The sequence below is a fragment of the Cornus florida genome, unplaced genomic scaffold, assembly GCF_030987335.1.
Source record: "Cornus florida cultivar Cherokee Brave unplaced genomic scaffold, ASM3098733v1 CherokeeBrave_3.0.0_Hap2_Chr02, whole genome shotgun sequence".
In the NCBI taxonomy this organism is placed as follows: domain Eukaryota; kingdom Viridiplantae; phylum Streptophyta; class Magnoliopsida; order Cornales; family Cornaceae; genus Cornus; species Cornus florida.
The window spans coordinates 2,225,060-2,369,238 of NW_026775572.1; the positions used below are offsets into that span (position 1 = coordinate 2,225,060).

Genomic DNA, 144,179 nt, shown 5'->3' on the forward strand with positions numbered 1-144,179 from the left:
TAAAAAAAAATATTGGGACTTGCCATGGTGATTAAGAAGTTAACTTTGGGTATTAATAGAACTTTTAATTGATTAAAGTTTACCTCTAAATTAACGGAACAAACTGTATAAAATTTATGCACATTGTACACGATTAAGGGATGGAAGAAGACTTAATTGCTCAAGCTTATTTTTTAGCATTCCAGTGGGATCTAATATGTTTATAAATTGTTCTAAATACATTATAGGGTCATTAATGTATTGAAATTGACCTATGCATGCTTCGGAGGCTAATTGTTGAAATAGTAAATACTTTCTGCAATGATATAAATTATCGTTTGGATTTTTAATTGCTAGAACATCAAATATCTTCCTACAATTATTTGGATAATGTTTTGGAATGTAAATTACTAAATTATGATTTCTATATTGTAATTGGCATTGATATGGAGGATTATATGCACCGGTATGGGACGGTGGCATACTAGGGATGGTTTAGCTTCAAAACGCTAAGACCTAACCTAATGGATTAATGGAATGGATTGTAAGATATCGAATCCTAATTGTGACTAAGTCAGGTCAGCTGTAACCAAGTTGGACGACTTCCTGGACTAACGGATGGTAGTTAAGCCATATCAAATGAGTAAGTTGAGTGACTAACTAGTTGGTTTATTGTAAATCAGTTTAATAAATAGTTGAACTGCTTACCCTGGATTTGGACGGACTTTATATATGTGTTTATGGTACCACGAGTTGAGCTTGAGTCTCAGACTCGTTGGTTAGGGTGCGTATATGCAGTGGATGTGTAGCTGGTTATAATAGATTGAGGTGTACCCTGTTAGGTCTAGGTACTCATGCCCACCTTTGGGTGCGTATTCGCATGTTGCCTTCTATTCAGGTTGCGTCCCCTATTATAGACTGGTGAATGTCCCTTAGTGTGGATATATTTATACGTATGGACTAGATAGATATTGTGAGGTGTTTACGGTGTATCTGCGTATCGGGTCACTGTATGGATTGCAGTTAGATTAGAACTTGCTCGTGGGTCTGACCCACTCCTTTATTATTCTTTTCAGGTAAAGGACGGTTCCAGCCTTAGAACTTGATCGTGCTTGTCGAGGACAGTCTCACTTTCATCGGATTACGTAGGACTTCCCCCGATGTTTCTAGTATGATCTATTTTCAGTTTCAGTTGAATTTTTAGTTAGGGGTCCATCAGTGGATTCCCAAGTTGTAACTTTGAAGTTTTGGAGGATTGGAGTTTTAAATTTTCAGTTACACATGGAGAATTTTGCTATTATTATTTCTTTCAGTTTTATTCTATCTTTATTGGTTTTGTCATCTGTGTTCGTTTTAAAATACTTTAATTGTTTGATATTCCCTCGGGTTTGGGCCTGATCAACCCGTGTCTCGGATCCGAGGGGTATCACACAGCTTATCCAATGAATCTATATCATTTGACTCAAAACGGCTGGTTTTTCTCATCCCATCCTGAACACATACTACAACCACGCATGTCTAGGTTCATTTGATTGACTAAAGTTAGATATACTAACCAAATCCTATGATTACATGCCTACAATCCTAACGTAATTAACGCTATTCCTCTAAAACGGTAATTAACTGATACTTGACGAAAAAGGAACACATAAAGCACACACAATAAAACACATTAAACTCCTACGTAAAACATCGTTCCTCCTAGCAAAGAAAATCTTTTTTAGAAATCAACTTTACCCGATTGGTTCACAATCTCCTTTCTACAGTTTCGGAGGTAATCACCCAACCTTGAAACATAGCTCAAAACCAACTCCATTTGCCTCAGCAAATGCCAAAGGCTTAACCTTCATTCTTCTTATACACAGGATACAAACCGTTTAATGTAGCTGTATAAAGCAACTTAGATCGTCGAAACCTAATCCCCATACTCCCCGGAACGTGCTATATAATCTTTGCTTCGTTCTGAGAAGAACTTCATCCGATTCCCAAACCCCTGAAGAGTTCCCTTTATCTACCTCATTTAAAGGTAACACATAAGGTTAACTATCTACCTCAACTCTATGAGTATCATTCACTATACTATTAGTGAACAAGATCACTTTCACGTGATCCTTGATTTTCAACATTTAATACCCTCCTTCTTGGGTTTGTTGAAATCTCCTCCACTAGAATCCTCTTTGGACTCCTATTCCTCGGTTGTCTCCTTTATGAGAATAACTAAAATCGTGTTAGTCCCTTTATACGGGGACCTAAAACACACTCCTACATCCCTCATTGGCTTATACTCTAAAAGTAGTGCCAACCGGAAATAAACCTTAAATCCCAAGTTCTGCTTCTGATAGAGAACTCGATAATGTACTCCTCTACTCCTTCGGTCTGATTTGCTGTCGCCGTAGACCCCATCCTCCTTCTAGTGTCAACCATTCCAAAATTATGGAATATAATTGACATCAGGAGCTCCTCCTAATAAACCGTAAAAAAGTACGACGAATCTTAATATGGATCTAAGTTTTTAAGAGACGCAACGCGGAAGACTTCTAACAAAAGACACTCCTAAGGACACTAGAACCTGGAGTGCTCTGATACCAACTGTGATACCCCTCGATTCTAGAGCCACGAGTGATCAAGTCCGAGCACAGATCCAAGGGATATCAGACAATTAATATGTAAACAAGCAGGAATAAAATTTGAATTAAAATTAAAATAACAAAACGCTGAAAGAATTCTAAAATAAAAATCCTCAACTTAAGATAATAAAATTAATAACATTTAAATCCTTCAAATATGTACAACTCGGGAATCCACCTAGTGGAACCCTAATCCCAAATCCTTGAATAAATTTACAGTATTAAAATCCAAAACCAAAATAGAAAGGAAATCCTATGTAACCGGAAGAGTGAGTGTCCGTATCTGCATCAACACGATCAATCTCTAAGCCTGGTACTGGAAAATACCTGAAAAATAAAGGAGTGGGTCAGGCCCACATGCAAGTCCTGATCTACTACGATCCAAACAGGAATTCGATACGTAGATACATCTTAGATAGACTCAACAATATCTAGAATAGTCCATATATGTATATATTACACACTATAGGATGCTCACTAGTCCAATAGGTATGTCTCAGCCTGAGTAGAGATACCATGCAAATCGCACGTAATGTGGTCATGTGAATCTAGACCTACCAGGGAACAAAACCACTGTCCAGTTATCCATCTTAGGCGATATACGCACCCTAACCATGGTCTTGAGACTCAAGCTCATACCATGGCACCATAACATAAATATATACAGTCCGTTCAAAGTGTGTCATTCAAAAAGCTTATTGACCTGACACAAAGTTATAAGTAGGACTTAACCTTTGTAGTTAATCCATCTTATTTCAGAATAGGTAGGTCTTACTATTTTTTTTTAAACTAAGCCATCCCTAATATGCCACCGTCCCATACCGGTGCATATACATCCATATAAGTAGAACTTAACTTTTATAGTTAATTCAACTTATTCCAAAATAGGTAAGAGTCAGTATTTTAACTAATCCGTCCCTAATATGCCACCGTCCCATACCGGTGCATACAACCCTCCAAATAGCATAGTTTACAAATAACACAATGCATTCAACAACCATTCTCCAAAATATGTATCACTATAATCTAAATACATATATATCAACATTAGGCATTCATTATAAGGCCTAACTATAACATTCCAATAATGTAAACTGCCAAAATAATCTAAGCGTTCACATTCCTCAACTTGTACATAAATCGATGCAGTTCCGTAACAAGGTGTATATAAATTTGGTCCAACATAAATATAGTTAAGCATGGGTGTAACTAAGTCATGCCTCCACTGAAAGACTTAGAACCCAAGTTTCAGTCCATTAAATTGATATAACAGGTTTATGCAACTTCCTTCTCCAAACAATATTATAATTGTGCATTTATGTACTGAATTAAGCATCAGACTATTCCAAACACACATACACATAATTGAATAACAACCTGCTTATAACAGAGCTGCCAACCATGCTTCAAAACCTAAGAACACGTAAAGAAATCAAATCTCTTCCAGACAGTGTTGTAGCAAATGAGATATATAATAGATTTAAGCTATCAGTCAATCCCAACCAAGCATACATGTATTTAAATAACATAATGTTCATAACTCAACTACAGATCATAATTCAAAACTTAAGACCATGCAAAGAAAACAAATTGCACATCAGTCTGCAACACAAGCCAGTTGCTCCCTTAACCACATTTAGACCTTTGATCAAACTGATGTTAATTCTGTCCCAGATTCGGAATGTAAGCTTGGTTCTTAATTATTTCATACATCATAAGCAGTGTATTACCTCACTCAACAGCCTTTAAACCATTCCAGAAACCCAGACTCAGCCAAACAGAACATAAAATTTCAGTTTTACGCACCTTTAAGAGAAAGAGAAGGCTCCAAGTTTCTCAGAGCCTTCTCCACTTTAGGAGAGCCGGCTCCCCTTCCTTGGGAGCCGGCTCTAGATGGGTAGGAGCCGGCTCTCACCCCTAGAGAGCCGGCTCTAGTGTTTTGGGAGCAGGCTCTCTCCATTTTTGGAGCCTGCTCTCACCCCTAAGAGCCCTGGCTTGATCTGCATCTATCATCTTCGACTCCGTCGGTTTCAGTCTTTAAAAATAGTTTTATTACAGATTTTTAAGTCCTATCCTCATCCCAGATTAATCACAAGACAGAGTTATATAAACAATAATGGAAGAAAAAAAAAAAAAACATCAGTTTATGGAACCACGACAATCAGAGTTTCAAACTGAACTTGCAAACTACTGCTAAACAGATTAAATTCAATGATGTTAGAAACTGTTTCAACATGTATTAATGATATAATTAAGTCTTACTTTAATTCCTGGAGTGTAACTAAGCATGCACATAATACAAATTCCTGGGAAAGAGAAGATCAGAAACTTACCTTGGAGTTTCAGATTTGAAACTCTAATTCCACAGTTTCTGTAAGATACGTTTGTGTCCTAACAGCAAGTCTGCTCCTCCAGTGCTTTAGTTCAACCTAGAAACACCCCATGCCTTCCTCTTTGAATTGCTTTAATAATCAACCAAGGATACTATGCGTTTCTCTCTAACTCCTCCCTCTGTTTCTCCGAGAAATTTATTTGTTTGCAACCCTAGGTAGAATGTACATATGTATATTTATAGACTTATAAACCCTAAACCCTAATTCTAGTTGTATTCCGAGAATAAAACATCTTAATAGGCAAAATAACAAGGCGGCTACATCTCGACACCTAAAACCCTAAGTCACAATACATCACCTCCCATAAACCGTGAATTAACTATATTAAACAATTATGTAATTAGAGTAATTAATAACATCCAATTAATACACGTAAATAAATAAATCAAATACACCAATTAACTAAAAAAAAAAATTAACAAATAATACAACACTTAATTCAAATAAGAAAAAAAAAAAAAAAACAATTAAAATCATTTAAGCAACCACAATTAATCACTTTTAAAAAATACAAAACAACTAAGTCACATAACTAAATTAATTAATCAATGAAAAACAAAATTAAATTTTCAATTCTATCCTTTTGAAAACTAGGGGTATTACAACCTCCATCACCGCCACTACCACCATTTATTTTTAAAATTTTATAAAATAATGTCATTTTGTTAATTTAATTTATTTTTTACTAACAGAGATATTTTGAAGAACTTAATTTGAAATTTATTCCATTCTAACACTAGAATGGTTATTATCATTCCATTCATACACATTTCATATTTACAACTTAACAATAGAATAAGAATGACCATTCCATTCCATTCCCATTCTCCTTCCATTCCATTCCATTCTTGCACACCAAACGTACCATTATCATTTTTTGGAAAAATAAACACTATTTAGACTTTGTAATGGTTCAACATGCCCTTTTCTTTTCCAAGAAAGTCCAACGTCCACCAAATTCCTGAACTCCATTGTTTCCGGCCATGAGCTATAGACAAAACGAAGTAATTTTGATCAAACAAAAACTGTTATCGGGAATAGTACCCGACTCACTCGCATATATATATATATATATAACGCTAAATTTGATCAGGTCACGTATTAGTACTACTGGAACTTATTAATCATTGAAATTTAAATTGATGATCAATACATAACGTACTTATGGATCATGAATAATTATATAATAACAAGAAATAAGTTAACCAGAAGTAAGAAAAGTACCAAAAATTAGTATGATTCACATGCTTTTCTTTCTTGCATAGTTAAATATTATTTTTAGAAATTAATTCTAGGGTTTCAGTGAACAGAAATGTCATGACCCTCAACCGTAATCCAAGTTATGAATATAAAACAGAACAAAGAAATGTTCATATTCAGAAATGTCTGACCGAGCCCTGGAACAATGTCAAAAAAAAAAAATTTCTAATAAAACTTTAATATCCATAGCTGATAATAGAAAAATCCCTTGATTCAAAATCGTTTTAAATAAAGTTCCCTGTTCACATATTATCTAAAAATATGAAAGTGGGTTTCATACGTAAAATCACATAATCCTTTAATTACAATATTTAAACACGATCTGTTTGGAAAAATATTTACAAATATACATACTGGTCTCAAAATATACATTTTCCATTTAGACAAAGATAAATAACCAAATAGAACCCAACATCCATCCATGACTGTGGAGGAAATTCCTCTACGACCTCTTGTCCATAACCTGAAAAAAATGTATATATAATAGGATTGAGCAACCACAACTCAGTAGGAAATGCCAAACCACCACTCCTTAATACCATAATGAATCCAAACAAAGAAGAGGAATCAGAAAGGGAGTCATGCTAGTCAGGGGGAAAATAATCATCACATAGTCATGCTATCACATAAAAACAGTTAACACAGAATAATATAAAGTGCCATATAAGCAGAGTCAAAATCATTCCCCTTAATATAACCTTCTATACAAAGTATCACCTTTCTAATTAGCACAACCATCAGTCCAAAGGTAAACCCCTGTACCGTGAAAAAACTATTATTCTATTAATACCTAAGGAACCCTTTAGCATTAATGATTTACTGTACCTAGACAAAAGGATAACTACCCATGTCTAATCATAAACACAAATTGAAAATATCCATCTCTATTACTCCATAATTACCACATTCATACCGGGAGAGAAATAACCGCAATATCACATTTATAAACCAAGTCATGAATGGATATGCCATGCAATGGGTGCAATGTCATGCGATGTCGCACCCCATTTTTCCAAAACCAACAGTCACTTTTCAAACTGTTAATGTAACGCCCTTCAGTAACCCCTTAGCACCGAGAGAATGATTGGCTACTATCCCTGACCCTTGGTACCCCCGCAGCGTCATTTGGGCTCAGATAGCTCAACCGCCTTAAGGCGATCTCTCTAATTCCCTCTAGGTTACATTAACTCCACAGACCGTTGGTACCCCCGCGGCGTCTGGATTTTCATAAAAACCATTTTATCAAAATTTATTCTCCCAAAAATCCCTTTCACTTTCATTTCAAAACACTTTCCCCTTTTCTTTCATGCCCAATGCTATGGATGAATACACATACTTCACAATATTATAATACCACATCATTACTCACATCAAAATCCAATTCTATAAACATACTTTGGCAGCAAATATATCATGGCAGCAAGCTTCACAATGACATACTATCACAGCCTTCAAAAAATCAACTCAAGCGTGTCGTCATCTAATCTATACAACATAGAAGTTATTAGACATAGAAAACATATAGAAATTCTATGGACACACTTTGGCAGCAAATTTGTCATGGCAGCATGTTTCAAGGAATCATTCAGTTCTTTGAACACTCTTACAACACCAAACTTATAACAAAATAGCCCATAATTGAAGTGAACTAAATATATAATTTTCAGTTTGTCAAACAATAACAATACAACCATTGTGATTACTAGAATTTCAGTTTTTAGGCGCATAAACATCAATAACATTTTAAAAGCTCAAATTCCATATTTAAAACACATAACGCACCATTTCTGTCTAAGCTACAAAATTTCAGATTTTAATTACACAACATGCTTGTAAAGAAAGCCTAATTCAAGTCATATAATGGTTCAATTTAAAAGATTTAATTCACAAGGAAACAAATGGTGTGAGGGTTAAAACAACCCCGACTAGTTGTTAACAATTCATACGCAGCTTGTTACCTCCATCTTTGAAAATTCATAATAATTTCAATTCTATGTCAAATTGAGTGATTCCAAAGCCTAATGAAAGCTTAAACAATGTACTTTGAAAGTGTCAATTTAGTTTAACAAAATCCCTTCCCAATTGGAACAGTTTTGACCTAAAATTTTGAAATAAATTCTGCTTAGAAAACTGATTTCCAGCTTGTTGCTTCCAACTTTGAAAAATCATAAAAAATTCAATTCTCATCCAAATTGAGTGAATCCAAATCCCATTGAAAGTTTAAAGACTATATTTTCAAGATAAAATCTTACTTCACCAAAATCCCTTACTATTCAAATCAGGTTTGATGAGAAAAATTCGGACAAAATCTGCCCCCAACCAAGAATTTCCAGCAAGAACACTATAACTTCAAAAATTCGTAACAAATTCAATTCTCAACCAATTTAAATGAAACCAAATCTCAATGAAAGCTAATTAACTATGTTATCATAATATCAAATCATCTCTAAAAGATAAATTACGAATTTACATAAATTTGAACAAAACAGTAGCATGTAATCAAATTTCAGCAGCACAGAACTTCAGTTTTATTTATATACACTTTGCAACTCAAAATTTAAAAGAAATCAACTCACTAAAGGCAAAGGAATTGAGGGTTAGACAATCCTACCTCTTAGCAGCTTGAAAACCCAGCTACTAACAATTTAAAACAATCCAAAGTAAGCTACCAATTTTGCAAAAAAATGAAGAACACCTCTTGAAATTCAACCAACCCTTCCCTTTTCAAATCAGATTTTAAAATCCCAGCAGTGAAGAAATGATTGCAACTTTACTACCAAAATGAAGCCTAAGACATCAACTACACTTTTCATTCACAAACCCTTCTCAAAATCCCAACACAAAAGCTTCAAAACTGTCATGTAAAGAAGACTACTATAAAGAAGAACAAAATGGACGAAAAATGGCATTCTGCAGATTGTGTTTTGTGTCTATCCCATTCAAGTGTAATGCTATATGTCATCACACACACGCACACAATATGTGGCCATGTGAACCCCCATGTGTCAAGCTCACAATTAATCAAATGTAAGACCAAGCAAAAATGACCAAAAAGTCATTCCATTATTTCTAAATGCCAATTATGTCATGTGCCTACTAAAAGTCTACTTTGCCCTATATAAAATAATTAAATACCATATATACCATTTGTAAAAAAAAAAGTCCATAATGCCCTTTATGAAATAAACAAATGATATTTAACTAAATTAAACACATTTGCAACTTAAATCATAATTTTCGGCAATAAAATAAAAATGCATGAATATCAAAATGATCAGAAAAATGATAAAAATGCAAGTGCTCACAAGAAAAGAGAAACAGATCATGAGAATTAATCAATTAAATAAAAATGGAACAGAGATCAAATTCACCAACAGGGCTGCCAAGAGATCGAGAGAGCTAGTTATATAGAGAGAGAAATTAATGAAAATAATTATATAAGAAAAAGGGAATTATTATTTAAAAATAAAACCTACTGGAAAAAACACGGCCACTGGTACCACAAGTCTTAAGATAGGCCTTGTGAGCTCATGGTCAGAAACAATGGAGTTTAGGAACTTGGACGACGTTGGACTTTTTTGGAAGAGATAAGGGCGTTTTGGACTATTAAAGAGTCTAAATAGTGTTTTTATATACTTTTGTAATTAGTTTGATAAATTTAGCAGTCAAATCTAATAGTTTGAAAAAGTTGGCATATTTGAAAATATACATAATTAAGTAAAGTTTTTTAAAATTTTCCCATAATAATTTGTATTTGGTTGTTGTGAAGTGTTCATTCGTGGAAACAGAAATAAAAATAATTTCTATAAACAAATTTTTTTAAAAAAATCATTTTACTTTCCCTCTATTTCTCGGCAACCAAACAGAGAGTTGGTTTACATAAAAAAAGGAAAAACGAGAGAGCACCTAACATCGGGACCTCTGAGCCTTGAATTGGGAAACGAAAGGCCACAGGAGAGTGAAAATCCGGTCGTTCAAAACGTAATCCAAGTTCTGGCGACGGGAGTGGCCAAGAACTAGAGAGACGAATAAACCATCATATTGGAGTACGATATGTAATTAAGAGATATGACATTTTTGGTTGGATGATGATTGGAGTACGACATTCCCGATCTATATAATCCCTCTCTTTCTCATCTTCTCTCTCTTTCTATAATTCTTGTATGAGTTTATTCTTATCGTTAGAGGAGTTAGCGGTGGCCAATGTAAAGAAACATGACTCATAGACAAAAAAGGATTAGAAGTGGGTTCAGTCGAGAGTTGAGAGTTTTGATTGGTTATGCGATGGAATGTTGCGAAGCATGTTGTGGGTGTCATACGCTCGAGTCCACATGGCAAATGCCACATCATCAATAATGTCCCACACAGCTCGGTCAAACGGTTAACGAGCTATGTCACATTAGTAGCAATGGCCCATATAACCTGGTCAACGGTCAAAGTTACCTCGACATCACTATACTTTAAATAGAAGAACGAAGACCTGAGTTAAGAGCAGGGCTTAGGATTACCTAGGATTTGAGGAGGTTTTGGTTTGGTGGCTGAAATCTAGGGTTCGTCGAGTCGACACTCGGCCTAACTTGTAAAGAGAGAAATACCATTTTGACTCATCCCATCTTATTTAATATTATTTTATAATTATTTGAGAAATTAATCTCTTTTAATCATTTAGTTAATGGACCCATAGGTGATGTCATCGATGACATCACTTACTCTCACTTGGCCTATAAAAAGAAATGACCTAAGGTAAAGAGAAAATGTAGACAAAAAGAGGAAGGAAACGACCTCCCACGTTTAGAGAGCTGTAAGTTCTCTCTCAGATCTAGATTTTCCCACACTTCACACTTTCATCAAGGAAGTCAATGGTGTTTTTGTATACTGCTATCCTCTTTCTATCTCTATCTTGAGTTTGCTTGGGCTTTCACCTATCTCAATCCACCTCGGATTCCATCATTTTGCAAGATATACCTCACCATTTGTTACTTTATTATGATTTTGACCCCCCCCCCAAGTGTTAGGTACTTACTCTTGTCAAGGTTAGGGTTTCCTATTCGGCGCAGAGCTACGATGACCCAGCTGACGAAGAGCGTAGAACAAGCAACTCCGGCTAGAATCACTGAGTATCAAACTCCATCACTGTTCTTGGTCCTATAAATTGTGTTTGTCAATTGTGCAACTTAGACGCCAAACAAATATGCATGCAAGGGTAGTTTGGTTCAATAAATATATTGTGTAAGTAAATAGTATATATTTTTTTACACTTTTTGTACCTACGTTAATAAGTCAAATGATTAAAAAAGTAATTTCACATGGTTTTAGAGGTCTGGAGGGGGTGTCAATGCACTTTTTTGAAATCTCAAGGGATGTTCGTGTAAAAAAAAATCATTAACCGTCCACTGAGTGACGTTGACCAAAACCTTAGGGAGTGTTTGCGCAATTTACCCTTTAATATTTGGTTATTTTTTATCAATATTGATGTGTGTTTTCATTTGAGTTTGAGTGATATATTTTTTGTCATATTTATTTATTTTTATAAGTTTGAAGTATATAGATTTGTATGTTTCTATGGTTTTATTCGAAATTAATTACTATAATTTGACCACAATCTTACAATCCTCCGTCTTATAATATCATTTAATATTTGAGTGCACTTTTAAAAAAAATATTATCCACGTGTTACAACACTTTATATACCCGGTTAAAAACCACAACTCAATATGGAAGTGATTTTGGAGGATTTTTAGGTGAGTATTTTATGACTAGTAATAATATTTTGGACAATTCTAAGTATATTACAAGCGAGGTGTGGGAAATGTACCATTAAGGAAATAGACAATTTAGTGGATGAAATTTTAAAACATACTTAAGCTCCCAGACAAGGCTTCTTGATGAAAAGATTCAAATCCGAATCTTCTTCCATGCAAACAAAGATCACTCTTGATAAAGTGGACACCACAAAAAGAATGAACTCCACACTTTGTCACTGACGTGTAATAGTGTTCTCCATCATATCATGTGCATATAACCATTCAGGTGTGCACAAGTGAGAACCCAAATTTGATGTCCACCCTTTGGACCAACAGTCTTTGATTTTGGGCCCAGGAGCGACAAAAAAAGGAAATTATAGTCCAGTCCAGATCCGAAAAACGACCCAACAAGCTGCCAACTTATCGCGGACCAATCAATCAAGTGGTTGATTTACCAAATAAACTCTTGTCTGGTTTATTCAGTATTCATCAAGATAAATGTTGAGAAAATCTTAATTGCACTTGATGACATGATATCAATAGTTTATTAAATACTAATGCACAGTGACAGGACTCACCAAAATAAAATATTACCATTACATGCGTGACATAATACAATGATGGCACACAGACCAAGGATATTGAGTGAAGGGGGCAAAAGTGTTTTTTTTTTTTTTTTTTTTTTAATAATTTCAGGGAAGCAACGATAAAATTTCAAATATATATAACTGAAAATAAGGAAAATTACAACTGCTTAATGCTAAAAAATAAAAATAAAAAAAAAAATCATCAGAGGCGCCTGATGGCACATATAACAAAATATTAGATGTGCGAGAAAGAAAAGGTCTCCTACAGAGGAGGTGAGCAGACAGTTGGGCCCGTTAAGCCTGATGGATTCCAAATGCTGCCCCCAACATCAATTTGATTGCACAAACAAAGGCAAGACCACTGTCAGTCATGCTGTCTACTTCATGTTGAGTCTGGGCCTGGCTAGTTGTCAAATATGGAGAAATTTGGGCCCATAAGAAAATTGCATAGTTAATCTTTTTTAGGAGTCATTTTTTTTCCTTTTTCTTGGTAAATTTTCAACAGCCAATTTCTGATTTCTGTACAGTTTCTTGAAATTTTTTTTGAATAGGGCCCAGCCACAAATCGAGCAAATTGTTTAGGCCGAAGAAGCGCATAATGTATGAGGTTCGTAAAAATTAGCCTCTTTAATAAAAATTTATTAAATCCTGATTCAGCAAAGGTTTGGTTTTGAATCTCATTTTCATTGCATGGTTCAGACTTTCATTTGTTTATAGAGTGAACGCGTGGGGAACGATAAAGAATACAAATAATTTATAGATTCAAGTAAATCATACTCATATTATATATATATATATATATATATATATATATATATATAAAAGATAAGGATAAAAAATCATTTCACATTGATGAGAATAGTACTCCGCAATTGACTATAAAAATAAGAAAAATAAAATTACTACCACAAAAGGCTACAATTTACCGTTCAAAAATAGTTTTTGTAAATAAAAATATATCATATGGCTTAATTATTGTGACTCGTAACTTGTATTTTTTAAATTTTATTTATTTATTTAATATATATATATATATATATATATATATATTGTATGATTGAAAAATACCTAATAATTCGAAAATTCATTGGTGTACAATTTATTTTAAATAAATGTCTATACAAATATTTTAAATTATTTTCAACAACCCTTTATAATAGCCTTCATGCCACGGGCAGGCTACAAGTCTTTAGACTTCATTTGGTTAAATATGAGAGAAAATAAAAGAAATGATAACATTAGTTAAAAAATAAAATAAATAATAGCAAGAACTTTTATTCTTATTTGGATAAAATAAAAGAAATAATAGTATTCTGGTTTGAAAAAGATTGAAAAGAGAAAATAAAATAAATGGTAAGAATTAAATTACAATCATAACCTTTTTATAAAATGTTATAAGATGAAAGTCAAATGTTATAAGAGGGTAATTTCGGGATTAAGAAAATACTACTTACACACTAACTTTTCCCTCCAAACCTTTTCATTTTTGATTAACTAATATAAACATGATTTCTGCTATCCTTTCTTTTATTTTCTTTCAAAATCCCTCCAAATCACTCAATCCAAACAAAGCCTCCAGCTATGTTTGGTGCAGTGGAAAGAAAATTAATGATAACATTAGTTACGAGGGAAATGAAATGATAGCGTTAATTGTTTGTTGTTGATTAATAAAGGAAAAAAAAAAAAGGAAATGATAATAATGGAAGATAAAGAAAGTGAAATTATTTTCATGAATTTACAAACCTACCATTTTTCATAGAATTTCTCTTTTATAAAAATACGAGCAAATTTGGTATTAACAAAGTTTTATTAAAAATAGACAAAAGAGCAAAATACCCCTTACACCATACCTATGTTACATAATGCCCCCCTGAATAATTTTTTGAAGCAAGTTGCCCCTTTAATTATCAAAAGCAAGCAAAATGCTCCCTTAAAGGTCACCGGAAGCTAATTTTCGACCATCAAAATAGCACAATTACTAATTTACCCTTACTTTTTAATTTATTATAATAAATCAAAATATCTGCTATCATGAAATGACCACTTTGCCCTTATCTTCTTTTCCCTTTTTTCCTCTGCGTTTTTTTTTTTTTTTTTTTCATCTCTCATGCTTTCTCTCTCTCTCTTTCACTTACTTCGCTACCCACCATCACCACCACCTCTCATCTCTCTTCTCCACTGGTGTCGCTGCCCATCATCTCCACCACCCATTCTCTTTCTCTTCTCCATCTCATCCATGCCCGTATATGCATATGTATAGGGGGTATTTTGCTCTTTTGCTTTATAATAATGGCTAGAATTAACTGTTATTTAAGTTTGTTCAATAATCAGGAATTGTTATTACTGATATTATAGCATCTTCATCGACTTACAGCAGCCCTGCTTCATCTAAAGTGTCTTTCTTGCTTTGCACTATTCAATGAACACGTACCAGCATGAAAGGCTGAATCTACCTTGCTCTGAAAGAAACTTGTTTCTACAATGTTGATGACCGAAATGGAAATCTCCATCTTTAACTCAATTTATGGAAAAGAAAATGAAGAACTTCCTCATATCAAAACTTCAAGTATGAACCACTGAATAATCATCAGAACATCTGTAGCAATGGGATACGAGAAAATAAATATATATAATAAAACAAGGTTATATGTTTCTCCAGTACTTTTATAAACTCTACAAATCACCATAATCAAAATTTTGTATGTGTTCTCTGCGAAAAATCCCAAAACCTTATGGTAAATTACAACAGCACTCATGGTTCTTGCTCCAAAATTTCCAGAAGAAATGAAACAATACCATGTATATATTTCCAAGTCCTAAAAAGCTATGATATACACACACGAGAACGCACAAGTGTGCATGTGTGTGTACCATGAAGCAGGGGCGGAGCCATGATTGCATCTTAGGGATGGCAAAATGTATTTGCCAGGAGAAAAAAAAAAAAAAAAAACAACTAACATGGCATATATAATTTTTTTCACATCTTAAGCAAACAATAAAAATAAAAAAGTATAGCAAAATCACAAAATTTTCAAGGAGCAGTTTAATATTCTTGATGTAATTCATGTGATAGATTCATATGAGTTGTGAACAGAACAAAACTAAATTGAAATTACTAAAATAGATAGTAAATTCATGTGAACAAAACAAAACTTGGGTCTCCATATTCTATACAAAAAATTGAGTGTGTTTTGCCGGAAAAAAAACTTACAAATTGAGAGGTGAGTCGGTGATAGATTGACAGCAAAATAGAATATTCATTATGATTTCTATCTCTATCTGTCGATTCTCTCCTTCCAATTTAAAATGAAATTGAAAAATAGAACAAGTACAAGGGCAGAGAGAGCATGAATATTTTATACAAAACCTCACTATTTTTTTATAGAATTTGATCAATACACACACAAACTACAAATTATACTTCCCTATTCTTTTTCTTCACCGCTTAAACACACCATTAACAATTGTCTTCCACTTTAGACTTTAGCCCTGCACATAACACACTACTAAACATTATCTTCCTCTTAGCCCTTGCAAATTCTAGCATGTTTTTACTTTAACTTTTCTTTTTAGTTAGTTTTAGAATTTTTGAGGGGGGACATTTTTGAACTTTCAAAGCAAAATGTATATAATAATGCTCCCTCCGCCCTTGCCATGAAGTCAATTTGAAAAATGAAAATAGATGCTGACCAGAAATTTGACCATGTGGGCGATAACAACCTTATTGGCTGCGACGTTCTGTGGACTGAAGAAGAAAAAAATAAAAATAAAAATATGAGGGCATTATTGATATTTTACATCCATGAATTTTATAATTTTGTATAATAAATTAATAACTAAGGGTAAGTTAGTAATTGTATTACTTTGTCGGTCGAAAAATGGTCTCCGATGGCTTTAAAAGGGGGCATTTTGCTTACTTTTACTAGTTGAGGGGAGCAACTTGTTTTTGAAAATAATTCGGGAGGCATTTTGCAACAATTGTATAGTTTAAGGTTTTTTTTTTTTTTTTTTTTTTTTGCTCTTTTGCCTTAAAAATATTAACTTTTCCTTCCATTTTCCGGATGATAAAAAAAATTATTATTCATTCCTTATTCTATCCCTCCAAATCATTTATTTTCTTTTCCTTTCCATCTAATATTTTATACTAAACACATCTTTTTATTTCTTTTCATTACCATTATTTTATTTTCCTTTCATTTTCCTTCAATCAAATTGGCCCGTAGTGTTCAAGCCATGCTAGTGTGGCCGACCTATCCGTCTGTAGATTATGCCACTAGAACCGTCTATAGATTATGCCACTAGAACATGTCCAACCTCTACAACTGATGCTTCAAATTTCATATCTCAAATTTATAATGTGACAAATTGACTTATGGCATTTTGACATATTCTAATATTATATTTAAAGTTTCGAATGAAGATGTTCTCCTGCTAAATTTGAATTGTTTGTAAAATTCATAAATTAAAACAATAATAAAATTTTATTTTGCATATCACGTTTTTTTCATGCCAAATTTGACATATTTGATGGTAAGGTAAACATTTGAGGTATGGTTAGAATTTTTGATGTCTGTTGTTGGAGATGCTGTTAAAGCCCTCTTTAGTCGAAAGCGATCGCAATTCGCAACTTTCATTTGGAGGGGTATTGATATAGCCAGACAGACGGTGCGCGGTTCAGTGGTTGCACGTCACTCTGATTCAACTTAAAAAAATAAATAAATAAAAATGTCACTTTGATTCCCCCTGCATTGTTATGCTGGCACCATGAATCTGCAATCTCCACCTCATCGACACGAAACCCTAACTTTCCGAACCAATTTCTCTTCAAAGAAACCCATACCTACTAGCATTCAATGCTGCGTTGTCAAACGCGATCTCGAGGGCCAATCTGTCGCTGTAAGCAACTTTCACTTGCTTTTCTCTCGTTATAATTGTTTTTCTTTTTTCGTTATTCCAAGTTTTCAATTACTTTTTCTTGTGAAGCTTAATGAATTCTTTGGTTCTTGCGTTGCGTATTATGATGTTAAATTTAAATGGCCTTCATCATCGCCAATTATGAAGACTACATTATCATCGCTATTGTTATTTATCATTGCCAATTGAAAATTATTCTAAAAGTTACAACGTATAGATGGATTGTCAATTGATTAGTTATTATTTAGTTACACGCATACATATACACATATAAATCCATGAATGTTTGTATATATATATTTTTATATGAACATTGCCCCTAAATGTAAAAAAATCGTGCAACTAAAAGATACCCATGCTGATATGTGCGCGTGCGTGCCCATGAATGCGTGTATCCATGGGTTCTTGACAATTTGATATTATCAACAAACCACATTTCAATGAAAGGATTAATGTTATTATTTGAGCAAATAAATAAGTATAACATGTGAGAGCAATGTTCTAACTTCAATGCTTTTTCTCGTTACTGTTCGGTATTTCAAAAGCGTAAATAAGAAGTTATTTCGATGCAATATTGTGCTTCAAATGTAATTGTAGGTTATCGGTTTGGGGAAATCTGGAATAGCTGCTGCAAGACTTGCTGTTGCTAGAGGGGCTTCAGTTCTGGCTGTTGACCATGATGAAAATTTGGGTCTGTTAGAGGTATATTCTGTGATCTTGCTTTCGGTTACTCTCTCTTATTCTTTTTGTCAAGTAGATATCTCCACCTGTCACTGTGATCTTGATGTCATGAATGCTTTGTGGTTGCAGCAAAATCCTATGTTCGAGAAACATAGTAGTTTGAAAACAATTCTTGGTAATTTTGATAACGAGCTACTTAAAGATGCAGATACAGTGGTTGTTTCCCCTGGAATTCCTCTGGGAAACTATGGTCTCTCCTCGCTGTTGCAGTCAGTAAGCGTGGACACATATTCTTACTTTATACATCAAATTAATTGTAATATCACTTGTTTAACAAATAATTTTAACATTAATTACTCTCAACTGGGTTTCTACATTAATTGTGTAATTTACAAGTGCAAATGGGTGTGTAACTCTATATGTTTATATTTAGGGTGCATCAAAGTCTTCATAAATCTTGGCCCTCTCCTCTTTGGATATTATATGTCCTTGTTTATGTGTTATGAGACATATTATGATATTAGTATCCTTGAGCACATTGACAGGAGTACACTAACACATACAACTGTGAGCAATTAGATAGATGTGTCACGTGTGTTGTTGGCCACTTCTTCTTCTTCTTTTATTATTATTTTTTTTATTTTTTTCAGATACTAATATATGGTTACTACACTACTACCATGAATTGTGTGAATTTTGGTGCTGGTTAGGTAATGTGTTCCACTCAATGTAGGGAAAGAATGTAATGTCTGAATTGGACTTTGCTGCTGAAGTTCTTCCGAGATGCACAAAGATTTTAGCAGTGACAGGAACCAATGGGAAATCTACTGTTGCCACTTTTGCCGGACAGGTTGTTGTTTGTTTTACTCAATATACTTTTTACACATTAGATGAATTCTCATATTATATGTTTTATTTTGATACTTTGATGTATCAAAACCAAATGCTGTTGAAAAAGAAGAAAGCTTCCTTATTTATAGAGGGAAAGTCAAAATGGCCAATGATTTTGTCGCTAACTTTTTCTGGAACTTGACATGGACCCTTGATTACAATTGTATCCACTTTTTTAAGCAGACAGATTTGTTGACTAAAAGGATGAACTAAGTAATTACACAGGCTAAAATAGAAACTCTATAGAGTAATGTTTCCAACATGTGCTAATTTCAAGTGGAGCATACTATTACTGCTCTATTCACCTGAGATAAAATTTACTTAATTTATATATGTTGTCCTGAAATTATGGGGTGGTTACTTATCAAAAAAAAATAAATTATGGGGTGGTTAAATTGTAATTGCCAATATTAGATGAGATGCCAATTGTATTGAAAAGCTTTCAAGTTTCAACTATAAGAAGAATTGGTGTGTTTTTTTATTGATATGGTATTATCTTGGAATATTGAAGGCAGATGCTGAATTATTTGCACATCAAGACTTTTATCGGGGGAAACCTTGGGATTCCACTTTCAGAAGCAGCTTTCCAATGCTTAACATCTTCTCTTGAAAAACCCATGTTTCAGGTAAGCACGAGTCTTGATTGTTCATTGTGATTTTCCCTTCTCATCACCCTTTATAGTTTTATCTTTACTTCATATATATCGATTTGTTGCTTCGTAATGTCACAATGACATAGGATGAGTTGAAGTGTCATATCTAGGTTATGAATTGCATCACATAATCCACACTTCCACAAATTTTTAAACTTATTCACCATTGAATTGAGTACATATTAACTTTTAGCCTTCTAGTTGTACCTAACTCTAATTAGGACTTGGACTCTTTATAATGATCCATGTTTTATCTTCTTCCTAGAATGGGGTCAATTAAAGTGGTTCGTACTTACAAATTTGTTTGTTTCATGCTTGATAATCTGGTCATGTTTCAATTTGGTTCGGTTTTGATGATTTTCTTTTAATTGAAACTTTGAGCAGATATAATTTTGATTTCCAACAACATTCTTCAGTTGCAGTGCTACATTTTCCTACTCATGGGCTTTAAAACAATTTTGTTTCCCACAATGATGTATGTCAAGGTCATATAACCAAGGTTATACAAGAAGGATATTCATTGGAGTCACATTGTGACAAAAAGAATTTGCTATAATAAGCACCTAAAAAAATGTAAGCAAATAAATAAACAAGATGGTGTTGTGTTACCGGAGTGGAAGTACAATCTATGCAAATAGAATTACTTTTCCTGATATTCATTGTTATATGCAATAATGATCAAGGCTTCACAACTGGTAGGATCTTTTGCTTGGGTACCAAAATATTGTGGCTCGTTCGAGTTTTGCACTATAAGTATGGATGCTAAGGGTTACATTTTGGTGTTGAAGGGTTGAGGTTGATTCACTTGTTTCGCTAGAATTTCGGGAAAAAGGATAACCTGCTGCAAGGCTGTGGACACTACCCATGGACAACAATTTTGGCTATGTTATGCTTGAATGGTTAAAGAAGGATCCCTGTTACGTTTGTTCAATAGGGTTATAAGAGCAAATTAAGGTTATGTTTGTTCAATAGGGTTATAAAAGCAAATTAAGGATTAATTAGATATGGTTATAGTTTCTAAAAGCTTTAAAAGCACATAAAAAGTGAAGAAAAAAAAGAGAATAATGATAGGCTAGGCATTGGATTTCGATTCGCATTGGCATTACACTGGTAAGTTTTGAGTTGCATCACACAATCCCAAAATAACTTAATTGCTGGCAACCTACTTTTTTCTTTTATTTTTTCTTTTTAACAAGAAAATTTCTCCATTAAATTTAAAGAATTACGTAGCCGTAGTTAGATCTTTAGCAAGTCTTAATTCCATTAAAAGTTTTAACTTCATATGCAGAACTAGAGTTTTTGACTAACAAAACCTATATAAATGTGTATACGCGCACGTGTGTGTATATATGAAGATTTAATAACATATATTGGTGCAAATATAACCCAAATTCCTTTCACAGTCCATGTCCAACAATTATTGAAATTACCAAAACACTATAAATATCATCTCCTAAAACACAATATTAGAAAATAACCCGCAGCATCCTAATATTAAGTAATCATATAGGACTCCGCTAATACTAAAACTCTCCATGCAAGGTCCCAAGTGCCTTGTAATGAGACCAACTGCCCATTTCTCGAGCTTCTTCTTTTACCGCTTCACGTGAACCTATAATCAAACATTGAATTTTTTTATTTTTATTTTTTTAAAGTTAAAGTTCATTGTCTCTAACCCTAACAAAAGTTTATTTTTAGGTTGCTGTGGTGGAGGTTAGCAGTTATCAATTGGAAATTCCAAACAAGCACTTTTGTCCTTCAGTAAGCAGCTTGAAGTTAGAGTTACAACTATTCAGGCATCTATTATGTTGGTTCCTTTTTTCCACTTCCTTAATAATTCAGTGGATGTATTTATAGGTTGCCTTGATTTTAAATCTTACTCCTGATCATTTGGAAAGGCACAAGACGATGAAGAACTATGCAATGATTAAGTGTCGCATTTTTTCTCGCATGTGTGACAGCAAGATGTGTGTCCTCCCACTTGGTATTATTTTTTTGTTTCTCAACTAAATTTAATATATTCCGTCTGATTCAATTCTGTGACATATCAATATATCATTTATACGAAAGTAATTTACTTCTGTTATATGTCGTCTTTCCTCATTCTTGTTGATGCTCCTTTGCCACCCACTTTTTTTTTTTTTTTTCTTCTTCATTTTTCTTGGGGGTGGGGGAGTTTGAGGAGTAAGGGGTCTGGTTACCATAAGAACATGAGACCAGGCAATTGCTGTTGTTTGATTATTTTATTTTATTTTATTTTATTTTTTCTTTCTGGGGTGGGTGGGGGGGTGTCGTTGATGAGTAACGGGGCTGCTTACCACAAGAACATGAGACCAGCTAATTGATGTTATTTGGGTTTTGTGTATACCACTTCGTCACCACGGGTGATAATTGGAAATACAAATGAAATCATTTTTTATTTTTGAAAAACAAACCCCGATTTTTTTCAGAATTAAATAAGCAAAGCAAGGGAAGGTAAAATGAGCTGAACTAGGAAAGAAAAGGGGCAAAATAAGCTGTGGGTTGCATTTTTATGCGGTCTTGGAATGCTTCTTCTGGAAATTCTAACATGAACTTTCTTGTTTCTTAGAGCTTTGTTGAAAATGTAAAGGGTCCTTCATGATGATGAAGCACTGTCTTTTATCTGCCTCACTTGTAAATCACACCTCGTGTGGTTCATATTTATGTGTTATTTATATGTAGGTGGTGCATATATATTCACATTATTTTTGACATCCTATCATATCATCCCATTCAGGAAACCAGCATTTGAATGAAGCAGTTAGGGATCGCATGAATAAATTTAATCCTGCTTGGATAGGTGACTTTCCAGGTGTCAAGGTAAAAGCTTTTATTCGTCATGTATGCTGGGAAAATCATGGGTCCGAATACTCAGACCTTTTAAAGCACACTATTTACTTTATACATTCTAAATTAGAATGTGGAGACCCAAAAATGAACAAAATCCATCCAAGACATATATAAGGGTTTTGAACTGCTGATAATTGATTTTGGACCATTTGATGCTTACGGTTTAATTTTAAACAATTTGAAGAGATTCCTACAATTTAGTTATTTCTAAAATTTACTGCTGATCCAAAAGTTCCAATATCAGCTGTATTTGTGGAGGGTCTTGTACTGCTAAACACTGGCTATCTGTTTAGATACATTTAAACAAAAAGGAAAGCATATGTAAAGTTCAGGCACACCTGTGTTATGGTCTGAGGCTCAGAACAACAAGGAAAGCAAAGAAAAGTGCAGACAAACTTGTGCTGTGGCCTGAGGCTCAGATGCAACTCTCTCATGTATTTTTATTTTGGTCTTAATTTATTGAGAATTATTGCTGCTACTAACATTGATTAGTTATGTTGCAAAGATCGATTTGGAAGCAAAGACTGCCAGCTTCGAAATCCCTAATATCGAAGGTGTTTCACAACTACAATTGGATGCAATGAAGACTATTGGGACACACAACTATTATAACGCTGCAGTGGCTGCATTATCTGTTATTGGTCTGGATATTGGTATTGACACTGAAGCTATTAATTCAACAATTGGGAAATTGAGGGTTCCACCACACAGGATGCAAATTGGTAAGTTGAAACTGATTGAAGTCATCTTAGTTATGTTATATTAGACACTTGTCAAAAGAAAAAGTTACATTATTTTATACATTCCTCGGATATTCTTTTGGTATTTTATTTTTGTAAGACGGATCTACACGTCCACCCCACCCACCCCCACCCCCACCCCACCAAATTTATATATATATCATTTTATATATTAAAAAAAATTAAAATTCTAAAACTGCTCCAAACTTGCCCAGCCTCAATCCAAGGATAGTACTCGAAATAAAATTTCTTTTCTCATTTTCATTTTTTAACGATTCATTCCTCATTTATTTGATTCCATAAATCTGAAAAAAAAAAAAAAAAAAAAAAAAAAAAAAAGCATTTTATCAATGAACTTGAAATAGGATCTATTTTGAATCACTTACAAAACAACACTTTTTTGGTACGCCCTTTCAATTTTTCTATATTTTCATTTTTAGTATAAAAAATCTTAAAACTACCCCCACACGCCGCCTCAAATTTTTGTTTTTTTGTTTTGTATATAATTTTTTAAAAATTTCTAAAACTGCCCCCAACACTTCTAATCTGAAGCCCCCAATTAATCTTTTTGTCTCTGACCACTGTACACTCTGTATCTCCATTTTTAATCCTATTTTTCGTATGTTACTTGGCTCCCTTTCAACTATTCTCTCTTAAATGAAAGATCATAATATCTAAGAAGGTATGAAAAAAAACCTTAAATAAATCATCATTGGCTACTTCATGAATATACACCCGTTAGAAAAATGTGAAGACCGATATAGTAAAGCGTAGAATATCCTTATTTGTTTCAATCAAATTATCAATTAGTTTTTGATTTGGAGGGCCTAAGTGAAAATAATTCAAATTTCCAATACAAAGACAAGTTTCATTCATTAATTTTTAATTATTGCAAGCGAGTACTTTCTAGGTTTGTAGAGTCATAACTAATTTGATTTATTGGGAATTTTTTGTAGTATTCATTGTAAGAGGGAATGAGAGGTACACTAAAACATATGCACACATTTGAATTTGTTTTGTTTCTATTCATAGTTTTTCGCTTCAATTTATTTGAAAATCTTGCTTAATATAAAAATTTATCGAGGACGATTGTAAATATAATAAATGAAAATATTATCTATCAGAATATAGTTCGGTTATTTTGTCCCAAAAAAAAAAAAAAAAAAACTTACTATTCTTCAACATTCCCCCCCACCCCCAAAAAAAAAAAAATTCCCTGTCCGCATCACTTTCCAAAAATGTTATCATGCTTTTCTTTTAGGTTATCTTAGGAAAGTTTCTTGAAGTTAGGTCCATTTTTTCTTATAAACAGATTCCCCCTTTATATTCTATATATATATATTTTTATTCAAGGGAGAGCTTGACGTCACTGCGCTCTCAATCCAACGGATGAGTGCGAAAGCTCTTGGTGAGAGTGTTCTCGTCATTGATTTTCCTTTGTGGAAGAGAACTTGTGCTATTGTATTGACTGAGCAAAAACAGTAATTATGAAATGGTTTTATTGGAGTTTGGGATCTTTGACCATGTATTGCATAAGTCAACAGTTTTCAGATTGTGTAAAGTTGGTTCCCCACTTTGTTAAACAATCTCATTAATCATGCTGAGAAACTGGACCACTTTTTTCTGTTTCAACCTGGACTAAATTCTTTTTTTATTTATTATTTTTGTTTATTCCTTTTTTCCTGAACAAACCTTTTTTTTTTTTGATAAGTTTTTCCTGAACAAACTTTAGTGATATCTTATGTCTACTTTTACTTGCTTATTTGCTTTGCTTGTGAATATGTGAGACTCATCTATGAGGAGTTATAATATCATTAATGCAGTACGCAAGGATACTCTTGGGGTAACATGGGTGGATGACAGCAAGGCAACAAATGTTGAAGCAGCGTACACTGGACTACTGAGTCTTAGGGAACAAAAATCGGTAGTTTTACTCGGCGGCCTTGCAAAGGTTACAAATTTTCAGAAACCAAATATCAAGCATTAAGTGATTGTGTGTAAAAATTGTACATTCAGAATGAGTTTCTCCTCGGTTGCAGAAAAATTGAAATCATAAACTTGCAGGCTTTGCAGCCCTATTATCCTGTCAATATGAAAGTAGTTTGTGTTGAAAGTAACAAATCATATTATGACCTCCCGTTGACAGTTTCATTGTCTATGTTGGCCACTTGTGCATGCTAAGTTTCTATAGTGAGAGATTTTCTAAGATTATATGATGTGACAGTAAGGCAGCTTAATAGTTCATTAATATATTTGTTTTTAAAACCAAATGAGTTACGATTATATTTTTGTTTTGTAGGTTTTAGATATGCAAGGATCTATTGGTTTTGAGCGGTTGTTAGAACCTCTGAAATGCCACAGAGGAGTTGTCACTGTATGTAATCCCTCCTCCTTGCATGTGGAATAAAGTTGTATTGTTGCACATGTCTTAGAAAATATGTTTCTGTTTTGTTTTTAGAATCCGGTTTGTTAGTTTTGCCTTCTGCAGATATTTTTCCAGATTTGGTCATGGACTAAGTTACTAACTCATTTGCATGATCTCGTGAAGTTTGGTTCATCCGGAACAATGATTCAAAAGATACTGTCTGCTAATGGTTTAAGCATTCCCTGTGTTGGAGCTACAAATCTGGAGGATGCTGTGAAAAGGGCAAGAAATATGACGAGATATGGTTTGTCCGTTTATTCAATAATTTACTGCAATATGTCACTTAGCAAATTTTTTTTTTCTCTTCGAATCAATGAATAATGTTGAATAATCTGTTCTGAAAAAATAATACATTAAAAAGTTATATATTATTTATGTGACATGTTGTGTTGTTAAGAGAAAAGGATTAATTTAACTCTGTAATTAGGTTTGTGGGCTCTTGTTAATGATACTGAATGGAACTTCACAAATAATGTCCTGCACTATGTCACTAAGCATTTTTTTTTTCTCTTCGAATCAATGAATAATGTTGAATAATCTGTTCTAAAAAAATAATTCATTAAAAAATTATACACTATTTATGTGACATGTTGTGTTGTTAGGAGAAAAGGGTTAAATTAAGTCTGTAATTAGGTTTGTAGACTCTTGTTAATGATACTGAATGGAACTTCACAAATAATGTCCTGCAATGTCACTTAGCATATTTTTTTTTTCCTATTTGAATCAATGAATAATGTTAATAATCTGTTCTGAAAAAATAATTCATTAAAAAATTATACATTATTTACGTGACATGTCGTGTTGTTAGGAGAAAAGGGTTAATTTAACTCTGTAATTAGGTTTGTAAACTCTTGTTAATGATACTGAATGGAACTTCACAAATACAATTGCTGTGTTGGGGTTATAGCAGTGAGGTTTGTTGTTAGTGAATAAAAAGACAGTTTTCTGCCTCCCCCCAGAGTTCCAATTTAGTAAATTCTTTCTACCTGAAATGAAAAATTATCAGATGAATAAAGAGAAATCTAATATCCAGCCAGAAATAATTCTTTTGGGTGCTTATCTCATTAATTTAATACAGGATTTTGCTTTATTAAGACGTGCTGAAAAGCTCATGCTTCAGCTGGCTTTCTCCTTGAGCAAGCATAATGTTTCTGAATATATCCTATTCCCAATCTGGAGAAATTTTTCTTGCAGATTTGGGTAGAACTTGTTCAAACCATTTGTGTGTTGTATGAATAGGAGCACATGCAGTAATTATTTATTTAAATTATCTAAAGCTCCTGTATTGTTATATGAATTGGAGCACATGTAGTATTTTATATATTAATTTTTTTTAATTTTCTAAAGCTCCTGTATTATCTTTGTTATATTAATTATTTATCTATGTGAATTTGGATATCTATGTTGGGAATATTTTTCATTTATTAATCACAAAAGTTTACACACTTTTTCTGGAAACAGATGCAAAAAATACGAAGGGTTATATCTTCGTTAACTGCCTAATGCCACAATAGAACATCATGATGGTTCCTCTCCTTGGGGAAGATATCTTTTAGATCATAAATCAGATGGCATGGGAAATATGCAAAATATTTGAGCAAGAGATCTACCTTATTGTTGGCACTTCTTAAGTGTTTCTAGCTATGGCATATGCTGAGCCGCCTTCCATTTTCGGAAATTCCCTGGTGCTTGATTTGGGTTCTATCTTATTCCTTTTCTCCAGCCCTTTGGATTTTATTATAGATTATCGAAGATCAATTTGATTCAGAGAGAGTTGAAGTGCATATCTTCTCTTTGGCCATTGTTTGCCAAAATGTAACCCATTCTTAAGTCTAGGCAGTTTGTACAGAACTGCAGGTTCAGAGAGCTTCTCTCCACATCAGTAGTCGGTAGATGTCTCTATTATAACAATCCCTAATAAGGATTTGAACTTTATTATTACTGAATTTAGTGTAAATATGTTGCTAATACACTGTATTATGTTCTGATGTTTAGTTGTGTCAGATATCGGATCTATGATCTATCTGATGACTTCTAGCAACTTTATTTAGGGGTAAAATGCAAAAACATCTTATATTTTTCATACAGTGTATTACCCTTTTTTCGTACCTAAAATTTTAGTGAGAGCAAGTATATGCAATAAAGTATTATAAAAAATTTAGTGGTAGCAATCTTAGGATTTTAACAAAAATTATAGGTATTGAATAGAAATATAAAAAAAATAATCCAGTGGAAGCGGACCATAATGAAGGTCCGTCCCTAGTTCACGACTTCACGTGACCAAGAGTTGGCCCTTAATTCCCAAAATACCCCAGTGTACATACATATATAAGGTAGAGTGCGAAAAACACCCATCGATTTTTTATGCATTGCGTATAACACTCCTTAGGGTTGATGTAATTTACGTGTTTTTTTTTCCTTTTCCCCCATGTAATTTACTTGCTGAGGCAACATAATGATTTTTTTATTTTTATTTTTAATTTTTTTGTAAATTTTGTTCTGGGTTTTTTTTGGCATATAATGAATGCACTGTTTGTAGTTTACTAGTTTTATATTTATTCATCTTGTCTTTTGTGGGTATCATGAACTTAGTACACTTTATGTCGGTATTACACTTGTTTTTTGACATGTAATATTGCAATGTTCTTTTCTTTTGTTTAATTGTTTTGTATCCATTACACTTAAAATTATTTTGTTCAACTGATAAACTGTGTTCAATGTGTAACTTTGTAACGGTAAATAAAACTAATCTTATAAGCATCCAAGAAGTATCCATCATTATTATTATTATTATTATTATTTTAAAAAAAGGAAGAAGAAGAAGAAAAGAAAAAAACAGAACCAGTTGAAGCTATCCAAACAAAATAAGCATAAGCAAAGTCAAGGGAGTTATATACACTATATGTATAACCAAGGGGTGCTTTTCACTCGTATTACAGAAGGGCATTTGAACCAATTTTCTTCTCTGTTAACTGCAGAGTAACAACAAGCTCTCATTTGCACTCTTTTCTTACTACAGGGGTGTTTTATAAACTTCAGAGTGCTATATACACCATATGTATAACTGGGGTTTTTTTTTGCACTTCACTTCTTTATTACGTGCTATTATTTTTTAAATGAAGTACCTTAATACAGATGATTCAGTATATTTTTGTTATTTCTTACCTGAACTCCTGAATTGGCGTCATGGATGTAAAATTGTCACTTTTTTTTAAAAAAAAAATGCAGGGGATGCAATTGTACTGTGTCCTGGTTGTGCAAGTTTTGATGAGTTCAGAAATTTTGAGCATAGAGGGAAGATCTTTCAGGAGCTGGCCTTCTCATTTTAGCACTTTTGTCTCGGTGTACTGCAGCTTCACCTAACATTTTCAGGTTATGCTCCAGGTAATATAAGTTATTAGTTCTGATAGCATTCGGTGTAGGATATATCCTAGATCTTTTAGGCTCTGATACCATTTGGAGTAGGATATAGCACGTTGATTCCTTACTTAACACTATGAAAGCATAACAGATTATAATGAAAAATTAAACACTATTCCTTTCTTGTCTTTTTTGAGTGGATTTGATATAATCGGAATATCTCTTTTATTTTAGAAAGTGAGATATATATGTCCATATATCTATATGCATTTTTTTTTTTATAAGTATCTAATAACAAGCTCTCATTTGCATTCTTTTCTTACTACGGACGTTTTTCAAACTTCAGAGGGTTATATGAATATAGGCACATCATCACATTTTTTTTTTTTTTTTTTAGATGCAGGGGATGCAATTGTACTGTGTTCTGGTTGTGCAAGTTTTGACGAGTTCAGAAATTTTGAGCGTAGTGGGAAGGTCTTTCAGGAGCTGGCCTTCTCAATGTAGTACTTTTGTGTCAGTGTACTGCAGCTCACCTAACATTTTCAGGTTATTCTCCAGGTAATATAAGTTATTAGGTACTGCATCCTGAATTTTTTTTGATTGATTAAGTTAATTTGTTTGCTTATTAATGTAACACAAATTTAGGCTAGTGCAAAAAATTGTTAAAGTTCTATTTGGGCACTTTTGTTGGACAAGAAGTCCTCTTCTTGAATTTACTGTGACTAGGTTCTCTCATTTGCACTGAAGTTGTAAAATAATTTAAATTTCCCGTGTGCCACTTTTTCATCTTATCCTCACTCTTTTAGGGGCATCAAACAGGTTGAAAAGCATGAAGAAACTTCTGTGATATTTTGGCTCCATTTGTTTCACTGGTGTGAGGAACGATTCTTCTCTATGGTGGGGTGGTAGCTAGTCAGTTCCACAAAAGAACAACCGGGAACTATTTGGGTTGGTAAAAAAGATTAACCATTCCGACCTGAGCGTTTATTGTAAAACAAAAGTAGGCAAAAAGGTGAACAGTGTTGACATATAATTCCAAGGGTAAGCTGTTGAACTGCTCTAAGTCGTGTCTTTAAATTGCACTTCCAGCCAAGGAATAGATTATGCAGATTGATGGGTGGAACTTTTGTTCCTCTTCTAGACAGAATTTGCAGAATGTATAACATGGACGCTCCAGTGGTGTCTTGTCATGAGTGAGATACACTTTGTGAGCTTGTGTCAGGCATTGAGGATCCTTATACTATTTCGTGAAATAATAGTGAAGGTTGGAGGCTTTGGCCTCTGTAAATGCTGTGTGTCCCTTGTGCCTTATATTTGTATGCTGTGCATGTGTTGAGTGGCTGACTAAGTCAGAAATCGAAGGTGTTTTATTTGTGGCTTAGAGCCATCATAGGGTGAGGATTTTGGTGTGAAAAATTGACCCTGTGACTTGCAACATGGTTTCCAGATTAAAAAGAAAAAAAGAAAAGCCTTCGTGTCCTTACATGGAACTTGGTGCAGAACGTGAATCTCGGCTTGTCTGCACGACATCGATCTGTGCCTACATTCGGATGGGAATCTTCAGACATGCTTACTTTGTTTCTGATAAATTCTTTTGGATGGTTGATATCATCAGATTCTTCGTCACTTTATTTTTCGAACGTCATTTTCCAACAATATTTCTTTCTTCCCAGAGAGCTGAAGCAAGAATAACCAGAATTCCCATCTCTCTTTTGCCAGGCGGCCAGCCCAATTCCATCAACAATCAAGAAGCAGTTGCCCCCGCCACATCCTTTAGCTCCCGTCATTTGGGAACTCCTCCGTTCCAGTCTCGGAAGCCATGGCATGAAACTGCAGATTGCATTTCCTATGGATTTGTTCCATCCTAACCCTGTGAAGCTATAAATTCTCGGCAAGATCCCTTGTTTAAGAGATTGTGAAGCTCCTCCTCTAAAATTTCCTGTACTCTCTCACAGATTACAGAGTAGAATATGCAAGTCTTAGAACAAGAACATAGATAAGGCAAGTCAAAGAAAAACAAAGGCAGAAAAGTACATTTCCATTAGTTTTCATAATAGCAAGCTTATCAAGAAATTCAAAAAAGGAGAATAAAATAGACAAGCTAGACACTTGGAGGTACCTGATCGATTAACCGAAATAATCTGTGTTTTTTCCTGTTTTGGGGAAAAACCCTTCCAATGCGGATTTGCTCTGTTCCTACTTAAAGTATTTGTCAAAACTTTGTGTATTTGATTGCAGATTTATTTACCCGTTACATTAAGCTGGCTTTTACACACTCTCTCTCCCATCCATGGCTCTCTCTACTTCCCTCTCTGCTCTCTACCCATCCATTAGAGTGTTCAACGTCTAGAATAAATCATTTCTAGTTGTATAATCAACAATTCATCATCATTCTTGTCTTTATTTTATATGGATAGAGTCCGCTCATGAACTCATTTTTATTGTACGCTATATCTTCTACTAAATTTAATTTTTTTAAATCGTTTTTAATTACCTCTTTCTTTGTAAGTTTTGGTCAGCCTTTTTGTCGCTTAACCAATGTGACCATACAATCTAAATTTACGCTCTCTAATTGATTTAATAAACATACATTGAATTTACCGGATCAAAATCATTTGGGCTTCGATTGGAATTTAATGCTTAATAATTTGAACACCTTATTATCTCTCTTCCCCATTCTAACCTTAAATGTAGCTCTCTCAACCCTCGTTCATCTCTCTATTCACTAACCACAATCACAGGGAGCTCCAAAATTCTCTTCCATTGGTTTGAATTGCGTTTATGGCATGAGAAAATTTGATGGTGTGACCTATTAAGTTAGGTTATATCAGACGTTCTTACCCAAATATCGAGGTATGCGAGAAAACCCATCATCAATTGCTTCGTTGCCGCCACCAAAACAATGGGTGGAGATTGTGATTTTCACTGAACAGTACTATTAAACAGGGCCGGTAATTATGGTACTTCCACTTGGGAGGTGGTGACGGAATAGAGAGAAAGAGGCCGGGGTGGAGAGATGGAACACACAAAGTTTTTAGGGGTAAATTGGTTATTTCATTTTTGGATGATTGACATGTCACATGTTTAATTGTTGGCCTCCAGACGGGGTATAACTTTAAAATCAACATTATCATTAATAAAACTACTATTCTTAACTTTGGCAGGATGTTATTTGAAAAACTTTTAGACATCGTGTGGATAAAAGAAATAATAAAAGAAATTGTAACATGAGTTAAAAGAAAAGAAAATAAAAAATAACAAAACTTCTATTTATATTTATATAAATTACAAAAAAAATAATAGCATGTTTTTTTTAGAAAAAATGAAGGAAAGGAAAAAAAAAAATTTAAAATAATTTACCATCATGCCCAAATAATAAGGTGGGCTCGAATGTTTTTCAAAGTTTGCTTTCAGTATTACCAGTATGAAAGACGTAATTTAAGTTGCTATTGGAATAAGTTGTCCTCTAAACATAAAAATCACTATCTTTCAATTTCTTTTCTTTTCCTTTTTAATTCTATCAATTTAATTGAAGTCTAGCATGGGTAATAAGAAAAAAAAGTAAATTGCACAAATATATATATATTATTTTATAAAATTTGATCAATAACATATACTAAAAAGAAGCCAAATCTCTGATTCTGATTGAATGGTCTACTAAATTTGTAAGAGCATTCGGGGCACAAGGAACTTTATAGTGACTATGTGTCAGTGAAGAGAGAGAGGGGGTCACGCAGAAGCAAGTAGAGTGTTTTTTTTGTGGGCCTTACAATTACTTTCTGTTGAGTTCTCTGTAAACAGAGTGGGCTTTGGAGAATCCGTCAATTTTTTTTTGTTTGCATAATTGACTGTGTTCTGTCTTGTATCAATCAATTGATACAAAGTAAAATACAGACAAACGGAACTTGCAATGATAATTTTAAATGACTATATTATTTACACTATAAATATTAAATTTTATTTTCAATAATTTTGTCTCTCAATATTTTTTTTAACATTCATCTCTATGGATCCTCATCTTCCATTCTATTACTCCAATTTCGACCAATCTCATAATTTCGAATTACCACCGCAATCCAATTATAATTTGAATTCTTCAAATTTTTTTCAATACGAAAATCCATCTTAATCCTAATACTCTTACATGCCCAATTCCACCCTCATTACCAATTCAAATTCAAATTTTTTATTTTATTTTTAAATTAAATTAATAAAAAAATAATATACAGAGAATTAGATAATTGGGTTTCAAAATATATGGAAAAAAAAAAAGAATATCACGTCATCATTTTTAACTTACGTGACACTAAAAGGTTTTTTTTTTTTTTTTTTTTTTTTTTTTTTTTAAGTAAATAGATAACTTGCTCTATGGTGGAAAGCATCCGGAGCGTCATGTTACCATGTATATAGAGCAACGCTGCCGTTTTCAACAAACGCCTAGCGGTGCGTTTGGATGGAAGCATTTGGCGAGTTCTGAATAATGCCCAATTAAATGAGAGAGCAATAACCGGGACAGTAACTCCGACGGCACACGCACAACGAAGAAGAAAGAAAAGAAGAAGCTTAAAGAAGGCATAAAAGATATATCCCTTTCTTCGAATTCAGAAAGATTTACAGGTAATTCCTAACTTCAATACGCTGATTCGAATCTGTAGCTTTCTTGTTATTAATATTATAGGTATTCTCATTGGATTTATCATATCACACAAATACGCTAGATTACACTCCTCCAATCTGATGTCTTCACTTGTTCCTTAAGGATTTAACAGGTTTCGTTTTCTTTATCCTCATCCTCATTTTTTATTTGATTCTACACTTCTAGATGTGTGATGTGTCCGTATATATATATATATGTGTGTGTGTGTGTGTGTGTGTGTTTATGTATGTTTGTTTATATATAAATATATGCGTGATGTGTCCGTGTATATATATATATGTGTGTGTGTGTTTATGTATGTTTGTTTATATATAAATATAAATACTATTAGTCTAATATTGTTATTTTATTTGCATAGACATTCTTGGATTTGTTGGAATTCGCTGCTCTGCCAAGAGTCATAGCTGGGAAATGGAAACCATTGTACTTGTTTGATATTTATTCATTCTCTGTCAGTAATACTACTCTTTTTTCTAGTAAATTTGCCTACAATTATGCACAAGTTCAATCTTTGCCCACAAACTAAGGTTTAATCTTCATTGCGGTCATGGCGTGATAACTATGGGAGTTTGCCTTTTTTTTTTTGAAGACTTCCTCTAAAAATTTGACTCAGATTATATGGAATGAATAAATACATTGCAGTCATCTCGACTATATGGAATGTTTTCTATAAAGGAGTAATGATTTGATTATAGAGTTTATAATTTGACCTAATTTATAAGAATATATATATTTTTGGGAAGTTGAAGCAAACGCACACCCAACCCTCAACCTCCCCTTTGGGAAGAGAGATCATTCCATCCAGGCTAGAGGCCTGATTGTAATTTATATGAAAAAATTGAGTTGTAATTTTCCTTTATTGCACAGGGCAGTACCAGCTGCTAATTTTTGTTTTTTGAATAATAGGTTTATAATTAGCTATTTGCTGGCATATGCTACTATGTATGATGCTTTTATAGTAGGGACACTGTTGAAAAGAAGAAATAGCTAAGTAATGTTCACTTTGGAACACGGAGGAGTATAAACTGTAAATGTAGAATCTGTGGATACATAACATTGTATAATTAGCCATTTCTAATTATTTTCTTCTCATATAGGTTAAATGCATGACTATCTTTGTAGTGTCGGGCCGAAGTTGCAGTAGATTTGGAGAAGGAATGATCAAGAAGATTTTTTTATACGAGATGTAACTGTAAGTGTACGTCCGTGAATGAATAAATAGGTAGTCATCTCATCTGTAAGGAATGTTTTCTATAAAGGAGTATTTATGCATGTCATGTCAAAAAAAAAAAGAGGTAGTATTTATGCATGATTTTTATTGTAGGAGAGCTTATAATTTTTAGATCATCTAAGCATGAAAATATATTAATGCTACACGTGGTATAGAATTAAGTTACGAGCTTCGTATATAGTTAGATTTTAAACATAAAATGGAGCCCTATATGTAGAATAGATGTCTGTATTATGAACCAGTTAACACTGATGCCTTTGAGTGGATATATACTGGACGTTGTTTGGTAGTTGGCAAGGCTCTGTATGCTGTGCATGTACCTCAGACTATGCCAATATGGTGGTCTACTTTCCCATCAGTAGATGCGCAAGAAATGTGGTCCGCTTGAGTGGACACGTTCAAAGACGGATGAGGAATGTCGTTTGTGCTATGGTGTCTCAAGTGCCATCTAGTTCATGTTGTCTCCATGTCTCCAGTGGGCATTCCGGATCAAAATATGCTAACATGTCTGTCTCCAAGGCACATTCTTGTTCATCTGTAATTAGCTTTCGAGCATTTCAGGGAAGCTGTTTTGGTTCCAGCAACTCCAAGCAGAGGGACAACTGGAATTCATTGACGGTTAGAAGTATAGTTAGTTCCCAGAAGACATGCTTTGATATTTCATGGGGGTGCCAAGATATGAATATGAAGCTTTTAGCGCCGAAACATAGAACTATTCGAAAAACCAAATGTCGTGTGGGTTCAGTATCTTCTTGGGCACGGGGATGTGCTTCTGCTGGACTAATTTTTGGATTATTGGTTTGTTATTCGAGTCCTGAACCAGTACATGCTGAATCAGCCCAGGCAAAGGAGAACAAAGAAGATGACTGTGATTCCTCATCTGTTGGCTTTTCACATGGGAAGAAAGTCTACACTGACTACTCAATTATAGGTGAGCAGTACAGTATTATTAGGCTTTTTGTTGTCTTTTTGATCTCCTACTATTATTTTTTGTTTTTGATTTTTAGTTTGGAAATGATGAATTGATGCCTTCTGTTGATGGTATCGCAAAGCCTTTGTGAATATTGATTTGGTATTTGTTGAATTCATTTTGTGTATATAATTTCACCACAATTTTTTTTTTTTTGTTTTTTGTGGTAAGCGATAACTCCTCCACATTGTGCAGGCATACCCGGAGATGGAAGATGTTTGTTTCGCTCTGTTGCTCATGGAGCTTGTTTACGATCAGGGAAACCAACTCCAAGTGACAGCCTTCAAAGAGAATTAGCAGACGAATTACGGGCTAGAGTATGTTCCCCATGTTGCTTCATCATCAAAATACTAAGTTTGAATTACTTTTTATTAGAAAGCAAGATTGCTTGCCAGGCACAGTGGTTGGTGCACTATCTTTTAATACAGATAGCTAGATTGCTATCTTGTGAATTGGGTTTGTCAAACGAACGCATCAATGACTATTTAGATATGCGACCCACTACATTGAACTAACCGTAGCCACTCAAGCAAGATTGCTATTGCCTAAGAAAGAAAACTGTAACTAATGATCCCTTGTCATGGATTTCTACTTCAGGTCGCGGATGAATTTGTCAGAAGACGGAAAGAGACAGAATGGTGAGTGTAACTGAGTGTTATTCCTTCAATACTATGTGCCTTTCTTCTTATTAAGGGAGAAGATGATCTCATTTTCAATTTTATTAGAACTTTTGGCAGTTGATGGCTCCGCAATATGAACAGGTTTATTGAAGGTGATTTCGACATTTATGTTTCGAAAATGAGGAAGCCACATGTATGGGGAGGTGAGCCCGAATTGTTAATGGCTTCACATGTTCTCCAGTAAGTCTCTCTCTCTCTCTCTATATATATGTGTGTGTGTGTGTGTGTAAATTGCAGACCTCTGCTCTTTGGTTTTATCTGGTCGCCAATTACACAGTGCATGTCAATGTGGGGGGCACTGCAATTATTACGGCCAGAAATTCAAATGGGAAATGCTGTGACGAAGGCACCCTCAGCGAGCTCCACTAGATCCAACGGTGATGAAGGTGCGCCCTCATTGAGGGCGCCCTACTCACAGCACTGCTCAATTCAAAATTTCTCGTCCACTTTGGTAACAGCAGGACCATTCATGCTATAATGTGGTGCACTTCAGTTGGTATAACTGACATTTGGATTAATGACACTGACAGCCTCTTCGCTTTTTAAATTTTTTATTTTTACTTTGCTGGGGTCGAAGGAGAGGTTGTTATATCATTTGGACTGGTGTCCCCCACTTTAAATAGACTTGGACATTGATACATCATATTACATTGCATATTCTATAATTAGTTTCAAATTTTTGAAGTCATAAAAGAAAATGTTGAGGAATGAAATGAGCGAACCCATGGTTGTGATGACTGCAGGATGCCAATCACAGTGTACATGTATGATGAGGATTCTCGTGGCCTGATTTCGATTGCCGAGTATGGGCAAGAATATGGGAAGGAGAATCCTATCAGAGTCCTCTACCATGGTTTTGGCCATTATGATGCCCTGCAGATTCCTGGGAAGCAGGGTGCCAAATCAGGGCTTTAGCACTAATGCGAGAGAAAAAAAAAGGTTGGTGAATAACTTAAATTTACCCATTCAATCACATAAGTCTATTCATATGTATATATTTTTTTTGTATTTCACTCATTTTCATGACCCTTGTGAAGGAAATGATGCTAGTTAACAAATAAATTTTGTTGTGAATAGGAGCAGCGGCCTGATATTTTTGATATTCTTACTTTGGGGCTGTGACAACTGCGATTGAAGTTGGTGGGTGGAGGAGCAACTTAGAATGAGGACTAATTGGTAAACTGGGGCTAATAGTCGATGCCTGAGGTATTTTTTACTGCTAAACAGGACTGATTATGTTCGAGTTGTCTGATTGGTGACCTGAAATCTGAGATCAGCCAAATGTTTGTTATTCGTGGTAGGGTCCACTAGGACCCTGGTTATAATATAATTTAAGCCAATGTCTGGATAGAATATAATTCAGGCCGAAAGGACAAATAATTCAATTTCATATAAATATGTTGTATTTGGATTCTATGGTTACAATCCAACAAATGGATTGGTACGAGTTTGAAGAGACTTTTGAGATTTGGATTAAGCTCCGGCGTTTTTGTTTTGCTATGAAGCAGGGATACTTTCAACTGGGGTGTACTCTTATTGTGTACTTTTTAAATACATTCATCAGTTTATATATATATATATATATATACTTCTAACACTCATCTTATACTTTAAAGATATTTTGATAATGTAACTTGATTCTTCTTAGATACTTCAAAACTCATTTAATAAGTTTCTACCATCAAAATATAACATTTTCAAATATAATAATATTATAGTATAATTGCTAAGAAAAGTTCAATTATATATATATATATATATATATATATATATATATATCATGACTATTGAAATACATAGCAATTATCATGACTATTGAAATCCATAGCAATTATCATGACTAATTTTGTTCAAAATTTATTCATGCAATAGAACTCTCACATCTGAGCTTGTTTGCCAAAGGAAATGTTAGTACATAACGTCACAAACAATAGTATTATTTAAGTTTATTCATGGATGCTTATATATTTATTAATTTCTATATATCAAAACATTCGTGACATCATTGTATTTGTATTTTATTTTTAAACATTTTGCAGCATTGTTGTATCCAAATGTTTAGTTGAGCTTGAATGTCTTGAATCTATATAGGACGATTATAGAGTCCGAGAGACTCTGACCATGCTTTTTAATTCGATTATTTTTGGAGGATTTGTCACTAATTAGTTTTTGGAGGATTTGTCACCAATTATTAATTATAGTCTTTATATTGAGTTGATTGTTTGATTAAAAAAAAAATTTTTTGATTAATTGAAAAATAGAAATAAATCTCAACTTTGTGGTTTCTAACAAGTTCTGAAACCGGGAGAACTTAGAACAGGTTTTTTTTTTTTTTTTTTTTTTTCGATAAAATGATTAAGTTACAAAACAAAACAAAAATTTTTGAGGGTGCATAGTTACTCCTCCATGATTTGAAAGTCATAAAAACAAACAATCTCATATCGACTAGAAGCCAAAAAAAAAAAAATAATAATAATAATAAAAATGAATAAAGGTTTAGTGAATTGAACTGAGTTTTGAATACAAGACAACGCTAACGGGAGAAACAAATTATTACTTTATGAGAAGTTCCTTTCAATCAATTTTAAATACAAAGATCTCTTCAGATTTACCAAAGTATCCTTGTTAGTGGAATCTCCAAACTGCAAAGGTGAATGGAAAGAGCATGGGTCCGTAAATGATTTTCTGACACCACTCAATAAAAGCGATGCAATCAACAGTGAATATATATATATATATATATATATATATATGGTTATGATGGTACATTGCTTTTTATGCTTGTAAATTTTCAAGTGAAAATTGCTGGGTCACCAAATTAAATGCAGTAACAATGATAGCCTTAATAAGGGACTTCAATAAATCCAGCCACATCTCTAGTATGGTCCGTAGTATTTAGTTTTTAATCTAAAAATAATATAAAATTATTTGAATTATATAAACTCCATACATGATTAATGCAGAGTAATAGTATATGTAATTATATAAATACAGATATATCACCAATCATAATTCATATTCAATATATTTAAATAATAAATTATTGAATTTGAATTGATAACGAGTTATTAGATTAAATATTATAATAAATTCATTAACATGTATATGCTTAAGTGGAATGAAAAGAAATTAATTGTAGGATGGTGTATAATATAATTATGCAAATAAATAAATTAATAATATATAAAAAAGAAATTAATAACAAAATTAATATTTATATATTTAATGATAAATAATTAATACTCCGTATAAAAAATAAAGATTATTAAATTTGGATCATTATCAATTTTTTAATTTAATTCATAACTAGATTAGATTTAGATAATAATGATTCTCTCACCCAAGGTGCAAGAAAGCAAAACTGTAAAAATAACAATAATTAAAATATATAGGGTTAAGTGCATTAAACTCCCCTGAACAATCTTCTTTCTTCCAAGAACCCCCCCTGAACTATGGTTATGACACTTAACCCCCTAAACTATTTTGTTTGTTGCAAAAAAAAAACATTTCGTTAATTTACAGCTAATTCAATGACGGTAAATAGATTGTGCGAGTCACGTGACCAACCCATCTTTTCAAAAAGACATTATTACCCTTGCCAAGCATAAGCTTATGAGTTATGCCCAAACACAGCCTTATGCCCATCTGCCTAATCGGCGTTGTCCTCACCACCGCTGAAATAATCTCTGATTGTCTTCATTGGAGCTTTCTTCACCGTCGTTTGTCTCGCCTTTAAGGCCACTTTCTTCATCGTCATTTTGAAGTCTTAAGGCCGCTTCTGGTACATGATTTGGGAATATGGCCGATTATATGTTGTATATTAACATACCTTAGACAAATTAACAAAACACAAAGAATTATATTGAACCTCTGTAATTGTTCTTGTGAACTTTGGGTTAAGCTTTTTCCCATGCATGTAGGGAAGACCAATCGCAACCATGTCCATTTACAACCACCGCCGCGCACCACCATTAACAACGTTACTACAGCCACCTGGCCTCCACGCACCACCATCCCTTCATTGTAACTGCCACCACCATGTCCACCTTTCAACCACGGTAGCGCCACCACCCCCACACCGACATCACCGCAGCCACCACCCAACCCCACAATCGGCAGCGGATATCAAGGGAGAGAGAAAATAAAGGCGTCGCCACCACCATCCACACCCTAAAACCACCACTACATATTTCGGATAAATTCTGCAAATGAATACCCAGCAATGACAAAATTAGTAACTGAATCACAACTCTCTCTCTATCTGACTTTGTTTTTTAATCGATTGAGAACTAAAACTAGCCATCTTCGGCGAAATAGCCCAACCAATTCTCAAACGAACGATTCGATGATCTAGATGAAGATACGGATGCAGAGTTTGATTGCGCTTTGAAGCAGGCATGAAGCTTTGTCCTTGATTGCAATAAAATTGGAGATGATCGGTCACATTCAAGATGTTCCTTTTCATATAATAGTGACCGCTGATCTCTGCAACCTCTTTCTAGCAGTAAGTAACACGACGACGTCAAAGTTAGGGTTAAATGGTAATTTCGTTTTCCGTTTATGCCTCTTTACGGTGTATCACTAAATGCAACAAAATAATAGTTAAGAGGCTTTACTTACTTCAGGGAGATTTTTTGCAATTGAGACCGGGGTTTTAATGCATTTAATCCAAATATATATATATATATATATATAGAATCATTAAGGCTACAGTCAATAGTAAAAAAAAAAAATTCAAACTGCATTAGGCATGTTACCCCTACTGAGGCATCTCGATAACAACCCACCTGAAGTTCAAATTACACTTCGTCTTCTTGTCTCTCTCCTCTCTCTCTCTCTCTCTCTCTCTCTCTGTGCAACTTCTCGTTGCAGTGATGACGATCACAGTCTAAGCAAGCCCATGAAACTCTCATTGCATTGAAATCATGAACTCTATATCTGTTGAAGTTGGGCTCGTTTGTTTCCTTCTCTTCTTCATTTCTCTCTCTTCTTCACTCAATTCCGATGGCCTCTCTCTTCTGGCACTTAAAGCCGCCATAACCACCGACCCAACTCGCGTTCTCGACACCTGGTCCGACTCCGATTCAACTCCGTGTCACTGGGCCGGAATCGCCTGCGATCGCGACCACCGAGTTACCGGTATTTCTCTTTCCAACAAGAGCTTCACTGGGTACATCCCATCCGAACTAGGCTTACTCGTCTCTCTCCGACGACTCACTCTCTCTCACAACAACTTCTCCAAACTCATCCCCTCCCGCCTCTTCAACGCCACCAATCTTCTCTCTCTAGACCTCTCTCACAACGCTCTCGCCGGATCCATTCCGCACCAGATAACCACCCTCCAAATCCTAACCCACTTGGATCTATCCTCCAATCTCCTCAATGGGTCACTGCCGGAGGACCTCAGCAATCTGACACAGCTCACCGGCACACTAAATCTGTCCTACAACCATTTCTCCGGCGAAGTCCCGCCGTCGTACGGACAGTTTCCGGTGATGGTGAGCTTGGATCTCCGGCACAACAACCTCACAGGAAAAATACCACAGGTGGGCTCACTGCTGAATCAGGGCCCCACTGCTTTCTCTGGAAACCCTAACCTCTGTGGGTTTCCGTTACAAACGCCATGCGCAGACCCAGAAGCTCAAAACCCTAGACTTCAATCGAACCCTGAGAACCCTAAAAACCCCAGCTTGAATGGGTTTGGAGAGAGAGAGAAAGTGAAAAATGGTTCGGTGGCGGTACCATTGATTTCGGGCGTTTCGGTGATTGTCGGGGTCCTCTTTGTTTCGGTCTGGGTGTTTCGGAAAAAATGGACATCTGACGAGGGCAAAATGGGAAAAGAGAAGCAGGAGGAGGAAGAAGTTAGCGAGGAGGGGCAAAAAGGTAAATTCATGGTGGTGGATGAAGGGTTTGGGTTGGAATTAGAGGATTTGTTGAGGGCATCGGCGTACGTGGTGGGGAAGAGCAAGAGTGGCATTGTCTACAAGGTGGTCGTGGGGAAAGGATCTGGTGTGGCGGGTACAGTTGTTGCTGTGAGGCGCTTGAGTGAGGGTGATGGCACGTGGCGGTTCAAGGAGTTCGAATCGGAGGTGGAGGCAATCGGGAGGGTCCAGCATCACAATATCGTGCGGCTGAGAGCTTATTACTATGCCAATGATGAGAAACTGCTGGTTTCTGATTTCATCCGCAATGGAAGCTTGTACACTGCGCTACATGGTAACATTCTTTCCCTTCTAGTGGTTTTTAAAATTGTGTTTGGTGATTGTTTATTTATTTATTTTTTCTATAATGCTGAAGTATCTAATGGTACTTGTAATACGGCTTTAGTTTGCCAATGCCTTTGTAGTCTCGTGGGTGAGTTGCTTTCCGTTGAGATTCTCACTTTGAGTTTTGGCATCTCTAACTTTTAATTTGCCTCTCTTACCTGAAAATAAATAAATAAATAAGGCTTTAGTTTCGAAAAGAAAAGAGAAGATGGAAAAGAAAGAAAATTTTGATCCCCCTCTTATTTGAATAAATAGGAAAGGAAAATTGAATCTTGTGTTCAAGAAATGTAGCGGCAGAAAGGAAAACTAATTATTTGTATTATATTTTTTAAAATACCAAATTCAAGGCGTGGATAGGGTGCATCCAAACACAATATCAATTGCTTTGTTTGGTAGAAAGAAAGAAAATTGGATGATAGGTAGAGGAGAAGGGATGATGCATGAGATATCCTATAGAAGAGATCTTGTTTTCCCCCTTTTTTGTACGGAGAAAAGCTAACAAGAGAGTTTTAAATTGTTTGTACCCTAATACCCCATATTTGAATTTTATCTGATATTTATATTTTTATAATAGCTCCACTCCCTCCTCTATTCGGTCCATATTTGGAGGGATAAAAATTTGTGAAGGAGGAAGGCTGACTCACCCATCCTATTATCCACGTTTATTCCTTCCCTCCTATCTTTTCTTCACCTTTCTTCGTTCCGTCCTAACTAATGAAGCATTAAAGAGAGTGAATTTATAAAGCAATATTCATGGTAATGTGCAATTCATATGCTCTATTTTCTAGGTCATCTATTGCTGCACTGTTGTTCTACTTCTTCAACTTGATTCCAACAACTGTTGGAAGCATAGTGTCCTCTCTAGAGTTTGTTTTTCAGTTATAGATAAGCATGATAGAGAAGAGAGAAAATTTATAGGTCAAAGAAGTGCCACAAGAGAAAAAAGTTATTGGCCAAAGAAGTGCCACGTTACACACTTGTTCTAGTTCTATATCTCAAAATGTTTACCATGTAATCCCTCTGTTTTGATCTTTCTAATTTTCTTTAGTGGTTGTTGACAAAAACTGTACATGTTACAGACTTTTTAGGTCACGAGTTGCAATTTTGTGTTTGTTTGTGCCCATAAACCGAGTAACCTGCAATGTTTTCACTATTTTCTGTCTTTATTGACTCTGTTTTAAAATCTTCTGATCCTCTCTTATTATGTTGATGATTTCCCATCCAATGACTTCTCAACCTTCATGGCATTTTCCCTTTGTTTCCTACACCCTGGAGGACATAATATCGGGTCCATTGAGCTTGAAATTTGAGTGGAGACTGACTCCATCTACATCAAGCCACTCATACTGTTCTTCATTTTTGAAAAATAAGGCTAAAATCTTAAATTTATGTGATTTTCAGCACATTCACCACCTTTGTGTTTGTTTTTATTCACGCATGCTCCTAAAAAAATGTGGGATCTGATTTTTGTTCAGAACAAAAGGCTGTGAGAATGACTGTTGATAAATATTATAGATTTCTGTCAAACCTAAAATGTCCTCTGCAATGCACAAATTCACACATGTGCATACACTTAGTGTGAAAATGCATTCAAGACATTGATTTGGTGAGCCCTAAATTTTATACTGACAAAAATTGCATTCAGATCCCACATTGAAATGTAATAGTCTGATGTGTGATGCATAGCATTTGGATCTTGTTCCATTGAGTGTCGCACTTCACTGAAACTGGGGGTAGGGAGAGGCGCCATTATTTTATATTGTGATTGTTTCATACTTTACGCAATTTTGGGCTAGATATTGAGTTTTTGGGTTTTGCGCCTAATCTGGATTTGTCACTAGGAAGATCATTGAAATACTCCTCATTATGTAGGCACCTATCCTCATTTCACTTGAACAGTAAAGTTTGCTTCCCTTGTGACTTCTCAGTTTTTTGTTTTTGGTTCAGGGGTATATGTGAAATTTTGCATTAAGAGCTGATTCAAACTGGTGGTTGAAACACAGCTAGTCATATTTTTAAGCTTCTATTATTGAACTTGTCTTCTACTTCTTTTTTGGCATTTGTGTTGTTTATGAAAACAGTATGTGGTTTGGCTCTTTTGGGTGTTAGTGCTAGTGAATCAGTTGGCTGCAACTTCCTCAGAGTGTGTTTTGTCTCTATTGTCTCAAGGATGAATCATTTTCTGGTACATATGTTTCTTCTTTCTGTGTGTCTTCTTCTCTCCTTCTAGTTCTTACTGTGTATCTTCTTCTCTCCTTAGGCCTGAACAATACCTGTTAATGGAAATGGTCCCCAACCCAGGCTATGTTTATATGCGACCAAAGTTTTCACTTTAAATGACATGTCACAAGAAAAATGGACCACTTGCAGAATAATTGAGTTCAAAATTGCATTTGCTGGTCCTCAAGGTTTTCATGCCACATGTTTTTTATGCTTTGACTCGGATTTTAGTAAATTTCATTTTTCTAATTGTAAAAGAAAGCAATTTCATACACAATTGCAATTACGCATTGTTAAATGGAGAGTTATTTTATTTTTCTATGTAGAGTTGGACAAATTTAGTGCTTCTTGTTTACTTAATTGCGAGTAAATTAATTGTGTTCTTCAGGTCCGTTCAGAATTTAAAGCTTATTTGACAGCACTTCAATATTGGCCATTTGTATTTTATAATCTTCAGTTCTCTTTTAGAGGAAGCAACACTTATCACCACTGATCAAAGTTTACTGTGTCTTGGTTTTAAACATTGAAGGCGGGCCTGCCAATATTTTGCCAGCTTTATCGTGGGCTTCAAGATTGAAGATTGCTCAAGGGACTGCAAGGGGTCTAATGTACATTCATGAATGCAGCCCTAGGAAATTTATTCACGGAAACATAAAATCATCAAAAATCCTTCTTGATGATGATCTCCAGCCTTACGTATCTGGTTTTGGACTCGGCCGTCTTGTCTCCTGCTCCTCTAAATCCACCAATGCTGCATTCAAAAGACAAAACTCAAACCGTAGCATAATAAGTTCAAAGAGTTCAGCTCCCATTATCTACACAGCACCTGAAACTCGAGTTGCCAATAGCCGGTTCACGCAAAAATGTGATGTGTACTCTTTTGGAATCGTGCTTTTGGAGATATTAACCGGCCGACTGCCAGATGCAGGACCAGAAAACGATGGTAAGGGTTTAGAGAGCCTTGTGAGGAAGGTGTTTCGAGAGGAACGCCCCTTGTCTGAGATTATAGACCCAGGTCTTCTGCATGAGGTACATGCAAAGAAACAAGTTGTAGCAGCATTTCATATCGCGCTTGACTGCACAGAACTAGACCCAGAGATGCGGCCTAGGATGAAGACGGTTTCTGAGAGTCTTGATCGCCTTAGATCTCAGTGAATGTGTTGTAAAGCTTTCTATGTTTTTGCTGACTTCTGATATGTTTGAAGGTGCTGCTATTTTGCTTATGAACAATCATTGGATGTAGGGTTGGTCTAATCACTAATGCAGGTCTTTTTTGTACTAATCAATTTATCTTTTGAGATGTTCTCATAGAGAGGAAGTAATCTCAAGATGTGTGTGAGTAAATCTTTTGACCTAACAAGCATAACATGGCATGTTTGCCCAGAGGACAAGATTGACATGTTATGCTAGTATTTTTTTAGGTCAGCGAGACATGAAATGATCTGATTTGATATTAAACAATTGTACTGACTCCCAATTACTGACTTCGATTTTTGCTTCTTTTTAGCTCTCTCTACCACAGACAGCAGTCCCACACACCTAAAAGGCATTTTCACGTGACCATATTTCCTTCTACCCCACTGTTTTTTGGATAATCCTTCGTCATTTCTACGCATAAATAGAAACTGAACATCTGCTTTTTTACTTGTATTATTGCGTAAAAAAAATAATAAGTTTCTCTGAGCACTTGGGTATTTCAAACACTAGTACATTAAAATTAAAGTAGAAACAACTAGAAGATAATTTTGCTTATGAACTTATGGATAATAATAGGTCGTAGAGAATGTTTGATCGGTGATATTCTACCGACGTCGTAAAAATTATCAGGATCTTCTCTTGTGTAATAATTGTGAAAACAATATATTATACCGAGAACGCTAAAATTATACAATACTGAAGAAAACATCAATGTAACATATTTGATGAAAACTTTTGTACAATATGTTTAATTTGATGGTGCATGCTCGACACCAAAAGAGTTTTTATTTATTTATTTATTTATTATTATCAACGACGGTGATGAAATGAGGTTTTTTTTTAGAGCATCTAATAATTTATTACACAACGTTCCCATTTGATGAGCACTGAAGAAAAATTGTGAGGGATCCAGAAATTGAACAAGTGACGGGTGGTCTTTTATTATTTGATTGGTGCGAGAGTTGCAGTGTGTGGTTTAGGGTTGTAATGATTTTTATCGAAGTAGTTGAAACATCTATTACCCAACTTACCCATTACCCATTCCACCAAACCAATTGAAACGGTTCACCCTTTCTTTTATTCTAATGGTACGTAGGAACAAATCATTGGGTAGATTGTCAAAGTTCATACTTAACCTCATCAAAACATCAACCTCCTCGTTGATGAGGTGGCCCACCCGATCATCACCCTCTCAAATCCATCATCTATCCTTTGATGATTGAAAAGATCAAATTGCGTTGAGTACATAACTAACGGCTCAGATCCTCCACGCTCAATGTAGTGCACCATAAATACACGTAAAAATGTTCTCTTGCCCACCAAAAAAAACCGTTACTTGGTCCCGCACTAGCCGTTGTTCTTCCAGCTATTGTTAAAACTTCTCTCTCTAAACTCTTCTTTGGATCACACCTTCTTCCACCATCATGTCCAAAATTCTCCCTCTCTTCTGATTTTGCATCCCCAAACCCTAACCCTAGTTTTCAATTCTCAGAGTGCCCCCAGAAAATCCTAACCCTCGGTTTTCTTAAACTTTTTTTTTTTTTTTTTTAATTTTAATTTTATTTTAATTCTCGGATTTGCATAATATATAAACTTTAGATCACATTCAGATTCTTTCCTGACTGATTAATTGATTGAGTGCGAGTTTTTGTTAACTCCCTGGGTTTATAATAACCCAACGTTTTAGGTTCAAATTTGTGGATTTGAGAGGGATTTGATTGGGTTTGAGAATGTCGAATTTGTATGGAGATTTTAATCAAAAGATTGATTATGTATTTAAGGTGGTGTTAATTGGGGACTCGGCTGTTGGGAAAACTCAGCTATTGTCGCGGTTTGCGAGGAATGAGTTCAGTTTGGATTCAAAAGCGACTATTGGGGTGGAATTCCAGACAAAAACCATTGTTATTGATCACAAGACTGTGAAGGCACAGATTTGGGACACTGCTGGCCAAGAGAGGTTTGCCTTCTTGTTTGTTGTTGAGTTTCAATTTCAATTTATTCATGGCTAATAGTTAAATAATTGTTAATTTGTTGTTGAGTTTTTGTTTATTTTGTGGCAATGTTGAATTACTATCTAAATATAGAGTGGAACTGGCATCCCAAACAAAAGCAGTTAAATCTAATCTTACTTTGATTGAATACTGTGAAATCATTTCCAAAATTCATAACATAACAGAATCCTCACATCACTAATGAAAGTGTGAGATAGAAATTAGGTGCAGCACCCATTGGGGAGAAAATTAGAGAGAGTAGGTTTAGATGGTTTGAACACATATATCAGAGACCTAGAGATGCGCGGGTTGAATGAGGGAGATTAGTTGTAATAGAGGTAAAAGAAGGAGAGGGCAACCAAAGATAACATGGGATGGGGTTATTAAATATGGTTTTTAAAAGTTAAATGGTAGGTGAAATGACATGTAACAGAAAAGATTCGAGAGAGATAATTCATGTAGTCGACCCCATTCATATGGGATTAGGTCAAGCATGATGATGATGGAATCCTCACATGGTTGGGAAAAAATAAAAAATAATAAAAGAAGAAGAAGAGAGAAATGCGACGCTAGTAACTAATTTAGAGACCCAATTATGTTTTATACTAAAGCTATGCAATTTTATGATCAAATGAGAAAGTCGAATGTCAATGATGGCTAGCTAGCAGGAAATGATTATATACATTGACACTCGCTGTAAAGAACCTCAAAACGGACAGCAACACGCCAACACTCAGGGTGAAGAGTAATACAAAAATGCAGTCAAAATTATTATTTTTTGTAACCTCTCTCTCCAATATATATATATATGTATTGGAGAGAGAGGTTACAAAAAATAATAATTTTGACTGCATTTTTGGATATATATATTGGAGAGAGAGGTTACAAAAAATAATAATTTTGACTGCATTTTTGGATTGATCATTTTAGTCAATACTCTAATAAAATGCCATTACCTAATGCAGTCCCCATTAATTGAGGATGCTGCTGAGAGGCGGAATGGGTACAGGCCCTAACATTTGGGATTATCTTTTATTTTAATGAATACATTAATTAATTGTATGCATTGGATTTCCTGCAACTGCTTGCATACTTCAACCTAAACTGATCCAAAATTTCTGGAATCTTATTCCCTGCAACTGGATTTCTCCTCTTACTCTTATGAAGAAGGATAAGTTGGACGGCCTCCCTCACTGGTATAGTTTATGTGCGTCTTTTACATCATATATATATAATTATATACATGTATATAATTTGCTTGGTTAACACTTGTTTTTCGTTATTTTGTGATGAAGTCATTAATGCATCCTATTCTTGTTAAGGTTGCTAGGCTGGTTGATAGTTAAGTTTACAACTTATATGTTAATTTTTCTAATAGTGGTATATAGATTAAATTTGTGGATTGAGTCGTTCACTATACTTTAAGTCATGAATTCATCTATTTATGGACATTTGCCACTTTGTTAGAGAGACGCCGATCATAATTTTTTTTTTTTTTTTTTTTTTCAAGATTTTATTAATCAAGCAGTACAAAGAGAACAGGCCCCTAAATAACAAATACTGATTATAAAACCAGTTCACAAGTTAACAAAACATCAACAACTCATAACAAACTCAGTGGGGGAAAAAACCACTTCCAGAATCCCCAAACAAGAAATAAACCTCCATTTAAGCAAATCCACCAACTTCTCCAAAGATGAGTACCAAGTAAACAGATCCCATCGGGATCAAAACAATTGTCTCCCCAGTTATACTGCCACAAATCCAAGCAACCGACAGATCATACAAGCTCCTTTCAGCAAACCAGAAGGCAATGAAAACATGGCCCAATCAGGTTATTCCTCTCTATAATTGTAAATATCAGCCACATTACTTTTCAACATATCTAGGACTTAAAGAAAAACATCTTTAGCCACATGCGCAGCACTTTGTCCTGCTTCAGAATAGAGCACTTGATTATGATTCCACCAAATTCTCCAGATACAGGAAGTGAACACCATTTACGCCTACCATAATCTTCACATTCACTATCATACATTTAGCACTTCAAAGGTCATTTAATGATTGATTGACTTTCCAAATAATTTCCTTGCATCACAAGCTGATAATTTAAACTGTATGACCTTGTGTTTTATTAGATATTGGCTTGTCTATTCAATTTTTTTCCGTCGTCATCTCATTTATCAAAATATTCCAATTTTTTTAGCCATCGCTCCTATGTGCCCTCAAATAAGTAGTGTAAGCTAAAACAAATGCTGATCTTTTTGCGCACATTATTCTTTCATGTCATTGATCTTCAGTTTTGTTATTTGATTTAAATTCTGGTTGCCTACTAATTAAAGTGGTTCTCAAGATCTCTTTGCTGTCTACTTCTCACCCCATATATTAAAATTACATTATATATACATATAAAAAAGTAACTCCCCTGTCATGCTCTATTCATAGTTCTCCTAATCATGCCTAGTCTTTGAAGGTGGAAAGTTAGTGGGACTTAATGGCGCACAAGCCTCAAGGCGTATGAGTTGAGCATTTTAGTACTAGATTTTGAAAAGCATAGAGTGATAAATTTGTTATGGACTTTTTAGAGCATAGATTGCAGCAGTTCTATATAACAACAGAACCTCAGCTGCGGAATTTATATTAATTTGAATCCAAATAAGTCTATCAACTTCTAAAGTGACATTGTTTTGAAACTTCATTTCATGCATGCATCAAATGGCATCTGAATTAATGTGTGCACCATTCTAGTAGGGGAGAGTGAAACATGGTTAACCCTTTTTTAAATGTTATTTATTTTTTAAATACTGAGGCATTCACCTCACATTTGGTGGGCTTAACAAGGCACATAAGTTGCAGCTTTGTTTTGCACCATGGCTTGCAAGGCATAACTCACAAGCCTAATGATGACCTTTTAAATTCAAAGTATCAAGGCGCTTTAGGGATGCACTGCTGAGGAAATATAATTATTGGCTTTGAAATCTTGGATTGCACCAGTATATAGTTGTGTGTATATATCGAGGGGTTTGAAACTGTAGTCTCTCTCTTTCTCTATAGGTTCTAACTGTATTAACAATTAACAGTAGTAGACATACTTTGCCATTACTTTAGCAGTTGCTTAACCTAATAGTAAGCATAGCAGCTTTGTGGGATAATTTGTGTTTTTTTGTTGAAACACGTTGGCTCTTAGCTCTCATCTTCTTGTGTATTTAAGGGAATTTGATGGTTGTGAGAGAAAAATTCATATAGCAACTCTGGGGTGTAGATAAGTGGGAAAAGGTTTTCCTTTTTATTTTTAGGCTATGATTGGTGTTATGGAAACAACTCTACAAAGTCTTGACCCTATTATTAAGGCTCAGCTATATGAATCCCGTTTTGTAATTCTGTTTTCATCTAAGGTCATAACTATAGTTGAATCAAATTCTGATGTACCTGTTTGTTGTCTTCTAAAGATGTTCAAATTCTGCTTATCTTCCATCACAAATTACACATATTCTTTGTAAAGTTACCAAAATTTGAGCTGATGTACCAGCCAACTACTTTGATGGGATCTATACCCTTTAGTTGTTGGACCCAACCTGACCTAATTGAGCAAAATTGTTTGACTCCTTACATGCTCTAAATTTGTGTGTTAATGCAATTCACAATTTATTCAAGCTTTATTTTCCCTTTATAGGAGGTCTTATGGTATCTACTGTGTCTCCTCAGGTATCGAGCAGTGACAAGTGCATACTACCGAGGTGCAGTTGGTGCATTGTTAGTGTATGACATGACAAAGCGTCAATCATTTGAGCACATGGCAAGATGGCTAGAGGAATTAAGAGGGCATGCCGATAAGAGTATTATTATTATGCTTATTGGCAACAAGTGTGACTTGGGAAGTCTAAGGGCAGTACCAGTTGAAGATGCCCAGGAGTTTGCAGAAAGAGAGAATCTATACTTTATGGAGACCTCGGCACTAGATGCCACCAACGTTGAAACTGCATTTCTGAGGGTGCTATCAGAAATATACCGGATCATCAGCAAGAAGTCTCTTACTGCCAATGACGGTGGGGACCACTTGAAGTCGGGGTCTCTCAAGGGCACGACGATTTTTATTCCTAAACAGGAGCCAGATTCTGGAAAGAAGGGTGGCTGTTGCATGTCATCCTGATCTTCACTTTCTATCTTTTTCTTTTTTGTTTCTTTTCTTTTCTTTTTCTTTTTTTTTTTTTTGGAATATGTTGTTCATTTGGGCTACATATGCTTCAACAAAAAGCTAGCTATTGTGAAAAAAGAGTATTGGTATCAACTATGAAATGTGCATTGAAAGGGGTGTAGAGTTTTTTATTTTTATTTTTTTATTTTTGTGTCCCCTGATTTGAAATGAATGTGTATCTGATCAAAACCATCCTCACTCCTTGGAAAGCAGCCTAAATTGTATTATTCTCCTGAATCTTTTGTCCTGAAAATGATGGAATTATTTGTTTATATTAAAAGAGCTTCATTAACTGGGCAATTGAGGAAAGGAACAAATTGATATTCTTGAATAATGTTGGATCATTGGGCAATAACAAATTGATATTTATAATTGCAGAGATATTCAGGAAAATATCAGGAACCATTTGGAATTACACCACAAAATTCGAGCTATAAAGGTGATGTTGAGAAATTTATAAATATGAACTATAATTTCTGAAAATTTTGGAATTACTAAAAAATACGAATTATATCTAAAATTCAATAACAACAAATAATATGATGGATTGCACAATTCATCACAACTTTAGAAGTTCAATAATTTTCTGAAATTAATGGTAAGAAAAATGCGGAGAACTTGAGATTGTTGCTACTATAGTCCAAGCAAAACAGGGTTTAAATTCAAAAGCAAAATTCTCAAGTAATTGGATCTCAAAATTATGCATCACTTTTTAACTTTAATATTATGAATAATTAAAATTATTCAATACTACATTTTTTCAGTATTTCTTGATTTTTTCCAAATATAAGGTGTTTTTTTATTATTATTTCAAATATCATGATATTTTTTTTTTTCCTTCTTGGCAATAGCCAAATATCATGAATATATTTCTCACTTTGATTGTTGGACTTTAACCCAAAATTGGATATGAAAAAAAAAATTAGATAGTATATGTATTTAGACCAGTTTGACCAGTGACCCCATAGAACAGAAAAGGATGCACACGAGTTTCTTTCCTGCACCTGCGGGTATATTTATAATAATTATTATTATTTGAGTAAAAAATTGTTTTAAAATTTAATTTTGTATAAGTACCGCCCAAATTTCATTTTGAAATTTCCCATTTCGCCACTCTCAAAGCTTTCTCTCTTCATCTTGCGGAGATTTGCAGAGTAGAGCCCCTCCTAATCGATCAACAAGAAGAAACGTCCATTTTCAAGGTAACGAAACCATTTCTTTCTCAGGAAGTCCGAAAATCTGACACCTGAGTAGCCGGAAACTGACAATACAAGTCCTTATCTCTGAATAGATCCCCTCATTTTTCACCGGAACAATACTTGGTTACCGGAAAATTGTCATTTTCATGGCTCCGTCTAGAAATGAACTAATTTCAGGCAGATATGAGCCAATTTCGTTTGATAACTTTATTTGATTATATGTGCATTTACTTATATTTTCAGTTGAAGATTGATACAATCCCAGCATAGGCGTGTTCTTTCTGTTAGTCCAGACACCACATCGTTGCCGTCAGAGGTTCCTCCTCTACTCCTGGCACAATGCCGGAATCAAGAGACAGACTGTCCAGACCCAATAACGTTTCGACGATGTTTGCTCTTCAACGTCGAATAATCGGTGCTCTGGGAATTCTAGTTGACGAGCCAGAGATGGGGTTTGAGACTCCGTCTGGGAGGGGTACACAAGGATCGATTGGACTGGCGGATTTTCGTCGTGGTGCTGTTGGAAGGGGTAGTTTCGGAACACCAAGGATTGGAAATGGGCGTGGCCGGAGTTTGTCCAGATCGCCGTCGTTATATTGTCAAAACACTTTGATGGTAAATGGCCGGCGAGGCCGAGGACGTTCCACGAATAGTGTGTTACCTTCTTGGTATCCTAGAGAACCTCTTGGGGACGTCACTACTATTGTGCGGGTAATGATTTTTATTCTTGTTTGGTTAGGGCTTATGCATATTCTTGATTAGGGTTTTTTGGTTAATTGCATGGCCTATCATGCATTTGGTTCATTTATTTGTATATATGCTTTGAGTAGATTTCTTTTGCCTTATTCTTGTTTCTGTTTAGTTCTGGAGTTCATAGTTTTGATCACACATCTAGGAGTACTTAGATGGGGTCTTTGTGAATCTTGGATAGAATTAGATTCAATGTTAGTTGAGTTTCTTGTCCGTCCAATCCTTGTGGTTCTTGCTTGTGTTTGAGTCCATATTACATATATTCATTAAATCTGGTTTTAAATGGTCTGAAACAAACTTAATATCGTTTGCGGATCATATCTGTAATTTGGGTGCAGATTTTTTTGTCTTTTTGGTTTTGTGAAAATAGGGTATTTAGATGTATCTTGAGAAAAGGCATATGCAAGTTCGGGTTGAGAAAATATGATTGTGATCTTTGATATATATACGTATTACTTTTTCTGCGTTATTCTATGAGAATGAGAAACAATAGTGGAGTAATGAAATAATTAGATTGTTCCTATTCCATACTTCCTATGTTTTAATTTATGCTACTTTTCCCTCATTTTGATCCTAATTGTAAGTTGAAATTTGAATAATTTGAATTTAAAAAAATGGGTTTCTAATTTATTCATAGGCTTTTCCTTTTGAGTTTTTTTAAAAAATTGTTTTGTCATAGGCTTGTCAACTCATTTTGATCTGTGATGCAAAACTACTAAGATACTTCTGCTGTTATATGGTTTCTCTTCAGTTGATCCATGAAGTTATTTTTTTGCACTTATTTATTAGTTGACAAACAATGTTAGAATTTTTTTATAAATCAGGTTTTGTTCAGATTTGAATATTCTTGTAAAATCAGGCTCTATTCATGAACATTATTATTTTATTAATATCCTTTCAGTTATCAGCAGTGCTTACTTCATATGGCTAGTCTGCCATTCTGCTTAGCATATTCAGTACACTTGGCAAATTTGTATATGAGTCTTTTATGATTAGTATTAGTCCAATTCCTCATGTTAGTCTTCTTATAGTATTTTGCTATTTTCGTTATATTGTTCATACCAGTGATATTTTCATTTGTGATATTTATTACCTGATAAACCAGATTTGGCAGTTGTAGTTGTTCTGCTAATTATTTTCTTATTTTCATCTTTGAATTGGAACAGTATTGTTTAGTGAATGCAATTGTTGTTCTGCAGCCTTGACATGTGAGCAACAAATCACATTTGTGTTGATACATTTAAGCCAATTTGAGTGGCGGACAGTTGCTCAATTTGAGCACTTGATTATTATGATTTTTCCGAATATAATCTTTTCAATTAACCTTTGTCCACTTCCTATATTAGCTTGTCTTGCAATTTATCATTGCTGTGAGTAACAGAATTTACCATTGATTTGAAGTTGGGTTAAAAGCAGATTGGATGTAGTTTGGTTAAGGTGCATTTTCTCTTTTTTCTTTTCTTCTTCTTGCCTGGGTGTTCTTTTAGCATATTTTCATGTTGAATTTGATTCTAAATGGATTCTTTCAGTAGGCCATTGAAAGAAGTGCTAGCTTGAGAGAAATCGAAGGCCAACAAATTGAGAGACCAATACCCCAGGACCAAGTAGTTCTTGATCCTTCTGTATCTCCATCGGGTGCTGAACTCGAGCACAATATTTCTATGATCTCTCCAGGTCCTACACTTGGAATGAAGTGTTGCCCAATTTCTGTTGGTAAGGTGTCTAAGATATTGCTTAATATCACTAACCAGGATGCTGGAGAATCAATTTTCCTCACACCCCCAAAAAAGCTTCTGAACTCAATCAACACAGTAGAGAAAGTTGTGATGGAGGAATTAAGGAAACTGAAGAGAACCCCTAGTGCAAAGAAGGCAGAGGGGAAAAAAAGAGTGCGCACATTGATGTCACTGCGTTGATCTGCACAGTTTTAGTTACATCTCCACATCAATGCTTGTTGAGAGGAAAAAGATTGAGGATTTTGGAAGAGATGATTATGGACAACTGTCCTGTGTGGTAAGATTGATCACCTTCTGATGAAATTTTGGGCTTTCAAGGAAGAATAAGTAGATACTTATATTTTTCTGTTTACTTGTTAACATCCAGCTGAAAGTCTTAGATTAGGATTAGTAAGCAATTTTGCTTGTTTTATTATCTACTTGATGTCTTGGTGTAGGGCTACGAGCATGTTTGCTCCTTGCTACTGTTATTTGTTGAAGTTCTTGTGATAGGATAGCAGATATTTTTTTGGATTGATGTACAGAAAGCCCAAGTCTTTGTCTCTGCTTCATTAGTTCAGCAGGCCATGTAATAACATTTCTTCTCAAATATTATAAGGACCATTTTGTTGAAACTAAGTTTTCTACATGTGCTTGGTTACAATTATTGCTATTAGTCTCTTTGTTAATGTAGGGGCTATAGGCAAGGACTGAAACCACTGGAAAACCCTCTTTGGTCTCTTCCAGAAAGGTCTGAGAGGCAGCAATTTCATTTTCTGCCATTTGGGAGAGGATCAAGAGGGTGCCCTTGAGCTTCACTAGCAATGCAGGTTGGTCAGACTAGCGTTGCTGCTATGATTCAGTACTTCAAATGGAATTTTGGTGATCGAGGAAATGGGAAAGTGGACAGTGAAGAGGGACCAGGGTTGACCCTTCCAAGGGATTGTCTTTGGTTTGATTCCCAGTGCCTAGGCTCAATCAGTCAATCCATTTCCATCAATCTGAGCTATAATATTGGATAGAAGAGGAAAGGTAAGTTAAAAGAACAAGGGGACAAGTTTGTTATGGCTGTGTAAAGCAGAAAATTATCATCTACCAATGCATTAACTTTTACTAGGTTGTCCAAGGAGTATAACTCATGCATGCATTGGTGCATATAATTTGTGATTTGCATTTGTTTGTGTGCCAATCAACCTAGGTCATCTGGGTTTCACTTAGTTTGTGGCCAAGTTTCGATGCTAAAGTTAAGGTTGGCTTTTAGTTCTTCGTTGACTTGATTTGTCATGCACCACAACATTGATGTTTTAACTTGCCACAAATTAGGGGAAGTGGTCTAACTTCTGGCTGTCACAAACATTTGGTTAAAATGCAAAAATGGACAGATTACCAATATTGTATTAGAAATCTGTTATAATTTATGGAAGCTTAAATCTTTGCCATTATTATAGAGAACATTGCATATGGTGATCTTAATGCTAGCATTTAAAAAAATAAAAAATGAATAACATTAAACAAAAGGGATGAGAGCTATTGAAATAAATTAAAATTTCTATACATCATCAATCTTTCATTATAAGTAAGTTACGTGAAACATAAAAAAAATGAACTATATCAAGTATCACCCTTATTATAAAGAGAACCAGAGTTTCATCTTTATAGAAAGCCTCTGTTTTACCATCACTATAGTTTCATTTTATTCACAGGTTCAACCATGGCTGATTTCAATGACTTCCTCATTCTTCTGATTGTTTGGCTCATCACCACCATCTTACTCCGGTCCCTCTTCAAATGTCTAACTATGTCCCGTCCTCCACCTAGCCCACAAGCAGTGCCAATCATCGGTCACCTCCACCTTCTTGGTCCAATACATCACCAAGCTCTTCACAACATCTCAGTCCGCTATGGTTCCTTAATTCACATCTTCCTAGGCTCAGTTCCTTGTGTTGCTGCTTCCTCCCTAGAAATGGCCAAAGAGTACCTCAAAACCCATGAAACTTCCTTTTCCAACCAATTCCAGACAAATGCTGTTGATTACCAACTTATGGCTCAAAAGATTTCACCTTTGCTTCTTGTGGACCTCATTGGCCAAAGAGGTTAGGAAGTTGATCCATGCATGAGATATCTGAGCTCATGGGAAAGTTTAATCCTTCTGATTTTATTTGGTTTTATAAGGATTTGGATTTGCAGGGATTTAGAAAGAGGCTCAAGGATGTTCATGAAAGGTTTGACAAAATGATATGTAGAGGATCATAGAGGAACACAATGAAGCGAGGAGGAAGAGGAAGGAGATTGGTGATGGAGGTGAAGGATGTGCTTGACATTTTACTTGATATATATATATATATATATATATATATGTATATATATATTGGAGGATGGAAGCTCGGAGATGAGGTTGACTACAGAGAACATTAAGGCCTTCATTCTGGTAATTATTTTTTAATTTTTTTAGCATTTCTTTTTCAAATATTAATATAACTATATTCTCTAACATGGAAGCAATCACGTAGTAATTAACCTCAAGCTGATTATCTTGATGAATTAGATAGTTTACAACCATAGATTAGTATTGCTGATTGATCATCATAACTTCTCCAATTTTCATAAAGTTGATTTGATGAGCATGGTTGCTTGACATAATCTTTTTAAGGAATTCAAATAATATTTATCAGGCCATCACTTCAATTGGCTAGCTCAAATTTATTATTATTGGGTATATTAATATTAACAAATCAAATCAGGGCTTTCTCTTTTCAAATACTTAGATGAAGAAGAGATACGAAGACTGAAAGCTTGTTATGAAAAATATATGTGCAGAAAAGTAATAATCGCCTTCTTTCATAAGAAACCTAAATGCGAAGAAAATAATTATGGTGTATGATTTTTCTCTGGGTCCATGAGACCACTTCTTCCAATTATGACTGATGTAGCAGTAACAAGTTGTGATTCTTATGACAACATTAAGTTACAAGATGAGATGGAAAGTTGACAAAACAATGATCCCAAGTACCTAGCTCCTGCATATTTCAATATGTGTGTGTATATATATATATATATATATATATATATATATATATCTATTATTTTGCTGTGCAAATTATTAATACTATTTTTTGAATGCCTCCCAAGTGAATTATTTCTGATACAGATTAATTTTTGGAATGGGGAAAAAAAAAATACAGAGCTACAAGGGGCATTACTCATGCATGTATTGGTGAATATAATTTGTGGGTTGAATTGGTTTGTGCCAATGGTTTTCAGTTAGTTTGTGACCAAGTTTCTATATTATAGTCAAGTCTGGTTTTTAGTTCTTCATTGACCTGGTTTATAGATTTTTAATTAAAAGAAACTTGAAAATGATGTGTAGCATATGCATGCACGGCAACATTGTTGTTTTTAACTTGCCACAAGTAGCGGCAAGTGGTCTAACTTCTGGCTGTCACAAGCATTTGATTAAAATGCAAAAATGGACAGATTACCAATATTTTTATTAGAAATCTGTTATAATTTATGGAACCTTAAATCTTTGCCATTATTATAGAGAACATTGCATATGGTGGTGATCTTAATTCACATCTTCCTTGGCTTAGTCCCTTGTGTTGTTGTTGCTTCATCCCCAGAAATGGCCAAAGAGTTCCTCAAAACACATGAAACTTCCTTTTCCAAACAAATGCTGTTCATTACCCAACCTAAGGATCAAAAGATTTCACCTTTGCTTCTTGTGGACCTCATTGGAAGTTCATGAAGAAACTATGCATGTCCGAACTTCATGGAGGCCGAACACTAGGCCTCCTACTTCCAGTTAGAGCTTTATGGTGTCACTTTTAGAAAAGGCCAAAGCTGGCAAGGCTGTTGATGTTGGAGGAGAGCTAATAAGGGTGACAAACAATGTTAATATCAAGAATGGTTATGGGTGAGAGTGAGGATCTATGGAGCTGGGGAGGTTAGGAAGTTGATCCATGCATGAGATATCTGAGCTCATAAGAAAGTTTAATCTTTCTGATTTTATTTGGTTTTGTAAGGATTTGGATGTGCAGGGATTCAGAAAGAGGCTCAAGGATGTTCAAGACAGGTTTGACAAAATGATATGTAGAGGATCATAGAGGAACACAATGAAGCGAGGAGGAAGAGGAAGGAGATTGGTGATGGAGGTGAAGGATGTGCTTGACATTTTACTTGATATATATATTGGAGGATGAAAGCTCGGAGATGAGGTTGACTACAGAAAACAATAAGGCCTTCATTCTGGTATAATTATTTTTAAATTTTTAGCATTTCTTGTTCAAATATTAATATTACTATTTTCTCTAACATGTAAGCAATCATGTACTAGTTAACCTCAAGCTGATTATCTTGAAGAGTTAGATAGTTTACAGAATTGTGGGACACCGTAGATTAGTATTACTGATTGATCATCGTAACTTCGCCAACTTTCAGAATGTTGATTTGATGAGCATGGTTGCTTGAAGTAATCTTTTTAAGGAATTCTATTTTTTTTTTCCTCTTTTATTTTTTTTCTTATAATTGTTACATAAAGTCATCTTAATCATCATTGCCTTAAATCCCATATGAATAGGGTTCAGCACATGGAATTCTAAAGTCATTTTTAATAATCTCATCCCATTGTTGTATGTGTTCAAACTATCTCAGTCTAGTCTCTCTTATTTTTAAAGGTACTTTAGTTGGTTGTAGTGATGTTGCCTTGGTTATAATGTCAAGCAAGATGGATTTTTTTTTATAATTATTTTGTTGTTTAAATTTATCATTGCTTTTCTTGTCAGCAGTAAATTGTAATCAGATGACTGATTTGGAGTTTGGTGACCTAGTGTATAATCAGAAAGGGAAAATAATTGTAACTTGTTCCTCTTATATAACCTGTTGTTGTTATAGATTTTTTTATATAACCAATGAAGATATATATTACATTTTTGAATATATATACAGGACATTTTTTCTGCTGGACCCAATACGTCTGCCAGTACCATTGGATGGGCATTAGCAGAGTTCATCAACCATCCCAATGTAATGGAGAAGGCAATGTAAGAGATTGATTCTGTTGTCGGAAAGAAGATATTGGTAGAAGAATCGGATATGGCAAACCTTCCTTACCTACAAGCCATTGTAAAGGAAACACTAAGGCTTCACCCTGCTACCTTATTAATTGGTAGAGACTCAAGTGAAGATTGCACCATCTTTGGCTATGAAATACCAGGAAAGACTGGGCTCTTTGTTAATGTATGGTCTATAGGCACTGGGAAAAACCTCTGGAGTTCTGTCCAGAAAGGTTTGTGATCAGTGAAGAAGGGAATGGAAAAGGGCAGTTGGATGTGAGGGGACAGCATTTCCATTTTATGTCGTTTGGGAGCTGACGAAGAGGGTGCCCTGGAACTTCACTAGCATTGCAGGTGGTTCAAACCAGCCTTGCTTTTATGGCTCAATGCTTTGAATGGAAGGTTGGTGATGGATGGACATGGAAGAGGGACTTGGATTGACTTTTCCAAGTGATCAACCTTTGGTTTGTATCCCAGTGCCTAGGTTTAATCCATTTTCATCAATGTAACCCCATGAATAACGAAAAATCAACTACTATGCTTCACTGCCATTACAGAGAATGGAAGGAAAAAAGTTAATTTTTTTTTTAACAATGAAGTTTGTTGTTCTTATATGCAACTCTGATTAGTAGGAAGTTGGGAAGGAAGTAGTTGCATTATTAAACCATCCATGCTATGGAATTTTTTCATAATAAAATAACAAATATCAGGTGAGGTTTATTTCAGCGCAATCATACATATAACATGTATCAAATTATATCAATTCTTTAGACAATTATAGATATGCTGTCAAAATTAAACCAGTAGCAGAAAGAAGAAAGTATAATATGCAGCAACCATAAGAAAGCATCTTATATATATTCAATTCAGTACAAATCTCATGTATTGAATGCAAAAAACTTCACAGCTTTTTAGTTTAGAATCAAGAAAGAAAATTAAAAATAGAAACTAAGAAATTAAACTTGATAAAACTTGGAAGTTTTTATTGATCATCTCAATTGAATACAAATAATTGTGAGTATTACAAAATTTTTCAAAACAACATACAAATGCAAGAATACTGATTGATCGATCAATTAAATGATCTTGTAGCAATTATATACAAAGAATTCAAGAACCTTGCTAGTCATATCATATATTACATATAGACAATTGGTCAAGTCCTACACAAATGGAATTAAATGGCGAGCAACGCGTAAGATGTTGGAGATATTGCGGTGGACAACAAATCGTAACTAGCTCATAGTTCTTCTCGATCTTGGTGCTGACCCCATACAAGAAGCCTTCAAATCTCTCCTCAATCAACTGATAAACTTCCTTCATTTCCAAATAGACACAAGCCGTTAGTAAGGCGTCTGAACCGGCTTGATGTGCAATCCCTAAACGGCATACTCCCAACATATTCGCCATTCTTTCCAAACCCATCTCTCCACATAATAGCCCTCGACAATACTTGGCGATATACTTCACATCATAGACACGGCCGACTATATTACCAAGGCTTTCAATAAATTCCATGGATGAATCTGGCAAAGGACTCCCAGTTACCAGTTTGACTACGTAAGCCATATCATACAAGCCATGAAATGTGATCCACTTAATACCATGATGGGATTTGACCAAGTTTCTGAAGGTTGTTGCAAATAAATTCATATCAACTCCTTCCAAATTCAACCCTCCGCGCTGATTCTTCTTAAAACTGACACCCGGACTCTTTCTAAAGTTGAACTGCCAGGTACCTCCTATATTTCCTTCATCGTCAAACAATGTAAACCCAATTTGAGTCAACCTCATACGATCGGTATTATACTTGAGATCATGGTAGTGCTCATCTTCGGATGCATTTCTTGACGGTACATGCAAAAAACCTGTGAACTCCGTATCCATAGCCACAAACGAATAGCGCTGCATGATCTTGTCAAGAACACATACTTCTGGTAAAAAATTTCCTTGCCAGACTTCTTTAATCCACATGATGTCTTGATTCTTAATGAAGAAGTTAAAAGAGAAATTAATCCGTACATGTTATTAAAACCTTTCCCTCCTTTGACGAAAAAGAGAAATCGAAAACCGGAAAATGACTGGGAGATTCAAAGGATAGGAAGGAAGATCTAAAAAGAAGAGATCAGCTACCTTTGGAATGAATTAAAAGAAGACTCTGCTCAACAGTAGTTGTTGTTCTAAACGGTCCTTCTTGCTTGAGAGTACGTACGATCCAAGAAAGTTTGTAGCAAGCAGCAAGCAGCAAGCAGCAAGAAATAGAATTCCAACCAGGCTATTGAAGTGCCTGTAATAGCTATATACGGCGGTGGATGTAATTCCGAAAAGAGGCGCTAGTGCAATCGAAAATGAACGCATATATAGGGAAATTAATGACTTAACTCTGACTTAAGTATCAAGATATCTACTAACATGGAAGTAGTTTTGGACTATACATACAAGTGCAGCCTCGCGTATATTTTAAGAAAATAATACCTAAATCTATATATATATGCGTGGCGGCGCTGTCCAAGTGAGGAGAGTTGTCCTAATGGGTTGCTATCCTAGCCCAATTTTGGTTAAGGATTGGGCCCGCCTTTAGTTATTACTACTAGCCCAGTAAAAGAGATATCCTTATGGGCCGCAGAGTAATTACTAGCCCAATAGAGAAACATTCACTCATTGAGTTAAGGATTAGCCTGTTATGGGTTGAGTGTTTTAATATATATAATAATATATTATACAATACTATAAATTATTTTTGAGATAATAATATTTATGATTTATTGTGCATTTATTTATTTATTTTATATTATTATATACTTATAATGTTATTTTATTTATATTATTATATATCATGTCTATATTATATAATATGTAAATATTAAATAATAATATTATAATTCATTATATTTTTTCATTACATATAGGATACATTATTTAATATTTTTCATTTATTATAATATACTATATGTTAAATATATGATGTATCACATAATAAATAGTATACATGATTGTTTTTGTTTTAGTATATCTTATTTTATATTTACTTATTGGTTATTCTTATAAAATTAAATATTTTTTTTTTCTTAATGAGTACTCACACACTCCCTCTCCAAGAAAAAGTTTTAAATATTGTATTTTATTATCATGTATTGATTATTGTTAGTATTTTGTGAAATAATTGAATTGCATACATTCTTCATATTTTACGGTTTTTTTGAACTAATAAAAATAATAATTTTAAAAGGATTTTAATTTTAATTTTAAATTATTTTAAAATTATTATTATTTTTTAATTTCCAAATTGAATACTCTTAAAGTTCATAATAGGAGCTTGAGTTTTCAAACAATCTAAGATTCGTTTTCCTCCGTAAGTGGTCATACACAGGTAGCTAAAGCCAATTCGGACATGATATAGTTGCTAGATTTGGATATCCATTACAACTTTGAAGAAACCCATATAAGGAAGTCATCCCATCAAAATGTGGCAATTTTACGGGCAGGTGATATTTAGTGAAGCTGTATGTGGTGAAGGTACCATTAATATACCATTTTAAATTAGAAAAATGATTCGTAAGTTGATTACTTAAGGTGAATTATCTGACCTACATGTTTTGATTGGTCTTATAAACAAAATATAAAAAAATGAGATCCTTTACTTTCTTATATTTAATAAAAATAATCAATAAAAACTTATAAATTAGACAATTTACTTTGATAATTTTGTCCAAATATCACTCTTTAAATTATTTATCAAACCAAATCTCCATCAACATAAATAATTATTGTCGTAAACAGTTTCAAAACAATGGAGATCTAGCACCCCACAGATAAGATCAGATCAGATCAATTATAATTATTATAGCCATCCTTGTTGACTAGTCAAAATAATTTGTACGCACGAAATTATATATAATACTCCATATAGGAGCCTCACACCGACGCCAATGAACTTCATTTAACTAATTTGTCCACTTCTGTAGTTCTGTGTTTAAGCTGTAAAATGATATTTAGGTACGAATGAATTCCCAACTCTTTGTTGGAAGTATTAATGTGAATTGTTACTTAAATGATAAAAAAATATTTAGGACCAACAGCATATAATGAAATTAAAACTAAAGATGGGTATATAATGAATTTTATAATATTTGAATTGGGTATTATTGGATCAATGTTAATTAAATATACATTTTTCTTTTTTATAATTGTATCTTAATTGAAAATTCTAGTAATAAGAAACATTTTGCAAGAATGTAATATATTGTGAATATCTTTCTCTTCCTCTTTAATATAGTCTCCTGCTTGGTGAAATAATAATAATAATAATAATAATATCTTTCTATCGTTAATGAATATCTGCTGTAAATAGTTTAGTGGGCATATATCATGTCATTGTCTATTGTCAACAATGGAGAATAGAGTGAGCTAAGAAAGAGAGACTCTTTGTGTATATAAATGTAAGACTCACATGCTTTGCTTCTCATCAAATCAAACTAAACTACATCGGCCATGAAGAAGGCTCCAAATCTTTCAATTCTTCTTCTCTCTCTCCTCTTTCTCTCTCTACCATCACCTTCTGTTTCGGAACGCTGCAACCCACAGGACAAAAAAGTCCTCCTACAGATCAAAAAAGCCCTAAACAACCCATACCACCTTGCCTCATGGAACCCACAAAATGATTGTTGTGATTGGTATTGTGTGGAATGTGACTCCACCACCAACCGCATTAATGCCCTCACTATCTTCTCCGGCAATATCTCCGGCCAAATTCCGGCTGCCGTCGGCGACCTCCCCTATCTCGAAACCTTAATCTTCCGTAAACTCACAAACCTCACCGGAACCATCCCTCCGGCCATCGCCAAACTCTCTCTCCTCAAAATGATCAGACTCAGCTGGACCAACCTCTCCGGACCTGTCCCTACATTCCTCAGTCAACTCAAAAACCTTACCTTCCTCGACCTCGCATTCAACGACCTCACCGGTGAAATTCCGGCGTCACTGTCGGAGCTCCCCAACCTCGACGCGATTCACTTAGACCGGAACAAACTCACCGGGAAAATCCCAGATTCCTTCGGAAAGTTCTCCGGCAAAGTCCCGGAACTTTATCTATCTCACAACATGCTCACCGGTGAAGTTCCGAAGTCTCTGGGTGTTCTGGACTTCCCGAGGATTGATTTTTCGCGCAACAAACTTGTGGGTGATGTGTCATTCTTGTTTGGTCCCAACAAGAGCATACAAATCATTGACTTATCGAGGAACCTGTTTGAATTTGATCTTTCGAAGGTTGTTTTCCCGGCGAGCTTGACGTCGTTGGACTTGAATCATAATAAGATCACAGGGAGTCTTCCGGCGGGGTTGACGGCACTGAGCTTGCAGTTCCTGAACGTGAGTTATAACCGACTGTGCGGTCAGATTCCGACCGGTGGGAAATTGCAGGATTTCGATTACTCTTCTTATTTCCATAATCGGTGCTTGTGTGGTGCTCCATTGCCGGCCTGCAAGTGATTCCGGCGAGTTTGTAAGAAGAAACCGGCGCTTCGCCGGAAAACTACTGTTGTAAATTATAAACAATTCTGTTGAATTTGCAGCTTATGGGTGTTGGTGATAAGAAAATTAAAATAAGAGCAATTACTGAATGAGTAAGAATTTTGCAAAGATATGATCATTTATGCAGTGTACCGACCGTTCTTTTACTATTCTGTCAAATATACGGTTTCGATTCCCATTTTGATTCCAAATCCATTGAAATAGACCGAATAGTGAATTATTATATATATTATAATATTAATAAACAATAATATAATATATACTATTACAAAGATAAAATATTATACAAGTACATGACAATACGTTTTTTTAGTCTATACACAAGGATATTTACTGTCAAATGATTTTTACTTTTAAATTTCATATTTGTTTCACAAAAACAGATGATAGTCCATTTGATTTAAGATTACAAATATGTTTCATTTATTGATAGACAAGTTTATTATTGTTTTTTTGATAAGCCAATTCATATGGTTAATGGTAGGTTATTGAGATTTTTTTTTTTTTTTAAAGAAAGGTAAAAATAATAATAATAATAAAAAATAAAATAGTTTTTTAAAAAATTGTAATTCGGATCCGAACCAAACTAGTCTTCACAATTCGGTTCAATTCGAAGCCTCAGCAATTTCAATTTTGATCCTAATTTTTTAAAAACTGTTAAAATCAATTCAATTTTGGTTTACACCACCTTACCGAATATAATCATGTGGACCTCTACATATTAGTATGATAAATCCTGCAAGGAGTTTAGATATTGGATATTCTTTTAACATAACCAGCATATAATGTGATTTCAACATTAGGATCCCAAAAAATTATGCTTGAAAATTTTGTACAAAAATTCAATTTGTGTAAACAATTTTGAAACTGTTAATTGTTCACCGCACCAAAACATTTTTGCAGCTCAATTCTAGATTTCTTTTTTCGCTAATCTTCTTCCACCAACAAATACATTTTCTGAATAGCTAGTACTCCTTTCACGTTTTGGGTTGGGCTTTTGAATCCAATTCCTGGGCCCCCTGGCCCGCAATCTAAGCAGGCTAAGGTGATGAGGCTAGAATCACCTCAACTAGTTGGGCTAGGCCTAAGTTTTATCTAGAGCCCAAATTTTATTTTATTTTTTTTTTGGATTTGGATCAATATTATTAGTATTATCCTATAGGTCCAACCCCGACCAAGTTGTATAAAATAATAAAATTTATTTTTTTTTTTTACTGGTATTATAGATATTCTATTTATAGATGCATGTCCATTTTCATTTAGTTTTGATATATCTTCTGAATTCTAAATTTTTATTAATATGAACTATTTTTAACTTTGCGACCTGTTAGATATTACGATATCTAACAAGTGCTTAAAATAAAAAAAAAAACTTGATATCGTTAATCTAATAAATATAATTATAATCGCATGATTAAATATAATTGTATATATTATCATCGTTTTAGTCTTAGTCCTATATAAATAACGGCCACATGAATTATGTCTCAATTCTTTTCATTTACACACCATTTCAACAGCAAGGATTTTTTTCTCTCCCTGCAATTAAAAAGTCAGAATTCACATTCACACTGACTTTAATTAACAAATATATAAATTATTTAGTGTTATTAACTCCACACTAAAATATTCAAGCTATCTTATCATACCGACGCTTAATACTTGGGATAAATTATATTTATCTTCCTTAAGGTTTGAACAAATCTCATATAGATGAAACGTGGTTATTATTCTGACCTCCCATAATACTATAAAAAGTCAATTATGCCCTTATAAGAAATTTATTTTTATAATACAAAATATATTATAAAATCTAAAAAAATAAATTATTCTATCTCATCTCTCTTATTACCATCTTTCTCGTCTCCACCACCGTTACCCTCTCCTAAAAAAAATCTTTTAAAATAAAATAAATATAAAAAATAAAAAAATATTGACTGTAAAGGCAACTTGGTTTTTCTTTGAATTTTTTTTACAAGTGCTGATAGAGAGGGGGGTTTGTTGAGCATACACCCAAATCTCGAGGAAGATCAAAATAATAAATCTTAAACGTTCCACTTGAATGAGATTTGTCCAAACCTCAAAAGAGGTCAATAAAATTTACCCTAATATTTAATACCTACTAAAGTATTATATTGCCCATTTGGTTTAAAACTGCACTATGTAAATTAAGTAATTTAGGTGTTAAATATATATATATATATATATATATATATATATATATATATTTATATTTATATTAAGTAATTTAGCCTGAACCCACATTATAAATACAGGCATGAGTTTAAATTGAAATGTTGAGCCAAGTTCGTGACTGGATTGAATTTGGATCAGTTACATTAACTTCCATGAATGATCAGATTGCTTTCTTCATCCTATCTCAACTTGACTTATGTGTAATCTTTTTCACACTTCCACTTGTGACCTGTAAGGTCCTAAACTCAAATGTCCTACTCACGGGTAATTAGTTAGTACCCTTGGTGCCCGTCACGATTCGATTCAAAATTTTAAATTTTTTAGTCGTTAGAAGTTAATAAACGCTCATCCGTTATAATTGGTATTAAAATCAAATTTAGTCTTAAATTTGGTGTCACGACAAACACATGAGCTAGAATAGTCCAAATGTGTCGCCTTTTTAGTGGAATGCTCAACTCCTTGAGTGTGTGTCATGTTCAGTCCCCCTTCCCCCTTATTTGTCAAAAAAAATAAAAGTTTTGTTCACTTACGATGGCAAAGCAATTTCAAGTTTGCACCCAGAATATAAGGTATGTAAACTGTAGAGTATAGATGTAACACCCCCACATTTTCCACGCATAAGTTGATCAGGCTTATACACGAAAAACGAGGGATATCAAAAACAATTGGCAATATACAAGCATGGAATACAAAATGATGGAAATAAAAGAATTTAGACAGGAAAGAAACATTAAATAATACAACATCCATCCATCCTTTATTTAATACAGTACTTCATTACAACTTGGAAATCCTACGTCAGGGATCCCTAAATATAACCCTGAGAGTTCAACGTCAAAAGTAAATAAAAACTGAAACTGAAATACTACATAAAACTTCTACCCTGCACTGGATCGTAGGAGTAGATGAGTTCGGATGATGGTCCCACACTGCTAACCTCAGCCTTGAAACGGATACTGACCGTATCCTGAAATAACAACAATGGTGGGTCAACCCCACGAGCAAGTCCTCTCTACTATGACCCAAATCAGAGAATCAAATAAATTAATCATTATGAATCGGATGAGTACTATATCTGTATACATCCTATGGGAACTATCCGATGTATAACATGACCTCAACCAGAATAGACGGTGATCACTTAGACTCACACTAGGTGGTTAAGTGTCGCCTTTCCCTACCCGGGAAATCAGCTATTATACATGGTGCACGGTACTGACAACACAGACTATAACGAACTACACAGTGATAACACCTCGCAAAGTACTGATGAATATACTGAGCATATAAATTAGGCAACACATGCCAACAATATTAAGAAATATACCGAGTATGTCAATTAGGCAACACATGCCAATAATATTAAACCACATACCCCGACAGCCACACATCTGTCTATCGCAACGAATGCATAAGGTATAAATGAGTCTAAACTTATTAGCCAGCTCATATGGTTCTATATGGCAACACATCCATATAATATAAATGCGACATAATTAAACAGTCCATTTATTTCCTGAAATGCACACAGCATAATAATCATGGTTTATATATCAATTAACAGTATAAACATCCTATAAGATATCATGGATAATTTATCTGACTAAAACCATGGCCTTATTTAATTTAACAGTAATGTTTGATACCATTAAATACGATAATAACACTATTTATATTTAACAATGTCGTTAAATAAATCACATTAGTATCTGTACTGTGAACGAGCCAATAAATGCTTAGAAAAGATTAATCGGCCATAAGAATAAGTAACGGGTATTAAAATAATAATTTCGTGGCCCGTTAAACCCGTAATTACCAACACAGTACCTAAAAATCCAAGTTTAAGGTTCTGGAATTTACAAAACAGGCCCTAGGGGTATTCTGGTAATTTCCAGCAGCTGTAGGGACCCCACACGCGCCCTCACGCGCCTCCCAGAGCCTCCCCACGCGCAGCCCAACCTTCCCCACTCTCCCACGCGCCTCCACGCGCGTCTGGCATCAGCCACGCGCTCCCACGCGCGCGCACGCGCTGCCACGCGCGCACTAAGGGTGCCTTGCTGACGTGTCACTTCCTGGTTGGTTGGCTGCATCCGGATTCCGTACTCGCGTCACACCGGATCATCTCACCCTATCTTCCCTCCATCCAACGCCCACAGATCCGGGTGTACCGCGGTATCATGGACCGCGATGCACCGGATCAATCAGACTCCACTAATGGCCAGGATGCGCGCGTACACCCTCCTATGGTGTGCCGCGTCGCACCGGATCACTCCGGTCGTCTCCCCCACTGCCGGCGACCGGAAAACTCGCCGGAAGGTCGCCGGAAATTGCAGAAAATGCCCGGAAAAATCTAGAAAATTCTAGAAAAATCCCTAAAGTCTTATTTAATTATTTTTAGCCATTATTAATTTCATAGGACATTAAATAAATATATACCATCCTATATAATTAAAATTCCATTAATTTAATAAAATAAAATTAATAATTTATTAACCTCCAAACCTTGGCTCTATGCATAAAAATAAGCTAAACAATTAATTTATTAATTCAAAGGGGAAAAGTAGATAATAACTTGCCTTTTTGGATTTAAAATAAATCCGCCGGTCTGCGCGTAGTCGGGTAAAATTGCCTACACCGGTCCAAGCTTCTTTCTCTTTTTCTTTTCCTTTCACTCTTATAAAATAGCTCTCTAGAATTGATACTTTGCTTCTAACTCCCTTTATTTTTTTTTTCTAAGGCAAGCTAGTTAATTTATAGACAAAATATATAATATAAATATTACAAATATCTAATTTATAATAACTTCTCACCCATTTCTCATATTCCTACCTATATGGCTTTAATTCCAACCATAACCATTGATGCAATCCTATCCTAATCTCTAATTTCATCATGACTTTGGTTTAATACTATTATTATTATTATAAATATTATTATTATTATTACTAATATTATTATTAATAAACTTTTATTATTATTATTATTATAATATTATTATTATTATTATTAAACTAATATAATTATTATTATTGTTATTACAAAATAATATATTATATCATCATAATACTTTATAACACAAATATAATATTCTAATTAACTAATATTGCTTAATTAAGCATAATCAACAATTAAAATTAATTATAATAATACGTGCACAATTAAATACATAAATTTACTATTTTAACATACACAATTAATTTACATGCACCATTAAATGAACTTAATATAACAATGAAGCATGCACAATAATAGGTACAGGAATCCACACATAATTGAATTTAAATACACTAAACTCTTTAATTAATTACGGGGTATTACATTCTCCCCCCCTAATAACGGAATTTCGTCCCCGAAATTCACTACATACCTGTATTAAAGAGCTCTGGATACTTGGCACGGATAATATCTTCCCGTTCCCAAGTAGACTCTGTAGCACTATGATGACTCCACTGTACACGTACTAATGGAATAGTCTTCGTGCGCAGTATCTGATTCCTACGATCGAGAATACAGTAAGGTTGTTCCAAATAGGTTGCATCAGGTTGCAACTCAATCTCACCCACATCAATGTGTTGATATCGGTCTTCGTCCCGTAGAAATTTTCGCAGCATAGATACATGAAAAACATTATGTACCCTATGAAGATTATCTGGTAGAGCCAGACGATAAGCTACTGCCCCAATCCGATCTGTAATCATAAAAGGACCCACAAAACGAGGCGATAACTTACCCTTTGACCCAAACCGCATTACTCCCTTCATAGGAGAAACCTTAAGCAAAACCTGATCACCAACCTTAAACTCCAAAACACGAGTTCGACGGTCAGCATAACTTTTTTGTCTGCTTTGAGCTGTACGCATCCGATCCCTAATGATAGCGATCTTTTCTGACGTGTCCTTAATAAATTCAGGACCCAAAAAGCTGTTCTCACCAACTCCAAGCCAACAGACAGGAGACCTACACGGTCTGCCGTACAAAGCCTCAAATGGTGCCATACCAATAGTTTTCTGATAACTATTGTTATAAGCAAACTCTGAAAGCGGCAAATATTCCTCCCAATTGCCCTTAAAATCAAGAACACATGCCCGCAACATGTCTTCTAAAATCTGATTAACTCGCTCAGTCTGTCCATCTGTTTGAGGATGATAAGCAGTGCTAAGATATAGTTCTGTACCCAAAGCCTGCTGAAAGCTCCTCCAAAATCCTGATACAAACTTCGGATCTCTATCTGATACGATGGACAATGGTACTCCATGAAGTTTCACCATTTCTGCAATATACAGCTTAGCATACTGTTCTGACGTAAAGTTTGACCGAACAGGCAGAAAGTGAGCGGACTTGGTCAATCTATCAACAATGACCCAAATAGAGTTGTGATTATGCTGTGAAGTAGGTAATCCCTCTATGAAGTCCATGGAAATACTCTCCCATTTCCACTCTGGTATGGGAAGTGGCTGTAACGATCCTGGCGGTCTCTGATGATCAATCTTAATCATCTGACAGGTGCTACATTTAGAGACAAAGATAGCTATATCTCTTTTCATGCCAGCCCACCAAAACTGGCGTTTCATGTCCTGATACATCTTGTCTCCCCCTGGATGTACAGAGAACTGAGAAGTGTGTGTCTCTCTCATCACAACATTTCTCAAATTATCAGCTGAAGGCACAATTAAACGTCCCTTGTACCTCAATCCTCCATCAGTCCCTATAGAATAAAAAGGAACATCTCCGGAGGCTAACTCCGAAACCCGATCAATACACTGTTGATCTGAGAGTTGCGCTTGAATGACCTGATGAATGATAGAAGGAGTTACTACCACACATGCCATAAAAGCGTCTGCTAACTCATCAACAGTCTTCAAAGCATCCCACTCTGTTGTAAACAAAGCTGAAAGGCTGACATAGGGTCGGCGGCTGAGTGCGTCTGCTACAACATTCGCTTTCCCTGGATGATACTGAATAGAGAAGTGATAGTCTTTCACGAATTCCAACCATCTGCGTTGTCTCATATTCAGTTCCCTCTGTGTGAACAAATACTGTAGACTCTTATGATCGCTAAACAATCGAAAAGTCTCCCCCAAAAGATAATGTCTCCAAATACGCAAGGCAAAAACCACTGCGGCGAGCTCTAGGTCGTGAGTCGGGTAATTAAGCTCATGAGGCTTAAGCTTCCTAGACCCATAAGAAACTGGTCGCTCTTCTTGCATCAACACACAACCCAAACCCTTCAGAGAAGCGTCGGTAAATACTAAATACTCGATTCCACTCTGAGGTGTGGCTAAGACAGGTGCAGAAGTTAACTTGCTCTTCAATTCAGCAAAAGCAGTCTGACAAGAATCATCCCATACAAATGGTACATTCTTCTTAGTCAGATGAGTAAGTGGACCCGCAATTTTGGAAAATCCCTGGATGAACCGGCGATAATACCCCGCTAATCCCAGAAAACTGCGAATCTCTGTCGGTGAGGTAGGCTGTCCCCACTCCATAACGGCCGCAACCTTGGCTGGATCTACTGCTAACCCTTCTTCTGACACTACATGTCCCAGAAATTTGACCTCTTTCTGCCAAAATTCACACTTCTCAAACTTCGCAAACAACTGATGTTCTCGAAGTGTCTGCAATACTGTGCGTAAATGTCTGGCATGGTCCTTCTCCGACTTGGAGTAAACCAGAATATCATCAATGAAAACAATGACAAACTGATCTAAGTATTCTCTGAATACTCTATTCATCAAGTCCATAAAGACAGCTGGAGCGTTCGTTAAACCGAAAGGCATAACACGAAACTCATAAGATCCGTACCTCGTGAGAAATGCTGTCTTTGGAACATCTTGTTCTCTGACTCGTAGCTGATGATAACCAGACCTCAAATCGATCTTTGAGAAGTAAGTAGCTCCCTTCAACTGATCAAACAGGTCATCAATTCTGGGCAACGGGTACTTGTTGCGAATAGTGACCTTGTTCAGTTCTCTGTAATCAATACAAAGACGAAGAGATCCATCCTTCTTCTTTACAAACAGTACTGGTGCTCCCCATGGTGAAGTACTCCTGCGAATAAATCCCTGGCTGAGCAACTGTTGAATTTGATCTTTCAACTCTCGCATCTCCACTGGTGCCATTCGGTACGGCGCCTTAGCAATAGGCGTAGTGCCTGGAGCTAAATCAATAACGAAATCTATCTCTCGACTCGGTGGCAAGCCTGGAATTTCCTGGAATACATCCTGGAATTCCTGTACTACCGGGATGCTGTCAAGAGATACCGCAGTCGCTTCCTGTGAGTCCTCCTCAAGAACGAATAAATAAGTGCTAGGCCCTCTATCAGGTTGTGGTACAACAAGAAGATACATCTCCTGTCCTGGTATAGAAAATCCAATAGACTTTTCGTAACAGTTAACCTGAGCATGGTACTGAGATAACCAGTCCATCCCAAGTATAACATCATACGAATGCATATCTAACACTAACAAATTTGCAAGAAATCGAAGTCGGCCCATATCTATAAGGATATCACCGCTATACTCTCGTAAAATTGCGCCAACTCCCAATGGTGTATAAATATTAAGAGGTTGGTCACATAACTGAGTCGTCATACCAGATAAGATAACAAAAGATCTAGACACAAAAGAATGTGATGCACCAGTGTCAAACAGTATACGAGCAGTTCTACCATGTATAGAAAACATACCCTCAATAGCCTGAGGAGCCTGCGCATTATGTGACATGAAGTTATAAACTCTGCCATTATGCAACTGCTGTGGAGGTTGTCCCGGAGGAAATGGTGGTGCTGGAAGTGCCGGAAAATTCTGAACTTGCCCACGTGGCATCGGTGGGGCCGGTAGAGGTAACGGCTGATTAGGTCTCGGCTGCCCATACTGTCCCTGTTTAGCTTTGGGACACATCTTGGCCGGATGCCCAATCTCTCTACAGTGATAACAACGTCCCGTAAAAGGACCTGCCTGCCTCCTCTGTTGACTTCCCGACCACTGTTCCTGTCCGGTCTGAGGTATCCCACCTTGTCTACCCTGATTAGGGACTCCATCCCTCTGCACATCTAGGTTTCCTTTGTTTTTCTTCCAAGGTTGATGTCCTTGAAATCTGCCCCGATCATTGGACTTGGCACCACTGCTGCTTCCTTTCTCCCCTGTCTGGTAGTCTCGGTTAGTCCGCTTATCTCCCTTGGACTTCCGGTAATCACTCCTCATCTGGCAGTGCTGTAAGGCGGCATTAACCACCTGGATATAAGTAGTATATGCAGGACTACCTAAGATCACCACTTTAATCGGCCATATTAATCCCTTCACAAAGCGGTCTCTCTTCTTTTCTTCCGTATTGACCTCCTCTGGTGCAAATAATGACAAATTTATGAACTTCTGTTCATACTCAGCCACAGTCAGATCTTCCTGTTGCAGATCCAGAAATTCGGTCTTCATCGCTGATCTTACTGACATAGGAAAATACTTGCCGTCAAAGCGAGTCTGAAATTCAGCATATGTCAATCTGGTCCTCTCATCGACAGTAGTAATAGACTCCCACCACTGCAATGCATTGCCTATCAGCATAAACGTAGCCAGCATCTGTTTCTGCACTTCGGTACAGATTACCATCCGAAGATGACGCTCGCTCTCCTGTTTCCACTGATATGCTAACAGGACATCTGTGGACCCCGCAAACGTTGGTGGATTTCCCCGGATGAACGAGTGACGAACTTTGTCCCATGACATTGGCTGTGCCACTGGTTCAGGAACAGGTACTATCGGAGGAGGTTGCTGGTTTCGTAGAGCAGATGCTACTCCTGCTGCCACCGCTCGTGCAATGATATCAGCAACTTGAGGAGAAAATTCCTGATTCTCATTTTGAGTTGGGGAATTACTGCGATGACGGTTCGCATTCCTTGTCCCACGCCGAGACATCCTTCTATTAAATTCAGAAAAATCTAACGTCAGTACATTATAATGGACCGACTAAAAGAATACAAAGAACCCTAATACTTAGGCTCTAATTATCAGAATACACAACGCGGAAGTATAGTAATCACAGATCCCTAAGACACTCGAACCTGGAATGCTCTGATACCAACTGTAACACCCCCACATTTTCCACGCATAAGTTGATCAGGCTTATACACGAAAAACGAGGGATATCAAAAACAATTGGCAATATACAAGCATGGAATACAAAATGATGGAAATAAAAGAATTTAGACAGGAAAGAAACATTAAATAATACAACATCCATCCATCCTTTATTTAATACAGTACTTCATTACAACTTGGAAATCCTACGTCAGGGATCCCTAAATATAACCCTGAGAGTTCAACGTCAAAAGTAAATAAAAACTGAAACTGAAATACTACATAAAACTTCTACCCTGCACTGGATCGTAGGAGTAGATGAGTTCGGATGATGGTCCCACACTGCTAACCTCAGCCTTGAAACGGATACTGACCGTATCCTGAAATAACAACAATGGTGGGTCAACCCCACGAGCAAGTCCTCTCTACTATGACCCAAATCAGAGAATCAAATAAATTAATCATTATGAATCGGATGAGTACTATATCTGTATACATCCTATGGGAACTATCCGATGTATAACATGACCTCAACCAGAATAGACGGTGATCACTTAGACTCACACTAGGTGGTTAAGTGTCGCCTTTCCCTACCCGGGAAATCAGCTATTATACATGGTGCACGGTACTGACAACACAGACTATAACGAACTACACAGTGATAACACCTCGCAAAGTACTGATGAATATACTGAGCATATAAATTAGGCAACACATGCCAACAATATTAAGAAATATACCGAGTATGTCAATTAGGCAACACATGCCAATAATATTAAACCACATACCCCGACAGCCACACATCTGTCTATCGCAACGAATGCATAAGGTATAAATGAGTCTAAACTTATTAGCCAGCTCATATGGTTCTATATGGCAACACATCCATATAATATAAATGCGACATAATTAAACAGTCCATTTATTTCCTGAAATGCACACAGCATAATAATCATGGTTTATATATCAATTAACAGTATAAACATCCTATAAGATATCATGGATAATTTATCTGACTAAAACCATGGCCTTATTTAATTTAACAGTAATGTTTGATACCATTAAATACGATAATAACACTATTTATATTTAACAATGTCGTTAAATAAATCACATTAGTATCTGTACTGTGAACGAGCCAATAAATGCTTAGAAAAGATTAATCGGCCATAAGAATAAGTAACGGGTATTAAAATAATAATTTCGTGGCCCGTTAAACCCGTAATTACCAACACAGTACCTAAAAATCCAAGTTTAAGGTTCTGGAATTTACAAAACAGGCCCTAGGGGTATTCTGGTAATTTCCAGCAGCTGTAGGGACCCCACACGCGCCCTCACGCGCCTCCCAGAGCCTCCCCACGCGCAGCCCAACCTTCCCCACTCTCCCACGCGCCTCCACGCGCGTCTGGCATCAGCCACGCGCTCCCACGCGCGCGCACGCGCTGCCACGCGCGCACTAAGGGTGCCTTGCTGACGTGTCACTTCCTGGTTGGTTGGCTGCATCCGGATTCCGTACTCGCGTCACACCGGATCATCTCACCCTATCTTCCCTCCATCCAACGCCCACAGATCCGGGTGTACCGCGGTATCATGGACCGCGATGCACCGGATCAATCAGACTCCACTAATGGCCAGGATGCGCGCGTACACCCTCCTATGGTGTGCCGCGTCGCACCGGATCACTCCGGTCGTCTCCCCCACTGCCGGCGACCGGAAAACTCGCCGGAAGGTCGCCGGAAATTGCAGAAAATGCCCGGAAAAATCTAGAAAATTCTAGAAAAATCCCTAAAGTCTTATTTAATTATTTTTAGCCATTATTAATTTCATAGGACATTAAATAAATATATACCATCCTATATAATTAAAATTCCATTAATTTAATAAAATAAAATTAATAATTTATTAACCTCCAAACCTTGGCTCTATGCATAAAAATAAGCTAAACAATTAATTTATTAATTCAAAGGGGAAAAGTAGATAATAACTTGCCTTTTTGGATTTAAAATAAATCCGCCGGTCTGCGCGTAGTCGGGTAAAATTGCCTACACCGGTCCAAGCTTCTTTCTCTTTTTCTTTTCCTTTCACTCTTATAAAATAGCTCTCTAGAATTGATACTTTGCTTCTAACTCCCTTTATTTTTTTTTTCTAAGGCAAGCTAGTTAATTTATAGACAAAATATATAATATAAATATTACAAATATCTAATTTATAATAACTTCTCACCCATTTCTCATATTCCTACCTATATGGCTTTAATTCCAACCATAACCATTGATGCAATCCTATCCTAATCTCTAATTTCATCATGACTTTGGTTTAATACTATTATTATTATTATAAATATTATTATTATTATTACTAATATTATTATTAATAAACTTTTATTATTATTATTATTATAATATTATTATTATTATTATTAAACTAATATAATTATTATTATTGTTATTACAAAATAATATATTATATCATCATAATACTTTATAACACAAATATAATATTCTAATTAACTAATATTGCTTAATTAAGCATAATCAACAATTAAAATTAATTATAATAATACGTGCACAATTAAATACATAAATTTACTATTTTAACATACACAATTAATTTACATGCACCATTAAATGAACTTAATATAACAATGAAGCATGCACAATAATAGGTACAGGAATCCACACATAATTGAATTTAAATACACTAAACTCTTTAATTAATTACGGGGTATTACAATAGATCAATTGCAATGTATTATATAACTCGTACAAGTGGTCCAATGGACAAGGGATCTATTAGGGTGAACTGTAAACACGGCCTACTAAACCATCTAAAAATTTAAAAAATGCAAACTGTAAACTTGGTACGTTGATTTTTCATCAGAAAAAATAAAAAATAGTGAACAATAGATCTCTTGGGGCAAAATGTAAACTCGCCCGGTAAACCATCTGAAAAAAAACAAAGGGTCAAACTATTACAAAAAATACATGAGTAATGATAGTTACACTGAAGTCAGACAACATGATTTTTTACTAATATAATTATTCACGTTTACTGTTCTTTATCCATAATTTTAGAAATCTTTCTGCCGTCCCTAATTTTTCAGACGAAGTTTCTCTTTCGATTCGATGCGATCTGCAACAATTATAAATGTTTTGATTATTTACAACAAGCGTTTGACAACTCTAAATGTTTTGATTATCTACAACAAACGATTAACGATTTGCAACTTTTGACCTTATATATGTATATGTTGTTACAAATTTTAGATGAAATTGTTTGATTAGTACTAGTCGTTTAAAATAATCTCTATTCCATTGATTGACATTGCTGTTGAACTCTTAAAAAAAAAAATAAAAAAATTGGATCAACATGTGCATATACAGGGAGATTGATACTTATATATATATTTGATTTAGCAGAGGTACTTAATAGCTCCAAATCGTCAAAAAGCCAAAAATATTTGGAGTTGTTACAAATAGCATGAATCGGAGGGAAAAAAAAAATGCGGACCGCAGAGAGATTTCTAAAATTAGGGATAGTGAAAAATCACATTATCTCCCAGTTGAACTGTCACATCATTCTGTTCAACGATTCTGTATACTTATACTCAAAATATATATAGATGCAATGCATATGGATTTTTTATACGGCAGAGTTCCAGGTTAAAAGAAAATTTAAAGCCCGGTAGGAAAAAAAAAATAAAAAATAAAGTAATGTCTCTTGAATTTATTACCAACTACCCGAAAATTACTGCGAGCCATATGCTAAACATTTTCTACTTTTTCATCATCTCTGCGCATATATTTTCCAGTGCATACTTTACCTACCCATTCAAACCTTCTAAGTTCATTATTGTTTTCGTATATCTATATAAGCATCTATATACGATACTCCTTTTTCTAAGTTGTTGGTACTACCAAAAAAAAATAATACTCCTCCTATCCCATAATCACCAACGTGAAAAACTTTTATGAAAGGGAGGGAGTAAAAAAATTTCATAAAAATAAATAATTAGATAAAAAGATAAAGAGATAATTATACTTACCTCCCAAATAATAGACACTTTCTATATGATTTCAAAAATAATATTGGCATACCCTTTCAGTTTTGAGTTTCACCCAAATGTAATAATTAACGATTATATCTATTGTATTTTTATTAGCACATATGGTCAAAATATCATTTGTAAACTTTCTAAGAGCATTTTCTCGTGTTTTAAATAAATATTAAACAGGACATCAACAGGCAAAAATCTCAAGTAATTGGATCTCAAAATTATGCATCACTTTTTAACTTTAATATTATGAATAATTAAAATTATTCAATACTACATTTTTTTCAGTATTTCTTGATTTTTTCTAAATATAAGGTGTTTTTTTTTTTATTATTTCAAATATGGTGATTTTTTTTTTATTTTTATTTTTTATTCTTGGCAATAGACAAATATCATGAATATATTTCTCACTTTGGTTATTGGACTTTAACCCAAAATTGGATATGAAAAAAAAAAAAAAAAAATAGATAGTAGTATATGTATTTAGACCAGTTTGACCAGTGACCACATAGAACAGAAAAAGATGCACACGAGTTTCTTTCCTGCACGTGCTGGTATATTTATAATAATTATTATTATTTTGAGTAAAAAATTGTTTTAAAATTTAATTTTGTATAAGTACCGCCCAAATTTCATTTTGAAATTTCCCATTTCGCCACTCTCAAAGCTTTCTCTCTTCATCTTGAGGAGATTTGCAGAGTAGAGCCACTCCTGATCGATCAACGAGAAGAAACGTCCATTTTCAAGGTAAAGAAACCATTTCTTTCTCAGGAAATCGGAAAATCTGACAACTGAGTAGCCGGAAACTGACAATACAAGTCCTTATCTCTTAATAGATCCCCTTATTTTTCACCGGAACAATACTTGGTTACCGGAAAATTGTCATTTTCATGGCTCCGTCTAGAAATGACCTAATTTCAGGCAGATATGAGCCAATTTCGTTTGATAACTTTATTTGATTATATGTGCATTTACTTATATTTTCAGTTGAAGATTGATACAATCCCAGCATAGGCGTGTTCTTTCTGTTAGTCCAGACACCACATCGCTGCCGTCAGAGGTTCCTCCCCTACTCCTGGCACAATGCCGGAATCAAGAGACAGACTGTCCAGACCCAATAACGTTTCGGCGATGTTTGCTCTTCAACGTCGAATAATCGGTGCTCTGGGAATTCTAGTTGACGAGCCAGAGATGGGGTTTGAGACTCCGTCTGGGAGGGGTACACAAGGATCGATTGGACTGGCGGATATTCGTCGTGGTGCTGTTGGAAGGGGTAGTTTCGGAACACCAAGGATTGGAAATGGGCGTGGCCGGAGTTTGTCCAGATCACCGTCGGTGTATTGTCAAAACACTTTGATGGTAAATGGCCGGCGAGACCGAGGACGTTCCACGAACAGTGTGTTACCTTCTTGGTATCCTAGAGCACCTCTTGGGGACGTCACTACTATTGTGCGGGTAATGATTTTTATTCTTGTTTGGTTAGGGTTTATGCATATTCTTGATTAGGGTTTTTTGGTTAATTGCATGGACTATCATCCATTTGGTTCATTTATTTGTATATATGCTTTGAGTAGATTTCTTTTGCCTTATTCTTGTTTCTGTTTAGTTCTGAAGTTTATAGTTTTGATCACACATCTAGGAGTACTTAGATGGGGTCTTTGTGAATCTTGGATAGAATTAGATTCAATGTTAGTTGAGTTTCTTGTCTGTCCAATCATTGTGGTTCTTGCTTGTGTTTGAGTCCATGTTACATATTTTCATTAAATCTGGTTTTAAATGGTCTGAAACAAACTTAATATGGTATGCGGACTCTCATATCTGTAATTTGGGTGCAGAATTTTTTTGTCTTTTTGGTTTTGTGAAAATAGGGTATTTAGATGTATCTTGAGAAAAAAGCATGTGCAAGTTCGGGTTGAGAAAATATGATTGTGATCTTTGATATATATATATATATATATATATATATATGTTGATGACCGCGCCACGATAGTTGATTAAGTGGCGCCACATCTGCAACATAGGCACAACTGGCCAGTGCTTACCTGGCGTGTCCATGATGGATTAGGTATTCTCGAGCTACCTATCCGATAACTGAACTCACTGGCCGAGGAAGGGGTCGCTACCCTTCCTCTACTGTGGACGCGTCCCGCTCCAGTCGGATGGGCTCCTCCCCCCCTGGCTCGTTCTAGGGCGCTCTCTGAAAGAGCGACCTCGACTAACCTGTTTACACATTTCCCTTCTCGGCAAAAAGGACCTCGGGATAAAATTGGGATAGGATCCTGCGAGGTCATGAATGCAGGACCTCGAAAGGGACCTATCCCCAGCATGGGAATCTGAGAACATGTGGATAGGTGGCTGAGATCCAAGGGGTCACCTCATCCCGAGGCCAACACAAGGGGGAAAGGATACTTGGTACCTAAGCTCGAGCAATGAAGGATAAGAAACGCATTAATTGCGAAAGATGTTTGATAAGACCCGTATTAATTAGGGAGTGCCGTTACCTCCTTTGATCGGGGGGGCAAAGCGCCGCGGCCCATCCATCAATGTCTCATCCTTCAGAAGAAGAGACCATCAAACCTTTGGGTAAGAGCGGGCTCAGCTAAAGGACTAAAAGACATTGACCGAGGAGGTAAACACTATAAATAGGGGTGTTAATCAGCCTTTAAGACGGACAACTACCACATTAACGACTATCCTCTGATAAGCTCGAGCTCACATGGTACCAAAGTCGGCCTTCCCTTTCTTAATCTCCATACCTAGAGAATCCCTTGTGTTGCTTGGATCTCCACTTAGATATTGATCTCAGACTTTTTGGCTTACGTGGAACGATTTCCTCATCCTACTCACGAACTATCATTAACATTTTGGCGACTTCACTAGGGAGGAGTGCTTCACATATGTCAAGCATACGGGAAATCAATCCACCCTCCCAAACTAGCCCTGCTCTAGACGAGGGCTATAACAGATCTGTGAGTATGCCTGGGTCGTATTTTCCTGGAACTAGGATTATCTATCCTGATGCCTTGGTTGAAGCCCACAATGCGCTGTCACATAGGATGGAACAGTTAGAGGGCACACAAAGAGAGGTGGTGACATTGCTGCGGGAGATTGTTGATAGAGGGGTACCTCGACGAGATACAGGTCCAAGCGGTGTTCCCTCCGACGAGTTTACTGGGGGGCACGCGACCCCAGAAAACTTGACACGACATACGCTCTCATCATCCGCTGAAGTAAGACAAGCCGTTGACCGATGCAGGCGGTCACGAGACGCCCGCCACGGGCCCGCCGAACTCTCTTCAGTACTCCCTTCACGGCGCCCGCAAGATTGAGTATGCCAAGTACCAGCCGAAGGGAGGCACGACACAGGGACGTGGGTTCAGAAGAGCTCGGATATCAACAAGATCTTGCGCAGCGGTCGCCGTATGTAACTATGGCGGATTTGCAAACGCTGCTGCGAAATGAAAAGAATATGCTGATGCAAGAAATAGCTCTTGAGCCACCCTACGCGCAATCCATAGCGCTTCTCCCTTACCCCCTGGGTATCTGACCCCTAAGTTCAGTAAATTTAACAGAAGAAAAGGGAATCCGCGAGAGCATGTGGTGCTGTTTATTGAAGCCTTGGGGCCCTTCGGAAACGATCATACTCTGCGACTTAGAGAGTTCTTAAAAACTCTCACGGATAGGGCCTACAAATGGTATGCGAATTTAGAGTCCGGGTCGCTCACTACTTGGAACCAATTAGCCACGATTTTCCAATCGAAGTTCTTTCAGGCAGAGGAAAGGATGACTACCCTCTCCTTGACCAAGGAGATTCAGGGTCTTGGTGAGGACTTGCTTACATACGTCTATAGATTTCATGATCGAGCTATGAAATGTTACGAAACCCATGAAGAAGAGGCACTGGCTAAGATTTACATACAGGGCATGCAGGGATCCTACCGAATCCATCTCATTAACCTAAAACTCCCCACTTTTGCTGATTTGATATAGGCATCTCGAAATTTGGCGAGTAACCTCGCTATTTGCGCGCAGGGCGTTACACAAGAAGAGTACCGAGGCAGACGTAGACCTCAGGTTTTGGCTGCAGACGAGCCTAACAGCAAAAGGAGTGCGAGACCAGCCCGCGTCCCTCGAGCAAAGAATCCGGACGAGGCGCCTCCTCCGTTCCCATGCACTCCGGAAGAGGTGGAAACCATTCTTAAGAAGTGGATCCAACATGGGGGTATCAGACTGCCTAAGGTTCCTCGTGAGCCCACTACAGAAGAAATGGCTCACCCCAAATACTGCATGTATCATTGACATACTCGTCATCCTACCTACAACTGTTGGGCATTGCGAAATACTTTCCATAGACGGATTGCTAATGGCGAACTCATCTTCCCTCCCAGGGACGTGAGGGAGGAACCTTTTCCTGCACATGATCGAGGAGTTGCAATGATGGTCTTCGGCCTGGCAAATGACAGAGAAGGAACCGAGGACGATGTTATCTCGCCCGGCAATGACTACTATCAACATGGGGACAGTATTGCCCAGGTTGCGCTGGTTAGGGAAGACGATTTCGATGCATTTCGCTTGCTGGAAACTACCCCCGTCAAAAGTATCTTTCAAAAGATGTAATTCTCTCCTCTGTGTCACGCCCCGCCTATGGAGGTTGTGCCACGCAGGCGACACGCAGACGCTGAGGAGGACGCTGCATGGCAAGTGGAGTTTCTAGAGTCTTACGGAGTAGTCTAGAGTTGTGTGGAAAATTCTAGATATGTGTAGTATATTCTAGAAGTGTGTGGAAGGTTCTAGAATTCTCCAGAATTATGTGGAGTAGTATGGAGGGTTCTAGAATGTTGTAGATATGTATGGAGATGTGTAGAAGGTGGAAGAAGATTCTAGAGAATCAATCTCCACCATTGGTTAGAATGCATCCTAGCCATCCATTTGGGATGGGGATGCCTATAAATAGGAGTAGGACTTCATTTTGTAACCAACAAGTCCTAGAGTGAGTCTTGAGAGCCTTGTAGAGAGTTTGAGTGCTAGCCTTGTACAAAATATTCTTTGAAGTAATAGAAGTGTTCTTTCCTTGCCAACTTAAGTGCCTTAGTGTGTGTGAGTGTGCAAGCCAAGTGAGGAGAGGGCGAGGGCCACTACAACACTAGTAAGCGCACGAGGGGAGTGTGTTGGCTAAAGTGTGCACGGGAGTTAGGCTGACCAAGTACTTGCGAGAGTAGAAGCAACGTCTTGGTGCCGCACGGGAGCAGCTAGAGTGGTGCTGAAACTCTAAGCCCGTGACATCTGGCTCAGAAGGAAATAGCTAAGTTCCTGTGGTTGGTGGCGAAGGAGGGTGTAAAGGAAGTTGCGTCAATCACATCACTCCCCGTACCTCAGAGATCGTCCGGATCTGCCATAGTCTTTACTGAGGAAGACAAATGTGTTCCTACTCCACACAACAGGCCATTGTATGTTACGGCTTCTCTCAATGGGGTCGAGCTTAAGTGGGCGTTTCTTGACAATGGTTCATCCCTCAATATCATGCCGTTGGAAATCTTCCGCCACACTGGATTTCCGAGCGAGAAACTTATCCGGAAGTCGACTGAAATTGCCGGGTTTGGGAGTGATATTCGAAGGACTGAGGGGCATGTGACAACCGAGCTGGTTATCGGAAAATTCAAAGGTCCAGTTAAGTTCCATGTTATTGATTCAGACACCTCTTACCACTTACTTATGGGTCGAGGTTGGATGCATAAGTTTGGGATTGTCCCATCTTCGTACCATCAGTGTATGAAAGGGTTTTGGAACGGGAAGCAAGTAACGGTCCGATGCTCTGATCGACCGTTCACTAACAGAGAGTCTCATATGGTGGAGGCCGGATTCTTTAATGAATTAGAGGACGCAGAGGAACCCCAACAGTTGAAGGCTTGCCCTCTACCGAAGTGGGAGGATATTGACCGACAAGGGAGTGAAAAGATGCCAGGAGCGAGTGCCAATCAGAAGAGATCGATTATTTGCAAAAGGGTACGTTTAGCCGACGGAAGGATCGTTTATCGCTTATAACGATGTTGGGGGGACGACTTCGGGCGAGATCGCGCCCCCGTGTGGAATCATGTCAAGTGAAGTCTCCGAGCCATGAGAAGGAAGTTAGAATGGAGTCAGCTGAATCTGCCCGGCTTATTCAGGGAGAGCTGGAAGAAGTTAATCTAGCCAACGACGGCCGTTACCGGGTGGTCTATGTAAGTAAGCAGTTGGAACAAAATGAAAAGGTGGCACTGATAGCCCTGCTCAAGGAATTTGAAGACGTCTTTGCCTGGACGTACGAAGAAATGTCGGGGCTAGACCCTCGTGTAGTGGCTCATCATCTTAATGTGCGACCAGACGCATGCACGGTTAAGCAAGCGTAAAGAAACTTTCGGTTGGAGCTTGAGTTGCAAATAACAGAGGAAGTACAGAGGCTTTTGCGAGCAGGCTTTATCAAACCGATTCAGCATCCTACATAATGACGAATGTGGTCCCGGTAAAGAAGAAGAATGGAAAAATCAGGATTTGTGTTGACTTCAGAGATTTGAACAAGGCATGCCCTAAAGATGATTTTTCGTTGCCCATGATTGATAGTTTGGTAGACTCCACCTCGGGGCATGAAATGTTCTCATTCATGGACGGATATAGCGGGTACAATCAGATCAGAATGGCGCAGTGTGATGCAGAAAAAATGACATTTCGTACCCCCATGGGGAATTTCTACTTCACGGTCATGCTCTTCAGCCTAAAGAATGCTGGGGCCACTTATCAGCGAGCCATGACAGCAATCTTCCATGATATGCTGCACAGGCAAATAGAAGATTATGTGGATGATCTGGTGGTTAAATCGCGAGCTCGGGGTGATCATTTGGCTGATTTGAGAAGTGTTTTCGAAAGGTGTCGAAAGTACAAGCTAAGGATGAATCCGTTGAAATGTGCCTTCGGTGTCGAGGTTGGCCGATTCTTGGGTTTTATGGTTCATCGGCAAGGTGTAGACATTGAGGAAAGCAAGGCTCGGGCTATTATGGAGATGCCCCCGCCATAGTCCCTTAAACAGCTAAAGAGTTTAGTAGGGCGGGTTTCGTACCTACGACGCTTCATACCGACGCTTGCCGAGGTAACACACACTTTTGGCACCTTGATGAAAGAAGGCTCCGAGTTCAGGTGGAATAAGGAACATCAACATGTTTTTGACCAACTTAAGAAGTTGTTAGCGTCAACAACCACAATGATAGCTCCCTAGATAGGGATCCCCCTCAGGCTTTACATCACTTCGACTGAACGTTCCATAGAAGCGCTTCTCGCCCAGGAAAAGGATGGCCGAGAATGCCCTATGTATTACATAAGCCAAGTCATACAAGGTGCCGAGGCACGCTATTCTCCGATAGAGCGCCATTGTTTATCTCTAGCATTTGCAGCCAAAAAATTCGCCATTATTTCTTGGCTCATACCATCCATCTCATCACCAAATGTGACCCTTTAAGGTACCTGCTCTCGCGACCCATCATTTAGGGGCGAGTGGCGCGGTGGCTCCTAATGTTGGCCGAGTTTAATATCCAGTGCCTCGCACCTCGCGCCATCCTGAGTTAAGCTATGGCAGACATGATAGTTCAATTCCCTTCTGGAAACTTCGAGCGGTGCACGATGACTTGACTCATGATGAGTTCGAGTCGGTCTGTTGCGCGGATCAAAGCATGATGTGGACCCTGTCATTTGACGGATCATTAACCTCTACGGGAGGTGGTGCGGGAGTAATATTAACACCCGAGGAAGGGAAAGTCCAAAATCTCTCATTTAAGCTCACTTTCGGATGCTCTAACAATACGGCAAAATATGAAGCCCTAGTGTTAGGCCTACTGGCAGTACGGGAAGCTAAGGTCAAGCGGTTGCGGGTCCAAGGTGACTCGAATTTGGTGGTAAAACAGTTGGATGGGTCCTATGCCATCAAGGAGCCGGCATTAGCTGCATACAGAACAATCATTCAAAAACTCAGCAATAACTTTGATGAACTCCATATAACTCTTGCACCTCGAATGGCCAATCGACACCCGGATGCTCTGGCTACTTTGGGATCTAAAGCTGAAATTACAGGAGAATCAGTTGACATTCGAATCCAGAAAAAAGAGGAATCCTGTTTGTATAATGAAGAATTTGTTGAACAAAGGGACGAGGAGGACTGGCAAAGCCCGTACGAATCGCAATTGAAGGGTAGTGCGGGAGAAATTCCCTTGCAAGTACTCAGAAACTTTACTCTATATCTTGGAGTATTGTATTTTAGGGCACCTGGTGGGACCCTGGCAAGATGCATTGGAAAACAGGAGGCCAACCGAGTGCTAAATGAGATTCATAAGCACACGTGTGGCGACAACTCATTGAGCTTGTATCGGAAAATACAAAGGCAGGGATATTACTGGCTGACGATGGCAAAAGATGTAGCGGCTGTCCAAAAAGCATGTCCTGAGTGCCAAGAATAGCTTGAGGAAGACTGGAGGCAGAAGTATGTGGAGTATCTTGAAAAGCGGTCGCTCCCACAAGATCCTGAGGAGGCCGCGCTACTTAGGAAGGACGCAGGCCGATTTTTCATCTGTAATGGCGAGTTAATGAGGCGAGGCTTTAACGGTAATGCTAAGCGATGCATCAATTTAATTAAGCCTGCGAAGTTTTGAAGCAGGCATATGAGGACGAACACCAGGGATGGAAGAAATTGTACAATCGCATCATACAGCTGGGCTATTACTGGCCTACGATGCAAACTGACAGCAAAGATTATACCCAAAAATGCCGGGAATGCCAAGTCCACAATCATGCCATCCACGCGCCAGCTATGGAGCTATCTCCCACGGAAGCTCCTTGGCCATTCCACACCTAGGCCATGGATTTGATAGGTCCATTTTCGCCCAAGTCCAAAAAGATGAAGTGGATACTAGTGGCAACAAAGGTTTATACTAAATGGGTCGAGGCGATAGCTTTGTCAACAGCAACCGGACAGGTGGTGGCAAACTTTATCAAAGAGAATATCATATGCTGTTTCGGCGTACCTCGGATCATCATATCAGATAATGGAACCCCCTTCGTCAATAGCAGGGTCCGTGCGCTTCTTCGAAGATATCGGGTGGCTCATCGTAAGTCAACACCCTATTATCCAAAAGGCAACGGACAAGCCAAAGCCACTAATAAGACGCTGATTCGGATTTTAAGTAGAACATTGAAGGAGCAGCACAACAAATGGGATGAGCAATTACCGCTCGCGCTTTGGGCTTACCGTACCACCACAAAAGGAGCTACAGGTACCACGCCCTTTTCCCTGGTATACGGGACAGAAGCAGTGCTCCCAATTGAGGTAGCAATCCCCTCTGGAAGTCTAGCCGAGCGAAGCCAACTACAGTTCGATCAGCGGATTGGGGAACTCGAGGGGCTTCAGGAGCAGAGGAAGCAGGCAAAGAGTAAGATAGTGGTCTATCAGAGAAGGGTGGCTAGGGCCTACAATGCCACCGTCCGACCTCGAGCCTTTCAAGAAGGTGATTTGGTTCTGAAGGCCGCAATACATGTAATGCGAAACTTGGCCGCGCCAAAATTCACTCCAAAATGGGAAGGCCCCTTCGAAGTCAAGGCTGCTAGTCCCAGCGGATACTATGACATCGGGAGAATGGGAAGCAACAAGATACTAGGCACATTCAATGCCAAGTGGTTGAAGAAATACTATTCTTAATTTGTAAGCCTCACTCGAGGCCCTATGACTGTATGAGGTTCTGAATTTCAAACTTACTGTAAGAATGTGTAAAACTTTAAAAAAGAGCCCGAGGGACCCTGTGCTTCCCTATCAATGTCTAATGTCTGAATAATTTTCCTTTCTTAAATCAAATTCCTGGATTGACCTCATCTCTGGTAAAGGTCATAAAAATACACATGTAATAAAACTCAGAGTGGGCATTCGTATGAGCCTCTAACCTACCTTGCCCCTGGAAGACTTCTTTCACAATCTCGGTATCATCTATGATTTCTGGATTGCCCCATAGCCTGCAGAGGTCATCTGTAATAATTTATATTTAACACAAGTCTAAACGGAGGCAAAATGGATAACACAAAAAGAGAGGAGAAAAAAACTGATCCATTAATAAAAACCGATTCATTGATAAACAACTGATCCATTAATTTTCTGTTACATAAGTCATTCTCAGTATAAAATAATACAATATTAGGGTAGATCGCCTAGAACTAGAAGGGCAGGGCCGAGTTGTGCTGACTTGTGCTCGATCTTGTTTTTCAAAGAGGCAATATGCTGCTCCCTCAGATTTACTTGCTGTTGTAGCTCGGCCAAGCGAATCCTCTCGTTTTTAAGAATACCTTCTTTTTCGAGGACTTGGTCACGAAGATCCTTGATTTCCTCCACCATTTTCTTGCGCTCCCGAAGGCTTTGATCCGTGCAAAGATATCTTCGGCCCAGGTCACATCAATTTGTGCTCTCTTCAAATTTACAAGAAGGCGATCTAGGGAGTCGAGCTCCTTTTTGCCTAGAGAACAATCCCTGGCCCCTCGGAGACTTACCACGAGCTCGCATGTGGTTTTGTATACAAACTCCAAAAACAAGGGCAGCATCCCCTCGAGATTCCCAAAAGTTTGGGGATACTTAACCTTCACCTCTTCCAGAATCTCTGCCTACCACCTCATGAAATGCATGCAATGACGCGCTCTCCTTGGTCTAACCTGGCAGGGCTTCGTTCGGTGTCATCTCTTTCCTTGTCACCTTCGAGGGAACGATGCCCCTCATTGTTCGTGTTCACGTTTCGCTCCGGTGCGGACAAAGCAGTGGTCTGAACTTGACCAACATTTTGATCATCTTGCTTTGGACTATGTGAACCCGAGGCCTCATCTTTGGAAGAGTCATTAAAGGTCGAGCTCCCCGTCTCATTTAAACTATCCTCTTCGGGGGGAGGAAGGGATTGAATGGCTGACTCAACCATCTCCCGCAGCTCGGCAATAGGCTCTCGTAGTAGCACGTGGACAATCTCAACCTGCGAGCTGGTACCACTGTCCTCACCTTCTCGGCCAGAATGATAACCCTCAGAACCAATAGCAGCCTCGGCTGCATCAGATATGGCCACCTCGGCATCTGTAGTATACAGACGAAGGCATCGTTATGTATATATAAACTAATATCACCTAAGAATGTGTTGTTTGAAAAGAGCATTACCTGCGTTCGAGGGCGAGTGGGTTGCGCTCCTTTCAAAATTGAAGGTCCCCATGGCAGGGTCCATATCAGTATTGACTTCTCTAGTTTCCTCGTTAAGACGACCTAAACCTCGAGCCAAGGAGATTAGCTCCTTCTCTATCCCGCGACGAGAAGGTACAGGAGGATTTAGGTCTGACGCTAGTATCTCTCTTGCTGCCTGTTCAGGGTCTTCGAGGACACTTGCAACAGTGTGAAGTGGGTCGGGAGGAATAGCTAAGCTAGCATGTGCTTTAGAAACATGGACTATGGTATCTGCAGGAGCGGCCGTAGTAGAAGTTTTCTTAAGTAACATGGAGTGGGATCTTGTGCTTGAAGCCACCCCAGCTCGAGTTGATGGAAGAGAAGCCCCCGCGGAAGCAATAGAGCTCTGGGTGGGGGGGGGGGGGGGGATCCTTTGAGGTGTTCTGGAAACAAACGAGGAACAGTCAGTATTAAGAGGTGATGGGAAATTACAAGCAAAGGAACTCGCACTTACCTTAGGCCTCTTGGAGGAAGTGGCCACGGGCACGAAAGTACTAACGTCCTGATCAACTTTACGCTTGTCTCGACGAGTCTTGGTAGCTCGGAGAGCTATCACAGGCACTGCAGCATTTGACGAAACTAGAGGAAGTAAACCCGGGGTACTACAAATCTTCCCGCGAGCTGCTATGGATGTGTTCTTGAAGGGACGAAATGAGGTATCACTTTTTAATAAGGAAGGAGCGGGGACAGGAACTAGAGTACTAACCACAAATTGCTTGAAAGAATTAATCACTTTTTTCCAGTATGCTCTTGTTTGCATTTCCCATCTCCCTACTCGTAAGGTCGAGGGAACATGAAGGATCTGGTGATCCCTTAAGAGCTCGGCCTCCTCAGAATCAATGAAGCGTGGAAAACCCAAAGCATAGGTATTGTGGTCTTGACGAGTACCATATCCATAATCCCGAGCAAGTCCCTGATCCAATCCAAACTGCCGAGCCACCCTATGGGGATTGTAAACCTTACCCACACCCGAGTTAGGAGGAAGAAGGGCAGGAAGGTAACCAGCAGAATACATGGCAATCATTGTCAAAGCTGGAGTACGCCTCAGAGACTTGCCCGAGATAAGCATGCCATCTCTCGAGGCACAACACTCCACCCGAGGCCCGTGAGTATAAGGACGAGCCAGAAAACAACTCTCTCTATCAATATACTCTGCCAACTTCTTCTTTGTGGTATGTTTGTGCCATTGAAAGGATCGCTTCAGACCCTTGTCCCGAGGAAGTGCTGTCGGGCGAGGACCGTATCGTGGAAAATGCTCATATAAGATCATTTGAAGGAAGATTGTGTTGACGGGAGAAACCAAGCTCATATGCCCAATGGAGCGTTCCATCCGGGCATGCGCCAAGTTGAGCTCATGATAGAGCGTACCAAGGAATAGCGCGGCTAAAGGAAAGTTGTTGCCGCAGGATAATCTAACAGCTAAAAGAATAAGATCTGGACACGGTCCATCGTCAGGAAGACCTGGAAAAATGAACCTCGATAGCCAAGATAGGAGAAAAGCGGCGAGGCGAGCCGAGTCTTTGCATTTAGGACCATTAAAGGAGGCCTCTCCTTCTTGGTCTTGAGGAGGGAAGTCCCGAAAATAGTAATGGAGGAGCGACACGAAAGTGTATTTTTTCCCAGTCTCCGGAAACTCCTCGCGAAGACCATCATCTTGATAGCGCGAAGCAATCTTGCCGGCCGAGGTAACACCACTGCGTAGCTTGGCAGCAAGTTTGACCTTGTTTTCAGAAAGCACCCAGAAGCCAGGGTTGTGCTCGCCGAACACATTCAAACACATAAGTTGCACTACGTCCTCTATCGTAGGGGTAAACTTGCCCCACGAGGTAACAAAGGTATGGGTGTCGCAGCTCCACCGAGACACGAGAAGGGCGAGATCATGCACGTCCCGTGGGATGGTCAGCTCTCGATTATTCCGGACCGCGTCTGCGATCCTCGAATCTTTCAAAGTCTCAAGAAACTTGGCATCAGATAATACGGCATCTGTCCACAAATCCCACCCTCGGCCGTGACCGGTCTGACTAGTAAAAGCGAGACTGGAATGGGGAAAGTCACCACGCTCGACTCTAAATCGCAGCACCGAACTAGAAAGGATGGGTACTCCTGCCTGTGCATAAGGCTCGCCCTCGAATAGGAATGTGCCCGCCGGGGTCTCATCCACCTCACTGAGCTCATCGCTATTTGCCCAAAAGGTATCATTTGGGCCGAAGTAAGGAGCAACTCGCCATTCAGCCAAGGGAAGGACATTAGGGACATCGTCGCGCAAAGCCATCACTAAAATCCTTCCTCGAGTAAAAAAGGAGAGAGTGAGAATTCTAAGAAAAGTCAAATCTAGTTTATATGGTGCCTCACAAGGAAAACAAGTGTTGGCTTAAATAGTAGGGGCCCAACACCCTAAATGTAGCGCTTCTGACAGGCGAAAAGACGGAGGCTCGGCATTTAAAGCGTTATAACTCGGCGCACCGGTAAAGAAGCGACACGTGGCCTAGGAAGCCGAAGCGACGTGACTTCTCAAAGCAATGTGACTCCTCGGAGCTGAAATGATATGACTCTTCAGTAGCAACAATAATGATGGTAAACTCGGACCAAGTTAATAATTTGCTCGAGCTCCCCCCTTAGTGACCTCGAGTAGGGGGGCAAAATGTTGATGGCCGCGCCACGATAGCTGATTAAGTGGCGCCACCTCTGCAACATAGGCACAACTGGCCAGTGCTTACCTGGCGTGTCCATGATGGATTAGGTATTCTCGAGCTACCTATCCGATAACTGAACTCACTGGCCGAGGAAGGGGTCGCTACCCTTCCTCTACTGTAGAGGCGCCCAGCTCCAGTCGGATGGGCTCCTCCCCCCCTGGCTCGTTCGAGGGCGCTCTCTGAAAGAGCGACCTCGACTAACCTGTTTACACATTTCCTTTCTCGGCAAAAAGGGCCTCGGGATAAAATTGGGATAGGACCCTGCGAGGTCATGAAGGCAGGACCTCGAAAGGGACCTATCCCCAGCACGGGAATCTGAGAACATGTGGATAGGTGGTTGAGATCCAAGGGGTCGCCTCAACCCGAGGCCAACACAAGGGGGAAAGGATACTTGGTACCTAAGCTCGAGCAAGGAAGGATAAGAAACGCATTAATTGCGAAAGACGTTTGATAAGACCCGTATTAATTAGGGAGTGCCATTACCTCCTTTGACCAGGGGGCAAAGCGCCGCGGTCCATCCATCAATGTCTCATCCGTCAGAAGAAGAGACCATCAAACCTTTGGGTAAGAGCGGGGCTCAGCTAAAGGACTAAAAGACATTGACCAAGGAGGTAAACACTATAAATAGGGATGTTAATCAGCCTTTAAGACGGACAACTACCACATTAACGACTATCCTCTGATAAGCTCGAGCTCAAATGGTACCAAAGTCGGCCTTCCCTTCCTTAATCTCCATACTTAGAGAATCCCTTGTGTTGCTTGGATCTCCACTTAGATACTGATCTCAGACTTCTTGGCTTACGTGGAACGATTTCCTCACCCTACTCACGAACTATCATCAACAATATATAATTTTTTTTTTATTTTTTATTTTTTTACTTTTTCTGTTTTATTCTATGAGAATGAGAAACGATATTGTAATAATGAAAAAATTAGATTGTTCCTATTCCATACTTCCTATGTTTTAATTTATGCTACTTTTTCCTTATTTTGATCCTAATTGTAAGTTGAAATTTAAAAAATGGGTTTCTAATTTATTCATAGGATTTTCCTTTGATTTTTTTTTTTTTTTTTTTTTTTTTGTTTTTTAAAATTGTTTAGTCATAGGCTTGTCAACTCATTTTGATCTGTGATGCAAAACTACTAAGATACTTATGCTGTTATATGGTCTCTCTTCTGTTGATCCATGAGCTTTTTTTTTTTGCACTTATTTATTAGTTGACAAACCATGTTAGAAAACTTTTATAAATCAGGCTTTTTTCAGATTTTAATATTCTTGTATAAATCAGGCTCTATTCATGAACATTATTATTTTATTAATATACTTTCATTTATCAGCAATGCTTACTTCATATAGCTAGTCTGCCATTTTTGGTGTCCAGGATTCTGCTTAGCATATTCAGTACATTTGGTAAATTTGTGTATGATCTGTTATGATTAGTATTAGTCCATTTCCTCATGTTAGTCTTCTTATAGTATTTTGCTGTTTTCGTTAAATTGTTCATACCAGTGATAATTTTCATTTGTAATATTTATTACCTGATAAACCAGATTTGGCAGTTGTTGTTGTTCTGCTAATTACTCCTATTTTCTTATTTTTACCTTTGAATTGAAACAGTATTGTTTAGAGAATGCAATTGTTGTTCTGCAGCCTTGCCATTTCTATATCCCATGAGCAGCTTTGCCATTTCTACATCATGTGAGCAACAAATCACATTTGTGTTTATACATTTAAGCCAATTTGAGTGGCGGACAGTTGCTCAACTCGAGCACTTGATTATTATGATTTTTCCAAATATAATCTTTTCAATTAACCTTTGTCCACTTCCTGTATTAGCTTGTCTTGCTATTTATCATTGCTGTGAGTAACAGAATTTACCATTGATTTGAAGTTGGGTTAGAGCAGATTGGATGTAGTTTGGTTATGGTGCATTTTCTCTTTTCTTATCTTCTTCTTTCCTGGGTGTTCTTTTAGCACATGTTTTCATGTTGAATTTGATTCTAAATGGATTCTTTCAATAGGCCATTGAAAGAAGAAGAGCTAGCTTGAGAGAAATCAAAGGCCAACAAATTGAGAGACCAATACCCCAGGACCAAGTAGTTCTTGATCCTTCTGTATCTACATCAGGTGCTCAACTCGAGCACGATATTTCTATGATCTCTCCAGGTCCTACACTTGGAATGAAGTGTTGCCCAGTTTCTGTCGGTAAGGTGTCTAAGACATTGCTTAATATCATTAACCAGGATGCTGGAGAATCAAATTTCCTCACACCCCAAAAAAGGCTCCTGAACTCAATCGACACAGTTGAGAAAGTTGTGATGGAGGAATTAAGGAAACTGAAGAGTACCCCTAGTGCAGAGAAGGCAGGGGGGAAAAAAAGAGTGCGCACATTAATGTCAATGCGTTGATCTGCACAATTTTACTTAAATCTCCACATCAACGCTTGTTGAGAGGATAAAGATTGAGGATTTTGGAAGAGATGATTATGGACAACTGTCCTGTGTGGTAAGATTGATCATCCTCTGATGATATTTTGTGGTTTCAAGGGAGAATAAGTAGATACTTATGTTTTTTTGTTTACCTGTTAACATCCAGCTGAAAGTCTTAGATTAGGATTAGTAAGCAATTTTGCTAGTTTTGTTATCTACTTGATGTCTGGGCGTAGGGCTATGTGCATGTTTGCTCCTTGCTACTGTTATTTGTTGAAGTTCTTGTGATAGGATAGCAGATATTTTTTTGAATTAATGTACAGAAAGCCCATATCTTTGTATCTGCTTCATTACTTCAGCAGGCCATGTAATAACATTTTTTCTCAAATATAATAAGGACCATTTCATTGAAACAAAGTTTTCTACATGTGTTTGGTTACAATTATTGCTATTAGTCTCTCTGTTAATGTAGGGGCTATAAGCAAGGACCAAAACCACTGGGAAAACCCATTTTGGTCTCTTCCAGAAAGGTTTGAGAGGGCAGCAATTTCATTTTCTGCCATTTGGGAGAGGATCAAGAAGGTGCCCTAGAGCTTCACTAGCAATGCACGTTGGTCAGAGTAGCCTTTGTGCCTATGATTCAGTACTTCGAATGGAATTTTGGTGATTGAGGGATTGTCTTCGGTTTGATTCCAAGTGCCTAGGCTCAATCAGTCAATCCATTTCCATCAATCTGAGCTATAACAGATAGAAGAGGAAAGGTAAGTTAAAAGAACAAGGGGATAAGTTTGTTATGTCTGTGTAAAACAGAAAATTATCATCTACCAAAGCATTAACTTTTACTACGCTGTCCAAGGAGTATAACTCATGCATGCATTGGTGCATATAATATGTGATTTCCATTTGTTTGTGTGCCAATCAACCTAGGTATCTTGGTTTCACTTAGTTTGTGGCCAAGTTTCGATGCTAAAGTTAAGGTTGGCTTTTAGTTCTTCGTTGACTTGATTTGTCATGCACCACAACATTGATGCTTTAACTTGCCACAAATTATGGGAAGTGGTCTACTTCTGGCTGTCACAAACATTTGATTAAAATGCAAAAATGGACAGATTACCAATATTGTATTAGAAATATGTTATAATTTATGGAAGCTTAAATCTTTGCCATTATTATAGAAAACATTGCATTTGGTGATCTTAATCCTAGTGTTTAAAAAAAAAAAAAATGAATAAAATTAGACAAAAGGGATGAGAGCTATTGTAATAAATTAAAATTTCTATACATCATCAATCTTTCATCATAAGTAAATTACGTGAAACAAAAAAAAATGAACTTTATCAAGTATCTCCCTTATTATAAAGAGAACCAGAGTTTCATCTTTATAGAAAGCCTCTGTTTTACCATCACTATAGTTTCATTTTATTCACAGGTTCAACCATGGCTGATTTCAATGACTTCCTCATTCTTCTGATTGTTTGGCTCATCACCACCATCTTACTCTGGTCCCTCTTCAAATGTCTAACCATGTCCCGTCCTCCACCTAGCCCACAAGCAGTGCCAATCATCGGTCACCTCCACCTTCTTGGTCCAATACATCACCAAGCTCTTCACAACATCTCAGTCCGCTATGGACAGATTACCAATATTGTATTAGAAATAAGTTATAATTTATGGAAGCTTAAATCTTTGCCATTATTATAGAGAACATTGCATATGGTGATCTTAATGTTAGCATTTAAAAAAAAAAAAAAAAAAAAATTGAATAACATTAAACAAAACAGATTAGAGCTACTGTAATAAATTAAAATTTCTATACATCATCAATCTTTCATCCTAAGTAATTATGTGAAACAAAAAAAAATGAACTTTATCTAGTATCTCCCTTATTATAAAGAAAACCAGAGTTTCATCTTTATAGAAAGCCTCTGTTTTACCATCACTATAGTTTCATTTTATTCACAGGTTCAACCATGGCTGATTTCAATGGCTTCCTCATTCTTCTGATTGTTTGGCTTATCACTACCATCTTACTCCGGTCCCTCTTCAAATGTCTAACTATGTCCCGTCCTCCACCTAGCCCACAAGCTGTGCCTATCATCGGTCACCTCCATCTTCTTGGTCCAATACATCACCAAGCTCTTCACAACATCTCAGTCCGCTATGGTTCCTTAATTCACATCTTCATAGGCTCAGTTCCTTGTGTTGTTGCTTCCTCCCCAGAAATGGCCAAAGAGTTCCTCAAAACCCATGAAACTTCCTTTTCCAACCAATTCCAGACAAATGCTGTGGATTACCTAACTTATGGCTCAAAAGATTTCACCTTTGCTTCTTGTGAACCTCATTGGCCAAAAAGGTTAGGAAGTTGATCGATACATGAGATATCTGAGCTCATGGGAAAGTTTAATCTTTCTGATTTTATTTGGTTTTGTAAGGATTTGGATGTGCAGGGATTCAGAAAGAGCCTCAAGGATGTTCATGACAGGTTTGACAAAATGACACAATGAAGCCAGGAGGAAGAGGAAGGAGATTGGTGATGGAGGTGAAGGATATGCTTCACATTTTACTTGATATATTGGAGGATGAAAGCTCGGAGATGAAGTTGACTACAGAGAACATTAAGGCCTTCATTCTGGTAATTATTTTTTAATTTCTTTAGCATTTCTTGTTCAAATATTAATATAACTATTTTCTCTAACATGGAAGCAATCACGTAGTAATTAACCTCAAGCTGATTATCTTGATGAATAGATAGTTTACAACCATAGATTAGTATTACTGATTGATCATCATAACTTCTCCAATTTTCAGAAAGTTGATTTGATGAGCATGGTTGCTTGACATAATCTTTTTAAGGAATTCAAATAATATTTATCAGGCCAGCACTTCAATTGGTTGGCTCAAATTTATTGTTATTGTGTATATTAATATTAACAAATCGAAGCAGGGCTTGCTCTTTTCAAATACTTAGATGAAAAAGAGATACAAGGACTGAAAGCTTGTTATGAAAAATGTATGTGCAGAAAAGTAATAATCGCCTTCTTTTCATAAGAAACCTAAACGTGAAGAAAATAATTATGGAGTATGATTTTTCTCTCGTTCCATGAGACCACTTCTTCCAATTATGACTGATGCAGTAGTAGCAATTTGTGATCTTTATGACAACATTAAGTTACAAGATGAGATGGAAAGTTGACAAAACTATGATCCCAAGTACCTAGCTCCTGCATATTTCAATATGTGTATATATATATATCTATTATTTAGCTGTGCAAATTATTAATACTATTTTTTGAATGCCTCCCAAGTGAATTATTTCTGATACAGATTAATTTTTGGAATGGGGGAAAAAAAAAATACAGAGCTACAAGGGGCATTACTCATGCATGTATTGGTGAATATAATTTGTGGTTTGAATTGGTTTGTGCCAATGGTTTCAGTTAGTTTGTGACCAAGTTTCTATATTATAGTCAAGTCTGGTTTTTAGTTCTTCATTGACCTGGTTTATAGATTTTTAATTAAAAGAAATTTGAAAATGATGTGTAGCATATGCATGCATGGCACCATTGTTGTTTTTAACTTGCCACAAGTAGCGGCAAGTGGTCTAACTTCTGGCTGTCACAAACATTTGATTAAAATGCAAAAATGGACAGATTACCAATATTTTTATTAGAAATCTGTTATAATTTATGGAACCTTAAATCTTTGCCATTATTATAGAGAACATTGCATATGGTGATCTTAATTCACATCTTCCTTGGCTTAGTCCCTTGTGTTGTTGTTGCTTCATCCCCAGAAATGGCCAAAGAGTTCCTCAAAACACATGAAACTTCCTTTTCCAAACAAATGCTGTTGATTACCCAACCTAAGGATCAAAAGATTTCACCTTTGCTTCTTGTGGACCTCATTGGAAGTTCATGAAGAAACTATGTCCAAACTTCATGGGGGCCGAACACTAGGCCTCCTACTTCCAGTTAGAGCTTTATGGTGTCACTTTTAGAAAAGGCCAAAGCTGGCAAGGCTGTTGATGTTGGAGGAGAGCTAATAAGGGTGACAAACAATGTTAATATCAAGAATGGTTATGGATGAGAGTGAGGATCTATGGAGCTGGGGAGGTTAGGAAGTTGATCCATGCATGAGATATCTGAGCTCATGGGAAAGTTTAATCTTTCTGATTTTATTTGGTTTTGTAAGGATTTGGATGTGCAGGGATTCAGAAAGAGGCTCATGGATGTTCAAGACAGGTTTGACAAAATGATATGTCGAGGATCATAGAGGAACACAATGAAGCGAGGAGGAAGAGGAAGGAGATTGGTGATGGAGGTGAAGGATGTGCTTGACATTTTACGTGATATATATATTGGAGGATGAAAGCTCAGAGATGAGGTTGACTACAGAAAACAATAAGGCCTTCATTCTGGTATAATTATTTTTAAATTTTTAGCATTTCTTGTTCAAATATTAATATTACTATTTTCTCTAACATGTAAGCAATCATGTACTAGTTAACCTCAAGCTGATTATCTTGAAGAGTTAGATAGTTTACAGAATTGTGGGACACTGTAGATTAGTATTACTGATTGATCATCGTAACTTCTCCAATTTTCAGAAAGTTGATTTGATGAGCATGGTTGCTTGAAGTAATCTTTTTAAGGAATTCTATTTTTTTTTTCCTCTTTTATTTTTTTTCTTATAATTGTTACATAAATTCATCATAATCATCATTGCCTTAAATCCCATATGAATAGGGGTCAGCACATGGAATTCTAAAGTCATTTTTAATAATCTCATCTCATTGTTGTATGTGTTCAAACTATCTCAGTCTAGTCTCTCTTATTTTTAAAGGTACTTTAGTTGGTTGTAGTGATGTTGCCTGGGTTATAATTTCAGGCAAGATGGATTTTTAATTATTTTGTTGTTTAAATTTATCATTGCTTTGCTTGTCAGGAGTAAATTGTAATCAGATGACTGATTTGGAGTTTGGTGACTTAATGTATTATCAGAAAGAGAAAATAATTGTAACTTGTTCCTCTTATATAACCTGTTGTTGTTATAGACTTTTTTATATAACAATTGAAGATATATATTACATTTTTGAATATATATACAGGACATTTTTTCTGCTGGACCCAATACGTCTGCCATTACCATTGGATGGGCATTAGCAGAGCTCATCAACCATCCCAATGTAATGGAGAAGGCAATGCAAGAGATTGATTCTGTTGTCGGAAAGAAGATATTGGTAGAAGAATCGGATATGGCAAACCTTCCTTACCTACAAGCCATTGTAAAGGAAACACTAAGGCTTCACCCTGCTACCTTATTAATCGGTAGAGACTCAAGTGAAGATTGCACCATCTTTGGCTATGAAATACCAGGAAAGACTAGGCTCTTTGTTAATGTATGGTCTATAGGCAGAGACTCAAGCCACTGGGAAAAACCTCTGGAGTTCTGTCCAGAAAGGTTTGTGATCAGTGAAGAAGGGAATGGAAAAGGGCAGTTGGATGTGAGGGGACAGCATTTCCATTTTATTCCGTTTGGGAGCTGACGAAGAGGGTGCCCTGGAACTTCACTAGCATTGCAGGTGGTTCAAACCAGCCTTGCTTTTATGGCTCAATGCTTTGAATGGAAGGTTGGTGATGGATGGGCATGGAAGAGGGACTTGGATTGACTTTTCCAAGTGATCAACCTTTGTTTTGTATCCCAGTGCCTAGGTTTAATCCATTTTCATCAATGTAACCCCATGTATAACGAAAAATCAACTACTATGCTTCACTGCCATTACAGAGAATGGAAGGAAAAAAGTTAAATTTTTTTTTAACAATGAAGTTTGGAGTTCTTATATGCAACTCTGATTACTAGGAAGTTGGGAAGGAAGTAGTTGCATTATTAAACCATCCATGCTATGGAATTTTTTCATAATAAAATAACAAATATCAGGTGAGGTTTGTTTCAGCGCAATCATACATATAACATGTATCAAATTATATCAATTCTTTAGACAATTATAGATATGCTGTCAAAATTAAACCAGTAGCAGAAAGAAGAAAGTATAATATGCAGCAACCATAAGAAAGCATCTTATATATATTCAATTCAGTACAAATCTCATGTATTGAATGCAAAAAACTTCACAGCTTTATAGTTTAGAATCAAGAAAGAAAATTAAAAATAGAAACTAAGAAAATTAAACTTGATAAAACTTGGAAGTTTTTACTGATCATCTCAATTGAATACAAATAATTGTGAGTATTACAAAAATTTTCAAAACAACATACAAATGCAAGAATACTGATTGATCGATCCATTAAATGATCCTGTAGCAATTATATACAAAGAATTCAACAACCTTGCTAGTTATTTCATATATTACATATAGACAATTGGTTAAGTCCTACACAAATGGAATTAAATGGCGAGCAACGCGTAAGATGTTGGAGATATTGTGATGGACAACAAATCGTAACTAGCTCGTAGTTCATCTCGATCTTGGTGCTTACCCCATACAAGAAGCCTTCAAATCTCTCCTCAATCAACTGATAAACTTCCTTCATTTCCAAATAGACACAAGCCGTTAATAAGGCGTCTGAACCGGCTTGATGTGCAATCCCTAAACGGCATACTCCCAACATATTCGCCATTCTTTGCAAACCCATCTCTCCACATAATAGCCCTCGACAATACTTGGCGATATACTTCACATCATAAACACGGCCGACTATATTACCAAGGCTTTCAATAAATTCCATGGGTGAATCTGGCAAAGGACTCCCGGTTACCAGTTTGAGTACGTAAGCCATATCATACAAGCCATGAAATGTGATCCACTTAATACCATGATGGGATTTGACCAAGTTTCTGAAGGTTGCTGCAAATAAATTCATATCAACTCCTTCCAAATTCAATCCTCCACGCTGATTCTTCTTAAAACTGACACCTGGACTCTTTCTAAAGTTGAACTGCCAGGTACCTCCTATATTTCCTTCGTCATCAAACAATGTAAACCCAATTTGAGTCAACCTCATACGATCGGTATTATACTTGAGATCATGGTAGTACTCATCTTCGGATGCATTTCTTGACGGCACATGCAAAAAACCTGTGAACTCCGTATCCATGGCTACAAACGAATAGCGATGCATAATCTTATCAAGAACGCATACTTCTGGTAAAAAATTTCCTTGCCAGACTTCTTTAATCCACATGATGTCTTGATTCTTAATGAAGAAGTTAAAGAGAAATTAAGCCGTACGTGTTATTAAAACCTTTTCCTCCCTTGACGGAGAAGAGAAATGGAAAACCGGAAAATGACTGGGAGATTCAAAAGATAGGAAGGAAGATCTAAAAAGAAGAGATCAACTACCTTTGGAATGAATTAAAAGAAGACTCTGCTCAGCAGTATTTGTTGTTCTAAATGGTCCTTCTTGTTTGAGAGTGCGTACCATCCAAGAAAGTTTCTAGCAAGCAGCAAGAAATAGAATTCCAACCCGGCGGTGGATGTAATTCCGAAAGAGGCGCTAGTGCAATCGAAAATGAACGCATATATAGGGAAATTAATGACTTAACTCTGACTTAAGTATCAAGATATGTACTAACATGGAAGTAGTTTTGGACTATACATACAAGTGCAGCCTCGCGTATATTTTAAGAAAATAATACCTAAATCTATATATATATGCGTGGCGGCGCTGTCCCTGAGCAGAGTTGTCCTAATGCGTTGCTATCCCAGCCCAGCTTTAGTTAAGGATTGGGCCGGCCTTTAGTTATTACTACTACCCAGGAAAAGAGATGTTCTTATGGGCTACTGAGTAATTACTAGTCCAGTAGAGCAACATTCACTCATTGAGTTAAGGATTAGTCTGCTATGTGTTGAATGTTTTAATATATATAATAATATATTATATAATATTATAAATTGTTTTTTGAGATAATAATATTTATGATTTATTGTGCATCTATTTATTTATTTTATACTTATAATGTTATTTAATTTATATTGTTATATATCATATCTATATTATATAATATGTAAATATTAAATTATAATATTATAATTCATTATATTTTTTCATTACATATAGGATTTATTATTTAATATTTTTCATTTATTATAATATACTATATGTTAAATATATGATGTATCACATAATAAATCGTATACATGATTGTTTTTGTTTTAGTATATCTTATTTTATATTTACTTATTGGTTATTATTATAATTTGTGATTTTAAATTAAATATTTTTTTTTTCTTCATTGGTACTCACACACTCCCCGTCCAAGAAAAAGTTTTAGATATTGTATTTTATTATCATGCATTGATTATTGTTAATATTTTGTGAAATAATTGAATTGCATACATTCTTCATATTTTATGGTTTTTCTGAACTAATAAAAATAATAATTTTAAAAGAATTTTAATTTTAACTTATCAAAAAAAAAAAAAAAAAGAATTTTAATTTTAATTTTAAATTATTTTAAATTTTTTTTTTTTTTTTTTAAATTTTCAAATTGAATACTCTTAAAGTTCATAGGAGCTTGAGTTTTCAAACAATCTAACATTCGTTTTCCTCCGTAAGTGGTCATACACAGGTAGCTAAAGTCAATTCGAACATGATATAGTTGCTAGATTTGGATATCCATTACAACTTTGAAGAAGCCCATATAAGGAAGTCATCCCATCAAAATGTGTTACGGCAGGTGATATTTAGTGAAGCTGCATGTGGTGAAGGTGCCATCCATATACCATTTTAAATTAGGAAAATAATTCTCGGAATACTCCAAGGGTTTGTTTGGTTAGCATGAAGTAGATAGAAAGGAAAAGAAAAGGGAAATATCTAACTTTTTTAGGAGTTTGGTTAGCGTAAAAAAGAAAATTTTTAAGATAGTAATTTTCTTGCAACTGTCTAATTTTTCTCAAAATTTTTCTGACATAAAACACTACCAAAATTTTACTTTCCCGTGAAAGTGATGCCTTCACATCTTAGTTTCCTATTATGCCCATGTCAACCTCCTCACTTTCTCCACAAACTTCTACAACAAGTGAGTTTCATTCTTTTGTAAATTACTTATAAGATCATGTAAATACTGATTTAATTGTATATAGTTTTATATCAAAATTAAAATTTTATTTTATTTTTTTTCCTTCCACAATTAATAATGATGAGAGTGATATATATATATATATATATATATATATATATATATATATATATATATAGTATTTAGTAGCAAAGTGTTGGGTAAAAAACTAGTTTAGTGCCTTTATGTATACAAGTTTTTAAATTATAATTTAATTCATATATATATATATAGACTTCTCATGACTTTTGGACTCAACTACTGAAATGTACCAAACTCATTTAATTTTAACTCAACGTATATTAGATATACCAAATTAATTTAGTTTTAACTCTATGTATATTATATGTATGTACCAAACTAATTTAGTTTTAACTCTATGTAACTTATATATATGTACCAAACTAATTTAGTTACAAGTATTTTATTTCTATTAGGCTGAAGTTTTTTTTGTTTTTTTTATGACTAAAAGTATATATATATTAAAAGTATATATATATATATATATATATATATATATCTTTCATCGAAAGCGAGCCGGGAGCGATCAAAGGCGATAAACGAAGGCAAGGAGATGATTGTTGACGGCCATCGAGTCTGGCAATAAAGATATGCAGGTGGAAAATGATCGAACCTTTTGAGCACATATATAGGGGAAATGAAACTCTGTCTTAACTCCCAATTAAGAAGTGCAGTTCCGCAAGTAGTTTTCGCATATCATAAAACCAGATAAAACAATACATATATGCTTGTATAGAGAGAGAGAAAGAATGTGGTTTTGGGCACTGTCTAGTGAGCGGTAGAGTTGTCCTAATGGGCCGCGAAGTAATTGCTGCCTAGCCTAGTTTGAGTTAAGGATTGGGCCTACTTTTGTTTGAGTGTTTTAATATAAACGGACTAGCCCAGTAAAAGATAATGCAGGGGGAGTTAGCCCAGTAAAATAAGTTGTATAAAATAATAAAATTGATGATAATATATATAATTTTATTTAATCATGCAATTATAATTGTAATTATTAGATTAACGATTTCAAGTTTTTTATTTTAACCACTTGATATCTAACAGGTCGCAAAGTTGAAAATAGTTCATATTAATAAAAAATTAGAATTTAGAAGATATATCAAAACTAAATGAAAATGGACATGCATCTATAAATAGAATATCTATAATACTAGTACCAAAAAAAAAAGAAAAAAATCAATATGTTCAACAAGGATTTTTTTTTTCGCTATCTTAACCAATTGACGCTTAATATTTAGAGTAAATTACACTTATTTTTCCTAAGATTTGGATAAATCTCACATGGATGGAGTATTTGAGATTTATTACTTTGACTGCCCTTAATAGTTAATACTATAAAAAGTCAATTATGCTCTCATAAGAAATATATTTTTATAATACAAAATATATATATTATAAAATCTAAAAATATATATTATTATATCCCATCTCTCTTATTACTTTCTCTCTCCTATCTACCACCGTTACCCTCTCCTACAAAATATCTTTTAAATATATTAAAAAAAAAAAAAATTTGAGTGTGGCAACTTGGTCATTTTATGAATTTTTTTTACTAAGTGTTGATGGAGAGGTGGGCCAAATTTCAAAGGTGATCAAAGTAATAAATCTTAAACGCTTCATTTGCGTGAGATTTGCCCAAACCTCAAAAAAGGTAAATGTAATTTACCCTAATATTTAGTACCTACTAAAGTATTATTTATATTGCCCATTTGGGTTTAAAACTGCACTACCTAAATTAAGTAATTTAGCCTGAACCCACATTATAAATGCAGGCCTTAGTTTAAATTGAAATGTTGGGCCAAGTTCGTGACTGGATTGAATTTGGATCAGTTACAAATTAACTTCCATGAATGATCAGATTACTTTCTTCATCCAATCTCAACTTGACTTATGTGTATTCTTTTCCACACTTCCACTTGTGACCTGTTTGGACCTATACTCAGTTGTTCCACTTACGGGTATTAGTCAGTAACCTTATGTAACGGATTAGGCCCGTCACAATTCGATTTTAAATTTTAAATTTTTTACTCATCAGCAGTTAATAAATGTCCATCCGTTATAGTTGGTATTAAAGTCAGGTTTAATATTAAATTTGGTGTAATGCCAAGCACCTCGGGCAAAGTAGTCCGGATATGCCGCCTTTTTAGTAGAACACCCAACTCCCTAAGTGTGTGTCATGTTCAGTCCCCCTCCCGCCTAATTTGTCAAAAAAAATAAATAAATAAATAAAAATTGTTCACTTGTGATGGCGAAGCAATATCAAGTTTGCACCAAGAATATAGATCAATTGGGATGTATTATATAACTCGTACAAGTGGTCCAGTGGACAAGGGATCTATTGGGGCGAAATGTAAACTCGGCCCAATAAACCTTGTTAAAATTTAAAATTAAAAAAATGGCAAACTGTAAACTCGATACGTTGATTTTTCATTAAAAAAAAATCAGTGAACAACAGATCTTTTGGCCAAACTGTAAACTTCCCGTATCTGAAACCAAAAAAAAAAAAAAAAAAGAAAGAAAGAAAGGCAAACTGTTACTGTGTGTGTGTGTGTGTGTATTTGCAACGCATATGGATTCTTTATACCATAGTGTTCCAGGTTAAAAGAAAATTTAAAGCCCGGGAAGAAAAAAAAATAAAAAATAAAGTAATGTCTCTTGAATTTATTACCAACTGCCCGAAAATTTTCAACTGCGTACCAACTACGAACCATATGCTAAACATTTTCTACTTTTTCATCATCTTTGTGCATATATTTTCCAGTACATACTTTACCTACCCATTCAAACCTTCGAAGTTCATTATTGTTTTCGTATATCTATATATGCACCTATCTACGATACCCAACTTTTTTCTCAGTTGTTTGAAGTTTGCACTACCAAAAAAAAAAAAAAATAGTTTCATAAAAATAAATACTCTGTAATTAAATAAGTAAACAAAGAGATAATTATATTTACCTTCCAAATAATAGGCACTTTCTATATTATTTCAAAAATAATATTGACATACCCTCTCAGTTTTGAGTTTGACCCAAATGTAATAATTGACCATTATACCCATTGTACTTTTATTAATTCAACATATAGTTAAAATATCATTTGTGAACTTTCTAAGGACATTTTCTCGTACTATAAATAAATATTAAACATGGCAAAAAAATCAAAATTTATGATTGGAGAGGTTAATTTTACTTGAACCTAATTAATACTAGAGGGTTGTTTCTATTATTTAAGCAATTTACATTTACAAGAAAAATAAGTTTAAATACCCAAAAGAAAAAAATTAATTAACGAAAAGATTTAAACCAAAGAATAAGGCCTGGTCATTTATTAATCGGACAATACCGCCACACTTAGGTTTAGCTTTTGACACCCACAAAATATTCAAAATGTTTTAGCGTACACAGTTGGCAGTTTTAACCCGTCTTTTAGAGAAAATGACCATTTCCTTGAGCAAGAGCAATGTAAAAGCTAGTTTGTCTTCTTCATCAAATGTCATGATCTAAGAGAATGCCTGCATGTAACAACATGACGGCCACATGTACAATTGACCCTAAAACCCACCCTCTCCTTTGTCCATACATCCAACCATACATGTATATTTGTCTTTTCTCTCACTAAAACACACACACACACACACACACTAATAAACAACCAAATTAACACCAAACGTAACTTCCTCTTCCATATATTGCTTTCCTTCTTCGCCCTATTTCTCAGTCAGAAATGACTGCCAAATCATAACTTCTCTTAATTTCTATAGCCAAGAAGAAAAATTAAGAGAGAGAAAGAGAGAAAGTACATTTACTTTTAAAATCATAATCTATTTGATTTCAGTCTATCTTTACATCTATGTTGAAAGGGACACGTACAAGAGAAACCATAAAAATCTAAGGAAAGATTAAAAGATATGAAGGTAAGTAGATTTTTTTTTTTTTGTTCTGTTTTTTTCTTCGAGATTTGGTTTATTCCTGGCGGGGACGTGCCACCCAGAGAGAGCTGAGAGCTCGCAGGCGATGGAAGTACTCAGCGATGGCCAGGAAGCACCTCGCGGATTGACGGACCGTCAGGATTTGATGTAGCCGGTGAATCATTTGCTGCCTCAAATTATCTGCCTGTAAGTTTTTGCATTCAAATAATAAAATACATTACAATTCATGCATGTGTGAAATGAAAATTTACAGGAAATTTAGGCAGTAATAATGAATTGTTCATTGTTCTACATGGTTATGAGTAGAGATATATCTAGGGTTTACGGAAATGCCCTGCAACTTTTATGACTGTGTGGTAGGTAAGGGGTAGAATGTCAAAATGAAAGGGGAAAATATATCAAACATGAAAGCGAAACTTGTTTGCAATTTCTTCGCACGGTTGGATAATTGTGGTGTAGCATGTGGGCCTTTTTGACCATTCTGTTTTAAAATTGATCACGGGGCCGGCATATACATTCATACATATATGTATATGTGTGTGTGTGTTTTGGTGAACTTGATTAAGCAAATAATGAGTACCATATGAGATAGGTTTATGACTTTAATATTTGAGCTTCTTGTAAAATTCAACTGGGAGATATAAATTCTCGTGCTCTAATAATTATTTTATGCATGTACTCTAAATCAAAACTCAATTAGTAATCCAAAGTGATATATGTTCTTTGAAAATGAAAGTTGAAAATTCTAAAACGAGAATAATAGAATATTGGTGTATAATTTAGCTATCAAAAGAAAAACTTAAGGAAAAGTCTATGAACAAAATCTACGTAGATAATAAAATTTTAAAAAGTGTAATATGCTCACCAAAAAAATTATTTGAGTGACAAATTATGCATACCCTTTCATTTAAATCGAACTTGTGTAAAGCTTTCGGCTTTAAAATTAATTTTCTTTTCATAAAAGCTGGTCAAAGTGTAACCAACAGTGAAAAACCTCATGATTTATCCATGGTGGGATGGTCTATGTTTTTGCCTTTTAAGTCAAACTATAATGACCATGACGTCAAGCAAATATGCGCCTAAGATCTAATACGTTCGATTTTTGTAGAGATTTCAATAAACAGTGGCTAAGAATGTTGACATTTAAATAAATTAATGTAAAAAATTGTTTATTTTAATTATTGATTGACGCATCAGTCCATATTTGATCCTGATATTACCGTACCAAAATACTCCATTCAAGCTCTACAACATGGTGAGAGGAAAAATTATCACATGCTTGAGGACTATGTAGCGGTTCCGATTTATCACAAGTAAACATGCAATTTACATGATCTTTACTATCAAATAATTTATGAATGAGAGGTCAGAATCCGAGTTCCACAATTTTCACAATAAATTTATGATGAAAATTTATTTTTATTAAAAAAAGAAACTAAATAAATATGCATTACAGTATGTGATTAACATTGATGTACTTTGTGGTGTTTATTGTGTCTAATTTATTAACTTGAATCACGCAAGGGCCTAGCATAAGACCAATGAGGTACCTACCGGATTTTTTATATTTTCATTCTAGACCTTAATTTTTAAAAAAATTATGAAAATGTCTCCACTAAAATTACAATTTGCCCTCCTGAATTTTTTTTTTTTTTTCATTTTATAGTTTAAATTTTTTAAAATTGAGAAAGAAAACTCTATTAAAATTATAAAAATAAACCTATTACATAAATTTATTCCCACAAATTAAAAAACCGCCCTAACAAATTTTTCTAGTTCTAATTCTGTTCACTTCACTAGGGTGGGATTCTTGGTTACAGCTGGCTTCCTATCTTGAATTGAAGTTAACCACATGTGCTAAAGATTGTTTTTTTCAGTGGGTTTTCTTGTACATATATGATATGTGCATGCATGTCACTGATTGTATTATACCATTGATCCAACTCATCAACGATAGAGATCAGACTGTGACCAAAAGCGCCAACACTGCTCTGTGATACTATCTTTCCATTGTGTAGGACCATTTTCCAAAGTAGATAGATTAATCCATTAGACCTTAATTCTGAAATGGGGTACGTAGTAGGTCATCTGTTGGAGTAGGTTTCTCAACCCTGGTAGGAAAATATTCCACCTTTATGCGTGGGCCCAAATATGAGCCCCAAAAATGCATAGAATATATGCGCACAAAATATAGACATGTAACTATGTAAGTAATAATAATTTCTCTAGATATATAGACATGCATGCGCACAAATATATATATATATATATATATATATGTGTGTGTGTGTGCGTGTATTTAAATAGCATTTTTTCATACCTGTCTTACAAAACCTTCAAGGGTTGAGAGCTTGTTCATGGCAATGGCCATCTGGCCCATGTAGTTGCCCATATTAGCGGGATAGCTCAATGCGTCAGAAACAATGGTCTCGGAGAGAGACTGATTCAGAGCTTCAAGCCCTTGAGATAGAGCTTCCTCCGCCTCCTGTGTTGATTGTTGTAATCCATATATACTCAACAGTTGTTGCTCTGTCAACGGCTCTACTTGATTCACAACAATCTAACACACATGCATAAACACGTACACATACAATATTAGTTATTGTAATTAATTTATATAACCACTTTCTAAGGTATGTCTAAAATTTATTTGGATCTGTTATGATTTAAATGAGTAGCTCGCAAAAGGGTTTGTTTAATATTTATTTACAAGAAAGCAAAAGCAAGAGATGAATATGAGAACAAGAGAGTTCTGTTTTCATCAATGAGAAAGAGGTAGAAGACATAAAGAGTGTTAGAGAGCCGTGTAAGAAAGAATATTCTCTTTCTCACACACACACACATGCACACACACCCACAAAAAATTGTAGTAACGGACATAACTTTATGGCTCACTTTGGAATGATACCTAACTAAACCCTAGAATGCAAAACTTCACCATATATACACGTATGTCGTATTCGTTGCTGTTGATTATCAAATCTTCACACTCAGTGCACCGACAAATTGCACCATGCAATTACATGTCTTATACCTATCTAGCTACCTCGTGCACTACTTCATCATATCTCTACACATCTCATCAAAATTATCCTTTTCTTCTTTAACCATTATGTATATAGCTCAACTTTCTATTTATGAAAATCAATACCCTATATATATCATCAGTAAACAACTTTATTTTATGTTTAAAAAATCTTTTAATTAGGGTTGGGCTCTTTGAACTCTAAACGCTCATTAACTATTAGTTCCTAATCTTATATATATGGTTTATGCGTTTGGTTGATGTTTCTCTTGTCATTTTCTAATCACAACCACTACGTCTGATTTTTCTAACGTACTTTTTATTTATAATGTTTGATCAACTTCTCAACACCTTGCCAAAAAAATTGGCTTTTTATTAATGTTAGAAATATATATTTTTGAAGATAGGGTGTAATTTAAATACCTTGATGAGCTCAGATGGGCGAAAGCCTCCGATCCACATGAAGCAACGTTCTGCCGGAGTCTTCCACATACCGGAAACAAGATGAAAGACATCGGATTTGACAACCATGCTTTTGAGGGTCATGATCTCATCAAAGTGTGCTAAGCAATTGTCCACAAAGAGTCGAAGTTCATTCTCGGGTAGATGCTCTTGTACTGCTGCTCGCAGCTCGTATATGACTCGTTGATGCTCTTCAAGCCATTTTGCAAACTCCATATCAAACACCGCTGCATCTACTTAATTACGTACAGTGAGATTTAGTATAGCCATGAAACTCAAAAAATATATATGAAAGAAAAAAAAAGGGGGGGTATATATATTTATTCAAGGATGTAATATACTAATATGTATTTATAATATATATATGTATGTGTGTGTGTTTGTGCATATATGTAGTTGCATGAAGTTTGGAACAAAAACCTGAGCTAATGTTGTTGATACCAACAGGAAGGCCTTGGTCTCCTCCCAAAAGAGCACCACCAAGAAATACACCCTGATACAAAACCAAGTTTAATTTTAAAATTAAATAATAAAATAACAAGTGTGTAGTAGTTGAAGACATTTAATTAATTCTCTAAATTAATCAATTGCATTAGTTGGGCTAGAAAACCTCACTTGAGCTCTTGCCCTTTGTAGTTCTTGTTCTAGTTGAGTAAGCTTGATCCTACTTGACTCTAGCTGTTGAACATAAGCCTGTAATGGAAATAAGTAAATCAATCAAAGTAGTCAAATTAATACGTAGATTAACAATACTCTAAATAGCCTAGCTTGTTTGAGTACTAGAAGAACTAATTGTAGCTTGGTTTTTTTTTCTCTTAACTGACCTTTTTTCTAAGTCTGCTTTTCCTAGCTGCTTCTCTATTCTGGGCAAGTCTCCTCAATGTCTGTTCAGAAAACCAAAATCAATACTTTCAACATATATAGATACAGAAGAAGAAAAACAACCATTCATATATATATATATACACACACACACACACATTATTCTATCACCTTAGGGTCTGGTGTTTTGGGTCCTTCCTGCTCTAAATTTGATAATGGACCTTTGCGGTTTCCTTCTCGCTGGGGGCACATTTAAAAATTAAGAAAAATTTGTGAATCCCAGTCCACAATTAAGTAGCTAGATCTTGAACTATATTGTATAAATACATATAACTCCTATATATATATATATAGACATGTACCTTGATAGCTTTGGCTGGTTGATCATGTCCAGAGGCAATATCATTGTTTTTGGGGTTGGATAATTCCATGGACGGCTCAGATGATCTCTTTGAACCAGCTGTGGTTGCAGGAGAAACTAATCCAACACTTGCTGCCTACCAAATACCAAAACAAACCCATTTAAAAAAAAAAAAAAAAAAAAAAAAAAACAGTTGAATTGAATGATTAAGTAATTAACTTAGTCCAACAAGCTAGCTAAAATAAGACATTTTAACGGTAATACAAATAAATAAATAAATATACCTTTGTTGATGATGGCTCTACTACGTGCATAGGCTGAGAAGGGAAAATGTTTAATGTGGGAGGCCTCATCCCAGAACTCTCTGCACACATGAAATCTCACACAATTAAGCATCAAAAGTCATATATATGTGGTGTGTGTATATATGTGTGTATAGAGAGAGAATATTTTGTTCTACAGACATAATAATTAGTAAAGAAGGAATCAATATAGAGATGAGGGAGACTTTGTATTGGTCATGCATTTGTAGCTCTCTGCAAACCAAACAGAAGAAGAAAAGGAAGAAACAAAAAGAGAGAGGAGAAAAAAAGCTGAAAAGAATCAAAATCTGCTAATCGTACCTTCCCAGTACACAGAAAATTCGCAAGAAATTCGTGATCACAAGTTTGTTACATGTCATGGTCGAAGCATATTTCAATTTACAAGAAATAACTGTGTGTAATATGAAATCCCATACATAAATATATATATATATACACACACACACAGAGAGGGAATCATTTTTCTCAAAATTTGAATTTTCTTTTCCCTTGCCTTCTGCAATGATCTGGTCAAACAAAAGTACAATCAGATCATTTAATCTGTCCTGCATACTTTCCTCATGACCCAAAATTAAAGCCTTTTTCCCAAACGAATCTCAGTGAGCACCAAAAACAAATAAAATTATATTTCCAAAACTAGAGAAAAATGAGAGAGAGAGAGAGAGAGTTAGAGAGAGAAAGCTCACGTCTTTGGTGTTGAAGTGATGAGGGGTCTTGACCATCAAGATAAAGAAAAAGGGCTTGATCTAACTCACCCAAATCATTATAAGCTCCAGTACTGTCTTTGCTTCTGCTCAAACCCAAAAAGGGAAAAAGAAAAGAAAAAGGATTAAATGAAAGAACGAAAGAGTTTTGGAGAATTGAAAAACGTGACATAGAGGGAAATCTAGAAAGAAGTGAAGATCGATATGGGTATTTGTGAGGGTGATTAGTTTATTTTGATCCTAACAAATATTACATGAAATTGGCAGGAATGTTTGACGATGATGATGGAGATGATTGCATCATTCCGAATGAAATCCTCTGCTGATGATGATGATTACGTCCATGATGATCTTGAAATAGCTGGCTTTGCTGCGGAGTAGTGTTGTGTGAATGGTCTAGTATTTGTGTTTCTCTATTGTTCGCCATGAAAGTAGCTCCAACAACAACCTTAATTCCGCTCTTCCTCTGATGCTCCTGAAAAACCCATGTTCAAACTGCAAGCTAGCTTCTGATGATGATCTTCTTAATTTTGACGAAATATCATTTTTTTTCTTCTTCTTCTTCGATGATAAATCAATATATAAGGGATGGGTAGTCTAGAGAGAGAGAGAGTCGGTTATATGTATAATTGAAGAGAGAGTACGCTAGCTAGCTAGGGGAATAAAAATGAGAGAGAGAGAGAGAGAGAGAGGAAAAAGATGAATAGAATTGAATGCAAAAGAGGCAAAAGACAAAGCGTTTTCAAGCTCTCATCTTCTTTCTCTAAGAACCAGACGACTTTCTTCAAACCAACTTTTTCAGATAAGGCGGTCTCAACATGTCTAGTTGGAACAGTCGCTCTCTTTCTCTTTCTCTTTCTCTTTCTCTTTCTCTCTCTATGTTACAATTTCTCTGTTTTTAATCTTTTTCTCTCTCTAAAACCGTTCCATTCGGCAAAACCACCGAAGACCTGCAAGAAACCGCTTTTAGATTATAAAAACCATCATCCTCGAGGGTGTATGGAAACTGCATATGGATTCCTTCTTCGACCATCTCAGTCTCCTCCATCTAAAGACGGGAATGCCCTTTGAATTCATCAATATTACCATTTGACATTTTGAAGCAACTTTGAACCGACACGTAGACGGCTGAGGTGCCCTTTACTCAGAAGACCGTTTTTTTGTTTTTTTTTTTTTTATTTTATTTTTTTATTATTATTATTTTTTGGTTATATACATATATACTAACACTTTATGATATTTAGCCATGGAAATTTCATTTTTGTGTGTGGATTATAATCCAATCAGACATCAACACAGCAAGAGGACGATTTAATATTGGTTTACTAGTTCAATTGTTGTCGTAAATATAAATCATTTAGCTTGGTTATATATTATAATTAAATATTCTAAATAACTAATATCGTGTGTGTGGGTAGAAATTGGACAATGTTTACATACTACTATTGTACAAATAAACTGGACTCTAACCACTCTTGCTTTAACAAAGAATATAAACTATATAAGTCCATAAATTTTTTATAAAACAAAAAGTCCTACTTTGGTAAGATATTTCTAAATAATTACAAATTTTATAAATTGCCAACAATGCCCTCTTTTCACCAAATTTCTAATTATGCACCCACCCTCCTAAAACATTTAATAATTTTTTCAAATTCATTGTCTAAATTAATCATAACATGTTACAATATAGAAATTGACTGGAGTTCCATAGTCGGATTCTGTGGCGGACACAGACGGGGCTTAGGTGAATTTTAATAGTAGTATTATACCCCCTTTAATCCATTCAAAAAAAATTTGTTTATGAAATTGTGTAATTAAATTTATGTTCAATACCAACCCCTCATTTCCTGAATTCGCCCTTGTCAGATAACATTTAAGTGAGTGGCAGAGTTGGGCTGACGTCAATATTCCCAACATTATAATAATATCAACCTCTATTCACTTAAAATTAGTTGAATTTGTCAACGGACCCCTTATCATTATCATAAAATACAATGTATATTTTTCATGCATTATATTTATGAATAATAAACAAAATATTTTTATTATGTTTCAAAAAATTATTTCCTTAAAAATAAAAAATAAAAAATAAAAAAGAAAGATCAAGAAAAAAAATATTAAAATTGTCTATTAATTTAAGAAAATATTTTTTTCGGTAATTTAATTTGAGAAAATGTTATCGGAATAACTATGTGAAATAAATCTTAATGAATTGAATATAAGATAAATTTAAAACAAAGCTTTTGGTCCCTAATTAGGACTAATTTCTCGTTAAGGATTTTTTTTCCCTGTAAATATATATATATATATTACGAGCTATATACTCGGTATATAGTAATACTTTTGAGTTCAAAGGTTAGAAGGTCAAATTCACCCTCCTTTACCCTCGCGATATGTCCAATTCATAAAGTGACTCGTATATAACTGAGGACGCATGCATATGGGCAACTGGCCACGTTACTGTTTTTTCAACAATATAAGAGTGTTTTTTCTGCTAATAGGATATGGAGGCCAGAGAAAGCTAGTTATGAGCATCACAGTGGAGGATAATGGTACTGCTAATTATATTAATCTCATATATATTAATTTCATCAAAAGCATTTTATATGGATTTTTTTGTTTATCTATTAATAATACTATAAGAAAATAAAATAAAAATAAAAAATGTAACCCACAAACTAAAATGCTTTTGATGAAAACAAAAAAAAAAAATCATTATGTATATAATTGAAGTTAACATCAGCCATCTCTATTCCTTATAGAATGTAGGACAATCACCAAACATACATGATCTTGAAGAGACGGAAGTTGAAATTTAAAACAGGAATTTTACAAGAAATTTTAAAATAGTAAAAAGGAAAGTAATTATTTTTTCCTTTTTACCTTTCTTTTTCCATTTCCTTACTAGAACATCAACTTTAGACTAGAGTGAATTAATTAAAGTTCAACAAATTAAATGTCACATAGCAATACAAGAAAAACACATAATTTATACATAGACATATTTAGTTAAAATAAGTTAAAACAGATAATATTGGACATGCATAAAATTTGGGTCTGTTTTGCTAGTGCCGGAAAAAAATATATTTCAAATCAAGTTGGTTTTTATTTGATTAAATATTATATGATTAATAAAATGGTTTTTAATTTTCTAGAAGAAAAAGCTTCTTTTGTTTGACCTAGACATGTCAACCCAACAAGGAGCGGACACGTCTACACTGCACCATAAAATATGATGATGAGCAGTATTGAAGCATCTGGATTCTGCAGCCGTTACCGGATCTCCAGGGGCATTTATGTCCTGAATTGCTCTAAAACCATTATTAGAGGCAGCTGTCACCAGGGGAAGACGGTGAGCCCGTTGACCAGTAGACACGTATCAGGTTTGAATTCTGGGAAATTGGGGATATGGGACCCACCAATTGTTAATCAAACCAAGAATCGCACGGCTGCGAATTAAGGATCTCAAGTCTGATTCAAAACGTAGGACCCACACCGGACCGGCCCCCACCTTTCCCGCGATATTTTAACCCCGGGACTTCCAACTACTCCTAAAAAACGGATTGTCAGCTAACTGCAAAGAAAAAGACACGAAATTATATACTAGTATATATTTATATAGGGTAAATTGCACTCACGAAATTTTTTTTTCTTTTCTGAATTTAACCAAATACTATAAATCTAAGATGAAAGATGCTTTTGAAATATATTCAATAGTTATAAAAGTCACACTTGTCATTGTAAATTACATATCCTTTAACTAAGAGACCATTTATCCATTTCATGTATTGCTCTGTTGCATAATCTTGGATACCAAATTAACTTAAATCTCAAGTTTTGATGAATCAAATACTAGATATTTTAAATAATGACTAAACATAAAAGGTCTATAGGGTTAAGCTCACTCACAAAATTATTAGACACTTTTTGAACAATAGCACTTCCAAATTTGAGACATTGAATAATGACTTTTAAAATGAAGAAAAAAGTATTTTATAGCCATTTGACTTGTGAATTGATTTATTAAATTATAAATTTATAATTTTTACATTCTCAAATCATTTTAATGAACAAAATTACCCTTCACACTGCAACTTTATTATGACAATTATGATCATTGACTCTAGGGAGACACTATATTTACTCTCTTTTGATTATTTAAGATGATGTGATCTTTATTTGCTAATAAATTCTCATAAGTCCTAAACTACTCATAATAATTGAACAATAACTAAAGACTTTTTTTTATTTTTTATTTTGAAGGTAATAATTATAGACTTTGGACCGCATGATTGTAGATAGTTTTTTTTTTTTTTTTTTTTTTTTCTTTTTTTATCTTGGTGGCAAGAAATTCATACCCCTAAACTTTAAAACAAATTTATAGTATTATTATAATTAGTATACATTATATAGTATTACAAGTATCACTGCCTATTCACCATAATTTTCATTGCCTATTTTTTATATGGTTCTTGAGTTTGTTTTGGATTTGATTTCTGTTATTAAACATATTCTAGATTGATGTGCCAAAATGATGATATATATTATTATTTTCTCCATCACTTCTCAATGTCAAAATTTTTATTTCTGATCAGAGGTTGATAAAATTTAATATTTAATAATTCTATCAATTAATAAATTTATCACATAATCAATAAAATTGTTTATTCCTCTTTGAAGGGTAATATAACTTGTTCATTTTGCGAACATGGTGCCTTTTGTTTACAAACTATATTTTATAATTAATTTGATATAATGTAAATTTTGGGATGTAACTAGCTTGTTCATAAATATTTTAATGAAAAAATTAAAACGTTTTGAGAATGTTCAAATGGTCAACTCATAATTTAAATAAGTCAATTCGTAAGTTAAAGGACAATAAAGTATTTTTACCTTGATTTAGAGTGTTAAACACAAACAACCGTCCTCCTCACTACCCTTCCAATCAAGATGAAAACTGAATCCCTTACCCAATTTCAAATATTCAATTTGTTTTTCTTATTAAAAAAAAAAAAAAATCCCCATAAACCAAATTTGGGTAAAAGTAAAATGGCTTATTACTATGTAGTGACTAGTGATCAAGAAAATATTGCATAAGAAAATTTATTATTGATATCATGATATGTAATGTCGAATTCTTCCGTCATTTTTTATGACAATAAGACATTAAGGGCATGTTTGGTATGCATTTGTTTTTATTTTTTAGTTTCAATTCGAAATAAAAACAAATTTTTTGCTGTATGGTATTTTGAATATGTTTGGTTAATGTCTAGCTATTAATTACAAATTTTTGGAAGCAAAAATTTAAAAATATGTTTGATAGAAAAGAATTGCAAGTTTTAAAAATATAATTTTTAGTTTAAAAAGTCATTTCAGAGTTTTTTATTTATTATTTATTGTTACAGTATCCGTTGCCTGAACACGTAAAAATACTAAATTGATGTTTTAACTTTTGATCACTATTGATGAAACATTTCGACATTGTATAAAGCAAAAAAAATTTTATCAAACGCTTACAGTACCCAACAAAAATTCAAACACCAAAAATAAAGTGCATGCCAAACAAGCCCTAAATAACTAAAATAAAATAAAAATAAAAATAAAAAAAAAAAAATTGTACAGAGGCTCGAGGCGGTGCCCATGAAATTCTTTTTATAACATTAAATATTTAGAATTTTTTCATATTACAAATATATACTTATAAAATTCTAGTGTTGCCACCCTGAAAAAAAAAAAATTAACTTTTACCCCGTCACCCAATTTCCTAAGTTCATCCCTGTCTGCAACCGAACTAAATAATCGATTTTTAAGGGCATTTTAATTAACATGAGGATAAATTTAATTGTTTTCCGTTAATTGTATTGGTTTACATGTCTCACCGGCGACCAACTTAAGTAATCTTTGTTATATAATTTTGTTATATAATTTTGTTAGGAAGGATAAATCTAATACTTGGAGAATAATTATCCTCTATATATAATGATCGAGAATAAGGTACCTCCGGTTATAATGTAGCTGGGCAGCTCGATACAGATTGTCCCCACTTGAAAATAAGTTACTACTTGTTTACTCCAGAATTTTACAGGATTTTTATATATGCACATTATGTTTATTCATTGACTATATATATTTTAATTCGTGTGATATAGAATAAATCATTTTTGTTTTTTTTATAGAATAAATTTCTCTCACAAACATTAGCTTGTTAGTACTACTATTGTTTCTTATTAATTAGGACTGTCATTATCAAAGAAGTTTGTAGGTTTAAATTAAATATTCGTAATAGAAATTAAGTATAGAAGAACATAAATCGATCTCTCTATATTTTATGGAAGTAAGATCTTGGTTTGAATTGTTTATACTTTCTTGTTCATCCTGAACCCCACTTCAACCCTCCCTCCTAAGGGAGAGGCCATTATCTGAATATAAAAAAATATAAAGATAAAAAATATATATATATATATATAAAGAAAAAAAAAAAAACACAAATAATTTGGATTAGGTATATCAGAACACACCCACAAGGTATAATTATTTAATAACCATATGATATGATTAAGGTCTTCCTATGAAAAAGCAAGCAGCTAGCTAGGGTTCCCACCAAATATTCCTAGTCATTGAGTCGACAATAAATGCCAAATGAAATCCAAATTTTAAAGTAAACATATGCCATGATAATTTCTTTTTCTTTTTCTTTTTTGAACGGTATAATTTAATTATTTATTTGTTCATTTTAACATGATTAAAAAATCACACTAAAAATTTAACAATACTTATGTGTAGTATTTTTGGAGTTCCTCAGTCGTTGGATCATACATTAGGTAAGCCTGCCATTCTATCCAACGACTAGGATTGGGACTCGGAGGTATGACACCTCAGGATATTTTTTAAAAATTCAAATCACACACCCATCTTTGTTTCATATAAAGATTTGAATTCTTTGCCTTTCACTTTAAAAAGTGACAAAGTATCACTAAATTAGCTAGTAGCGTTGTGGCATATGCCATGATTTACTTTGTATATGTGAATCTAAAATTTCATAAACTCATTTTAAGTATATATATATATATAAGAGACTCTCTTCTATTAATTTAGAAACATAAAAAATAATAATAATAATAATAATTAAAAAGATTAATAAAAAAATCATTTGTAATTTTTTTTTTTTTTTTGGTGATATATTATTAGTTCTGGTACATTGACAATTAATTAGTTTTTCTTTTTTTCGTAACTGTTGGTGGAGACTTCACTGCTATTAAGGCTTATAACATAATCAGATTCAATGTATCAGAATTCTCACCCTTCAAATGTTTATATATACTTTGTTAACTTGTGCCATCTTTTCAATGCAAGCTACCACCAATTTTTTTAAAAATAAAATATAAAAAATAAAAAATCGTTGACTATATATGATTGAGTATTTGGTCAACCAGGAAAACCGCTACCTACTAGCTCAATTTTTATACTGTGACCAGCAACAGTGCAACACAACTCTGAAGAAGACACAGTTATATATTCATATATTTTTGTATTTATAATTTCATATATATACTAAAACATTATCTAGAGAATAAACCAAACCAAAACAACCATCAAGGACGAGAGAATCCGTGGACAGCATTCTTTATCTAACTTGTACTCTCTCTGTTTCAAAAAGAATGTATTTTTTGGGGTGGGACTCTCCAAAAGATACATTCTTTTTGGGATAGTGATAGTAATTTTTTTTGCAACAAGATAACAATCGGCAACAAGAAATTCGAGTAAAATAATTCCAATGCAAAAGTATTTTTATGATATAGCAACCGAAAAGAAAAACACTGCAAGGTTATTAATTTATTGAGTCAAATGGTATGATCTCTTTTACTTTACCATAAGATTGAAAATTTGAGTCCTTCTGAGATAATGTCACTGGTTTGAAAGTTCTTTTATTTTTTTTGGGTAATTCAACTTTATTCAAACGAGACAAGAAAAAATACAAAGGCTAGCCAAGAAAGCAAGCCGAAGACAAATTAAGAGAAACAGGAATAAGGGCACCAAGGCCCTAAGAACAAGCCCGAAGGCCGGCATCTAACCAACACACTCACAAGCACTGCAGAAGCAGAACAAGCAAGCAGAGGCGCGCACCATCAAAGATTGAAGCTCAATCATTAACAGTAGTGTTACCAATGACCACACTTGGCAATCTCCAATCCACAACCACAGTCCTAGAGCTTCCGGAATCCTTGAATCTCATGGAGAGGAAGCGGTTACGAATACAATCTTCAATGAATTTCCAAACAGCATGAGGGAAAGAAGCTTAATTTTCCCTGCATAGGTACGCTTATTGCTTATTCCATATCAAATAAATACATGCAAAAAAATATAGTCTAGATGTAATGGCATCCATAGAATTACACTTGTCATTCTATACATTGTCAATCCATCTAGCAATGAAGATAATAAGGTTATGCTCACCACAGTAGAAGTTTAGAACCCACAAGTATACGGTGTTAGGATTTTGGCATAATTTCATTGGTTGAATGATACAATTGTGGTGGTCAATTGCATGGCCATGTGGATGGCTTAATGCGCAAACTAAGGGTTTGAGTAATTGATAAGAAATGAATTACTTTGTGTCAGCGACAAGTCCAAAGACGGCAACTTTAGCCTATAAATTAGGCATAACACGCCGCAAAAGAAGATATCCCGGTGTGATTTTATAGGGAGATCATACGATGATCCCGGTGAGATCCTTCAGAGATCCCAGAGAGATATTCTGATTAAGAAAGTAAAGTCAGAATAAGTTATATTGGTTTTTTGTGTGAAGAAATACTTTTGTGTGCAATCTTCAAGAGACATATTTGAAGTTTGTATTTGGGTAGGTGTTTTTCTTTATATAAACCATATAATTATTGAGGATTTTTCTTGAGAGCGTTCCGTGAGTTTTTCTTCATTTAGTGGGTGACGTTTGATTGTGAGAAGAGGGATTATTATTTGGAAGAACCAAAACGTTCTTCAATTTGTGAGTGATACGGATCATGACGTAACCCTATTTGTGAGAGTGAACAACGTATAAATCTTGTCTTGTGATATGTTTCTTTTCATCTTTATTCATATATTTTTGTTATTAAGATTTGCCATTGTTGCGTGTATATTTGTTTGGGTCACTTCTGCACAATAGATTGATGTTAGAGGTTTCCGTTGCTGCCCAACAAATTGGTATCAAAACTTCCGTTGTGCCCAACATATTGGTCATAATCCCAAATATAGGATAAGAAACTACATTTAAAGAATAAATGTTGATGAGTTTCATCCTCACTCATACACAAGGGGCAAAGGTTTGAATTACCACTATGCATTGAGTAGAACTTGTCTTTGGTGTAGAGTCTGTTGTTTAGAGCAAGCCAAGTGACAAAGGCATGTCTAGGAATGTGTTTGGAGAACCAGATAATTTGGTTCCAAGTATAGAGAGGGGAGCAGGAGGTAGAAGAGCATTATAAGCATGCGTCAAATTAAACTGAAGGAGAGAGAGTCTAGCAGACCTTGTTGTTACTGTTAGCATTGATAACTGGAAGTTCTTCATTAGAGTTAATCAGACTTCTGAATTGAGGAGGAATTCTACATTGGTCATGTCTAATAAAGCACTTGACCTTTGAATTCGCATCCCACATGGAGTTAGTAATAACCTCACTATCAATTCTTAGGTTGAGAGGGCTAGAGGGCAACCAATAATCAAACCAAAGAAAAGTATCAGAACCATTAGTATCTTACATGGAGTGCTCTAAAAGTCTCGACAATACCATTATTGAAAGAAAGAAAAAAAAAAGGTTAATATTATTATTTTTTTTTTTTTTTTTTTTTTTTTTTTTTTTTGTAGTGCTCTTATTTTAGTGATTAGGTGATTATTAATATCTTTTTTATTTCTCGAAATACTGTCAAATTCGACTGTTTAAAAATTTTGTTTTATTTGTAAGATTTTTTTCCTAAAATATATAAATGTACTGCATAACAAATTTATAAAAACATTAATAATATTTTAGTTTTTCTAGAATTTATAATTTTCAATTGCTTTACTATGATTCTCAATTTTGTTACCACCCTTCATATAATTATTGGGATGGATGGATGGGTAAAAAAATTAAATAGGGCTTATAATTGGAGTGCAAATCCACAAGTGGGGCGCGCCCGTGTGCCTCATTTTTGGCTTTCTATATATAGTAAGGATTCTGTTTCAGTCACATTAAATGTGGATTCATTTTCTTTTGACTTGACAATTATGTCCCATGTTCTCATTTAATTCAGATGTAACATCTTTCTCAAACCTAGCCACCATAGTTTGTTACTTGTTGGCTTACATTTTGGAGCATTTTTAATAACGACAATCCTAAATAAACAACATGGTCCCACATGAGAGCATCGCCATGGCGGCTAGGATGCTCTCCATCCAACACTTAGATTGAAGAATTGAACCCTTGCAAATTAATTTTCTTCTAATAATATAATTGGATAGGGTGTGAAGAATAAATCGAAGAAATATAAGAAAGAAATAAATGCAGTTCTAGAGAAAAGAAATTATTAGTTCTAGAGTATAGTGGCCTTGGTAAAGATTTGAAATCGTTTTCAAGTTGCGAGATAAAGGAAATTATTTTAAATTTTGTATTAAATTTTTTTCTATCTCAAATACAAAGTCCTAATTTAATGTAATATTAGTTCAAATGGTTTCCACAAAAATGGGTTGGGTATAATTTCAGAGTTGGAAGGTGTCCATGATTGATGATGTTCCAATAGGTCTCTCATATCCAAACATTTTCTTAGCCAAATTTTATGGCAACAAACAACTACCAAACTCAAACCAGCCCTGGAGTCCAACATATGAATAGATGTTAAGGAGATGAGTTGGCCATCTTTGACTAGGCTTCAATTGACAAGCTCTCCAATCCCAATACATGAATTGACTATATTGCCTATTTGACTAAATGACTTAGAAAATAATTTAGTCCCACGATTAATGTTTCACACCAGCAATGCGACATTAATTGACCGACTTTTTATGTTTTTTTGGTCCACAATAGTAGTGTCCAATTAATTAGAGTACATGCAATTTTTTCGTTTCACATATACTGGGCAATTTATAAAATAAATAAAAAAATTTAAAATGACACCAAAAGATTTTTAATTTTCAACCTCCAAAATATAAGATAAGAGTGTACCGAATTTGTTTTTTGTTAGTATCTTATGACCAACTCCCTCTTAGTTTTCAAACTCTATTTCTAAGAATTTTATTTTATTTTATAAGAAAATCAGTGTGTGATTTCACCATTAGCTCTAGGGACAGCCCATTCACCCAATCTATTGGTATTTTCTTATCTTTCAAAGTACAAGGTCTTAGAGTTCAAATTCTAGTGTAAGTTGTTTTGTCCCAAATAAAAAAAATATAAATACATAGAAAAATAAATAAATAAAAAGATTAAACTCAAAATAAAATAAAATAAAAGTCGCAAATCGTGAGGGAGGCTGCGCAAATGCCAGTCCAACGAAAATATTTTACTGGGGTAAAGGTACAGCCCAAACTAAGCCCAACTATTGGGCTTAGAAGTCAAAATTATTAATTTCACCTTGTTCGGCCTGACTTTAAGCCTCTGATGCTTTGACTGAAACTGTGGGTAAGGGTGGCGATTTATACCCAAACCTATCAAATTGTCTAAATAAGTCTATTAAAATTAAATTATTTAGATTATCAAATAATCTAAATAATGGTTGAATAGTGGGTGCCCATCTCAACCCACTCAAACAAAATCATTTTTCTCTCCTCCATTTTTCTCTCTCTCTCTCTCTCTCCTTTTTTTCTTTTTCATTTTTTTCCTCCATTTCTCTCTCCTCTGTTTTCTCTTCTCTTCCCTCTTTTTTTTTATCTTCTCTGTTTCTCTCTCTTGGTTTTTTGGGAAGTTTTTTTTTATCTCTTTTGTTTGCTCTCTAAATAATTTTAGAGAGAGAAAGTAATTTCATCTCTTTTTTTTCTATTTTCTTTTTTTTTTCTTTTTGAAAAGTAATTTCAATGGCCGACATAGTTACCGTTAAATTGGTCTCTCCCTCACAAATTTGGCACTGCTTTAACTTTAAGAAAAAAAAAAAAAAAATTTGGCACAATTTTTTTTTTATTATTATTATTAAATTTTGTCCCTTCCTAAAATATAGAATTATTGCAAATCAATTGCTCAGAGAATACTGTCATTGTAATTGGGTTGGGAGTTAATTATATAGGAAGATGGGGTGATACTATGGTTATTATTTATGATTTTATATAGAAAAATTAAAATTCACTCCTCCAAATTTCTCTCTCTTTCCTTTCTCTATCTTCTCTGTTTTTTTTGTTTTTTTCCTTTCCCTGGGCTGTTTTTGTTGCCCTATCCATTAGGCTTGATTTTATTTTGTTTTGACCCTGGGTATGCATTTACAGTTCTCCTATTTCTATTTCTTTTACTCACTTACTTATCGAAAAAAAAAAAAATTTGCTTTTATTATTATTATTAGTTATTTTTTTTAAAGTACAAGGTTTTGATTTTAGTTTTTCAATTTAATATGGTAGTCAATGATATCTTATTTGAAAAAAAAAAAAAAAAAAAAAAAAAAAAAAAAAAAAAAAAAAGAAGGAACCTTGTTTGTCATTTTGAATTTGCTTTTTCAATATCAAACCCAACCCAAAACCCACCCAATTGTCACCCCTACCTCGTTTTGACCCGCCCATTTGAGCCATTATCCCATTTATGATCTACCATTAACGGATGAGAATGTGCTATTGACCCATTCATACACAACTCAAAACTCACCCAATTGTCACCCCTACCTGTGAGAGATGTTAAGTATAGATATTTGATAAAGTAACTACTCCGAGACCCGAACTCATAGCTAAAAGTAACTCCTGTGTGACTCAAACTCACATCAATGGCACTACTGTTCAATCATTAAAAAGTCGAACCAGCCAACAGGCCCTCGATCCTTTGCCTAAAATAAGACAACAAAATGACATTTAATTTCTTACATAAATTATTTGGTAAGTACAGCATAGCCAAACATTCTCATGAAATAGGTATTTTTGAATTATTTACATTACGGTCAATTTTAAAAATAAAAATAAAAATTATTTACATTAATAAAATGCCTCACATATGAAATGCAATTTGTATTTATTACCTTACATTGGGCTTAGCTAGATTTGATCTGGCCTGACATAGGTCCACAGCCAGACTTAAAATGCCCTCATAGCATAAGAACACGGCAAGATATTCGGTTCTGACCACCCACAAATACAACCTAAAATTTTGTTAATTTCACTTTCACACACCCACACAACCTTAAATTTTGTCTCACGCTCCCACCATGATCTATGTCACACAATTTTTACAATTTTTTTAAATGAGTGTCACTCTCAAGTTGCACATGTACTTTGGTGCCACTTTGAAAAGAGTGCTAAAACAAACTCCATTAGACTGGGAGTTGAAACGGAAAAGAAACCAAATAGAGTCAGAATAGAGGGAGATTGCCCCAAGAAAAATAATTTTATTTCCTCTTCATTTAATTGAGCAAGAGGAGGGGATGAAGAAAAAAGCACCCTCTTATGTTATTTTGCAGTTACACCTTTACATATAATAACAAACTCATGGATTATTATTTTTTTATTTTTTATTTTTTATTTTTCATTGACAAGAAATTTACACACTTATTTCACGTTAAGTACCCGATCAGAGGTGCATCCGGATAGGTAGGATGGTCCAACCGTAACGATAACATTACATTCAGATGGAGGAGAATATAACAGGAAAAGCTTGTCCCACATCAAATCTGGGTGAAACAGTGATTGAATATATATACAGGTTGGGTGCTAGAACATCCCCAGGCCTTCTTTTTCATTATATACTTTATCTAAAGTGTACAGTCATATCACCAATTGGTTCTATACTTATTTTGGAGACTCCAAGTTGTGCACCCATTTTTTCATTCTACACTTTATTATATTATTATTTTTAAAAAAATAAAATATTTTTTTTAATTGATTTTTTTTTTTTTTTCCAACGGTTTATTCTCAACAATTACAATGCTAACGGCAATAGTTGTTTGCTCCGATTATATGTTTAGATAAAAGATTTTTAAAAAATAATAATGTTAAAAAACAATAATATTACATATATAAAAGAAAAAATGCATTACAAAATTTCCTACCAATAAAAAAAAAAAAACAATACAACTCAAAAAAAATAAAATAAATAAATAACATTACAATTAATTGCCCCTTCTTGTATAACACAACAATGTTGACGGCACACATTTTCGGTCGCTTTAGAAGGATTCACAATAGAACAGATAATGCTAATCTTAAGAAAGATTTGATGGAATATTTGTGGAATCAATTTGGTGATGAAGATGTTTAAATTTGACATAATCGAATAAAATGTAATTTTTATATTATTATGTGAATTAATTAAATCATTACGTAATGAACATGTTTAAATTTATTAATCGAATAAAATATTATTTTTTATATTATTATGCAAATTAATTAAATTATTATGTAATAAATAAATAAATTAAATTGATAAGTCAAAAAGTACAATTTTTTTTAAAATAATAATTAATTAAATTCTTATGCAATTTTTATTTATTTAGTAAAAATGACTCTTTTTTAATTAATTAAATTATGATTATCTTTACATTAATTAATTAATACAATACACAAAAAATAATTAATTAAATTCTTATGCAATTTTTATTTATTTAGGAAAAATGACTATTTTTTAATTAATTAAATTATAATTATCTTTACACTAATTAATTAGTACAAGACACCTACAATAATTATTTTACGCACCATCAACAATATTACTTTTTTATTTTATATCATTATCACACACAATCAATGGCCCACAGCTCCAGGGCTACTCCATTCCTCATTGTGGAGTGTGCAATATGACGTGGGGCCACTTGTGGGTAATGTGTATACTAAAGGCTTTCGTTCAAATCAGATATAGTACACATTTGCCTTGCGCTGGGGTTGCTCTTATCCCACCTTAGGCTTATTAGGTCTGATCAGGAAGTAACCTGCCAATCTCTTACAAGTTGCTGCTAACTTTATATTATCAATAGAACAATGATGAGTTACTAATAGAACACATGATGAGTGGTTATTGGACTAATATACTACATGTGCCCAATAAGTCTTGGTCAGTAAGACTTTCATTCACAGGTTTCTAATAACTACCTAAAAGATACCACATTCCCCTCATTATCAACTACTGTACAAAAAAATATCGTAAAATCTCCTCCTCTCCCCTTTCCTTTCATCCTCTTCAACTCCACCGACATCTTTCACTTTCCTCCCACATTTTCCTCCTGAATTTTTTCCAGCAAACCCACTGGAGGCCCTTTTTCGTCTTTTTGTTTCCCCTTTTTTTCTATTGTGCCTCTTTGTGTGTGTGTGTGTGAGAGAGAAATTCTCTAAAAGCTTGGTTACAGCTGTAAAGCATAGGGTACACCTCCTCCACAAGCGGCTTACCCGGCTAGACATTTACCATCTAGACACGGTCAAACTGACCAGTTGAAAAAACCGAGAATGTTGTTAAGCTAACATTAACAAGGGCAATTTTGTAACTTCAATGAAAGATATTCTATTGGGAAAACCACTCACTCCCACAAGGGGTACATTATTGGCCTTCAGTACCCCCAAAAGAAAAGTAACTAAATAAAGTAGAGATGAAAACAACACTTCAAATAAAAATAAGAAGAAGAAGAGTGCTTGCAGATTGATTCGTTATCGAAAAATAATGATGCTGATACAAATTAAATAATGATATTTATTACAATAATGATATGAATTTCAGAAACAGCTTACTCCATTATCAAATCTTATTAACACACTAATAATTAGTTATCAAATACTTTGAACAAGCACTTTGCACCCAGCATTCTCTGGTGGTTGCCTATATGCCGACCCTTAACCAAGTAAAACAACATAAGTTGTGACATCAAACCTTAAAAAGGATAAGCCAATGCAGACAATAAAATACAAACTAATGTCATTGTCATTAGCATTAACATTAACGAAGCGCTATCATGAATGTCTAATCCACCAAACTGATAAATAATACGTCAAAGCATTTTGACTTTTGATTATTACCAAACTAGCAAGAAATCATGGTAGTATAGAAAATATGTTGTTTGCTCACCAAAATAAATGTTGTTATTTAACTGTTGTGCAACAACATTGGAAAAGGGAATAATAAAATACTAAACTGCAATCAAAATATACCCCAATAACAATCACAACAGATCCAACCCATTAGAGAAACATACTAATTTGAATTAAACAAAGAGATTAATCACCTAAAACAGATTTAAATCAAATCACAACCCTTCAAAATTATAAATCAACATGGACCGATTACCATAGATTTAAGTTTGAAAAACTTAAATCCTATAAATGACATAAAAGTCGAATTACAAATCCACAAAATCTACTAGTTTCAGGGCAGAGGTTTAGACACCGTACCAGGCACTGAATTCACCTCTAGGTGACAGAAAGAACAATAAACAAGCTCCGTTGTTTCCAAAGCTTCTCCACATACTGAAAAGACAAAGGGGACAAATCCAATGGAAAACTGCTTCCAAGGCATTGCAGCTGAAACTGTGGCTTGGTTCATAACATGCAATCAGTTCTAGCCGGCAACCTCCGGAAGAAATTGAGGGGCACTGAAGGAAGCTTATGGCGAAACCTTGGATGTCTTAACACGTAAAATCCTGTTAGAAGGGCCACAACTTGGAATGGTGTAACATACAGAACGATTGCAGCAACCAAACAGAAAATCACAAACAGGGCTGTAGCTCTAGGATCTCTCCAGCTCAGCAAAGACTGCAGCCTTTCCCCTTGAGTCGCCAGGTCTCCAACCACCGTCTGAATCCTCCCGGCAATGCTTCTCAAACGATCATATCTCATCCTCACAATATCAGCAGGTCGGGAAGTGGGGAATGTATCAAATTCTTCATCCAGTTCATCAGGATGTGCATTATCTGCACAAGAGAGACGAGTGTCCATATGGGGAGGATGCCTTGGCCTCCACCTGTAGTACCAAACTCCAATCAAGAAAAGATAGAGGAAAATGGTGGGTAAAATAAGCTCTGGATACAAAACCAGTATTAAGAACAGGATGTGTATCAGAACTGTGGTAATGGGATTCTTCCAATTGCATATCTGATCAAACCATTTCCCAACAGCGATTAACCCACTCAAAACACCCATAATTCTAAAAAAATTGGCTTTGCTTCTTCTCATACTCCACATGTGGGAACTCACGTCCAGCATATACTCAACCACCTCTTTTCTCAATGGCGGCTCAGCACGACTCAACCGCATTGAAACAATTTGAGTCGCCTGGTGCCTCAAGCTCTCAAGTTGGCTGACCGTTAATGGATGAAGATAATGCATTTTTGGCAACAGTGGTTGTGAGTACATATGCATCATATTAAGCAAAGATGAGCAAGTAAACCTCACAGCTAAATGGATTTCACCCATTTTCTTCACTCCAGTTGGATGCAAAACCAAAAGTGGATAAGAATGAGTGTAAACACGGTCAGTTTCAAGGGTAGAAAGACGAATCCTGACCTTTCCAATCCTTGAATCCCTTGTCCCTCCAGCTTTTTCACCTCCATGCAGATGACAGTTATCAAACACCCCAATGGTTATAACAGTACACGGATCAAAAACCTCCCAAGTATATTGCTCATTCCACTTTGGAGCAAAGCTATCTATAATTGTCCTTGTCCGGACCCACTTCTGCCCGTATTTGGCCACACAATAAGCATCGGTCGTTGCTCGCCCGTCTTTGGTCTTCATTGGTGACAACCCGTGAGCATTCAAGATCCCCAATTCCAAAACCCCAATGCTGGACTTCCATAACTGCTTTGCTGTTGGTCTAAGATCACTACTGTAGTGGGTTGATTCATCCAGAACATGATAACCACCTTCCAAGCAAATCCTCATATGAATCCTACTAGCAAATTTGACTTCCTTCTTCTTTTCCCCCTCCACCACAACATGTTTCTCAAGATTGAACCACCTACTGTTCACACCTTTATGATCTAACCTCCTGTCCAAATACTGTAGAGGAATTATACACCTCCCCAAAACTTCGTCTTTGTTGGGTGCAACTCTGTCTTCCACACTCAAAATCAAGGGCTCTTCGAATGGTTCTGCAGCTACGAACATCAAATCCTCATTCCACATCGGATTGATGGTCTTGCTCATTGAAATTCGAGTTCTCAAAGCCTGATTGCCAAGGATAGCCTTCACAAAAACTTCTGGGAACTTATTCATATTACTTGGTTGCAAATCCTGAGCTTCAATCACATTAACTCTGAGATACCAAAGCTTTGGCGACAGATACACCTTCGACCGGATGTTTGCAAGACCGTCAGCTCCACTAACAGTCGCAGCATCAGAATGCCACGCTTCAGGAAACGCTTCATCTGCTTGAGTACCCATCCAGACTGCCAGCATCAGCTCTCCTTTAACCTTATCATTCTTCCTGTCTTCCAATCTATACCACTGCGGTGCCAGAGGACTATCAGGCGGAACACGTTTCGGGATCTCGTTAAGATCAAACAAAACCCGACCCATAAAATCATCCTTCACAACATCTTTATCCTTGACAGTAACCTCAAGCACTGAAGCTTGAATCCGATCTTTGGAGAAAGCAAACACCTGGTTCCATTCAGGGTTCGATTTTTTCTCAAAATGACGGGTTGTACCCTTATAGTTTCCGAGCCTAACCTCAACATAAGGGTCACAACTACCAGTAACATCCTTCGCAGGCAATTCCTTTGCTTTTACAACCCGAACATAGAGGTATTGCATTTGCTCGACAAGGTCATAGGTGCTTGTGAGCTTATCGCCGGTGACCTTCCCGCCGCCGAGGTGGGGGTTGGTCTCCTTAAGGGAGAAATCTTCCTGCGGAGGTCTCTGCATTTTCTGGGTTTTCCAACAGACACCAACCCCAAATAGAGAAGCTGAACTTGAAATGACGGGTCAAGAACAGACGTTTCAAAATGAAAAGTTCCCAAAACCCTTAGAGATCGGATTATAACTCCAACTTAGCCGTTACTTTCAACAATAAGTTCATTTACCTAAGAAATAGGAAAATTTCAAAGCAAAACAAGGATATATTAACGGCAAATAATAAACTCGGAGAAAAAAAAGGTAAAGTCTGAATAAGAGGAGCTTGGGAACTTTAAACGACAAGAAATGCAAGCAAAACGCAGTTACGTAAAACCCTAGATCTCTGGTAAAACAAGCATCAAAAATGAAAAATAACCTCATGAACCATCATCAGAAAAACCAAAGAGCTCCTCACAAAGCTTCAGATCTGAATGTTTAAGGCCTGTAAAAATAACATATACAACAACCAACACCTTAAAAAAGGTAGACAGCACAAACTTGATAATGACCTACCATTTTAAAAAAGAAAATACTTTGAAATTCCCAAAAAAAAAAAAAAAAAATGAGAGATAGAAAGACATTAGCATTTGAAAAATCTTCGGAAAACAGAGAAAATGAGAAGCATAGAAATTAAAAATCTAAGCAATGGTTAAATAAAATCACAATCAAACAAAGCTTTTAACTAGTAGCCTAAAAACATGAATAAATTTATTTAAACCAAAATGTACCACGATTATCTCAAATACCTAAAAGAAAATGAAAGATGTGTCCGGTTCTAGTTATACATAAATAACAAATAAAACACATCCATATAGATACATATATGTGTGTATATACATATATATATGCAGAAAGAGAGAAAAACAAATACCTTGCAGATTAGTGAAGATTCGAGGAGATCCATAGAAGCTGTAGATGGATTTCTGATAAGGTTCGAAGAATTGCAGCAATGGAGCGTGTTGCTTTTGGGATCAAAATGAAGAGCTGAGATTAAGAGAGTGAAAACTAGAGAGAGAAAAAAGGGTAAAAGCAGGGCAAATACAGAGAGAGATAGAGAGGTCAGGGGTGGGGTTTTAGAGAGAGAAAAAGGAGGGTGGGGTGGTGTGGTGGGAATGTGATGAATCTGTGAGAATACACACCGAACCTGTTTGCAAATACTACTATATTTCTACACTATGCTAGTACGTGATGCTGTGCTGTGTCTAATCACTAATGTTTATCTCTCCCATTGCGCTTTTTCAGAATTGTTTTTGTTGGCTTGACTCACGCGTGCGAGGGACTGTGGTCGGAAGTACACACGTGCCGAGAGCGTGATTCTAGGGCTAAACATCAAAACCACACCTGACTTGTTTCGGTGGACAGCCATCCCTGACACATCACACCTCACCAAATTACGGATTTGACCTTAAAACACCAGTCTACACAATAGACATGCCAGCAGGTTCCATTCAAGGCATGTCACATTGTCATATATATTTACGGAGTATTGTATACTATACATTATATATTATGTTTCTTGACTGAATCTTGTAGAAAAAATGTCTGCACCTCTCTTTTAAATTACTAAAATTACTCATAAAAGATAAAGCGTTAAATTTTTTCAAAGTTTTAGGATAATTAAATAAAAACGTAAATTTTATATTGACTTTTGAAATAAAAGAGGTACATTTATTTTTGAGCGTTATGGTATATAATTACTTAATTAGGGATCAAAATTATTAAAAAGATTCTTATATAATTAATCATCATAATTGTAAGGTAATAAAGTGCTGCTATAAGTCACTACAATGTTTTTAAAATATAATTTTTGTCTAAATTTTATTTAAATTAAAACTCTCGTGTCCATAATTGAAATTATAAACTCTAGTCGCATTCAAAATGACATATGCAAATTATGTTCTTATGTTACATCTTTATAGGTTTATATATTAAGAGAGAGTTATATATACACCACATATCGTGTTGATATCAATCAAACCTAATTAGTTTAGGAAATAAAAAATAAAAAAATAAGTGTATCACATACATGTATATTAGGTCGTTATCAACCAAATCTAGTTAATATATAGAGAGAGAGAGAGGGGTGACATGCATAATACTCTCAACTACATGTATATATATTTGGCTTGAATTATACAATTTCATTTTCAACAAATCTCACCCTCTAGTTCGTTATAATATTACCTTCAGAATTTTTTAATTTATTTTTTCACTATTAATTAACAAATTTGGTGTTAGCTTGCCTTAATATCAGTGGTATTTCATGAATATTTCAATGCAAAGGAGTAACCGGTTGGTAGATAGTATTTTTCAGTACCAAACGGTGAATATAACTCGTACAAACCACAAATTCACGAATTTAAACTCATATGAACCACGAATTCACGAACTTATTATTACATGTAACAGTGATGGGTCGTTCATGAAGTTACACGTGTCCATCCAACTTGGTAGCATAAATAAGTTTATAAACTTACTGATAGATTTAGTGTTCTCACTTCCCAAATAGGACAAAAGGTTTTGTAATGGTTGGTTGTCCAAGTCAAGTGGTCAGATATTCTTTTGCTTTTGTTGGACCCATACCTCAAACACTACATATAGGAAAGTATCCAAAGCAGATGAAGTAGTCCAAGACGGTGCCGTTTTCTTTTGTTTTCTTTTTTTCTTCACTTTTTTTTATCTCTTTTTCTGTGTCCATACATATACTTAAAAAGTTTAAACCAATATCCTAATTAGTAATTTCGCGATAAAATTATCCCTCTACCAACACTTTTTTTTTTTTAAAATAAAGTAAAATCTTTCTTTGATTTTTTAGGTATACAATATAAGTCTACCTTTATATATAGGCATCTTTTTCCTAATAAATAGTTTTTTATAATTTTCTACCTGAATATTTATAGATTTATCAACTCTTTATTATTCTAAAATCTTCTGCAATCCTTGCAAATTATTTAATTTTTAGAATCTTCTATCCCTCTACGACATTGTATGTAAAATTTACTCGATCCATTACAAGTGGAATAGGGTTAGGTTTAGTCTTTAGATCTGATGCCATGCTAGTACTTATGCTAGGGCCGAAGAAGAATAGGGTTGTGTCCCACCTGGGTCCTTTCGCTGTTATGGCAGACGAGTAGTAAGGAGGTCTAATCTCAAAGTATTAACCGCCTTTTATTAAGCATCAATTCACCTGGGGCTAAAATTATAAAAGCCTCCTCTTATTTTTTTAAACATCGTATTATCCCCTATTTTATATAAAAAAAAAATTACCACATTAGCAAAAATTATCACATTGCCTCATTTCCGTGACAGAATGTTAAATTATTGCGAAATAACAATAATACCTTTGATAATATATTAATATTTTATTAAACTAAGCTTATAGTGTGGAAATGACAATTTCATCATTACGAATTATAAGGTTATTTTGGTCAAAACTGTTGCACGTGATTGTCACGTGATATAATTCCATTAGTTTTAGATGAAAAATTGACAGGAAGGAGGTAATATGATAGACTTCTTAAAACATTCAGGTAATATAATAATTTATTTAATTGAGGAAGTTAGTTGATAATTTTTGAAAATAAGAGGGGTTTTATTTATTTATTTATTATGATTTCAGCTCATTATGTACTGCACATCTTATTAAGATGGCATGGTATGTCATAGTTTGTTTAACATTTTCTTTATTATAATATACAAAATAAAAGAACTGTTAAACATGGTGCACTTGCGACTCGCAATGACAAGTCTTATTAGATAGTTTTAAATGAATTTGATTTCGTCACTTTAACAGTTATTTCAAGTCACGTGTTTACAACCAACGTGTTGGTTTTTCACTTTTTAGTGACTATTCTTTAACCTTTGTTTTTTCTACTATCTCTCTCATTACCCTACAAACTATAACGCTTTTAGACTTTTATTTATTTATTTATTTTTAACAAAAAAAAAAAAAAGGTTTTTGAGCATGTATTGCATTGTTAGTATTTTTATTAATGTTGTTTTACTTTTTTTATCCACCTTATCTTTTGTTAGTATCATGAATTTTGTGTATACTTTATGTTAGTATTACACTTTTTTTTTTTTTTTTCACTGGTGGATCAATAATATGGGCGGCTTTGAGGCCTCAAACAGAGTCTAAAAGCTTTTTAATCAGTAAAGTAACGAGAAAAAGATAGTGGAAAAAACTGCGGTTAATGAAGAATCACTAAAAAAAAAGTGGAAAACCAACACGTTGGTTGTAAACACATAAATTGAAACAACTATAAAAAGTGAGAAAGTCAAATACATTTAAAACTATCCAAAATGAGCTGCGACTATGTTTAGCAGCCCTCAAACGACAAATAGTGAATGTTGTTGCTGGAGCAGATATTAATACTTTATAATTCATTATTTTTAACTGCATATATGCTAATTAATCTAATTTAAACATAAATACTGTATCAAATAAATTAAATGGGTTGAATTTGCATATTCAACCACAACTTATTTTTTTTATTTTAACGAATTAAATAGATTAACCTGATTATAACATGATTAATATAAGTTAAAATTTATGCCCATGGTTTATTTTGATTTCTCAAATTTGGATATACAATTATAAATGAGTTTGTTAGTTTAAATAGAAATAATGCGAAAAGAAAATAAATGGTTTTTCTTCTTTTAACATAAATTTTTACAATTTGTGTGAAGGAAATTAACTTTCCCCTATTTGTTCATAAAATTTTTAGGAAAAAATACAAAAGGATTTTGATTTCTTGAGAAACTTATGTAACTTTTTATCGCGTCCTTTATTTTAGGTAAAAATTGTTTAGGCATAATAAATATTATTAAGATGCTTTTATTGATGAAATGATTATATTGTTTCTCAAAATAACATTTTGTTGGTAGTTATGCTTATCTTTAGTCGGAAGAAAAGACTGAAGATTGATGAAAGAGAGAAGTGTAAGAAAGAATTGACACAAATGAAAGAGATGGGATAAATTTGTTATCAGAATTACAAACAAATAATACTCTAAGAATTTGTTTGGTTTGTAATTCTAAAAATAATTTTAAAAAATTTAGAGAACAAAACACTATTTTCAGTAAATAATAAAAATGCAGTTATTTGAAAACAAATTTTTTTATAATTGAGTTTTAAAAAAACTAAACCAAGCAGAGGGCATGCTTATGTCCTTTGTCTAATGGATATAACCGAGGCCTTCTAAATCTTTGGTATATGTTCAAATCCTATTGGACGCAAATTTTTTATTTTATTTTTTTAGATTTCTATGTCACGAAAAACGTTTTGAAGGATTTGAATCAGAGACACTTGATTACTTTATGCTTGTTCCCGAAGCATAAAACGTTCTATCTGTTCCCGAATAGCTTATTTCAAAAGAGCTTCTGCTTCCTCGATGAATGTCTTGGTAGAAGATATGATTTATTGGAAATGAGGTTTATTAGTTTTTAAGTAAACTCAACAAGAAATTTCCTTATAACTCTGAAAACAGTTTTCAGAGAACTATAAAAGATTGTTTTATGAAAATAAATATTTTTATAACTGAGTTTTTAGAAAATTAAACCAAACAGAATTTTTTGTTCAATTTTCTGTTTTTAATTTTTCGAGAATAGAAAACTGTTTTCATAATTATAAATCAAACAAGTTTTTTTTTTTACATTTTTTAGTTTTTAATTTTTTAAAAATAGAAATTTATTTTTAAAATTACAAATCAAGTGTCTAGGCTTTTCTCCATTGGTTTAAAGGAAGGAAAGAAAAGAAAGAACAAATGAAACATTCTCCTCACTTACAATTTTCTATCTAGGGGTAGGATAGACCTTTTGGTTTAAAGGAAGGGAAGAAAAGAAAACATCATCGTTGCTCGCATTTTTATATCAGGGATCCTTTTTTGGCTCTCTTCAGTCATATGTCTCTTATCCCCAGAGGTCTTCCTCCACTAGCAGGTTTTTTCGGAAAACCCTATTCATAGGAGAGGCTGGGCAAACCCGTTCGGTCGAAAAAGAGGATGCTTTACCAACTAAAGTTACTGGTAATGTCCCAATAATAGTCATTACACTCTTAATTTTCAGTTTTAAAACCACTATTACGATATTACCCCTGAACTCCCTTCTCTCTCATTATTCATTTCTTTGAAGATCTGTTACACTCATTTTTACTTCCCTTCCCTTCCCTTCCCTCTATTTCTGTCTCAAGAGATGACTGATTGTATCGAAGCTTCTTCAGCATCATCAACAACAAGTACAAGAGAAACAGTGTATATACATCCAAGACGAGAGCCATTCGAGCATGGACTCATACCCATTCAAAAGCTCATATTCACCGATGGCACACAAACACTGGCCTCAATCAAGGATCAACTCGTCCAGCGATCCACTCAGTCCCCCACTCATCGAGTCGACTTGCTCGCCATCTCCGAAACCCTCCAGATCTCGCTTGACCACGCTCGCCTCTTCCTCGACGCGCTCGCCTCTGTCCTCCACTCCGATTCCGACCCGCTCGTCACCGCCAAGCCCTCCGAGATCGATACTGTCGGTGTTGACGTGTGTGATCTGATATTGTTTCTATACGTACAGTCGTATAAGCGGTTGCTTCCTAGGGCGCACAAGGACGCGGCTTCGGTGGCCGATGTCTGGCCGTCGACTTCGGCGTTCGATGGATATTTATCGGCGTTATCGCCGTTGCAGGTGAGCAATTATGTTTACTTGTTGGATACATTGAAAATGTTGGTGAGATTTTGGTTAATAGTCTGTATTGGAATGTATTTTGGGAAGGAATTGATGTGTTTCAAAGTGGGTTTGTAGCAACGTGAAAAGGTTTTTTTTTTTTTTTTAAATCTGTTGTTTTGGGGTTGATTAATTGTTTTTCTTGGTCTGGCACTTTTATAGAATGTATGCGGTCTTTGCAATTTCTAATGGAAAATGATTTTTACACCGAGTAGTTGCAGTGACTCTTTTTAATTGATCATCTATGTAAGAAATAAGGGAGTGAGACCCTCCACTTGCTTGTATTTTGCATAAATAACCAATCAAAACTATTCGGTTAGGCAATTCAGTGCAACTCTTCGGCTGAGTATCACTACTCATTTCAAATTAGTGGTTCTTACTGAATGTAGTTGCATTAGAGTGGCCATTAGGAAGCAATTGTTGTATTTATAAATTCATGGCAATTGGAAAACATTTCATATATGGATTTGCACGTTTATTTTTTATGCATCCTGAAATCTTGAAATGTTGATTGATTATCAGCGTTTTATTGATAATTTGGAAGGGAGAAATGTGCTCCCAAAAGGGGTTGCATGATTTATTTTCTGCATTGGACTTGGAATTCAGAAGATTTCATGTATTTCAGAATGAACCGTTGAGACTTTGAAGAGGGTAATTGGCTTACCTTTAATATGAAAAAGTTACTGTTTATCTTATATGAATGTTGTTTTTGAGGGCTAATGAATTCTTACTTGTCAAAAAAAGGAAAAAAGTGTTTTTGAGAATGCTGTGAATGTCTGTCTGTTAATCTTTAATTCTCAGTCCACGTTCGAGCTAACATGCCAGTTTTTATTTTCTCTTTCCTCTTAATGGGTGCTGAATGGACTATAATGCACGATTATTTATTTATATTTTGGCTTAGACACAACAATTTGGGAAAAATCCAATTTATCTGGCCACCCAATCAGTGGAGATAGAGTTTTTTTATTCTGTTCTGGTCAGATAGCTTGTCTTTGTTCATTGCTTTTGAGTTTGGTCTAATTGATGGTATCATCTGATTAGCTACAAAACATATTATACCCCTTACTGCAAGAATATATAATTTCAAACACAAAAAAAGGCAAAAAATCAATACCCACCAAGGCATTGACCTAAGGGCATCTCCTCTCTTTTCAAAGCGGAAGGTGAGAATGTTCAAGCTTCTCTAAGAGCATTATTGGAATTATGTGCCAGGGGAAAAATCATTGGGGATGAGACTACCATATTTTGTTCGGGCTATATAGCTTGTTTTTGTTCATTTTTTTTTTTTCCCGTTTCGTTTGGAGTTTGGTGAAATTGATGGTAGCATTTTATTTGTTCACCTGCAACAATATTTAGTTATAATTTTTATTTGGCCTGGCCTTATAGGGTTCAGTATATAGTGAGAATTAGATACTTATCTTACCTATAAGCTTGGTGTTCATTTAAGTGCAGCTTGTGCGGAGCAACAGCCGTCGGTTTATGCCTTCCCAGGCTGATGAAGAGGCTCATCAATTATCCTATTTGCAGAAGCACTTGGCCAACATTCTCTCTCTTGTATCAGAGTCTTTGGGAGGGGAAGGCGAAGAATCTCTGGTTTGTAAATTCCTGCTTCTGTTATATTTATTTTCCTTAGTTTATTTGGGTAGAATACCATTTGCTTACAGTCTACACAATGAGAAATTGGTTTTAATAGATCTGAAAGAAAAGGAAAACATAACCTTAGCTGCAACATTATTCTCTGATTCCATTCATACTTTGTATGTCTAATGATAACTTTCCTTTTGTTCCTTTCGTTTGTTTTTCTTCTCTTTTCCCTTACTACCAAAGAAGGAGCATAAATTTTAAATTCCCTTCCCTTCCTTTTCTCCTCACCCTTCTTATTTTTTCTTCCCCCCCTTTCTCTATCTATCTAAATTTTCTCTCAAATTTCTTTTTAACCAAACAAAAGAAAACAATTATTTCTCTTTCATTCTTTCCCCTTATGGGAACGCGAAGTGGGCTTCACTTCTTAAGTGAAGGGATTTTAGCTTGGCTGGAGTACGGTAGGGGCAGAGGGAATTTCCGGTTCTTTTTCTTTGAACTCACCCAATAAAAAATCCTCCTTTCCTTTCTCTTCTCTTCCACCATGCTAAATTTTACTGTATTAGATAATCAAGTATGGACACTGAAAAGATAAACTTACTGGTCGTGTTATGTTAAAAAAAGTACATTGTCTTGATTCATAAAATTTACTTTCAGTCACTATCTCTATTTGTTTACGTGGATTTGCGGTTTGTTTTTGAAAATTATGTTTTGA

At 35.4% G+C, this 144,179-nt stretch overlaps 12 protein-coding genes and 2 pseudogenes across 25 annotated transcripts in view; 10 read left to right on the plus strand and 4 right to left on the minus strand.

Moving 5' to 3' along the window:
• Positions 1-17,179: 17,179 nt before the first annotated feature.
• On the plus strand, positions 17,180-30,688 carry LOC132292367 (uncharacterized). Of its 6 annotated transcripts, XM_059790357.1 has the most exons (16): positions 17,182-17,486; positions 18,102-18,206; positions 18,315-18,458; positions 18,919-19,035; positions 19,592-19,702; positions 21,428-21,490; positions 21,587-21,713; positions 22,488-22,570; positions 23,106-23,322; positions 25,164-25,291; positions 25,640-25,714; positions 25,889-26,009; positions 28,994-29,149; positions 29,523-29,683; positions 29,945-30,166; positions 30,573-30,656. In XM_059790357.1, exons 1-13 carry the CDS (start codon positions 17,355-17,357, stop codon positions 29,092-29,094), a joined length of 1,524 nt encoding a protein of 507 aa, XP_059646340.1. In that variant the 5' UTR covers positions 17,182-17,354; the 3' UTR covers positions 29,095-29,149; positions 29,523-29,683; positions 29,945-30,166; positions 30,573-30,656. The 6 variants fall into 6 exon arrangements, with proteins under 6 accessions (XP_059646343.1, XP_059646340.1, XP_059646342.1 ...); XM_059790359.1 differs by lacking the exon at positions 29,945-30,166 and having other exon boundaries at positions 30,573-30,688; XM_059790353.1 differs by lacking the exon at positions 30,573-30,656 and having other exon boundaries at positions 29,932-30,365.
• Positions 30,689-33,535: 2,847 nt separating this feature from the next.
• Positions 33,536-38,140, plus strand: LOC132292448 (OVARIAN TUMOR DOMAIN-containing deubiquitinating enzyme 4). 7 transcript variants are annotated; one of them, XM_059790366.1, is made up of 9 exons: positions 33,536-33,742; positions 33,844-33,894; positions 34,880-34,974; positions 35,304-35,944; positions 36,179-36,300; positions 36,581-36,621; positions 36,745-36,843; positions 37,407-37,602; positions 37,741-38,140. In XM_059790366.1, the coding sequence occupies exons 4-8, from the start codon at positions 35,350-35,352 to the stop codon at positions 37,576-37,578; spliced, it is 1,029 nt and encodes a 342-aa protein (XP_059646349.1). In that variant the 5' UTR covers positions 33,536-33,742; positions 33,844-33,894; positions 34,880-34,974; positions 35,304-35,349; the 3' UTR covers positions 37,579-37,602; positions 37,741-38,140. The 7 variants fall into 7 exon arrangements, with proteins under 7 accessions (XP_059646349.1, XP_059646347.1, XP_059646346.1 ...); XM_059790364.1 differs by having other exon boundaries at positions 34,880-35,944; XM_059790363.1 differs by lacking the exon at positions 33,844-33,894 and having other exon boundaries at positions 34,880-35,004.
• A 3,167-nt stretch (positions 38,141-41,307) lies between these two features.
• LOC132292350 (receptor protein kinase-like protein ZAR1) lies at positions 41,308-46,529 on the plus strand. Its single transcript, XM_059790351.1, has 2 exons — positions 41,308-42,879; positions 45,679-46,529. Exons 1-2 carry the CDS (start codon positions 41,589-41,591, stop codon positions 46,302-46,304), a joined length of 1,917 nt encoding a protein of 638 aa, XP_059646334.1. The 5' UTR covers positions 41,308-41,588; the 3' UTR covers positions 46,305-46,529.
• A 1,057-nt stretch (positions 46,530-47,586) lies between these two features.
• On the plus strand, positions 47,587-52,549 carry LOC132292539 (ras-related protein RABA4d-like). The gene is made up of 2 exons (XM_059790371.1): positions 47,587-48,303; positions 52,043-52,549. The coding sequence occupies exons 1-2, from the start codon at positions 48,077-48,079 to the stop codon at positions 52,485-52,487; spliced, it is 672 nt and encodes a 223-aa protein (XP_059646354.1). The 5' UTR covers positions 47,587-48,076; the 3' UTR covers positions 52,488-52,549.
• Positions 52,550-53,985: 1,436 nt separating this feature from the next.
• On the plus strand, positions 53,986-56,812 carry LOC132284862 (protein POLYCHOME-like). Its single transcript, XM_059786998.1, has 2 exons — positions 53,986-54,442; positions 56,014-56,812. Exons 1-2 carry the CDS (start codon positions 54,071-54,073, stop codon positions 56,395-56,397), a joined length of 756 nt encoding a protein of 251 aa, XP_059642981.1. The 5' UTR covers positions 53,986-54,070; the 3' UTR covers positions 56,398-56,812.
• Positions 56,813-57,803: 991 nt separating this feature from the next.
• LOC132284873 (cytochrome P450 93A3-like) lies at positions 57,804-61,789 on the plus strand (annotated as a pseudogene).
• A 589-nt stretch (positions 61,790-62,378) lies between these two features.
• LOC132289057 (putative CCR4-associated factor 1 homolog 8) lies at positions 62,379-63,221 on the minus strand. Its single transcript, XM_059789903.1, has one exon. It carries the CDS (start codon positions 63,219-63,221, stop codon positions 62,379-62,381), a length of 843 nt encoding a protein of 280 aa, XP_059645886.1.
• Positions 63,222-65,704: 2,483 nt separating this feature from the next.
• Positions 65,705-66,865, plus strand: LOC132292555 (polygalacturonase inhibitor-like). Its single transcript, XM_059790372.1, has one exon. The coding sequence runs from the start codon at positions 65,739-65,741 to the stop codon at positions 66,732-66,734; it is 996 nt and encodes a 331-aa protein (XP_059646355.1). The 5' UTR covers positions 65,705-65,738; the 3' UTR covers positions 66,735-66,865.
• Positions 66,866-82,096: 15,231 nt separating this feature from the next.
• LOC132284888 (protein POLYCHOME-like) lies at positions 82,097-97,867 on the plus strand. Its single transcript, XM_059787029.1, has 2 exons — positions 82,097-82,553; positions 97,068-97,867. The coding sequence occupies exons 1-2, from the start codon at positions 82,182-82,184 to the stop codon at positions 97,452-97,454; spliced, it is 759 nt and encodes a 252-aa protein (XP_059643012.1). The 5' UTR covers positions 82,097-82,181; the 3' UTR covers positions 97,455-97,867.
• A 677-nt stretch (positions 97,868-98,544) lies between these two features.
• On the plus strand, positions 98,545-103,262 carry LOC132292571 (cytochrome P450 93A3-like; annotated as a pseudogene).
• A 572-nt stretch (positions 103,263-103,834) lies between these two features.
• LOC132289072 (putative CCR4-associated factor 1 homolog 8) lies at positions 103,835-104,590 on the minus strand. The gene has a single exon (XM_059789905.1). It carries the CDS (start codon positions 104,588-104,590, stop codon positions 103,835-103,837), a length of 756 nt encoding a protein of 251 aa, XP_059645888.1.
• A 5,771-nt stretch (positions 104,591-110,361) lies between these two features.
• Positions 110,362-116,881, minus strand: LOC132284896 (bZIP transcription factor TGA10-like). The gene is made up of 11 exons (XM_059787041.1): positions 116,454-116,881; positions 116,182-116,285; positions 115,457-115,536; positions 115,174-115,308; positions 114,983-115,051; positions 114,814-114,873; positions 114,605-114,682; positions 114,410-114,482; positions 113,951-114,222; positions 112,823-113,062; positions 110,362-110,686 (listed from the first exon to the last, which is right to left on the minus strand). The coding sequence occupies exons 1-11, from the start codon at positions 116,624-116,626 to the stop codon at positions 110,537-110,539; spliced, it is 1,434 nt and encodes a 477-aa protein (XP_059643024.1). The 5' UTR covers positions 116,627-116,881; the 3' UTR covers positions 110,362-110,536.
• Positions 116,882-132,565: 15,684 nt separating this feature from the next.
• On the minus strand, positions 132,566-136,369 carry LOC132292584 (FT-interacting protein 3). 2 transcript variants are annotated; one of them, XM_059790375.1, is made up of 3 exons: positions 136,035-136,369; positions 135,540-135,605; positions 132,566-135,351 (listed from the first exon to the last, which is right to left on the minus strand). In XM_059790375.1, the coding sequence occupies exon 3, from the start codon at positions 135,191-135,193 to the stop codon at positions 132,869-132,871; it is 2,325 nt and encodes a 774-aa protein (XP_059646358.1). In that variant the 5' UTR covers positions 135,194-135,351; positions 135,540-135,605; positions 136,035-136,369; the 3' UTR covers positions 132,566-132,868. The 2 variants fall into 2 exon arrangements, with proteins under 2 accessions (XP_059646358.1, XP_059646359.1); XM_059790376.1 differs by lacking the exon at positions 135,540-135,605.
• Positions 136,370-140,979: 4,610 nt separating this feature from the next.
• The window catches only part of LOC132292625 (uncharacterized), an 18,092-nt gene continuing 14,892 nt past the window's right edge, over positions 140,980-144,179 (plus strand). Inside the window, exons 1-3 of one of the 2 annotated variants that reach the window (XM_059790379.1) lie at positions 140,980-141,189; positions 141,354-141,844; positions 143,336-143,476. In XM_059790379.1, coding sequence (XP_059646362.1) covers positions 141,356-141,844; positions 143,336-143,476 — 630 coding nt within the window. In that variant the 5' untranslated portion in view covers positions 140,980-141,189; positions 141,354-141,355. The other variant, XM_059790378.1, reaches the window with a different exon arrangement.

Excerpts from the sequence above, each read along its gene's own strand:
- LOC132292367 (XM_059790359.1), top strand. The coding sequence starts at position 17,355 with ATGAATCTGCAATCTCCACCTCATCGACACGAAACCCTAACTTTCCGA. Across the intron at positions 19,036-19,591 it reads TTGCCACTTTTGCCGGACAG|ATGCTGAATTATTTGCACAT; the intron begins GTTGTTGTTTGT and ends TATTGAAGGCAG. Across the intron at positions 26,010-28,993 it reads AAGAAATATGACGAGATATG|GGGATGCAATTGTACTGTGT; the intron begins GTTTGTCCGTTT and ends AAAAAAATGCAG.
- LOC132292448 (XM_059790364.1), top strand. The coding sequence starts at position 35,350 with ATGGTGGTCTACTTTCCCATCAGTAGATGCGCAAGAAATGTGGTCCGC. Across the intron at positions 36,301-36,580 it reads CAGACGAATTACGGGCTAGA|GTCGCGGATGAATTTGTCAG; the intron begins GTATGTTCCCCA and ends TTTCTACTTCAG. Across the intron at positions 36,844-37,406 it reads ATGGCTTCACATGTTCTCCA|GATGCCAATCACAGTGTACA; the intron begins GTAAGTCTCTCT and ends TGATGACTGCAG.
- LOC132292350 (XM_059790351.1), top strand. The coding sequence starts at position 41,589 with ATGAACTCTATATCTGTTGAAGTTGGGCTCGTTTGTTTCCTTCTCTTC. Across the intron at positions 42,880-45,678 it reads CTTGTACACTGCGCTACATG|GCGGGCCTGCCAATATTTTG; the intron begins GTAACATTCTTT and ends TAAACATTGAAG.
- LOC132292539 (XM_059790371.1), top strand. The coding sequence starts at position 48,077 with ATGTCGAATTTGTATGGAGATTTTAATCAAAAGATTGATTATGTATTT. Across the intron at positions 48,304-52,042 it reads GACACTGCTGGCCAAGAGAG|GTATCGAGCAGTGACAAGTG; the intron begins GTTTGCCTTCTT and ends GTGTCTCCTCAG.
- LOC132284862 (XM_059786998.1), top strand. The coding sequence starts at position 54,071 with ATGCCGGAATCAAGAGACAGACTGTCCAGACCCAATAACGTTTCGACG. Across the intron at positions 54,443-56,013 it reads ACGTCACTACTATTGTGCGG|GCCATTGAAAGAAGTGCTAG; the intron begins GTAATGATTTTT and ends TTCTTTCAGTAG.
- LOC132289057 (XM_059789903.1), bottom strand. The coding sequence starts at position 63,221 with ATGTGGATTAAAGAAGTCTGGCAAGGAAATTTTTTACCAGAAGTATGT.
- LOC132292555 (XM_059790372.1), top strand. The coding sequence starts at position 65,739 with ATGAAGAAGGCTCCAAATCTTTCAATTCTTCTTCTCTCTCTCCTCTTT.
- LOC132284888 (XM_059787029.1), top strand. The coding sequence starts at position 82,182 with ATGCCGGAATCAAGAGACAGACTGTCCAGACCCAATAACGTTTCGGCG. Across the intron at positions 82,554-97,067 it reads ACGTCACTACTATTGTGCGG|GCCATTGAAAGAAGAAGAGC; the intron begins GTAATGATTTTT and ends TTCTTTCAATAG.
- LOC132289072 (XM_059789905.1), bottom strand. The coding sequence starts at position 104,590 with ATGGATACGGAGTTCACAGGTTTTTTGCATGTGCCGTCAAGAAATGCA.
- LOC132284896 (XM_059787041.1), bottom strand. The coding sequence starts at position 116,626 with ATGGCGAACAATAGAGAAACACAAATACTAGACCATTCACACAACACT. Across the intron at positions 115,052-115,173 it reads AACCAGCCAAAGCTATCAAG|CGAGAAGGAAACCGCAAAGG; the intron begins GTACATGTCTAT and ends ATGTGCCCCCAG. Across the intron at positions 113,063-113,950 it reads GCCCATCTGAGCTCATCAAG|ATTGTTGTGAATCAAGTAGA; the intron begins GTATTTAAATTA and ends CATGTGTGTTAG.
- LOC132292584 (XM_059790376.1), bottom strand. The coding sequence starts at position 135,193 with ATGCAGAGACCTCCGCAGGAAGATTTCTCCCTTAAGGAGACCAACCCC.